Genomic DNA, 144179 nt, shown 5'->3' with positions numbered 1-144179 from the left:
TGTTGACTGAGAGAATCTAGGAATGGTTGGAGAGTATTTAGGCATGATAGGACAAGTAGACTCAAGTCCTTCCTAAGATGTAGGGGATGTTTGAGAGAATATAGTAAATGGTTATGAAATATGTGTACGTACACAATTCTAATTAAATTTTGGAAGTTGAAGATAAATGATGAATTAATATTTAAGAAATATTAATTTCGTTAGCTACATGTTTGATGAGTTGGCAAAGGGGAGATGAAGTGGAGATGGAAGGTGAGTTGGAAAAGGGGTTTAAATAATTTAGAAATTATTTAATATTTGAGACTATACGATAGAAGAATAACTATTAAATATTAGATATTTAATTGATTAGAGGAGATAATTAAATATTAGATATATTTAATTAACTTGGTTTGAAGAATAATTAAATATTAGATATTTAATTATTTTAGAGGAATAGAATAGATGAATTAATTAATAAAATATTAATTAATAGAAAGACATGAAAATGAATTAAATAAATTAATCTTTTCAAATTAACTATTTAATAGAAGAATAATCATTAAATAAATATAAAATATTTATTTAATTGCTCATAGCCATTTTTATATGTATGCATTATTTATCATTTAAAATATATTATATTAATTTAAAAATATATTTAAACTATATGTATTCTTATATTTTATAAAATTATACATTAGTAAAAATTTTAATATTACATTTATATTAATTATATATTATATAATATAGATTTCATAGAGAATATATAATTAATTGTATATGGTGAAAATGGATAACAATAATAATGATATTGAAAGGCTAAATGAATTCAACCACAAAACCCTAGCCTAACAACAACAAAGATCCACCATAACATATGAAGATTACCTAAGACAATGCAAATCAAATGAAATCACAAAGATTATATAGATCACATGTCGAATAGGGTTTGGATTTCCATTCTTCCTATCTCCATTGATCTTGGTTGATATATTTGCTCTCAGATTTTATGTGCACAAGAGCTCAACAAAGAATGGAATGTGGTTGCAAGTAGGATCGCCTATGTTCAAAAGCATAGTGTAGTCAAGTAGTCAACGGGGGGTTTGATAATGAAGGAAGCATCTCCTTATATAGAAGACACTACATGAAATTGAGGGATAAGATTGAGAGGTGTAAAAGGAGGTCGGCTATGATTAGAGGGTAGGTAAAAGAAATAATAAAATAATGAAAGGGGTAGGTAGTGTATGAATTAAGAGATGAATGACATGTGTCATGGGTAGAAAAGGTTAATGAATTAATTAAACAAATAAAGATTTATTTAATTAATAGAGGAAGTGGGATCAATTAAATAAATAAGATATTTATTTAATTTAGGAAAAGGATAATTTAAATAAATAAATGTATTTATTTAAATGAGAAAGAAGGCTAGAAGAGGATAAATGAATTAATTAAATAAATAAAGATTTATTTAATTAATAGATGAATTAGGCTAAAATAATTAAATAAATAAAAATATTTATTTAATTAAACTGGACAATTTTAGGTGTCTACATTTTACCCCTCTTTGAGACAATGTGGCCTGTCACGTTGTTTCAAAGAAGATAATATGAACTGATACAAAGTTGCCCCAAGATGGGAATGATATGCCCCCTCGAGAGATTGGATGAAAAAATGTCTGAAAAGATCGCAGACAATCTCTCAATAAGAAAGACAGGATAGAATGGACTGACCGGATAAAGTGACAAAGTCATGGGATAATGAGGAATGACTTGGGAAACGAGGGCTAGGGCAGTCTATAAGATAGACCATGAGGGAAATACATCCTCATTATCATCTACACCTCCAAGAGATTAGAGTGCAGAGAGAGAAAAGAGCAGCAACAGTCAGTAGTGATGGCTTTGGTTCACAGATTCGATCGCGTTCACTGATTCCAGAGGCCAGCAGAGGCAGGAGAGCCAGTAAGTACCACAAAACCTCCTTGTACTTTGATGCATTTATTGTTGTCATAAATGCATGCTAGGTAGAGGAATAAATGTGCTTAGAATAGGGTCCAAAACATGTCAAAAATGTGTAGGCATGTCTGCGTTGGTGCCAGGCGCGTTTATGTGGTCTAAAAGAGCGTTTATGTCATGAAAGCAAGTTTGTGTCCAAAAATGTGAATTTGTGTCTTCTAGGTCAAATTGGTAGTTCTGTGATGAACATACGTTGTCGATTGGATAAGCTGCTGAGAGGATACACTCAAGAAAGTCCTTTAGGGAAGACTAAGATAACAAATAGGGCTAGGATTGACAATTCTATGATAGAACATACGTTGCCAATTAGGAAACTTCTCAAGAGGATTCACTCAAGCAGAGGCCCTAGGATAGGATAGATCAAGGCACTTTGTGATGAACAGTGAATACCAAGATATAGTACTTTGTGATGAACAAGGAGTACTAAAATATGAGCAGCACTTTGTGATGAACAATGAGTGCAAATGTGAGCAGCACTTTGTGATGAACAGGGAGTGCCAAACACGTAGTACTTTGTGATGAACAGGGAGTACCACTAGGATAGAAGCAACATTTTGTGATGAATAGTGAGTGTCACTAGGACTGAGATGATTGATTTGTGTGACTGCAGAAGTATTTGCCTATGCTGGAGTCACGAGAGAGGTTCCCATCAACTCAGAGGTTGCGACCTGAGTTGACAGCTGAGGACCGAGCTGCAATTGAGGCTATGGGATTGAGACATATTTTGTATGTGCCTAAGTTTCGGGTGAACATGGGATTGTTGACTGCACTGGCAGAGAGGTGGCACTCTGAGACTTGCACTTTTCATTTGTCGATGGGGGAGATGACAGTCACCCTGGAGGATGTATACAAGATTCTGCGGATACCGATCGATGGGGAGCTGATTTCGTACGATCAAGATGGAGATAGGGATTCCCTTAGACGAGTGTTCCAGGATCCAGCATTGGAGATGAGGGTGGGACATGTGGCATGGGATACCATGACATGGACAGGATTAGCACTACCAACAGTGTTGGCAGGAGTTATCAGTGGGTTCCTTTGTCCGGATAGGGCGACACGAGGGGTGGCTGCAGAGGACACAGGGGCCAGGAGAGATGATCTTGGGGCGGGTCCTTCTAGGGCTTAGACTCCGTCAAGGCCAGTCGGCTCTAAGGGAGGGAATTCATCATAGCCGTAGAGGGCTCCCTATGTATCAGTATTGTACCATTTTTGTATGATGATGTAGACACCTGCGGGTGATTGTAGCCATATGATTTTGACATCATTGTATCATGACATTTTATATATATATATATGAGATGATTCATCTTTGCGGCAGCTATATGCATGTGTACCTATGTGATGTATGTTTCTATGTGATGCTTATGATATGGATGCAAATATGTATATGATGCAATGCAATATATTTTTTTGTTCTTTTATGTTTTATATGTGTATGCATGATGCAAATGTGAATGTATGTAATGCAGATGAATATGATAATGCAAATGTAAATTGTGCTAACAGGTGTTGTGTGCAGGATGTGATGCAGTTGTGATATCTATATGTATGTATGAAATGCTTATATGTGGTAATGCAGGTGCAACTACATGAAATGCAAATGTTTTTGGTGTGTCATTATACTCAGTCATGTGATAGCAGGCTACGCAGACTCGAGAAGGACGATGGAAGTCAATCAAGAAAGGGGAATGGAAGACAAAAGATATGAAAGTGAAAGAGCTTCTTGTACGTTATCATCATTGAGCTTTATTATGGCAAGTAGGTTATGACAATCGAGGCATATGTTTGACCCAGAAAGTCATTGTACCTGTTTGCATGGAGATAAGACAGTCACAAACAAGGAATGCCCCAGTTCATACTAGACTCACAGTGTCCTCATATCCTTGGACAAGTCATAGCATTACTAAGAGACAATCTATAGACAGGAAATACAAATAGGTGACGATACCCCATCCTCGCCTTTCTAGTCAAAGACATCCTGGAGATAGAATCTCTAGTCAGAGACATCCTTAAAAAGCTAAAAGACATGTCACCAATAGATAAAATCAAAAGAAAACCAAGACTCGACAACAACATCCACTGTAGTCCTCAAGTTTAGTGTCTCTTGTCACTTCTATAAGTCTTATTTGATTGTGGTCACAATGTTTACTTTCACAAAAAGGATAGATAGCACGGAACCATATGTTGTCTGAGTCTGTTGAAAGATTTGATTTTGTTGAAGCCCATAGTTGCTGCTATCTCATCTCAAACTGACTGAATCCATGAAACTGATACTTTATTGCGAAGAAGATGGAACTTTATTGCGGATTGGCGATGCAGATACCACTTTATTGCGAATTGGGCGTGGATAGGCTGAAGGAAGCTGGAAGAAACTGTACTCCTCGAAACATGTGATGTTCTCAATTCCACACCCATCACTAGACGTAGGATTTTCCTTAGCCACAGATAGGATCTGATTTATTATGGATGGAAAGGGAGGTGAAAAGGGAGGTTTATTATGAATGGCGAACCAATCTTGGGTAGATCAATAACAAGCCATGATGGGAATGTGTAAGTTTATTATGGATGAATTGGTCGTGAGTGTGTGCAAACTAAAATGATGAAAGAGAATCTTGAAGGAGGGAGGAGCAATGTCTCTACACATGGCGCTGGTGACCTAGTTTTCACCATGGTACTTGCCCAGGGCACCACCGAAGTGGTTTTCACCATTGGACGAAATTATTTCTCTTTACTTTTTTTGATTTTTCAATGTTTTTTGTGTCACAAGGCACCTGTTTGCCAGGTTTTCACCAAGTAACAATTTTTTTTGTTTTATAATTTTTTTTTTATTTTTTTATTTTTTTATTTTTTTTGTATTTTTGAAATTTTTGATTTTATTGTATTTTTGAAATTTTTGATTTTTTTTGTATTTTTTGAATTAGGATATTCCAAAGAGCTATGTGTAGAACCTGTGAAGGTGCATGTTGTTGATAAGATCCTCCAAAGGTTCACCTTCTGTAGTTGAGAGCTGATATGCCCCAGATCCATATGTTGCTGTAATGATAAAAGGACCAAGCCAGTTTGGTTCGAACTTGTCCTTTTATTTGTCTTGCTAATTTTTAGGATTTTCTCTGAGAACTAAGTCACCCACCTCTAATGTGTGAGGCTTGACTTTATGATTGTAACTGTGTTTATCCTTGACTAAATGATGTGTAGCTTGAGTGACTGTCTTCCTTGATAAAGGAACTAAGATAGAATTACTAGTGTGTGGACTACACAGGCCTGTATGCATGTCACCTGAAGAAGTTTGGGCATCCCTGATAACAAAGTCCCTTGAGGAAGCTCCATTAAAGGTCCATGATGTATCGCCAGAAGGGAAAGGATGTGTGGAACAAGTAGATGAGTGATGAAGGCTTATGATTGTGAAAAGAAGTGAAAGTAGGATGGCATGATGGAGACTTAGGATCAACAAGTATGATTTTTGACTTAAAATTTTAGAACTTTTGCCCCCAGTTATTTTGATATTAGGGGAGGTCAACTCTTGCTCTTTTTGCTTCATAGGATTTTTATCCTTGACTTTGATTAGTGTAGAGTCCAATAGCTTTTGATTTTGATTTGGACTAAAGGACTTTTCTTTATTTTTGACTTTTAGATTTTTCTTTTCAAAGCTTGATTTTTCATCCCCAATGAGTAAGGGCTTTTGTAATTCTTGTTGATCCAAGTCTAGGAGTGGAGTGGAAATGGAATGAGTGGATGAAATGGTAAGGCTATGTGAGTTCTCAAGAGGGCTGGTGATACACTCAATAGATTCTTTGTTGGAACCACTCTTAGGACTATTGATATCAAGAGCTACTTGCACCACTAGAGGAGATTTGCATTCAGACTTAATAGACAAACCACTAGGTGTTTCATACCCAATTCCTTGGTATTGCAAATTGTTTGTAGATTGTTCTTGTCAACTGAATGTCTTAGCAGATAGTGGGAGTTGATCAACATGAAAGATATACTCACCACATCCCATGTCTTTAAACTTGAAATTTTCTTTGTGCTCTTCTTGTTTTGATGTAGAAGCTTTCAATGATTCTGGATCCACATATGCTAAAGAAGGAATAGCTTCTTGATTGACTGGGATTGTTATTTCTGATCTAGGTTGCAGATTGTTGCAATATATGAATGGATTTGGGTCAGCTTTGATGGTCACTTCAACTCCATTGTGTGGAAACTTGATACATCGATGATATGTAGATGGTACTGCACTCATCTCATGAATCCAAGGATGTCCCAAAAGTATGTTGTATGTGAGATCTAGATCAAGGACCTGAAAAACCACATCCTTTGTAACTGGCCCAACTCTGAGAGGCAAAATGACCATGCCCTTGGATGAACACTCTTCATCATCATATGCTTTGATGGTAATTTTGTTTGTAGAATTTACAACTTTGTCAGAATATCCCAATTGTTTAATAGTGCTCAATGTACAAATGTTTAGACTTGCTCCTCCATCTATCAAGACTCCTTTTATTCGATGTTTGTGTATGAAGGCTTCAATGTGTAAAGGTGCATTATGTGGCTGACTTACGAAGGCATCATCGGTTTTTGTGAATGTAAGGGAGTGTGGAATGGAAAGGTATCCCACCATGGCTTGAAACTGGTCCACGTTCAGATCAGTAGGAACAATAGTTTCTCTCAAGATTTTGTCAAGAATGGATTTATGTGTGGGGGATATGTGCAAGAGTTCAAGTATGGAGATGAGCGTGAGTGTCTTCCCTAACTGTTCTACAAGGTCATACTCAGGTTTGGTTGATGAGGAAGTAGTGTTTTTAGCCGGAGCACCTTGCAAAGTGAATTTACCTCGGCGGGTTGAAACATGACATTCAGAGGTAGGTTCGGAAGAAGATCCAACGCCTTTCAAAATGATCTTGGGTCTCTGGGTAGAATTCTCAGGGGTTTTGTGCTTGATGATAATGGTAGAGACATAATTGTCCATCGAGATGTGATTGATGGTTGAATCATAGTTATAAGATGCTCTCGTATAGTTGGTTTGGTCATCTGTGTTTGTATCTTTTCCCTTGTCATGCTTTGGGAATGGTTCCTTAAACATTTCATGTTCTTGATTGGATGAGTGTCCTTCAATCTCAATGTCACCTCTATCAATGAGATCTTGTATGATGTTCTTCAGTCGATGATAATTTCCTATCTTATGACCCTTACTCTTATGAAATTCACAATATTCATCATCATTCGACCAATTTGGTTTGGTTCATATGGAGGAAAATTTGGAATAGTGATTACCTTGTTTGCCACTAGCTTTTTGAAAACTGACTCAAGTGGTTCTCCCAATGGAGTGTACTTCCTTTGTGATTTAGAAGTTGTTTGAGTTCACCTGATTTGATCCAGAAAAAATGAATTTGGGTTGCACTGTATTGGCATCAACAACACCATCATTGACTGTGTTCTTTTTTTTATTCCAAAATCTTAGCTTGTCTTTTCCTTGAATATCTTAATGACTCCTTGTTCAATTAGGACCTTTTCTGTCGCTAAGCCTTTTTCAATGACGTCCTTGAAGGTGGACAAACAAGATTTCCTTAGATCATAACCAATGTCTTTGTTAACATTTTGGGTGAACATCTCTACCATTTGTTTTTGTGGAATTTCACAAGAGCATCTGCTAGCTAGATTCCTCCATCTTTATAAAAATGATGAAAAAGACTCTCCATCTTTTTGCTTGGTGTTGCACAAAGTAGTGACTGATATGTCTGTCTCTATGTTGTAGGAGAAATGTTGAATAAATGCCTCTCCTAAGTCACCCCATGACTTAATACCGGGTGGAAGTTGGGAGAACCATTCCATAGCTTGATCACGTAGGCTTTGTGGGAATAATCTCATCAAATATGTCTCTTCTGAAGCTACCTCAATGCAAGATGTGAAAAACTATCTTATGTGTGCCTTAGGATCCCCTTTTCCTCTATACTTATCAAACTTAGGTGTCACAAAGTATGTAGGAAAAGGAGGCATTGGAATGCTCTTGTCAAATGGATAAGGGCATATGTCTCTCATTGTGTATGTTGGCTTCGGTGTATTTATGTCCTCCATTTTCATTTGTAAGTCCCTGATTTGTTGCTCCAAATTGCTCTTAGGTGGAGATCGACTTCTTGGACCATACCCTATGCTTGAGGCACCAATTGGAGGAGGAGCATGTTGCATATATGGATGATATTGATCATACACATGTTCATATGGAGGAGGTGTATAGTGATGCTGCATATATGGACCACTTGGTATAGATTCATGTTGAGGAACGAAATATCTATTTTGTCCATGTATACCATACTCTACAGGCATATCATGTTCTAATGTGTTGCCCCCAAATTTGACATAGGGTTTCCTTGTGTCCAAATTTTGAGCATGCCTTTGAATATCCAATTGCTTTGGTGGTTGATCCTTAGCATTGATATGTGATGGAGCATATTTCTCTGCATAAGACTTCCATAATGGTCTGTGAAGGTGAGTATCATATGGTTGACCATGTGTATGTGGGACCTCTGGTTTTTGAAACAAAGATGATGGTGATTCAGTCACAAGATGTGGTCTTCTATTGCCTCCACTATTAGGCCTCCTTTGATCCATGTTGGAGTGAGGTTGTTGCAAAAGTCGATTTTCCATTATTTGAGACATGTCAAAATCATGAGGTATCTTGGCTCCACTTTGTGCCATCATTTGTAAGAAGTATTATCTATCCCTCCTCATTATTTCCTCAACCAATCGATTGAAATGGGGATCCATAATGGATTCTTCCACATCTGCTGAATGTACTAAAAAGTTGTCCATATCATCATTGTGTGTATCATTTTTGTTTGGAGTCTCCATGTTCTCAACATTTGGAATGTTTCTATAGGCATCCATGTCAGGTAATGTAGTATGATCAGAATTGAAAAAGATATCATTGTCATACTCATAAGAACTCATGTTTGCGGACTCTTGGGCCTCTTTAGTTTCTCTCCTAGATTTTTGAAGACGGGTTTCAACCATGAACTAGGTATTGACCACAATGTGTGAGACTAGATGAAAATGGAAAAAGTATGGAAGACCAAGGGTTGGATGGAATGTAAATGAATCTGAAGTGTACTTGCAATGTCCAAAGTGTAAGACCAAGTATGTATGTAGTAGAGTAGGTGTGACTTCCAAAGAGAGGATAGTTTCTCTTGATGAGGTAAGTTGACCTTGACTCTAAGTAAGACCAAATGAGACCCAAAGGTGATAGACCTTGATGAGGGACCACTTAGCAAAATGTTGTTGTATGTAGTGTGTTGACAAAGTATGATGAGGACAAGCAAGTGACCTTTTGACTCAATTTTAGACAAATGTAAATTTAATGCAAGATGTAAAGCAATGATGGACTTTGTGAGACCCAAAGACAAGTTGAATGCTAGATGAAAACCTGGAGAAACAACCTAGGAAGCTCAAGAATTCCGAAACTGATTGCTCTTGTTTACTGGATTGTAAAATTTTTCCAATTTGTGAAGTTGTTGGTTGTGACCAAATCTGAATGTTTGACTATTTTTCGTGACAAGAGGACACAATGTTGATGAGGACTCAATGTTTGCAAGTGTTTAGACTCAAAATGACTCCAAGAAAAGTGTGTTGTTTGATGTAAAAATGTTTTGCATACACTTGAAGATACAAAAGACATAATGTTTTGCTGTTTGGTCTTGAATGTTTTGAATGTTTAAAATAAGTCAAGCACAATTCTTATGGTTGGCCAAGACAATAGTTGTTGATCCCACATGAGGTTTTACCCCCGAGGCTATGCTATTCAGAGTGGATACTTAGATGCTTGAACTCACTGGCTCCGCCCTCAGCACTCACTTCTCAGGTCAACCAAGCATCAGTCCCCATGAAAACTCCCCGTGGTGAACTTTGTATCTCTACTGAGAACCGTATGTGTGTGGGCCGCTACCAGAGGTCTGACCTCCTGCCTCAACAACTAGAAGGATTTTGGCTTCTAAAACAAAAAGGTGCTAGTAAGGGCATCCGCTCGTGTGGCCATACATGTGGCACTTTCAGCTCTATAAATACAGAAGGCTCCCAGCTGGTAGGGGTTACGCCCTACAACTGATCAAATAAATTTGATCAAACGGGTTCATGGGGAGACATAGTGTCGGTAAGAACTAATCAGCACACATTATCCATAGTTTTCACCATGAATACAGTTGTTTATAGTGGTTCGGAAGAGGTGGGTTTTCCTCGCTACCAATTGGGTCGTTCTCTTCTCACTAGTAGTCCTAATGACCACATGGGAAGACAGGCCCTCTAAAGATTAAACAAAAAGAGCCTATTGCTCAAGACACAAAAGACAATGATTCAATTTTAGTGCACCAATTGAAGTGTTTGCTAGTCTATGAAGACAAGGCACACAATAAAAATCCAAAAACCCTTGCCAAGGACCTACAACAAAGATTTATTAGTAGTTTGTATTGTTTGAAATAATCACCCCTTCCTGCAAGCACACAAGTTAGGTAAATTTTAGATCCAAAAGACTTTGTAAAATAGGGGCCTTCAACAATGCATTTTGTTGACCAATTCAAAGATCTGACTCGTCTTAAAAAAAGACCACATGTAAAATTTTAAGAGATTTCCATAAATGTAAGAAAATCCAAAAAATTTGCTAATTTGCTCGAAAAAATAATTTTTCATGAAAAATCATAAAAAATTCATATAAAATGCAAAATCGATCTGAAAAATCTGAAATTTTTACTAGAGAGTCCTGATGGTCTTCCAAATCTACTTAAATTTTGTTTTGTAACAAATCCAAGCAGTTTGTGAGATATGAGTAAAATAATGCAAAACCCTAATTTTCAAAGATCTGATTTTTGAGGAATGATTTTGAATCAAATTTAAAATCACAAAGAATAGATCTTGTGTATAATTCTGAGATATATCCAAAAATGTAAGAAAATTTGAAAAATTTGCTAATTGGCTCTCAAAATTATTTTTTTATGAAAAATCATATAAAATTCATATAAATTGAACAAGTGATCAAAAAAATCTAAAATTTTTACTGAATCCTTCTGATACTTTTCCTGACCTGCAAAAAACATTTTATGCCAAAATTTGAAGTTGTTTGGGTGACCTGATCAAAATAAGGAAAAACCCTAATTTTTAAAGATACAATTTTTAGGGAAATATTTTGATCAAAATTAAAATCACAAAGAACAGATCCTATGTATAATTATGAGAGATTTCTAAAAATGTAAGAAAATCTGAAAAATTCTCTCATTTTCTCTCAAAATTAATTTTTTATGAAAAATCATAAAGAATTCATAGAAAATTAAAATGTGCTCCAAAAATCGTGAATTTTGAATTGCGAGCTCTTGATACTTTCTTCAACCTACAAAACAAATTTGGTACAAAATTTCCAAGATGTTTGTGAGATATGATCAAATCTCTCCAAGATCTTGATTTTGTGTCCAAAACCCTAGCTGCACAAGATTATTCTCCAAATTGTTTGACAAAACAACAATATAGGATTAGAAAAATCTGCAAAAAACACAGATCTAACAAAAATACATGTCCTATGGGGTGTGCCAAAATGTATATGGTGAAAATGGATAACAATAATAACGATATTGAAAGGCTAAATGAATTCAACCACAAAACCCCAGCCTAACAACAACAAAGATCCACCATAACATATGAAGATTACCAAAGACAATGCAAATCAAATGAAATCACAAAGATTATACCATCACATGTCCAATAGGGTTTGGATCTCTATTCTTCCTATCTCCATTGATCTTGCTTGATATATTTGCTCTCAGATTTTATGTGCACAAGAGCTCAACAAAGAACAGAATGTGGTTGCAAGTAGGATCGCCTATTTTCAAAAGCATAGTGTAGTCAAGTAGTCAACGGGGGGTTTGATAATGAAGGAAGCATCTCCTTATATAGAAGACACTATATGAATTGGAGGGATAAGATTGAGAGGTGTAAAAGGAGGTTGGCTATGATTAGAGGGTAGGTAAAAGAAATAATAAAATAATGAAAGGGGTAGGTAGTGTATGAATTAAGAGATGAATGACATGTGTCATGGGTAGAAAAGGTTAATGAATTAATTAAAAAAATAAAGATTTATTTAATTAATAGAGGATGTGGGATCAATTAAATAAATAAGACATTTATTTAATTTAGGAAAAGGATAATTTAAATAAATAAATGTATTTATTTAAATGAGAAAGAAGGCTAGAAGAGGATAAATGAATTAATTAAATAAATAAAGATTTATTTAATTAATAGATGAATTAGGCTAAAATAATTAAATAAATAAAAATATTTATTTAATTAAACTGGACAATTTTAGGTGTCTACATTAATATATGTAATATTTTTTAATTTATACAATATAAAAATATATTATAAATTATATGAAATATATTAATTTAAATTATATAGAAAAACTAATGCAAGGTTCTTTAGGGGAGAGGACTCACTAACTAAACGTTCTAATAGTTGTGATAACACTTCTTGGTTTAATGTCTAATATTTTTATTGCACCAATAGTTGTGACTTTAAAGTTGTTATTATTGAAGAATGACTAATCATAGTTGAATGAAATGCATTACTTAATTCTAATAAGCAACAAATCATGTGATGCCACATCAACACCAATAAAATTTGACTTAAGTTTGGATTCCATGGAGGGAAAATTTCAATGAGTGCCATTGAGATTTTTTGGTAATATCCTAGTGCAGTTCCCATGAATTTTGTTGTGTAGGCCACACTAAAAAATTTAAGATCTCATTAATTTTTTGTTATTTAGCATATTAAATAAACAAACATTAAAAAAAATTTAACTAATATAAATTGAAAAATTGCATATATTAGTTCCTATTTATGCATCCACGGTGATCTTAATAGATTAAATAGTTATTAGTCATTATACTTGCCAACCAATCACTTTTTAAAAAAATTCAAACTAAAATAAATTTGTCTTTCCAAAAATTAGCATGCACAATTTTTGACAAAAGTTATTCAAAAATATGATTTATTTCTCATTTGATTGGTCTATATTAATTTTTGTAGACATAAAATTTAATGTTTGTCAAGAAAAAAATATAAAATTTCTATGCACAATCAAATCAACAAGTATATTATTTAATGTTATATAAATAAAACTAACATCATTGTTAGTAAATTGTTCATCTTATTATGCCGAGAGGCGTAACACCTACAATCACAGCCATTCCATGTAAATGAAAAATTCTCCTCACATCTCGTAGTATATGGGAAATCTTGATCGTTCACTTTTGCATACTTATGAATCAGCATAATGTGCACTTAACATTAAAAAGTTACAAAATATTATACATGACGTGTCTCATCATGAGTTATGCTGATGACGTGTTTCATCACAATCATTCCAAATTAATTATCTAGCTCAACATGATAACAAAAAAAAACCATTATGACATGCGTAAAGGTTCCAATTTTCCATCTAATACTTACCAAACCTGAAGCATTACAACTCTTCAAACTAGATGATGCCAGGTGAGAAAAAATTGTCATCTGTTCTTCTTTGTTTTAGAAATGAATTCCATTCTATTTGTTACAAAAATGTATTATGAAAAAGTTGTATCATTAGCATAAGGTTTCTAATTTCATTTAATATGCGATAAATATCTTTATACAGAATCAACGTTGGATTTCTGCTACATATAGAGTATTGCCTCAAACTTTTGAAAAACATGTAGGAGCATTATGCGAATGAAGGGATCAGTGATTTCAAAAACTCTTTAAATAGAGAAATGCCATAAGAGAATAGAGAAATGAAAAAAATGTTGGAAGTGAAGTCCAATGGACTCCTTCATCTTGTCGCCAAAACTTTTGGCTCTTCAACTTCTCCTTGCAAGCTCTTAAGAGCTGATTGTATTTCATTTGTAGAGTGATTTGGAGCTTCTTGTAGCTGTGTATGTGTGTAAACCAGATTGGTTATTAATCTATTGACTCTCCTACTTCAATTGTGGACGTAGGCAATTTCCAAACCACGATAAATCTATGTGTCTCATTTATTTGTGTTGTGTGTTTATAATTTTGTTTTCTCTGTCGTTTTAAATTCGCTTCTTCATCCTAACAATTGGTATCAGAGCGAGGTTAGATCGCTGTTAAGATTTTGGTGGTTGAAATTCCAGAATCATGGAAGAAGCGAAGATAGAGAAGTTCTCCAATCAGAGCTTCGGGTTATGGAAGGTGAAGATGGATTCTTTGCTGATAAAGCAAGACCTTTCACACGCGCTTGAAGGGAAAGCAAAGAAGCCAGCAGGGATGGCTGATGAAGAATGGGAAAAATTAGACAAGAAGGCAAGAGCGACAATTTTTCTCTTGTTGTCCAACAATGTTCTCTTCAATGTCATGGGTGATGCAACAATAAAAGATGTGTGGGATAGACTCACAACCATGTATGAAATGGCATCGACTGCAAATAAAGTGTTTATCATGAAGTGCTTGTACAAACTAAAAATGAAAGAAGGTTGTACTACGGCAAACCACATCAATGAATTTAATGCATTGATTAGTCAAGCGACTTTGGTGGGGATGACACAAGATGATGAGAGCAAGGTTGTTCTCTTATTATGTCCTTTGCCAAGCAGCTGGGATGGCGTTGTAACAACAGTTAACACATCTATATCTAGTAAAAATAAGTTGGTTTTTAATGATGTAGCAACTACTCTTCTCAGCGAGGATTTGAGAAGAAAAAATGATGAACCTTCATCCGGTGAAGCTTTAATGGTGGTCAGCACCAAAAATAGAGGTAGAAGTCATAATAGAGGCAGAAATAACTACCATAGACGTTTGAAATCAACAAGGAGATCGAAGTCTAGAAATAGAAATGGTGAATGTTGGTTTTGTGGTAAAGTTGGTCATGTGAAGAAAGATTGTAGAAACTTCAAAAGGGCACAAGAGAGGGTGTGGGACAGCGAAGCAAATATAGTCTACGATAAAGAAGATAGTGTTCTAATCCGTTCAACAACTGACACTACTCCAGATTCATGGGTGCTTGATTTTGGTGCCTCCCATCATGCTACCTCATGTCTTGAAGCGTTCATTAATTACCATGAAGGTCATTTTGGAAATGTTTTCTTAGGAGATAACACAGCTTGTGAAATTACAGGAAAAGGGGATGTATTGAAGGTGGTAAAACATGGCTGCTCAAAGATGTTTGCCATGTCCCAAAATTAAAGTGGAATTTGATATCCGTTGGATAGCTCTTTGATCAAGGTCTTAATGTAAATTTTCTTTCGGATACATGGAAGGTGACTCATGGTACCATGTTGATTGCAAATGGTAATAAAGTGGGTAGTTTATACATATTTAAGACTTATGGTGAAGTGGGAGCTGCAATGGTGATTGAGGACAACAAAGCGGATCTTTGGCATCAAAGACTTGGGCACATTAGAAAGAAAGGTCTCCATGTTATGCATATAAGAAATCAGCTTCCGAGCCTCAAACTTGTTGACTTAGCCTTTTGTGAACATTGCCTTTATGGCAAACAAAAGAGAGTTAGTTTTTTGAAAGGTGGGCATGACACAAAGACAACACCATTGGAGCTTGTATACTTAGATGTTTTTAGGCCTACCGAGGTAACCCACATTGGAGGAGATAACTATTTTGTAACCTTTCTTGATGATTGTACAAGAAAAGTATGGATTTATATGATTTCTAGGAAATCTGAAGTCTTTTCAAAATTTAAAATTTTCAAGGCATTAGTTGAAAATCAGATTGGGCATAAGATTAAATGTTTACAAACCGATAATGGTGGAGAATTTTGTTCACATGAATTTGATGATTTTTGTGCTGATAATGGGATTAGAAGAATCAAGGTCGTTCCTTTCACACCTCAAGAAAATGGTGCAACCAAGAGGATGAATAGAACAATTCTTCAAAAGGCAAGATGTATGTTGTCAAATGAAGCTTTAGGCAAGGAATTTTGGGCAGAAGCGTGTAACACGACAGTGTATTTAATCAACCGAAGCCCCTCATCTAAATTGGATTTTGGTATTCCGGAAGAGGAATGGCAAGGGAAGAGGATTTCATACTCACATCTTCATGTGTTTGGATGCGAAGCCTTCTCACATATACCCATGGAGAAGCAAACCAAATTGGATCCAAAGTTGCTGAAATATATTTTTGTGGGGTATGGCGAAGAGTAATTTGGTTTCAGATTGTGGGATCTAGTTCACAAAAAGATTGTTCGCAACAGGGATGTAATTTTCCATGAGACCTCCTTCCCCACGCTACAAGAGTCAAATAAATCAGAGAAAGAATATGTCCCTATGTCTTTGTTTCAAAATTTGACTACCAATGCTCTGCCTCTGATCTCTCATCCAGTGGGAGCCCCTATATCATCTACCTCTGTTGAATACAATTCTCAGACTGAGAATGATGAAGAATAAAGTATCTTTTATGATGGCCCACTGCCATTTGAAACAACACATCATGAAGAACTGGACATGATTTCATAGTCTTCAAAAGTTTGTAGGAAGAATCATTTTATGCCATGGCCTGCATCGCAATCCACCTTGCTTGGATGGCATAGTCTGCACACCTCATGGTGCCCTGCATCTCTGTCTCCTCACCCAGCAGCATGTTCATCTCTGTGAGCTCCATAGCAGCCTCCCTCCCCTCACTCCTCGCGTGACTCGCCACTGCTGCAGGCTTCTTGCGAGCTCCCCGCAGGCTCTCCACCCCATAGGCCCTCCTTTTCTTTTTCCCTCACGCTCACATGTCTCCATGGGGCTTGTGCCACCACTGCATGGCACAAGCCCCACTCCCCCTCCCATAGACCCCACTTCCTGCTCACTCATCCAATGCAGGAAGAGCAAGATGTCTCTGCAAGCCCATTCACCCGCGAATTGCCTAAACCCAATGTGGACAAAAATCCACAGGCCTTTGAATACCCTGCAGATAAGAAAACAAACAGACACATTACCAGGCACATTAACAATGGGAATGATGTCAATTTGTATAAACAGGGAACACATAAATTGAATGAATCTACTACTCAAACAGAGAATCAATTGAGGAAATCTACCAGACAGAGGCAACCTCCTGCAAAGTTCTCCGACTATCATCTATTGTTTTGTGAAGAAGTTGAGCCTACTTTGCTAATTTCTGATCAAATGGAGCCTACAATATACAAAGAAGCTTGTAAAATTGCAAATTGTGATAACTGGCATGCTGCAATGTGCGAAGAAATGGACGCACTATTGCGAAATCAAACATGGGATTTGGTGCCACTTTTGCCTGACAAAAAGGCATTAAGAAATAAATGAGTGTATAAACTCAAAGATGAAGCTGGTGGTTGCAAAAGATTTTGAGCAAGACTAGTTGTCAAGGGATACGCTCAGCAGCAAGACCTCGACTTCAAAGAAATTTTCTCGCCAGTAGTCAAAATGACTACCATCCGAGTAGTATTGGGCTTGGTTGCAGCCTGGGATCTTGAACTTGAACAGCTGGATGTGAAGATGGCATTTCTCCATGGTGATCTTGATGAGGAACTATTTATGCATCAGCCAGAAGGGTTCATTAAAAAGGGGCAGGATCACCTCTATTGCAGATTGAAATGCACTTTGTATGGGCTTAAGAAAGCCCCCCGCCAATGGTATCTTAAATTGGATAAATTCATGATTGATCACAAGTTTACTCACAATGAGTCTTATCCTTGTATCTACTTTTAAAAGCTTCCTAATGGCGAATTTGTCATACTTCTCCTTTATGTGGATGATATGCTGAGCCAGCACAAGCATGAGGATTGTGAGTTAACTTAAAACTCATTTAGCAAAGGAATTTGCCATGAAAGATTTAGGGGCAACAAAGAAGATTCTAGGAATGACTATTTTTGGGGATAGGAAAAAGAGAGAACTCAAATTATCTCAGCAAGATTACATTAAAAAAATATTGGATAGATTTGGTATGGTAGATGCTAAGTCTGTTTGCGTACCCTTAGCCTCTCATTTTCAGTTGTCTTCTCAATTGTGTCCAAAAACACAAGAAGATAAGGAGTTTATGGACAAAATTTCATACAAATCGGTAGTTGGCAGCCTTATGTACGCTATGGTGTCTACTCGTCTCAACATTGCTCATGCCGTGGAAGTGGTGAGTAGATTTATGGGTTATCCGGGCAAATCACATTGGAAGGTGGTCAAGTATATCTTGCGGTATCTCAAGGGTACTTCTGATTTTTGTTTATGGTTTGGAAAGGACAAGGCAGTTTTGAAAGGGTTTACTGATTCTGATTTGGCTGGTGATTTAGACAAAAGAAAGTTTACTTCAGGTTATCTTTTCACATTTGCCGGGGCAGCGATTAGTTGGGCTTCAAAATTGCAACATACAGTTGCTCAATCAACTGTGGAGGCTGAATACATAGCTCTTTTTGAGGGAGCAAAATAGATGGTATGGTTGCAACTCTTGTTCAGCGAGTTGGGTTTGAAGCAATCAGATTTTGCTTTGTTTTGTGATAATAGCAGTGCCATCTTTATGACTAAACATCAAACATCTCAGGCTAGGTCAAAATATGTTGATGTTCACAGTCATTATGTTCGCCATATGGTCGAAGAAGGCAAGTTTCATATAGATAAAATTCATACCGACAAGAATCTGGTTGATGTGCTCACTAAAGTAGTTAAATGGGGGAAGTTCAATTTCTGCCAAGCTTCTCTCGGCCTCTCCAATAACGGATAGCAGGACTGAGTGGGGGAATCTACTTGTTGCAGCAGCTCATTGGCCTTCAGTGGGAGATTGTTGGAAGTGAAGTCCAACGGAGTCCTTCATCTTGCCGTCAAAACTCTTGGCTATTCAACTTCTCCTTGCAAGCTCTTTAAGAGCTCGTTGTATTTCATTTGTAGAGTGATTTTATGGAGCTGCTTCCAATTGTGTATGTGTATAAACCAGATTGGTTATTAATCTATTGATTCCCCTGTTTCAAGTGTGGACGTAGGCAATTGCCGAACCACGATAAATCTGTGTGTCTCATTTATCTGTGTTGTGTGTTTATAATTCTGTTTTCTCTGCTGTTTTAAATTCGTTTCTTCATCCTAACAAACAAATGTTAATCGTTAAATACAAATCGTTATAGAAGATAATAGCCGAGGATTTTCTCACTGCAGTGGCTATGTATACAAAGAATCCACAAAATGTTAAAACCCTGCCTGAACGGTAAAAGGGAAAATGATATTGGCACTTGCTTTACGTGCTCAATGTGTCTCCCTCATATCCAATAATGGTCAGTTAGTTATATGATAACCGAACAAGATTGCACTTAGAAACAGTTAACTTATCCGTTAAGCTTCGAATTTGCTTTGCCTTATATGTGTTTCGAATTTTCCAATACGCATTATCTGTTCCTCAAAACGTACAATACCATTTTAGCTCAATTGATTAGCCTGGTTTTCTTTTGTGCTGCGAATTGAAAACATTCAATTGAACAGCAAGGTTACCAATACAGGTATAACTTTGTCATCAGTGAATTCGAGTATTTCATTTCCTTTTTTGTTAAATATTTTGCATTCTTTTTGTTTCTTTTTGACAATCACAATTGAATGTATGCTTTCCTAACATGATATCCATGCATTTTTTGGGCACTCTAACGGCAACACTCATTTGCTCATAGAGTTTGCATGCTGATTTGCCTACAACATAGTCCACAAAATAATTCAGGTCAGTATACTTCTCATGTTTCACCTCTTCCTTTATTTATTTTTGTTATCATTTCTTTCTTTTAAGTATCAAAAGTTCTTCTCAAATTGTTTTCTCCATAAAATTTTGGCGCTTTCAGACTAAGAGCTTCTTTAAACTATTTTCTACTTGCTATTCATCAATTCACAAAGAAACTTCTGTCTGAGTGGGTAACTAATTGACTCTCCATTTTTTGAGAGATTCTAGATTATTGGCAACCAAATTGTTTTTAGATTATGGATTTGTCCTCTTACAAAGAAGAATTTTGTGGTCAAGAAGCCCAAACACAATCACCAACAAATCTTCTAAATGGGCCACGAAGCCCAACAGAGTCAACTGGTTCGAATGGGTTTATTGAAACCCCAAGAGAGAGAGCAACCAAGGCTTTGGAACACTGTGTGATGTCAATCATCGAATATTCACAAGGCGAATATTCACATATAAATGAAGGATTTGTTCACTTCTTACGTATTTTCTCAATACGCGGATTTGTTCACTTCTTACGTATTTTCTCAATACGCGGATTTGTTCACTTCTTACGCCAATACGCCAAATGATAGTATACTTGTCAATTTGTAAATATTTATAGTAGATTTTGATACGTAAGTCAAATGATCGTATAGTTGTCATGGTGTAAATATTTATAGTAGATTTTGATACAAACTTCAATGTAAACGTTATTGTTATTGTAAAGTCTTTAATATATCGTTTTGTTGTTTTTTCTCTTATTCAATATATTTTCATGTTGTTCACATGTTTTTTTCATATACATACAAGTTGAACATTTCTTATATAGTTGATTTCCATTATTTAAATTCAAATTATGCTTTAATTTTTTAATTTCATAAAATTTCAAGTTAAATAAAACTGTTGAATTAAACATAAATATTCATGTATTATGAATTTTAACAAAAAAAAAACATTAAACAAAATAGACTTAGTAAGTAAAATCATAATAACAAGAGAAAAAAATAATAATAATAAGTTTAATAACATATGAAAAATAATAGAACAAAAAAATAATATAATAATAATAATATCCTATTCATAATAAAATTGATTACGATAAATCCAATAAATAGTCAATATAATATCAAATTACATAATATTATGTATTATTTATATAATATTTTATAATTTAATATTTTAATAATATAATATATTACAATGAAATAATCATAATTTAAATAACTTTCGAAAAAAATAGACAAATCAATACACTATAATATTAACCTATCAAAAATTATTTTCTCTAATAATATCTTATTAATAATAAAATTTATTTTTTAAATAAATTATTTTAAAAAAATAAAAAATTATAATATAAAACTATTAAAAAATAATAATAATAATAAAATCAATTTTTATAATTTCAATAAAGAAGTGATGTATTATAAATATTTTATATGAAATATTATTTATTATGGTGTATATAAAACTATGCAGTAATAAATTATATTATAATTTTAAAATTATATAATATTCATCAATTAAATTAATATTTCAACATATTATTTAATTATAATTATTAAATAATGATAAGAAATGTAAATTTATGTGGTTTAATAGTAATTTTTCTTCTTCTTTTTTTAAATCCGTGAAGGATTTGTTGAGTTTTTAAGCCATTAGGTCAAATGATAGTATATTTTGAAAGTTGTAAATATTTATAGTATTCATACAAACTTCAAGTGTAAATATACATGTAAAATTTTTTTGTTATTCTATTGTAAATATCTATCTAAAATTTTTTGTTTTTGTTATTGTAAATATATAATTGCCTATTATTTGAAATATAATAGGCCAAATGACAGTATACTTCTCATGTTGTAAATATTTATAGTACATATTAATACAAACTTCAAATATAAATGTACATGCAAAAAAATATTGGTTTTTGTATTCTAAATATCCATCTAAAAAAATTTGTTTTTTGTAATTGTCAATATATATGTGTTTTTTTTCAAATATTCACATGTTTTTTTCATATACACGGAAGTTGACAATTTCCTATAAATTTGATTTGGATTAATTAAATTCAAACTAAAGCTCAATTATTTTATTTGATTAAATTCAAAGTAAAATTAAACTATTGAATTTGAATCAAATTAAATTTCAACATAATGAAAATTAACATAAATTTCCATGTATTTGTGATGAATTTAAAAAAAAGAAAATTAAAAAAAATAGACTTAGTAAATAAAATTATAGCAACAAGAGAAAAAAAAATTAATAATGAGTTTAGACACAAATAAAAAAAAATGGAAAAATAAATACAATACAATAGTATTTTATTAACAATAAAATTGATTAATATGAAATTTTTTATATTAAAAATCAAGAGAATCTAGAATAAGGAGACCAGGCCTCAGTAAAACATAGTTGTCACCGCCACAAGACAACAAAAATCAAAGTAACAATAGGGTGCGTAATCCACACAAAAGAGTACTAACAAACTAACTGCATCATGAGAAGTCAACAAAAGCATCAATAGAGGATGTCATCATGGGGTTCAACCCATGTTGCCCATCCCTGAGGTCCTTCCATCCAAACAATGGTCTTCTGGCTTTGAATCTATGTCAGCATCTCAACTTGGGCATAGGAGGGCTCCCTATTATCTTTAATTTTGTTGTTCAACTTCTTGAGAGCCTCCTCAAAGGAGGATAGGTTGTCCTGGTTGTGCCTCCACTCATAACCATCCTTCACCTCATAGATGAACATGGTGGCGTGACCATCCTTGAGGAACCTCAGGAGCTTGTGCCTCTCAACATTCATAGTAGAGGCAACCTGCACGATAATTTTGAAGAATGTGAGTCTTCGAAAGGACTCAGTAAGGGCCCTAGCTTGGCCTTCAAACCTATCAGCATTCCTAATTTTCCAAATATACCAAAGAATATTGGCAGATAAAGTAAACCAGAAGATATTAGCATCCTTTTTCAATCCTTGAATGTGCCTAGAAATAATTTCCATAATATTCACAAGACTAGGGACAAAAAAGCCAAACATTAACCAGATTTCCTTAGCAATGGAGAAATCAAAGAAAATATGCCTACTAGTCTCAAGAAGTTTACAAATAGAGCACAAATCATTATTATCATAATTCCTTCAGAGAAGAAGTCTATTAAGTATCATAAGCCATTTAAAGCACTTGATTTTTGGCTCGATCAGACTTTTCCATAGCCTGCTGAAGGTATTTTGCCACTACATAACAGGCAGATCTGAATACCATAAAATGTTAACATGATTAATGATGGAAGCTTCATAAGTCAAAACAGAGTAAATTTTACGAGCCTTAATTTTAGCCAAAAGAGTACCATCAACCCACTTAAAAGATAGAAATCTATGAGAATCAACATCACAGTCTTTAGGAAGATCGAAATCAATACAAGCCTGCTTAATCATGTTGTAGGTTCTTTTTTGCGCGGGGGTAGGTTAAATTTTGAGTTGAGATCTTCCCACGTGATAAGAGTATCATGTTCCAAAACGTCAATAAGATATTTAATGCCTTTGCTAGTCTAGGCTCTACCCGAGCATCCCTAAGTAAGGGCCAGGGGTTTGCCAGTGTGGAAGAGGTTTCACCATAAGGATCTCTCACCATGAATCAGGTCACCATTATTGACACTAGTGTTGAAAAAAAACCCCCTAACATGTTCCTAGGATTTCCAAATAGACTTAAACACACAAGTGCCCTGGACAAAAATAGGAAAACCACCGGCCACAAGGTCGGTGAGAGGTAAACCCTTCCAAGACTTAGCATTCTTAGCGACAACCCTCTCAATATTATGTCTGATTAAAACCTTCCAAGATTCCTGACCTTCAAGAGAATGGAAGATCCATTTAGCTGCAAGGGCAATACCTTGGATCCTAAGATCTTTTAATCCAAGGCCACCAAGAGATTTCTCAATATGGCACCACTTCTAGTTAACAACGTGTAATTTATTATTACCTTTGCCATCAGACCAAAGGAACCATCTAATAGCCTTTTGAATTTCAAAGATTTGATAGTTGCTAAACATCCAAGCAGAGGAGTAGTAGATATTATAGGAGGAGAGGATTTTTTGGCACACTTGAACCCTGCCAACAATGGAGAGGAATCTATTATTCCATTTACTAGGTTTCTTATCAATTTTCTCCTTAACCCAGAGCCACATATCTTTGAGGGATGGGGACACTGAGAAGGGAACTCCAAGGTATCTAATGTTTTTGTTAGGAAAACCCCATTGGTAGAAAATGTGTCTAAACCAGTCAAGGGGGTGATCCATCCAGCTAAGGAAGGTAGACTTGGTCTGGGAGATCCGAGCTCCAGAAATTGACCCAAAGCATTGGATTTAAAGGCTAAGGTTATCCATGTTTTTCTTGGTGAGCTCAAGAAAAAGAGCTATGTCATCGGCAAATTGAATATTCATCAATTCATTATCATTAGGGAGCCTAATCCCATTAACCTTTGGGGAGAGGGAGTTATCCCTAAGGAGGTATAATAAAGCATTAGAGGCAATAACAAAGAGAGCAGGGGCCAAGGGGCAGCCCTATCTAATGGACCGAGAGAGCATAATGGAAGAGGAGAGGGAGCCATTAACATCAATCTAAGCAGAGGCATCTTGAAGGAGGACCTTGACACAAGTACAAAATTCACTAGGAAAGCCAAAGGCTTCAAGCATCGTAATAATAAAGTCCCATTCCACCCTATCATAGGATTTCTCAAAGTCAAGGAGAAACATAGTAGTGTCTTGACCAGAAACTTTAGACCATTCCATGGCTTCCCAACTTGTGATGATAGTTTCTAGAATATACCTACCATTAATGAAGCCATTTTGGGTGGGGCAGATGAACTTGGGCAGGATCTTTTCTAGTCGGACGACCGACATTTTAGCCAGGATCTTATAGGACACATTGAGAAGGGTAATGGGTCTCCAGTTCTTAACGAGGGCCTTGTCACCATCCTTGGGTATGAGTTTAATAATGCCCTTATTGATAACATTGCCAAGGGAACCCTTACCCAAAGCCTCATTGTAGATATCAAGAAGATCAGAGAAAATCTAGCTAAGGTTGGCTTTGTAGAACTCAACTGGGAGCCCATCAGGCCCCGAAGCTTTGTCATTGTGGAGGGAGTTGATGGCTTTCTAAATTTCATCAATTGTGAAATAGGAGGCAATATTCCCCCTCAAAGATCCTACATGGAATGATGGATTTGCATTTAAGTCTAAGGGTCTTGGCAGACTCAGAGTCTTCAGAGGTGAAAATTTTTTGGTAGAAGAGGGAAAAGGCCTCTTTAATGTTCTCCAAATCAATAATTTCTTGTTTATCAACAATAAGTCTATCAATCTTTTCCCGGATTTTCTTATGTTTAAGTAGATTAAAGAAAAACTTGGAGCCTTTATCGCCAAATAGGAGCCAATGACTACAGGCTCTAATCATGGCCCCCTTGATCTTAACTTGGTGATGCAATCTAAGGGCATCCCTAGTTTTAGCCACTTGGTTGGCAAGGTCAGGGTAGGAAGGAGTCAACTGAATTTCCTTTTCAAGGTGAAGCAGATAAAGATTAAGAGTCTTTTTCACAAATCTGAAGTCTTTGGCCCTTTTTTGACCAATAGTTTGCAAGAGTTTTTGCTAGGAAACAACATTATAATTCCACCTATCAATATAATAAAGCTAAGTTCTTATTATCCTTATTTAGGAGTCTGATGAGCTTAATGGAAGCAAGAACATCAAGATCTTTCAGTAAATTAGTGTTAAGAATGAACTTCTTAGGCCCCGCCACATTAGCAGGTAAGGAGTTAGCAAGTTTGATGTGAGCAATAATAAGGTGGTGATCTAAGAGAGTAAAAGGCCAGACAACAATAGTATTGCCATGGTTACTAGGGATAAATGAAAAAACATCTTTATTGGCATAAAAATGGTCAAGTCTGCAATAAATTGTATTACAACCTTTTTGGAAATTACACCAAGTGTTCCAGAGACCCCTTGTATCGGCCTTATTACCAAGAAGAGGATCAAACAGGTTTTTCATAAATTTCATTCTATCCCAATGGGATTTTTCAGAGCCTTTCCATTCAAAAGCATTACCCCCCATTTTATCATCACAATTCTCAATCATATCAAAGTCTCCTTCGAGGATCTAAGGAATATCAGGTAAGGATGCAATCCAATCCCAAAGGGCACTTCTTTCCTTATAGTCATTTGACACATAGATAGAGTACACCCCAATGAGGGTGTTGTCAACATTAATAGAGGCCCAAACAACCCTGTTATAGGGGGAGCAACCCTTGCCAGTAATATGGTTTGACCATCTGGGATTAATGGGCAGTCCAACACCACCTTTACCCCTAAGGTGATTGGAGCAAATTTTGATGGAGTCTTACCAAATGAAATTAAGGTTAATATCCTAGGTAAAATTAATAGTTTTAAACTCTTGAAGCATCAGAAAATCCAAGTCTTTATGAGAGTCCAAGAAATGTTTAACAATCTGCTTTCTATCTGGAGCTTCCAGACCTCTAACATTCCATGAGATGTACTTCATAGTAAACAGAGGGGGAATTATGAGCACTTAGCAGCATGAAGGCTGCTATCAGAGGCAGAGAGACCCTTGCCCTTCTTCTTCTTGTTAGAGGGGGGCTTATTCTTTGAGCCCATGGGGCGTCCTCTTCTATTGGGTTTGGAACAACCCTCAATTTGATCATCACGGTCTTCACAAGAATCATCATCTCCTTGAGAAACATTTCCAGAAGGAGGTTCCATGTAGGTAGTAGGTTGGACCGGGGTATCATTCACTGCCATCCAAGGCATTTGTGTGGATGACAGGTTAGAGGGAAAAAAGATAGAATTTCTATCAACCCTAGTATCAGCAGTGATGACCTAAATCACGTCATCAACATCAAGTTCTTTGAAGACTTTCAGAGACAAACTCACACTAGATTCACTAGTGATACCAATATAGGGGGTGGGATCGATGAAGCCGAGGTTATCAGAGATACGATTAGCCCTCGAGGAAGTCACAGAGCCATCACCCATATTGAAATCACTAGTGCACCTACCGAGGGTTTCAAAATGATTAATAATACTCTTAACTTTTGAAAAATTAGCATCAACTCCGGGTAGGGTGAGATTGACATTATTCTGAGTAGGGCTAACACTGACATTATCAGACCTAATCTTATCAATGGCTAATTGTTGCACATTCTTCCTTCTGTGCTTCTTAGACTTGTTTGTAACCATTTGAAAACTATCTTGTTGTTCCACACCTAACTGTTCTATGTTATCTGTAATAGGGGAGGAGGGGGGAGCCATATTGGTTTGAGAGTTTTTAGGGCACGTATCCGATATGGGTAAATTAGGAATAATGGTAGGGGTGCTACCCATGATAGGCTGGACCACAGGGGAGGATGGAGCCATAGGGTTAGGGGGGACCAATGTTATCCGTATGGGTTCTCTGCGAGTTCAAAATTGAGGATTTATTATTAAGAATAGGCCAATTTTTATGAACATGGCCATATTTTTTACAGAGGAAACACACGTTTAAACCCCCTAAAATTTCTAGAGGGTAGGGGAAAATAACTCCCTCAATATTGAGAATGAGAATATTAGGAAGATCAATCCCAGGTTTAATGGAAATGAGCACTCTGGCATCGAGATGGGGCACGAGTCATGGAGAGTCATCCATACGGATGAATTTACCGATGGGTTCCACAATTTGAGGGATAAATTTCCATAAAAATGGAGGAATGTTCTTGATAATTACCCACCTAGGGGACGACAAAGCCAAGATTTCTTCATAAATCACCTTAGGAGACCAACCTAGGGCATGAAACGATGTTTTACCAACATTCCAATACAATTGCTTAAGAACCTCTAACTGCATTTCATGAGTATTAAAAAAAATAATGAACAATCCTTTCTGAATTTGCCTACAGAAGGACATTCGAAACCCTAATTTTAAACTCCAGTAGTTATGAAACCAATCATCCATAAATTTTTGAGGAGGGCATTTATCAATATCCACACAAGAAAAAGAAAATTGTAGAGTCTTTCAACCTATTTTTTTCAATAGCAATATCATTGGCCATAGAATCATTAGGAAAAATGGAGATAGAGTTGGAGTCAAGGCCAATGTCCATACCATCTGGACTCGCTCCACCATCTCCACCGATGGCAACGAATCTGGCATCATGGTCAATTGACAAACAAACCCTACCCACAGCTTCATTGACGGTTTTTTTGGGTTTGCAGAGGGGGTTGGGAGGAGGTAGGCAAAGGATGAGACTGAGGGTCTCCAACCGTTTCCACCTCCATTAAGGAAGACAAAAATTTGCATGCTCGGCCAGAAGAAACAATTAAAATGGAGGACGTGGAGTAAAGAAGAACATTAAATGAAAAGCATAAGGAAGAATTGTCTGCAAACCACGTGGAGAAGGGAGTCCTCCTCCAAAACCACCAAGAGTTCATGGGCCTCAATCCAGATTTGACAATCCGCTTTCAATAGTTCTCTGTTGGATTTCATCTTCACGCAATTCACGTTTTCTCCCTTCACACAATTCACATTTTTGCCCTTAACCTTCTCCTGCAGATGCAACAGGAAGCTCTTCCATTGTCAGTGTTGTTGCCTAGAATCATTAATATGAAATTGGATAATATTATGTATTATTAATATAATAATTTAACACAAAATATACAATATAATGTATTACAATAAAATAATCATAATTTAAATAACATATGAAAAAAATATAAAAAGCAGGTCACTATAATATTTTGTTATTAAAAATAACTGAAAAAGAACTACACTATACTATTATGTTATTATTAATAAAATTATTTCTTTGTTGTGCTATATATTTGATAATTGAGTATTTTATATTAAATAAAATGTATTTGTATAATACAAACTATATAATATAATATATTACAATAAAATAATAACAATTCTAAATAAATTTTTCAAAATAATAAAAAAATAACTAGAATAGAATTTTATTTTTTTAAATAATAAAATCGATTTGTATAAATACAATAAATAATGGACATAATATAAAGATTGAGTCATTGCAAATCCAACACCCACTTCAACAACCTCTAATTATTGAATCCAAATTAAGCAAATCCCAACCTTACGAGCTATCTAACAGTTCACGGTTTTATACTTTAAAAGTATACATATATAGCAATATGAATTTTCAGTGTTATTATTATTTGATTACTACGATTTCTATTTGAACCTTTCTCATGTTATTTGTTAAATTACTTTAACTTTTATCTTATTTACTAGGTATGGTGCAACCTAGGAGAAATTTTGAATCTGAAGCACAAAGGAAAGAGTATCAAAAAGAGTATAGGAAGTGAAAAAGAGAACAAATGACAGCTTTCAAAAAAGAGAACAAATGATAGATTTTGAAAAAGAAGAGGCAAGAAAGCGAAGGAATGAAGCAGATAGAGCAAGATATGCTCAAATAAAACTACACATGTCAATACAACAATTACAAATAGAACAAGGAGAACTACAAAATACTGACATAAATGGATTCCAAGAAATGATTCGACAACAACCAAATGAAATTAGTCGACAAATCCAAGTCAGTACTGACAATATAAACATAAATATAGAGCCAATTACATTTGAAGAACATCTTTCTCAGTTACATTATCAAAATATTCCACATGTTGAGCAAGATACAAATCAACAACAATTTCCATTTCCTACTCAATCCAACACACCAAACAATATCAATCCAAATGGATTACTTGCAACTGATTTTAAAAATATGTGATCTACATTTTGTTACCATTTAGATGCATATAATTCTACATTGATGTGTTACATTTGTGAAGAGTCTTATGTGGGAATGAATGTTTTTCACAATTCAAAAGGACCTATATGTAATAGATGTAAACAAGAACGGGGAATTAACAGATTTTTTAATTCTAAATAATATAAATCTTGGAATGCAACAGGTGGAACTCACATGTTTGACTCAAGTAGAAGAGATGATTATTTCTCGTGTCAATCCAATTTTACAAGTAACACATGCAAGAGGTGGTCAATACAAATATAAAGGTCACACAATAAGTTTTCCACAATAAATTACCACGGTCAATTGCAGAATTGCCAATCATAATAATCAAAAGGAAAGATCAGTGTGGCACTACATATCACTTTACAATGAATAAAAACCATGTATATAGAGTGTTTCAATACAAAGTCATGCATGACATATTTTATTCAGATGTTACAATTGATCCAAATGTGCTTGATGATTTACCATCAAATTTAGATGATAATATTTTAGATTGATTGCGAACAATACATATGAAATTTGATTTAAATAGAAATGAAATAATTTATGTCAGACAAGTCATGGAAGTTAGTGAAGATAACATTATTCAACATACTATGTCATTGGCTTCAAGACCACCAAATGTAGAAACAGAAATGGAGTTAATTCAAGCATGGGTGCATAATCCAACAACAAATCCAATGCCAATGATTGAATAGCCAAATATCAGTGCATCTCCTATAAACAAGTATACTACATCAGGACTTTTTGATATGGCATTTCCAATGTTATTTCTTACTAGTCAATGTGATTGGTTAGAACCTAGAATGAAACAAGTACATTTGCATGAATACATCAAACATTTGATACGATATAGAAACAATCCATTTGGAAAACATCCATGGTTGTGTTACTACATGACAAACATGATCATGAGACATCGTGCACAAACATGAACTGCAGTTCTATCAAAAGAGGTTTTCATGAAATGCCAGTCACTATAATGGAACTTCAAAATCACATGGAAAGTATGCCAGTCACTATAATGGAACTAACAAACATGATTCACCAAAATGGCACACCAACAATTTTCTTTACACTAAGCGCAACAGATTTATATTGGGTAGACCTACACGCACTTGTTGGCATTGCACACTCTAATGGTAGTTAAAGGTGATTTAAGTTGTTGTCATTGATGGCAACCTTGCAATCTTATGGCACCAGCAGGCCCTAGCATCGGCAGATAGTTCACCGGCAATGACAATAATGTTTACCAGCATCCCAGCCGATGGGATTTTGATTATTGCATTTTGTATTTAATTCTAATATCTTTTTGTAAGACGACATGGCATATTGTATTAAGACTCATATATAAGTATGAGATCTTGTAGATCATTTTGTGTGACATAACATAGAGGATAGAAATGATGGATATGTAGAGTGAATATTAAGGCAAATTTTGTAGAAGGTTTATGGTTATTGTATGAGCTTACACCGGTACTGAATTTGGCATAGCAGATACTTTTTTGTAGTAGTACACTATATTGGATTTTCATAATCCATTTTGTAAGTCAGTGAGACTTCCCTTTGTAATTAAGCAGTGAGCTTTACGCAGTTGGCCTTCCTCCATGTGCAGGTCCTTCTTGTAAGTAATATCCAATCATTGGCCAGAGAGTGAATATCGTGGGTCACAAATCCCACCGAGGTTTTTCCCACACCGGGTTTCCTCATTAAACATCTTGTGTTGTGATGTGCTTTCTATGTTGTCGTTACTGTTCTTATTTACTGCATTAATTCTTGTTTACCGGTACACTATTTTGGAATGCAAAATACTTAATAAGGTCAAATATTCTGTTAACTAGTTAGATATTGATTCACCCCCCCCTCTTAGTATCTTTGGGACTATCATCAATCCTAACAATTGGTATCAAAGCCTGGTCCTCTATTTTCAAAAGTCTAACAGCTTGAGGGAGATCCTAACACCGGTACAAATGGAAAACTTGACAAAACAATTAGAAGGAGCTCTTGTAGACTTTGATGCAGAAAAGTTGAAGAATATCAAACTTGAAGATGATCTGAAGACTGCACAAGAAATCATTCAAGGACTTTAGGAGAATCTTACTATTGCTAGAAACAAAAGAAGAGAACTTCATGAGAAGATATAGAATGATGATGATGAAAAGGAAACTTTTAATGATCTTGTAAGCAAGATGAAGCAAGAAAACATGACCTTGAGGAATGAGATGCGAGACATGACTATGAGATTTTGTAAAGACATTGAAAATAGAAAGAAGAATGAAGATGACTTGACTAGGAGACTCAATGATTCTGGAAATGAAAATCTAAGACTCATTCATGAGAATGATATGTTAAAGATAGATCTGATTCACATGGAACGTGATAAAACTGAACTTATGAGGCAAAAGGATTTCTTGGAAAATGAGTTGGCTACTGCAAATCAACATAAGGAGAAGTTCAAGAAAAGTTCAGAAGAACTTGCTGATATGCTGAAAAAGTCAGAAACCTAATGGAGACACTAATTGACTTGGATTTGAAGTTGGTGAAAGCTCTAGTACTGCAAACAATCATGATCACATCAAACCGGTAAGACAACCTAATGCCTACAAATTTAATGGGAAATGCTTTAACTATAACAAGTATGGTCATAGAGAAAATCAGTGTAGATCTAGAAACTATCAGAACACTAATGCACCCACTAGTCAATGCTCCAAATGCAACAAAATTGGTCATAATTCAGAGAATTGTAGAATGAATGTAAGATGTTATGTTTGTGGAAGATTTGGACACTTATCTAATCAATGCAGAACACAAACTGGCATAGGATATGGAAAGGCTATTCAGAAAAACAATGTGACTTGTTATGCTTGTAACAAGATTGGACATATTGCTAAGTTTTGTAGAAACAAGACTTCACCGGCAAATAATAAAGGACCCAGTTTTAAAGGCAAAGAGAAGGTAGATGAGGTAAAGCAAGAATTTTCAAAACAATGGATTAGAAAGAGAGATCAGAATGTTGATGAGACTATTCCTTCATCGGTAGAATAGAGTATCACTTCACCGGTAGGAGATTCTCCATCCAACTAAAAGGTAATCCTTGGGGGTATTGCAGCAAATTGAAAATCATGCAAGTTTACCCTCGGTTTATGGTGAGAAGATGAACTTCTTCTTTACCGACAGATGTGTTAAGTTTCACTTAACCAGTAGGCATTTATTGTGGTTATTGAAGAAAAAGACATTATAAATCAGTATTTTTTTACTCTTTTTCATTCACCGAGCATTCAAACTTTCAAAGAGCATGAAAAACTTGAGCGAAGGCATCCTAAGCGAGAAGTGAAGCAAGTTCTTTCAAGCATCCAAACCTATCAGGCAAATTAAGGTATTTATCAATGGCTTCCTCCTCTGCTCCAAAATTCATTGCAAACCCTACTGTTATAGAAGTAATTAAATGCCCTAGGCCCGTTTTCAAGATTATCCCTGAAGTAGTGAAACCAAATGATACCCTAGGTGCTTTTTCAAAAATCCCTAAAGGAGTTGCATATGCAGAAGACCATAGAATTTACATACATTGCCATATTGAGGAACTAGGTTCAGAAGAAATCATGAAAATGTATAAGAATGTTATCTGTGATGAGAATGGAACTATGAAAGTTGAACATAAGGTTATTAAGACCCTAGGTTTTGTGGAAATCCTTGACATCCAGGAATTTCCTAAGGAAGTTGTAAGGATTGTGCTTAGCAGAGTTCATGGTGAATTATTTTGGCTAGACTCTATTCATAAAATCACTAGAGAAGCAGTTAGGGCACTGACTGGCTTACCATCCACTGGTAGCAGGCCAGATAAAACTAAAAAGGTTCCTAATAACACAGTGATGACACTAACAGGTGCAACCTATGACAGCAGATCCCTGAGAGTTAATGATGTAAAGGATGAGAATGTTAGATTCATTAGCATGATATTAAGATACAAAACCACACATGCTAACTGACTAAACTCAGTTTCCAGTATATGTATCAAAAGTGCATATGATATGGTTAACAATGATGCTAAGATAGATGTATGTGAGTGGTTGAAGGATGAGTTGATTAACAATCTGAAGAAAATTAAAGGAGATAAGAAAGGTACTTTCCATTTTGGCAATCTTCTTGTATGCTTAATGCTATATCTTACAAAAGAGGTTCCCGGTATAGGCAAGAAAGACTTTGGTTATGATATACCGGTACACAAGCAATTTTTAGATATATTCACCGCTATGGGGACAGATAAGGAAAAAAAAGAGTATTTCCAAGCATTTAAAGAAAAAATGAAGACTAGGGAAAGTTTACCTCAAAGCATTGTAGACAAGTATCAAAATGAAATTTGGATGGAGGCAATTCTTCCTAGAACTATTTGGGTGACAGAGATGGGATATGAGGCTGATGTGAACATAATTGAAACATATGCCAAAGCCTTATTAGCAACCCCTAGAGAACCGGAAGAAAAAGTTTTTGGTAGTGCAGAATCAATAGAAAGTGATGTACAAACATTAAAACAAAGGAAGAGAAGAGAAAAATATATTAGGAGTGCATCTAAACAAGTAAAGGAAATAAAAGAAAATGTAATGAATATCACTGGTATCAAGGAAAGTGATCTGGAAGGATTACAACTGGAGGCTTATCTCTCACTGGTTGGTACATCCTTAGAAAGTGAAATTTCTGCTGAGTTTATAAGAGTTGATAGGAAGAGAAAACCCTCACCGGTACCATCTCCTCCTCCCAAGAAAACTAGGACACCAAGGAAGAAGCAACAAGCAGTGAGGCCACTAGCCAAGAAGCTGACACCTAGAAAGAGAAAGGAAAAATAGGTTATACCACCACTTGACAATCTATTGAATGAGATAACAGATGATGGTAATTTATCTAATGTTAGTAAATTGTATGATACTTTTACAAATGAGGAGAAAGAAAGCATAGAAAACAGTATCATCTTACACCTTGACATTTATAAGAAATTTTTGATAGAGGTTGTAGATGATTTGCCTAGTGATCTATATAGGTGACTAGATGCTAAAAGGTTAACCATTATGGAGCTAGACAAGAAAATCAAGATTGAGAAACTACTAGTTGTTCACCCTGTGAAATCAATTGAGGAGATTGATGAATTGATTAGTGAAGCTAACAGAACAGTGTTTTGTAGCGGACACCGACATGTAAGTCTAATGGCCGACAGAGTAAATGAGATCTCAGAAGAGAGAGCAGATAAATGGGATATTTTCTTTGTGGAGAAAGAGAAATAAGAAGAACTAAAAAGACCAAAAACATTCAAGGTCTACCAAAAGGATAAGGACAAAGGAAAAGGCAAGGTAGGTGGACTACCTAATATAAAAGTGACAGATAACCTTCCACCACCTTCTAATACTCCATCAGTACTAACTGACAACACGTCGGCTACTAAGAATATGGAGACCTCACATGAGGATACAAATCCTGAGTCAAAAAATTTGTACACAATGAACATAGACACTCAGGAGGTCAATATTGTAGTTGATAAAGAAAGTATTGAGTAAAAGAAGAAAGATGTTGCTATTGAGCAACCGACTGACAATGTTGGAACACAAGCTGAAAATGTTGAAGTTAAGGCACTAGCTAATAACATTGAGATTGGGGTTAGTGAAATGGCTACTGATAATACTATAAATGTAAGCACTGAAAAACCAACAGAGGCATAGTTACCAGTAACAAAGAATATAGAGAAACCAATTGAGATATCGATAGTGGTCAATACAGAGGTACAGACAGAGAAATCAGTAGTGGATAAAACTAAAGAACAATTAGAAAAACTGGCAGAAGAGAGCACAATGAAACAGGTTGAGAAATAGGTTCATACAGACACAGTGCCACCGGCAAAAGTTGAGAAGCCTAAACCTTTTCTAGTTGAAATGCAAACACAAACTGAGCCACCAGAGGCCAAGACAAGAAAAGTTGTTACTACCACTGGCAGCATGTTGATTGTTTAAGTAGTTGGACAGTCATCTAGTACTTCCATGACTAAATTCAGACCCACAAATGTGACTGAAGTGCTTTTGGATTCTATTAAGAAAATTGCAGATTGTAATGCATTGGCATATAAGGCTATAGATTATACCATTCCTATTCTTAAATTGATTACACCCAAGTGTAATGTAGATAATAAGGATTCTTTAAGTCAGTTAGACACATTGTCTAAATACATCACCGACAATATACTGACTGTGGACCAAACAAATGAAGAGACATTTAAGGAGAAAATGGACAAGGAAAGAGAGAAATTCTTTGGAGAAACAATAAAGAAGTGCATGGAACATATTGATACCCTCTTACTGGCATTGAACAAAACAATTATGGAGTTCAAGGAACTATACAGAGATACCTGTAAGACTAATCTTTTGACACTGGATATCGATAGAGAAATCAGTAAAGTGCAAAAGGAAATTGATAACATAGTTGATAATATCATTGGCTCGCCTGAACCAATATCAGTTATTGAACAGGAAATTGCTCAATTTGAGGAGAAACTTGAAAAATTGGAGAAGGAAAAGGAAAGAATAAAAGGGAAGGCAAAAGATCTTAAATGTAGACTCAGTCCTAAATTGGATAACCTCATCTCTTTGAGGAAAGAGATCTCTGAGGCACTTATTCCTGGACATAAGACACTGGAAGAGAAAATGCATCATCTCACTGGTACTATTCAGAGAACAGAGGTAGCTTTAAAGGAGAGCAATAGGTTCACTTAGAGCCTGAATTTGGTATTAACAGACCTATTCCAGATTGTAACCAACTGGTTACAAGGTTCTAGTTGATCACTGCACTCATTAGACAATTTTGATAACCTTTGTCATTGATGTCAAAGGGGGAGTAGTAGAACTGAGAAAAATGACTTGCAGAAGAGATCATATACTTAGGGGGAGCACACAGTTTTGGTAAGATTTTTGGACTTCAATTTTTGGATACATTTTTTTTTCTCATGAGTGTTGCCATCAATGCCAAAGGGGGAGATTGTTGGCATTGCACACTCTAATGGTAGTTAAATTTGATTGAAGGTGTTGTCATTGATGGAAACCTTGCAATCTTATGACACTGACAGGCACCGACATAGGCAGACTTTACACTGGCAGATAGTTCACTGGCAGGGACAATAATGTTTACCAGCATCCCAGTCGACAGGATTTTGGTTATTGCATTTTGTATTTAATTGTAATATCTTGTTGTAAGCCGACATGGCATATTGTATTAAGACTCATATATAAGTATGAGATCTTGTATATCATTTTGTGTGACACAACATAGAGGATAAAAATAATGGATATGTACAGTGAATATTAAGGCAGATTTTGTAGAAGCGTTTATGGTTATTGTATGAGCTTAAACCAGTATTGAATCTGACATAGAAGATGTTGTTTTGTAGTAGTACACTATATTGGATTTTCATAATCCATTTTTCAAGTCAATGAGACTTCCCTTTGTAATTAAGCAGTGAGCTTTAGGTAGTTGGCCTTCCTACATGTGCAAGCCCCTCTTGTAAGTAATATCCATTCATTGGCCAGTGAGTGAATATTGTGGGTCACAAATCCCACCAAGGTTTTTCCCACACTGGGTTTCCTTGTTAAACATCTTGTGTTATGTTGTGCTTTCTATGTTGTCTTTGCTGTTCTTATTTACTTCATTAATTCTTGTTTACTGGTACATTGTTTTGGAATGCAAAATACTTAATAAGGTCAAATATTTTGTTAACCGGTTAGATACTGATTCACCCCCCCCTCTCAATATATTTGGAACTATCATCAATCCTAACAGCACTAATGCCAGGAACAACATAGACAACTCCACAAGAAGCACATGCTTGGCGAAAACAAAATGTTATTGAATACCCTCATATAGCTGCACAATATATGCATTTATGACATTCCACGTTTAGGAAAGACATTTTAGAGAAAGTAATGAATGTCATAGACTATTGCTGGAGATATGAATGGCAACATAGGGGGGAAACACATGTACATGGGTTATTGTGGCTACACGGATCACCAAACATGGATAAAATTGATTGCTCAAATGATAAACAAAAAATGGATTGCACAAGAATATTTCAGCTCCATTGTTCATGCATGGAATCTGAGGGAAGATAGACACAAAATAAACATACAAGTACTTTAATGCTCTTCAATTCAATCATATACATATTCAATTTTCTCCTAGATGCTTTAAAAATTTGATAAATAATAAAAGTATTTTTTTTTGCAGCCAATCCATAATTTGCCTTCACATCCATGTTTAAAAAATACAAGATAAATTATGGAAACAAATATGGACAATGACTATGAGGAGATAGAAAACACTATAGAAAGACATACAATGTGCAGAGAAGGAGCATGTTTATGCAGAAAAAGAGGAAAGATGTCTTGCAGGTACATATCTCTATTAAGACTAAATATCTCATTATAATAATAATTATTAACATATTTGTTAACATCATATAACTCTATGTGACTTATTAAAGCTATAGGTATAATGCTCTATGTCCAATAAATTTAGAAGGATCAAAATTGTATGAAGATTTAGAAACTAAAGTGAAGAAATTTGAACCTGTAAGAAATGATGAGAGAATGAACACACATAATCGAACTGTGGAGTGCAAACATAGATTTGCAACCTGTTCTTTCTAAACAAGCCATCATAAAATATATTGTGAAGTATGCAGTAAAAGCAGAAAAAAGATCAGAAAGCTACCAACAAATGCTATTACGACTCGCAAATGTTGAAAATCCAAATGATCTAGCTTCCAAAGCCTATAGAAAGCTTTTAAATGAGACAATCATAGAGAGAGATATTGGAGCACAAGAGACAAGCCATATGCTCTTAGAATTACCATTGGTATAAAGTAGCAGAAGATTTATCAATCTAAATCTATCAACTGAAGTTTTCAAATGTGTAATACAGAATGAAGAAAACAATAATGAAGAACACACAAAATCTTTCATAGATGCATACAAATGTAGGCCACTTGCTATGGAAGCTATCTCGTTAATTGATGCTGCAAAATCTTGGATATATAATGGTTAAAGAAAAGGACCAAATAAATGGAACTCGATAAAAAAAGCAAGTATTGTAAGAGTCTTTCCAAGATTTACAACTATTCCTCCATGAAATTTAGATAAATGGGTAAACTTTTGTCTATCAGAATTATTGATTTACAAACCTTTTAGTGACATTGAAAGGGACATAGGTCATGATGATTATACAATAGTATTGAATTGGGAAAACTTCAACAACAATCCATGGCATGTGCAAAGAAGACTAGAGGATGGAAATATTGAAAACAATGAAGACTTTGAACATGAAGAAAATGAGGTTGTATAAGAAGCTACAACAAAGAATGAATAGGAAATTATATCAAGGCTTCATCATGATTAGATGATGCAAATTTCAGAAATAGGTATTCTTAGAAAAAGGGATTTAGATAAAGAAACAAATTAGTCTACCAAATTCCAAGGTGAACAATATGCAAATGAAGCTACCAATTTTATTAATACCATGAGAAATATCAGTTCTCTCATTCATGACGATATTCCACAATTCGTAAGCTATGGTAATCTTACCAAAAGTAAGAGCAAGCAGTTAATACTATAATTTCACACTATCAGAGCACTACAAATGAATGCATGTTATTTATGATAATACAAGGGACAATAGGAAATGGTAAATCTCACGTGATAGGAATTATACACCAAGCACTTCAAAATATGTCAAGACCAGCTCGATCTCCTCTACTTCTCCTTGCATGAACTAGAGTTGTAGCATTCAAAATTGGAGCCTCAACAATTCATGCCAAATTAAAAATCCCAATAAGAGATTTCAAAGAACTTGAGGGAACAAGATTAACAAGCTTCCAAGAAGAAGTGGCACATGTTAGATACATATTGATTGATGAAATGACCTTTATTGGCGAAAAGTTAATTGAAAACATAGATTCAAGATTACATAAAGCTTTTCCACAAAGTACAAATCAAACATTTGCAGGTATGCCATTGAATCAAGCTCTTTCTATTAAATTCTTATGAATTTTAGTTTTTTTCAGTAAATATGTCAATTACTACATACAATATATACGAACTCAAATACTTAATCATCCAAAACTATTTTCAGGAATATCTATTATTTTGGTTGGGGATCTTGGACAATTGCCACCAGTCAATGATAGGCCACCATATCAAAGCAAAAGAAGAGAAAATTTATTGTGGGAAGAATTTAAAACTATTATCACTTTAGATCATATCTTTCGGCAAGATGGACAAAATAGTGAGCAACAAAAATTCCAGTAACTTCTAACAAATATAAGGGATGCAAAAACTACCATAGATGACTGGATGTTGTTAATGATGCATTCTAATACAACAATTGATGCAACAAACAAACAAGAGTTTGACAACAGTGTACATTTATTTTCAACAAATGGTAACGTTCACAACCACAACAAAAGGAAACTACACTCATTGCAAAATCCAGTAGCACGTATCATTGACAGAAGAACAAGAAGAATTAATGACGTTGGAGGAATAGATGATGAACTTGATAGTGAACTATTATTGTGTAATAATGCAAGGGTTATTCTAATATCAAATCTATGGATTGAAGTAGGACTTGTAAATGGGGCTCTTGGAAACATTTGAAAAATTGTATATACACCTGGAAGTGTTCCACCACAACCACTAGCATATGTATTGGTTGAATTTGACAATTACTCAGGCATACCATTCGATGATCACCATCCATGTGTAGTTCCAATTACAAGAATTGAAAGGGGTGGTTCTTCACAGATACCATTGTGTTTTGCATGGGCACTAACGATACACAATCTCAAGGTCTAAGACTTGACAAAGCCACTGTTGATATAGGACCAACAGAAAGAACAAGACTTACATTTGTAGCAATATCTTGTGTGAAGTCCTTACAAGGACTATGCCACTATTGACATTCGAAAGTTATGCAAAAATGAAAAAGGGAAAACAAATTGAAAGAAAAAAGAGAGAAGAACAAAGATTGAAAGCAATCGAAAATAACTGATGTACAAATTTTATTTTTTATCAATAAATTATATTTCATTTGTATATAACAAAATAAAATTAAAAGCAATATTCAATACTCATTACAAATATCATACATAAATATGTGTTCAATTGACTATTTCATGTTGCATGTTGTATTGTAATCATTATTTCGAATACACCTTTTCTAATAACAGTTTAAGATTTAAGATAGATTTATAATATTTAAAAACATTTTTTGTATGCAAAAACTATCCCTAACAGTGCCTATACTTATCATAATAGTTTATATAACATATTTTAAATCCAAAGTTCACTTATCATTGTATATTGTATATTATTTTAAACAAAATGTTACTACGATGACATCAAATTTTGAAATCTTGTAGGTATCATGGACAAGAAAACAACAAACTGCATGTGGGACAACCTACTTGAATAGTTGTTGTTGATGATTATGTCAAAATTATCTACAAGGGAATTATCAAGAATGAGATTGGTTTGTAAGAGATGGAAAGACTTACATTCTTCACATGATCGTCTTGAAAATGCATTTCAAGATCATTCTCCTCGTAGACGTAATTTCTTGATGCACTTTTTTCCTTTTGGGCCCAAAGCAATACAATCATGGATTATTGAAGGTGATGCTAATGTCTACATGTTACCTGCAACAAAGTTTCCAAGATATTGTAAATGCATTGAGGCGATTTTAGATGATATATATTGTTGTTCAAAATGGAGAAAAGACAGTGATTGTTATTTGTACATATATAATAAGTCTAATGCAAGTAATCCAACTTGGATAGAACTATCGAGTATAAGACAAATCACAACCACTTTACGTATTGATTTCATGGCAACCAGTTTTGTTTCTTCCACCAATCAAATTGTAATCTTGCTTGGACAATACTACAAGAGTACGATTGCTTGATTCTATATTGAGATTTATGAGTCAAAATTAGATGATTGGACTCAACTATTTGTTGAAAATTGTTACTATCCTTTTGGAAGAGGTTTTTGTTATAACTTGATAGATTTTACTGGATGAGAAATCATACAAAGAATGGTGAGGTCATTGAATTTGATTATGCTACATTAACTTGGACGATATTACCATCGTCGATGGATCCTATGACAAAGTACCTACCAATAACAAGTTTCAACTCAAAATAAGTACAAAGGAAAGCTTATGAAAAATATTATGATGTTATGATTCATTGGAAGAGTTTTACAACATCTTGGGAACTAGCTAGATGTGACAATTACTTGCTACTGATTGACAAACAATATCATAGAATATGGAAGTTAGACAAAGATAATAAAGAAGGTCAACAAAGAAATATATGGTCTCCTTTACACATCAATTTACCCAGAAAAATTCTTAGAGTAGTAGTCCATAACAACGAAAGCATATTAATTGTGGGAGAAATAGTATCATTATATAATATTCAAGGAAGAGTAATTCAAATGATCCAATTGTCTGACTTTGACCCACAACTTCTTACTTAAACAAGTATGGTAATTATATACCATTATTTACCATGCCAATGGATTGTATGAATGAATGGTGGCCAAAATAATTAATATTTTCATTTTAAATATTTAGCAATGCAATTTCTTTTACTTGCAATTTTTTGTAAATCTCATATTTTCAAATATACTAAACTTTCTACATGTTCATTCTTATATTAGCAAAAATTTGATCTTTATGAATACTGTTAAAATTGTAAAATGATTATTATTGAACAAATGTTAACCTTCTCAAATGTTATATAATACATTCAATTTATTATATTTTATTTAATACAATGTATTCTATTTCATTATTACTTCAATTTCATTACCATTTAACATTAAAATTAACTTAATATATCGTAACAAAATATTGAAGATATATAGACTTTACATTCTTACAAATTTGAAGTATCAACTCATAAATTATAATAATGTAAATGATTATTAAAATTCATATTGAAAATATATTTCACTTAATAAATATTGAACATATTAATTAGAATAAAACGTATAGTTCAGATATATATTCTGTCATAACAAAAAATATTCATCTTTAAATATTTGTTAATTAATCATATGATTTATTAAAAATTGTTTAATATCAAACCAATAAAAATAAAAATTAAATAACCTATCAAAAAAAAAACATTAATAAATTAATATATAAAAAATGTATCTAAATTAAAGGTATAATTTATAACTTACATATACATATATATTCATCTTATTAAAACTCTTTTTCGTAGCCATCTCTCATTCATACTAGCATATATATCTTATATAATCTATATGAAGTATGCCGAGATATATCCTTCTCGAGGTGTCTATTATTTTTTATCACTTTTATATGCTAAAGTTAGATAGGCACCTCGAGAATGATATATCTCAGCGTGCTTTATATAGATTATATAAGATATATATGCTAGTTGTATATTGGTTGTAAACAAATAGAAGGGTTGATGATATGAGATTTCCACAATCCATAGAATTCATCTGTGAGCAAACTTCTGGAATTGATTGTGTGCGAGTTTTTGAATCAACGTTTCAGATCACACTTTGTGATCCATCATCAGGATGAAAGAGGGCACTAGAAGAAAAAGATTGAGTGTATGCAAACTAGGAGGAGACACCAAAAGAAGAGGGAGATGGGAGAGAAAAAACCAACAGTACAAAGAGACCAACTAAAAAATGAGAGGTCATGGGAAAATAGATGAAGTAAGATAGAGTGTGATCGATAGAAGATATAGGAGATAAATGAGCAAAGATAAGAGAATGAAGTAGGAATATAATGAGAGACTTTAGTAGACCTATGAGAATTATGTGAAGATCATTCTATGGACAATAATATGTTGTTAAACTAATGTTTGTACATCAAAAAATATTATGATAAATATATGATGTGTTGTGCTATAAGATATGGTACTATCTAATGGATGCATGATTCAAGCACAAGTTAATTTTTTTAATTTATATTCAGATACATAGATCTATAACTCACCACCATAGTTATATTCCTCCCCTTAGGTTCCTTTACACTAGGGTATAAACTACAATTTTGAGTAGCATACACCTAGATAATTTTGTTTGCATTGAATTGATGGTGATGATAATGATAAATACATAATAAATTTACCCTCAAGAATATTTAAATAAAAAATAAAAATATTAAAGATGAATCCAAAAGAAGTTTGCCAAAAATAATTTTAAACAATGAAGCTCTAACCCTATAAGGATAAATATAACTCTACAAATAACAAACAAAGAGGGACATGTTCCTCACAAGATATAAAGACTATAAAACATTACATAATACAATTATGAAAAGCCGTTATTATAAAGAGAGAAAAAATCCAATTCTAATGTAAACCCAAAGGGAGTCTAGGAATGGCAAATTTACAAAAGATGTGAGGAGAAAAATCTGAGTTAACTAAAAGATGCAAACAATCAAAGATTAAACTAACCTTGAGTGAGTAATGAGTGAAGGGAATAACAACAAACTTCAAATATGTCTATGAAATTAAATCCAAGAGACAAAGAGGATTATCTCTCAAATCAATGATGGAATAGAGATGTCAAAAATATGTAGAATCAATTTGTCATGATATAAAATCTGATGTCTTTAATGAAATCATCATCGACTCTACACTGATCCAAAAAGTTATGATTGAAACTAAAGTGGCTCATGTTCAACCTTAAGTGATGCAAATCAACCTTGAATACATGAACCTTTTGAAGAATCAATTAAAAAAGTGTCTTGATAATAAGGTGAATGTCTAGAAATAGGTGTAATTAATAAAATGTGTTGAAATAAATGCTATGAGAACAAATGTAGATGGACTAAAATAAATTAATGAATCAAAATTAACAGAAGAGTAAGTCACCAAAGTGCAATTGAAAGTGAAACGCTGCCAAACTGAAATTGAAATGCTACCAAACTCCAATTGAAACATGTCTGTTGGCTGTCACCCAAGCAAGATAATATATTCAACATTTTATTCCCTTCATACATTTGATTAAACCTCGTACACAGTTTTCTTGCAACTGCGTCTTGAAGTTGGTCGAACGTCTAGTTTTTTATTTTCTTACACTGGATCTCAATTTGTTTAATGAAACGGAATCAATTAGTGTTTTTTTTCCTTAATCTATCCTCCGATCTAATTTCACAACTTACAACTGCGTCTGGAAGTTGGTGAAACGTCTAGTTGGATCTCAATTTGTTTAATGAAACGGAATCAATTAGTGTTTTTTTCAGTTTTAAAGACAATATAAGTAGGGCAGAGGTCAATATTCGGGCTTACCATTCTGGTTGGTATAGTACTTTGGTTACAAGATTTAGTCATATAATTATTTGGATGGTTTAATATACATACATTAAGTACATCATATCTATATTTGTCTTATGATGAAAATAAAAGGCCAGTACAATAAATGTTTTCTATTTTAACAACAATTTTAAAAGGTTGTCAAAATGTTTTATGGTAATTTAATATTTAAGATAAGAGCTGTTAACAAATTAAAACAAATTAAAAGTCTTACAAAATGTCATGCAACTGTTATATGGTCTCAAAGCTATCTCGCTTCGCTATTAACCTCTCTCCCTTATTATACTTGCAATTCAACACCTTGTGATTGCATTCTTTTACATAGAAATAGTTGAATTTCAAAGGCAAATTTTGTTTAACTATAACACTAAATTCTAATTTTAGGACTAGAAATAAAAAGCATAATATGATGTCTAAATTTAATTAGTATATCTTCTACATCTCTATACTCATTCTATAATTGGTGTGTCATGCCAGCATCGTCGGTCATGTTAAAAAGTTTACCAGGCATTATTTAAAAAAATAAAAAATAAAAAATCATTCTATAATTAAATAATTCTTTTATAAATTAATAGTTTTGAAAAAGTTGTGTAATGTGTGAATATATAGAAGATGCATTCTTTACTCAATGATGAATTCGGTGTTTATACATTTTTCTAAGTTATTTATTCAGTTTGTGTAACCTAGTAACACTGGTAATGCCTAGTATGTTTTTGGAGAAATCCCTATAACATTGAATTAATTTTAGTAATTACCTATGCAAGAATAATAAATTATATGGGGAAAATACTTTTTAAATATTTGAACACCTACTTTCTGTACCAAATAATGGCAATAATCAAACATGGACATGTGCCATGTGTACACATTTCTTATATATTAGCTAATATGCCCTTCATCTAAAAATTTCCATTGGAATACATGTATTCAACTTGTGGTTATCATTACTCTTAATTAAATTATTTTATTATTAATATAGTCTCATAGAGACACTCAAAAGATGTATGAATATAGGTTATAAAGGAAAAAGATTAAGATTGCATGAATAGGGTTCTCTCAATCCAATCACCATCAAAGCCAATTATTATAGAGTGGTGTAGGATATATGCCTTTAGAGGAAGAATCTTAGTATACAATTGGCACCTCTAATATTAAAGAAAGAGCCTTTCTCATTGTTAAAAGTGTCTCAACTAGTCCTCCATTCATCCATCAAGACTTCATTTCTTGTTACCAAAAATATTTTATGTCACTGGACATGTTTAAAAATGATGAAAATATAAATAAATTCATGAGAACCTATGAAGATTTTAAAATTAGTGGGCATAAATTTTTTTTTACATAGAATAGGATATAATAGATTACTTCAAGGAAGAAGCCAAGTTATTTAATTCAAAGAATTATAAAATTAAAAAAAATATTTTAAAAAAAAATCAAATCTCCTAGTGAATAACTCCTTAGGTGATATTGGATAGAAAAGAAAATGAAAAGGAATCAAAACGTGTGAATTGAAATTGAAAATATAGAATTATAATGAACTCAAAAACATAAATTGAAATCAAATTAAATCACAATCTAACAACCTTCCATTCAAACCTAAGAAAGATGCACATTCAATCATTGGAATGTGCATGCAACTCAACAACATAACACTTTGATTCCCTTTATAGTAGAATTCAATAGGGTTGATTTCAATTAATGTTTAAATATATCAAAATGATGAAGGAATGATCCCATTTATAGACTTTTCATAGAAAAATCTACTAAAAGATGAGGATAACAATTAATCTACTTGAGTTAATTGAAGAGGTTTTATACTCAAATTGGCTATACAATAAAAAATTATCATTCTGAATCAATTTAAGAATAAAATTAAATTTTATAATTTGATGATTGAATAAATGTGAAGAACAACTTTCCATTCAAAGATAGAATTAACTAGTGGATGAAGAAGAAAATCCCAAATGATAATTAAGTTAATTTAGGAGTGAATATAGAGATTCTAAAATGAGATGGAGCTAGTTGATCATTAAAGAAGAAGTTCAGTCAAGATATAAAAATGGATAATTTGACCTCATTTAATTAAATAATAAAATATTTAATTAAATAGATAATTGAAAAATAGAAATTATTAATTAATAAATCATAAGTATGATGATTAATGTGACTATTAATGATATGATGATAAGAAGGGTTTGATGACCAAGATGAATAATTTTAGTGTCTATAGATACTATAAGCTATGAGACTAGAATGAATGCATGTATGTGTCCAAGTTAATTTAATTATGTTATATTGATCTTGATGCTCTGCAAAAAGGATTAGAAAATCTGTTTGATGGCAACACACACAAGAGCACAAGAAACAAACGTTAGTGTTAGCAACAAAAGATTATCCTAAACAGGCATATCAAGAGAGATATTAAGCATGAAATAGAAAGCATATAAATATAAAATGAAATAGCTAATCAAGATGCTCATAGTTGCTCCTCCCTTGTTCCTCTCCTCTCCAAGTCCCAAATGAGTGTAGCTCTCAGCAGCTTTTTGCACTATGGATGCTTATGGAGGATTGAGATTTAATACTAAGCTTCAAATATGAAATGAAAAGCTAAATACTATGCTAGAGTAGATAGTGATGCTATGAAAAAGCTCTATGCTAATGCCAGTATAACAACAATACTCTAAAATGCTTCTCCTTGCTTGAGGAGAAGGGTTCTATTTATAGAAGAAATAGGGAAATGAAGGGTTAAGATTGAGCAATCTTAACAAGGGTTAGGATTGAAAGTTGGGGATCCATGTGCACAATTGGCACCAATAAAATGGTGACAAGTTTCAACATAGGATTGGGTTGAGAGAAGAGGTTGGAGGCATTAAAGGCCTGAGAAGACCTCATGGTTATCTAGAAGGTAAGGGTCAAGTCTAAATTAAGATTACCCACTGGATTTAAGAGTTAATCCAAGGATAAACCTTTGTGCAAATGTTTAAGAGATAATCATGGTCAAAGCATTAAAGGCTTGATGAGACCCTTGGGTTGGGTAGAGGTTGAGTCAAAACAAATGTTTTAACCATGTGGGAGGGTTTGAGGTAACCATTAATGGTTATTGGAGACTTTGGGGATTAAGTGGTTGAAGGTTGAAAGCTTTCAAAGGTTATCCAAGACTTTGAGGGTTAATTTGTTGAACACACAAAGCATTAATTGCTTTTCAAAGACTTTGGAGTCTTTGAGAAGTGACTCCAATTTGCTTAGGAATGTGACAATATTTAGGGGATGGATTAGGCTAATTAGGAAGGGTTTAGAAGAATCTAGAAGGGGTTTAGGCATACAAGTGGATTTTGTAGGAAAATGCAAGTGGGAGAAATTTTGGTATTTTCAATTAAAATAAAATCATTTATTTCAATTAAATGGTGTAATTTGCATTTGGATAAATATTCAAATAAATATTAATTTATTTAAATGAGAAAAATGAAGATAAAGCATTAAAATGCTTGAAGACTTTGAGGGAAACCATTAAAGGCTTGAAGACTTTAAGGAAAACCATTAAAGTCTTAAGAAGATTATAGAAGGAAGCCATCAAGTTTGAAGACTTTAAAGCCATCAAGTTTGACTACTTTAAGGGAAACCATTAAAGGTTTCAAGTGGGTGAGGATAAATAAGATTTTAAATAAATAATTTATTTAAAATAGTTGTGCAACTTGCTTTTGTAGGAAAATACAAGTGGGTGGAGGATAAAGGTGATTTAAATAAATGATTTATTTAAAATAATTGTGCAACTTGCATTTGTAGGAAAATGCAAGTGGGTGGAGGATAAAGGTGATTTAAATAAATGATTTATTTATTTAAATGTGAGAGGTGGGATTTTGGGGGATTTAAATAAATATTAATTTATTTAAATGTGAGAGAAGATTTAATTAAATAAATATGATTTATTTATTTAATTAATGGTTTGAATTTGGTTAAGTGAATTAAATCAAATAAATTGAATAATTTATTTAATTAATAGGAGAATAGGGTTAAGATGAATTAATTAAATATTAATTTAATTAATTATTAATTGATGGTTAAATAATCAAATAAATACTAAGTATTCATTTAATTAAGTGGACAGATTTATGTGACTACATTTGCCCCTCTTTGAGACGGTGCGGTTTATCGCGTCGTTTCAAAGAAAGAAAAATAGGTGTGAAGAAATGCCCCATAAAATGTAAATTTAATGGGTGGTATATACTAATCCTAGGTAGTTTAATCAAGGTAGTTTAATCATCCTCTTAGGTCCTTTTACCCCATACTATAAGCTACAAACTTGAATAGAATACACCTAGATATTTCATTTGCACTCTCTCTTCCATTCATAGAAATGATGTTGATAAATGTGTAGATGTGTTAGATGGTACTAAATTGACTTCAATATTTTTTAAGCAAAAATAAGCCACTAAAGGTGAACCAAATAGAATTTTTATTATTGGAAAAAATAAGTTCGAACCTAAAAAGGAAATATATATCTCTACAAAGAACCAATGAAGAGTAAAATTTCCCAAGCAAAATATGAAAATTATAAAGCATTACATAATACACATTGAAAGCCCATTATTGTAAAGAGATATTACCATAAATAAAAATAATAGAGGGTCTATAAATGTCAAATTTATGGGTATGTGCAGTATCATGGTGGGCCAAACATGCCCTTAAGTGGCAATGAAAATAAAAAAAACAGAGTTAGGCAACTTGACATAAAAATTTGAATAAGTTACAAACATTATTTTAAAAATATGTAACAATAAAATCTGTGGCAAATTGAATTTAGTTTCTAAGATACTAATTGTTTTCTTAAAAAAATACTATTTTATGAAAATTTGAAATTTCAATGCAACAGTACTAAAATTTCATAGGCATCTATTTGACCAGCCTAACCACAATCAAATCGTAATATTTTTTGTAATATTTTAGATACAAGTAGAAGACTCGTGTTTGGATGAGACACATTTTTTATTTATTTTTAAATTAATAATTAATTATGACTTTTTTACTACAACTTTTGAAAATATAAAAACTCGTATGTCTAACCACCATAACTTGGTCAAAACTTTATCAAATTCATTTTTTCCTTTTTAATCCTATAGTATATAAAGCATAGAATGTGACGCATGTTTTAAATTAAAAAAATATGATACCATTGGAAAGTTATAGATATTTTTCAATCAACCTATAAATTAAGACTTTAGTTAGAATATCACCACTGTTTGGTCCCTCATGATCTTGCACATGTCCCTACCTAAAATGTGAATGAAAAGAATTGCATAAAATTTATATCTAGGCTTATCAAAAAGATGCAAATAATCAAGCTCAAATTAACCTTGATTGTGTTATAAGTTGCGAATGATGATAACTTAAAAATGTGTTTATGAAATTAAATGCAACAGATAGAGAGGATTAATTCTCAAATCAATGATGGAATATAGATGTTGAGAATGTGTAGAATCAATTCATCACAATATAAAATTGATGTCTTTAATGAAGTCATCATCTTTGACTATATACAAGTCCAAAATATTATGGTTGAATCTTAGGTGGTTCATGTTCAAGCCTAGGTGACGCAAATTGACCCTATAATGCACAAACCTTTTTTGGAGAATCAATTAAAAATGTGTCTTGATAATATGGTGAATGCATAGAAATAGACATACATAAAGATAAGGTTGAATTAAATGTATATAAATAGGTGTTTGTGTGAGTATAAATGTAGATGGATAGGAATTAAGAAATGAATCAAGTTTTATGCAAGAATATACTACTTATCAATATACAACGGTATTGAATTATTTCATAAAAATGAAGCAAAAACCAAATGTAAATTTACATGAGTATCTAAATTTCACTATTACAATACTAAAAATAATTATTATTAGTTTAAATAAAAATTTATTATATATCAATATTAAAGATAACAATTTAATCATGAAGATATAAATAATTGAACATTGAATGTGATACCACATTACAGATAATAGATCGGTCAAAATCTTACAATTAACTCTTATTGTCAAAGAAAATTCCATGAAAAATTTCCACTCAACTTTGTCACACAAATCATCCTTTCCTTTATGTTTTCTTCTAGTTTTCTTATAATCTAGTCTTTAATTTGACTTGTTAAATAAAATTAAGTGTAACATGAAAAAATTATAGTCCTACAGAGAATGAGAAGTTGAATAGCCAAGTTCATGAGTTGTTGATGAAATAATTGATCAAAGAGAGCCTGAGTCCATGTGTGTTATATGTAGTATCTGGTACCAAAGAAAGATGGAGAGTGGAGAATAAGTACAAACTTTAAAGCCATAAAAAAATATTACAAACAAGTAAAAATTTCTCTTGTTGAGGATTGATGACATTATGGACAGCTTGAGTGGAGCTGAGTACTTTATGAAGATTGACCTAAAGAGTAGATATCATCATATTTGAATCAGAGATGGAGATGAATAGAAGAGATCCTTCAAAACCAATGAGGCATTGTATGAGTGGTTAGTCATGTCATTTGGGCTAACCAATCAACCAAGAACATTCATATGGCTCATGAACGAGGTATTAAAGAATTTATAGCTAAATTTGTTATTTTTTATTTGGATGACATTATGATTATTAGTAAATTTTTGGAAGAGCATTTGATACATATTCATATATTTTTGAATAAATTGAAGGAGGAGAAGTTATTTATTAATCTGGATAAATACAATTTTGTAAAAGAGAGTATACTTTGGATTTGTTGTCATAACTAATGGTCTTACAATGGACCCAAAGAAAGTATTTAATGCTATCATTGAGTGGCTTACACTAAGGAGTGTTACGAAGGTAAGATCATTTCATGGTCATGCAATTTTTAATAGAATGTTTATTAAGAGTTTCAGTAGTATTTTTGAACCCATAATAGAGGCAATGAGAGGGGATAAAAAATAGTTAAAATGGACTATAGGAGCAACTAAGAGTTTTGATTTATTGAAGAAGAAAGTCGCAGACCAACCTATTTTGGTGCTTCCATATTTCAATTAGGTATTCCAAGTAGATATTAATGCTAGTGGCAATGCCATATGAGTGTTTTGGGCTAGGAAGGTAATCCCATTGCTTATTTTAATGAGAACTGGAATGATGTTAAAGGAAATATTATGTCTATGATTAGGATTTTTATGTTTTGAAGAAATGGAGGTAATATTTTTTCTAAAAGAATATTTTATATATTGATCATCATGCCTTGCAATAGATCTTAATAGTCAAGAAAATTTAAAGTAGAGGTGCTTAAGATGGGTTGAGTTTTTGTATAGTTACACTTTCATTTTGAAGCACAAGAGTGGAAGATCAAACCGATTTGCAAATTCCTTAAATAGATATTAAAAAAAAATTACAAAGATGAAGATAGAGGTTGTTGGGTTTAATGAACTCAAGAGTTTGTAACTTAAAGATATAGATTTTGGAGAGGTTTGGAGGGATTTCTTGAAACCTATTACTTTGGACATTACAATATGGTTGGATTTCATAATCTAATATGGGATGTTGTTTAGAGGAAGAATGTTGTGCATTCCTAGGAGTTCTATCAGAAAGAACCTAATCAAAGATAAGCATAGTGGAGGATTGGTTGGACATTTTGGTTGAGATAATACCATTGCACTTGTTAGTGTCAACTATTACTATTTACAGTTACAATAAGATCATGTGAATAAGTTTTTGCAATTTTGTAGAGTATGTCAAATGGCCAAGGGAACAAGTCTAGACATAGGCCTATATTAGACATTACTTGTACTAGAGAGGCCATGGGAAGATATTATTATGGACTATATTTTGAGTTTACCAAGAACACAAAGAGGAAATGATTCAATATTTGAGGTGGTAGATATATTCTTAAATATGAAATATTTCATTCCCAATAAGAAAACTAATGTTGTTGTACATATTACAAAGTTATTTTTTAGAGAAATGGTGAGACTAAATGGTCTACCAAATAGTATAGTTTATGATCAAGATACCAAATGTGTGAGGTATTTCTATAAAACATTGTAGAACAAGTTGAAGACTAATTTGAAATTTTTTTCTACACACAATCCACAAATTTATGGGTAGACAAAGGTGGTACATAGAAGTTTGGGTAGCTTGCTAAGGTTCTTAGTGGGAGATAAGCCCAAGGCATGGGATTTGATTTTACCATAGGTAGAGCTCCCATACATTAACTTTATCAATAGGAGTACTGGTAAATCCCCATTCTAGATTGTATATGAGAGTAGTCCAAAAAAAAAAATTGAGTTAAGAAATATTGACAAAGAAGAATAGAGCGGTGTCGAGTGTGAATATTTAGTAGAGCACATAAAGAGTTTGCATGAAGATGTAAGAAATCACATCAATAAAATAAATTATCAGTACACAACTAAGGAAGATAAGAAACAGAGATCTAAGGAGTTACAGATTAGATATGAAGTCATGATTCACCTAAGGAAAGAGAGGTTCCCAATGAGGAAATATAAAAAAAAATAAAAAATTGGACCATGCAAGATCCTGGAAAAGAATAATTCAAGAAATGATTATGAGGTAGATTTTTCAAGTGGATTAAATATCTCTCTTATGTTCAACACTGTTGAGTTAACAAAATCCCATGAAGGAGACATGGAGGATGGACCAATAAAAGAACAATGGAACATTCTAACACCTTCTTTAGAGAATGAGGAGATAAATGACATCTTGCATATTCATGTGGACCAAAGTACAAGAAATACACACTATGAAGAATACTTAATTGAGTGGAAATGAAGGCTTGTTGAAGATTTGATGCAACTATCTAAAGAAAAGGTTGACCATCTTGGTTTTCCTTAGAACACATAAGATGTGACAAGGTCACTTCTCAGATTACCCTGGATGTCTAATTTAGGAGCATCCAAGGTATAAGAGCAATCTTATGTCACAAAAAAATATTGTCTTTCTTCCAATAAGGGCTAAAATGGTAGAGTTGCTATTTTTACTATGTTGGCATTTATACACATATCAAACTAAAAAATTACCCTAAGGAGCGAAACTAAAATTTGAACTCAATGGTGAAAGAATCATTAGGATATCTTCTGGTGTGTTTGAGAGATATTGAAGGTTTTTTTATAGTAAATTTTTACAGTACAATTTTAAATTCAAATTCAAGCCCTTAGGAGCCTCATACAAGTTTTAAAGTTGGGAAAATTCAACATCGTATATCTATTCAAGAGATTTTCAATGATATATAATGATTTAAAGTTTGATAGTTGGATTGAGTTATGGCTCCTGGAAGTTGTGCTTAAAAAATTCAAATTTTCAATTTCCAATAAAATATCTTCTTGAGCAAAAAAATGGATCGTTCGACTTATGGTGTCCAAAATTGTAGTTACACTTTTTAGAAAATTCTAAGTTAGTTATACTTTCTAGGATAAAGAAGTATATTGGACCTCAGAGAGGACAATTTAGTAGTGCAAATTGTGGCTTCAGCTTTCAAATTTTTCTCAAGATAGAATTAGATATTTTTGTTATAGGAAAGCCCATGTAGCTCTAGCCTATAATTTTTTAATATAGTAATTCATTTTCATGAAAGTCATAGAAATTGGTTGTTTTCCCACTTGTATTTGTTTGTTCCATCTCTATTGCTGGTTTGTATATGTGCATTGGGTGGAGTAGCCCTTCATTAGTGGTCAACAAAATAGCTATTGTAGGCACATCTCTTGACTATCAAAATCAATCCTATGATGACACCTTAATTGGGTTATTGAGGTTGTCATTCTAGAAGACACACAACTATTGGTATTATTAGTAGGCTAGTAGTAGTCTTGCCAAGTGATTAATATTCTCACTACTTATAGAAATGTGGGCACTACCAGAAAAATTAAAAAATCCTTACAATTTGATAATTCATATAGTCTAGGAGGGAATTGTTTTTCTCTTAGAAGCTACTAACTCTAATTTCATTAAAATGACACTTGATTTTATGGTTTATGGACCTTTCAAGTACATAGTTTGCACCATGTACTAATCATGTCCATTCATATTAACCACACCTAAATAACCTAGAAAAAACCAATAATATGTGTCCTTAATGTAAAAAGAAAATAAAAAAAACCTACATTAATAAAAACAAATATTAAATTTGAAAATGAAATTTTTTTTCTTGATCTTAATATAAATTACAAAATATAATCTAAAATATTAAAAAAAAATACTCATACCTAAAATTATTTTTTCTAAATCCAACTAAATCCAATCGATATCATAAACTATACAAATATTATGTATGCCACTTGCAAATAAAAATTTCTCAAAAACTATTCAAAAAAATTTATCCCCACATACTCAGGTTAGTATGTAATCATAAGGAGGATGATCATAGACGATGATTATCCCTTATGTTTTTTATAGTTTGCTTACAATTTCCCCTGAGAATCATCATAAACAACGTACAAAATATCGGAGGCATATTTGCGAAGATATTGTGCTCAAAATTTAAATGGTTATATTTGACTACGTTGAAAGACAATTCATCTAAATCCTTCACTTGGAAATGTTTCTCATCCATCTGGAATTTTTCTGATAATGAAATTGATTATTGTATCATTTAGTCTTGCTCGATCACCTACAAATGTTTCTCCCAATAATGGTGTTGAACATTTCAAAACCTAATCTGACTGTTTTAATCATACTAAAATAGTCTGAGCTCATCAACAACGTGGCCTGTGAGCTCACCAATTCCTCAAACCGTGCAGAGAAAGATGAGATTATCTATATGTTTTGCATCACACATTATATGAGCAAACCTGCAAAAGCAGAAGAATTTAGAAAGACCTTCTTTATAATTAGTAAGGATGAATCATGGCATTGTGTTGTTAGTGGTGTTAGCCACTTTGAGTGTTGTAGATCGTCATGGTTGTAATGGACAACAGAGCACTCCTACTCCTCTTTCTCTTCCCCTTCCTCTTCCTCCTCCTCCTCCTTCTCAACCCGCTATTGTTGTGTCGAATTTGCTTTATGTATTGATGAAATTATTTGAATTTTACATAGGAGGTTGCATTTGTGCTGGTTGATGATCAAGTTTTATCTTTATTATAATGAATTTTCCTACTCATAATTTTTTTTTCCCTAGCTCATATTCATTGTCTGGTAGAAAAAGAGATAAATAAGATTGATTTGGATGGTTAATCAAATGAAATGATCAATTATCCTCTTTATAGGCATAACCTCTTAGGGAAGACCCTAATTAAGGAGAGGGATGACCTAAACATGCGTGATCAAATAGGGAAGAACCACAAATTGTGCCACTCTTGTATCCTAAATCTATTGGAAGTGGCCTGAACGTAGGCTCTAGTTATGGAGCTTACCTTGAGTATGGATGCTGGTATATATGGCTGTGATAGAAACTCCCTACTGCAGGATCATCAGACCACTGTGTAGTGATCAAGTGCCACTTTTTGTCGGTGTTTTGGAAGGGAGGATAAGCGTACCATGATAGGAAGGTGGTATAAAATGGAAGCTAAGAGGTGTAAGGTTATGAGATGTGGGTCAGGATAAGATAGGGAGGTAAGTGATGAAGGATGTAATGGTGAAAGAGTAAGTTAGGATATGTTAGGGGTTTGGAAGGTAGGAAAGTGAATGGGGGGAGATAAAAGGATGTGAAGGATGGAATGGGGTTAGGTAGGTGAAGTAAAAGTAAATGTGTATGAGGTTAAGGTTTAGGATAGGATGTAGGAAAGTGAAGGAGGTTAAGAGAGGGGATATGAAAGGTAGATGGAAGGTAATAATGATATGAATTGAGGTAAAGGTTATGAGGTGTGGGTTAGAAAATAGGGTGTAGAAATGGAAGGAAGGGTCATCCATGTCGTAGTGCTTCAAGAGGAGAACATTCACATGAGGGACAACAAGAGTCATTTCATGCCATAGTGTACCTCCTTAAACCTTCCACCAACACCAAACTCAATACCAAACTCTTTCCCAATCTCGCTAATGGACTAACTCAACTCATGGGTAAGTGCAAGAAGTTGTGTCCACTTTTTGGCCAAAAAGTGGAAGTTTTTTCCTTTTTTTTTTGATTTCATCCCGTTTGACCTAAATTTTAACACCCAGATCTTAAAAATGAAGTTTGAATAGGCATTACTTAAACCTATAGTTTAAAAGTCACTTTTCAGGACCATACCATGCCTGTGTACAGCAAGCATAATTTGACCTAAATGAATTTTTTTTAATAAATCCTTTTGGGAAAAGATCTATAACTCACTCACCTTTGATGAGAATATTTTTTTGTAATTTTTTTCTGCATATTTTTTTTTTTGGTTAATTTTTTATTAGGCATAATCATTGTTTTGAAAAATTCTTGTGTACGGCAAGCATAATTTGACCTAAACTTAACATTTTCTGGTTTTTTTTTTTAAACTATATATAATTATCTCTAGTTTGATGCCATATATTTTTTTTTTCAAAAAACTTAGAAACAAAAAAGTTATAAAAAAACAAAAAAAACCATGTTATTTCGAGTTTATAGACCTCTTTCATTAGTAATTATTTTAAAAATAAAAATATTGATCAATTTTTTTTTAAAATTACATATTTAGAATCTAGACAGTCTCTACTATAATGGGTTTTCATTGTTTAAAAAAATTCTGAAAATTTGGTGTTTAGATATATTTTTGAAGTCATTATTTTATATGAAGATTGATTTGGCCTTCAAGTTGTAGGTCAAACTAGGTCCAAGCCTAAGGGTCGGCTCTCCAAGCCATTTCCCAAGCCAAAACTGAAGCTACAACTGAACCAAAGTTGAAATTTTTAGAAACGGGATCCCGTTTACAAAATGGGATCCCATTTCATTTTTTAAAATAATTAAAAACATGTTTAGCAAACGGGATCCCATTTCAAAAACAAAATGGGATCCCATTTCCCGTTTCCCTTTTTTAAATTTCTTTTTTAAAAAAAAAAAAAATTATTTTATTTTATTTTTATTTTTTATTTTTTTTAAAAACAAACTATATATACATGGAATATTAAATTTAAGTTTAAACTTTAAGTTATATTTTATGTATATATTAGCAGGATGTTTGAGAATGGTTTTAGAGCTCTAACAGTTATAATATACAGATTCTAGATTTTAGAAGATCTTATAAATTGTGACGTAATAGGACCTATAATCTCATAATACAACCTATTATGTCATAATAAGTCCCATTGGTACATAATAGGTCCTAATGTGTCATAATAGGTCATATTGTATCATAATAGGTCCTATTGTGACATAATATGACCTATTACATCATAATAGGTCCTATTATATCATAAGACCCCTCAAAAGGACCTATTATGACATTATATCTCTTAATAGGAACTATTATGACCTAAGACCCCTCAGTAAGACCTATTATGTCATAATAGGTCCTATAATGTCATAAGACCCCTTAAGAGGACCTATTATGACATTATACCTCTTACTAGGACCTATTATGACATAAGACGGACCTTAGTAGGACCTATTATGACATAATAGGGTTTATTATCACATAATAGGACCTATTATGTCATAATAGGTCCTATAATATCATAAGACCTCTTAAGAGGACTTGTCATGTTATAATAGGCCCTATTATGTCATAAGACCCCTTAAGGGGACCTATTATGACATTATACCCCTTACTAGGACCCGTTAAAGGGTATTATGTCATAATAGGACTAATAAAGACATAATAGGATCTATGATGATATAATAGGCCCTATTTTGACATCATAGGTCATATTATGTCATAAAACCCCTTAAGAGGACCTATTATGACTTTATACCCCTTACTAGGACTTGTTAATGGGTATTATGCCATAATAGGACCTATTGTGACATAATAGGACCTATTATGTCATAATAGGACCTATTATGTCATAATAGGTCCCATTGTGACATAATAGGTCCTATTATGACATAATACGACCTATTATATCATAATACGACCTATTATATCATAATACGACCTATTATGTCATAAGACCCCTTAAGAGGACCTATTATGACATTATACCTCTTACTAGGACCTATTATGACATAAGACCCCTTAGTAGGACCCATTATGACATATTTAGAGAAAGATAAGTTGGTTGAGAGAGAGAGATGGTACTTCTAGAGAGAGTTAAGGGGTATTATGCCATAACAGGACCTATTGTGACATAATAAGACCTATAATGTCATAATATGACATGTTATGTCATAATAGGTCACATTGTGACATAATAGGACCTATAATGTCATAATATGACTTATTATGTCATAATAGGTCACATTGTGACATAATAGAACCTATTGTGACATAATAGGTCCTATTGTGACATAATAGGTCCTATTGTGACATAATACGACCTATTATGTCATAATAGTGTCCTATTATGTCATAAGACCCCTTAGCAGGACCTATTATGACATAAGACCCCTTAGTAGGATCTATTATGACATAATATGATCGATTATCACATATTATGACCTATTATGTCATATAAGGTCCTATAATGTCATAAGACCCTTTAAGAGGACCTAACATTATACCCCTTTGTAGGACCCGTTAAAGGGTATTATGTCATAATAGGACTAATAATGACATAATAAGACCTATGATGATGTAGTAGGTCCTATTATGTCATCATAGGTCTTATTATGACATCATAGGTCATATTATATCATAAAACCCCTTAAGAAGACCTATTATGACTTTATACCTCTTACTAGGACTTATTAAGGGGTATTATGTCATAATAGGACCTATTGTGACATAATAGGACCTATGTTATGTAGGTAGGGGGTAAGGGGAGGTGTATAGAGATAGCAAAGATAAAGAGTAAAGAGTTAAGGATGTGAGAGAGAGGTAGAGACATAGTTTTCGATTTTGGGAGAGAGGGGACAAAGTGAGATAGAAAGGGAAAAAAAAGACAGAGAAATGTGACTTGGGATCTCGTTTCATTTCTCATGCGTTCCATGAGATTTGCCTTTTCTTTCTAAGTGTAAAAATTCCACACTAAGTGGACACAACTTTGTGCACTTACCCTCATTGTCAAATTGTGACAGTCAATGTGAGGTTTAGGATAGTAGTAATTAGGATCTTCTAATTATGGTGGGGCCTAGCCAACATAGGGTTATATGAGACAAGGGTAAGTTCAATAGTGATGTGTATTATATTGGCATCAAAGTTTCCTGTTAGAGTTACTTTGTGTCAACATTAACCACTTTTTGTCATTTCATTATAATCAATTTGTTATTCCTTATAAGAATTTGTAGTATTACCATAATTTCCATAACCTGAATTTGATTGTATTATGTATTCTTGAGATTATGTACAGATATATATTTATATGTTATGTCTGGCAGTAACATTATGTTATTTTAATGTTGTTTGAATAAATAGATAAAATTTACCTTCTTAACTTAATATGATATTAATTTTCATTGACATGATTAGGAACATCTTAATTTTATATTCAATGATGCACAAATCTGAATTTAAATATGTATATCATACTGGCTAATATATACTCTAATGCTAACTCAGGAAATTCATGCTTATACGTACCTAATACTAAATTTACCCATGTCTTTATCCCTGCTGGTAGACTATCATTATTCATCTTGTATGCTCTCTAAACTTGGGCATTAAGGTTGTCCTATGCATTATCACATGACTATTTTTTCTTGTTCTTAGGGTTGCCTATTGCTCTAAACATGATTAGGATTTTTCACTATGTTGACTACCACCTTTAATGGACTTCCATCATGAAGACTTATTACTATTACCCTCTTTGACTGTCACAATATGACTAAACTATTTGCATAGGTGACTAGATCTATTCATGTGAGTTCTCTTCATAATAGTGGTAATTGTTGTACTTTTATCGTAAGGATACCACCTTAGCAATAGTGAGAGAAAAAACAATGATCACCCCATACCCAAAACATGGTTGTCTTGGAAGCTAAGGATTAGAACAAAGATGGAAATACAATGCACAATTAATTCTACAAGAGCCTTCATCATCATTGAAAAGACAAGATAGTGTTGCAGACCAAGTCTTCTATTCAATTATCCTAAAGTGTTTTGGTGTTTTGAGATTGCTCTCTTTCTTGTTTGATAGTGAACATCCATTTTACTACTTTATCTCTATTCCTAGATTTGGTCTGAGTTTTTTATGTATATAATTTGACAATGATTTTCATTTTTACTATGTTTCCAATGAAAACGATGGGCGATTTTTATTTCTTTTGAAACATTGAATCTATAATATATATTATCAAACACAGTAGATAGTGATGGCTCTTTTTTACTATGTTTGCCTATATGTTGCCCTCTTACCAGCCAAATATATATGTTGCTCTTAACACTATCCTAGAAGATCTTTACTATATTTTCAATGAAACTTGGCTTTGTTTACTTCTTATTCACTATTTTGTTGGTGTAGCTATTCCTTTCTATGTCTTCTTTTAATGTGTTCTTCAAAGTGATGTGTTGCTCACAATTCTTTTCCTTAGACCTATACATAAGGCTTGTCATTGTCATCTACATACTGCAGTTATACTATGCTCTTAGACTTAGGCATATCTGTGTTTCCTTGCACATTTACAAATGTGCATGAGAGTTATCTTGAACCAGTTCTAGGGAGGTATCTAGAAGAGGAAGCTTCATAACATTATAGTTTGTGTTAATATGTTCCAAACATATATGTAAATAAAAAATTAACAAATATACCTTAATTTTGAAATGCTTTAATGTTTCTAGAACATGTTAGTGTATGCTTTCATCATGGAAAAACATAATGTAGTTGATCATAACTAATGTAACAAAGTTGTATCTTTGAATGCCTTGTTCCTTGATTATAGATCTATGCTCAATTGATTTGAATTGCTTAATTGAAAAATTGGTAGATGTGGGTTGGAGTTTATAGGGGTTTGAAATGAGAAATAGACTTGTATCTATATTCAGCTTTCACCTTTTCAAATTGAACTTTTGGAAAAGTCCAAATTTGGAGAGAAAATTCCTACTATTTGTGAATCCAACATTCATCTTTCAAATTTTAGGTCCAATTTCCATGAATAAGGGTTCCCAAGACCCTAGTCCTAGAAAATTTTGCAATGAGGAACATCATGAATAAGGGAATGAACCAAATTTACGAAAACATTCTGAAACCTAAGTACAATTAGGCATAAATAAGGCACAACCACTAAAGTGAGTCCAAACCTAGTGTATATTTATAAAGAGATACAACTTATGATGCAATATTTAGCCCCCTCTTAGAAAGAGTATGAAATTATGCTCATGTACTCTTGGGAAAATATGGAGAAACCAAATATTCTAAAGCTAAGATATTGAAAAGTCAAGATGACTACAAGTTTGGAAAGGTGGTAGCTCCCAAGACTTATGATATTGTCAATCTACAATATTGAGATAAGAGGGAAGTACAAAGTGAGTAATATGAGTAACAATGGTAACACACATGGAGCATGCAAAACACAAAGTTATGACATTTAGAACTAGTAAAATTCATATATTCTCACTAGGAACCATATCAAAAAGACAAGGCATAGATATAGGACTAGTAAGATCCTTGTATAGTTACTAGGAGTCATGTCAAAGACACATAAAAGCATGATACCCAAGTTAGTAAGATCCTCTAATACTTAGTCATAGATCACATTCTAACAACAAATAGAAGGTCATATCTTGGTAGCCTTACTAGTTCATGAGTAGTAGCTCAAAATGTTATCAAAGATAGGTTGGGTTAGGAGCCCCAAGAATCTATAATGTGTCTTATAATGGGTTTTGAAAATAATCTACACTCAAGCAAACAATGGAACGGTAAGAAAGGGGGCAGTAGCTCAATGGTAGAGAAATGTATTAATAGATAGAATGCCTTAAGTTGGATTCCTAGCTATTTTATGAGTATTATCTTAACATTTTCATGTGTAAATAACATCTACTCCCACCTCTACCATAGATCCAACTTCCACCATTTCTCCTTCCACAACCTCTAGTCACCTTCATGTACCAAAGCCACTAGTGCCACACCTTTAGTTCTTACATCCTTCACTTATCTTCCACCATATGGCCTATTTATCAAATTTAATTCTTCTACATGTAAAAGCCATATGCACAGGATGGAATGAAAATTGGTAGATGTAAAATACATATTCCACAACCTTTGCTAAAATCCTTTCTGTCAGTGCCAAAATGTGAGGTTTGTAACAGGATGTGACATCCATCAAAGCATAATAGAGATGAGATTTCTAACAAGATGGCAGATCAAACAATGTAGGAAAGCATCGATTAAAAATAAATACAAGATTTTAGTTTATAGATTTAACTTCATTTTGTCTTTTTGTGGCATTAAATTTCATAGTGGTTTAAAGAAGATATCATAGTTTTTCCAAAAAATCTCAAAACCCTACCGAAAGTTTACTGAGAGGAGTAAATAATGTATAGTTTGGTCTCCCATGCATATAAATTCACCCAAATATGTGGGAAGACCTTTTTTCATGCTATGTATCATATTATGTTGTGTGCAAGGCTCCAAATTAGATTTGGTACGTGTTTGGGCATGAGGACAGTCTAATATCTCTATGTATCAGACATTAAAAGGTAGTAAGAGTGAATAATTTGGTGGGAAGACCAAGCGATTGGTATTTTGAAGTGGTTGATGATAGAGAGAGGGGTGAGGCAACCCTATGCAACCTTCGGAACGGTTTGTGGATCAAAACCAAATGAAATAGATTAAATTTCTATGACTGTCCTAAGGGTATTGATTGTCATAGTCATAGTTTTACTAGTGATATTGTTTTTGTTTTGACAGAGTTGTGTTTGTAAACCCAAGTGTGGACATGTAATGGAGTCATGAGATGTCTTAAGACTACATCAATACTTAACAATAACATAGTGTGTAGGCACCTAAAATATGAAAGGACTACATATTGGAAGGCCTGTGTGATGATTCCATGAAAGGTCTGATATCCCTATGTATCAGATTGAGGAAACTAGTGAAAGACAAAAAAAATGCATTGAGAAGGCAAAAGGTTGAATTGCCTAATGTTTATTATTGAAGTGGTGTGTGGGGACCCTGCCAATTCAAATACCTTGTTGTAGTTTCAAAGGGTGGAAAAACAATAAGCATTTTATTTACCATCCTAATAGACCATCCATCATAACAATGATTACCAATGATGTGTGTGTTGCAAACAAAGTTCTAGAGGAAGGCTCTTTCTATTCTAATACCAAGTGAGTGTTCATAGACCTTCTGTAGGGTCCTCCAAGCCTAGAGTAAGGAGTTCGAAGCCTAGATGCATTGATTTGGCCTTGTGGCCATCAATGAGTGTTGACCCAATAGGAGAAGTCTTGAGATTGACAATTTTGGAACTGTGGCATTGTTGAGAGCCAACACTTATGTGTGAACCCCATCTTCATGTATTAAGATTAGTTTCCATGATACTTAACCCTATCCTCATGGTGTTGGCTCAATTCATATTAGTGTGTTTTGTTGAAGAAACATGATGTGAGAAGTTTGATGCAAAGGCAAGGGTAGAACTCAGTATTTCATATTAGGGAAGCAACCACATTGATTAGGCAAGTCAGATAAGGTCTCTCCAATGTTTAGGATACACAAGGGAAACATTAGTCATGTAAGTATGCATGAGCATAGGAGAGGGTAGTTGCTTTCCTTTTAGATTGATTTGGACAGTATTGAGAGGATCCTATAAGGAATGATTATCACCATACTCTCGATGACTTCACAACATTGATAATGAATTCACATTAGACACTCACGGATTACCGCAATTAGACATTAGTCAACTTAAGATATGATACAAGGATTACATACCACAAAGCCATTAGATATATTTTGAGATATTAATTTAATTTGGTATATTATACTGAAACATGATTTCATAACTAACATTTCAAGTTCTATATAACTAGTTCTATAGCCCAATTTTCTTGCCTGTGAAGAAAGACCATGTCAGACAATATCAATGAACAACAAAATAAGGAGACAATTGCTAGATTGTGGTCTAACTTGAAAAGAAAATGTGATGGAAAATGTTATTGTCCCTGCAAAATTTGTAAGGGGTTAAAGACTAGAAGACTTCTAATCAAAATAGCTAAGAAACATTGTAGGCTGCATGGTCACATTGAAGGTGGACATGATTATCATCAATTGGTAAGTTTTCATTATATCATTTTAACAATTTATATACATAATAAATCACTTGATGATGACATCATGATCATGGTTTATTTATGTTTATCAATTTTATATAGGTTGAGCACCCCAGAGCACATGATATGGATCAACACAACCCGAAGAATATGGTTTTCGAAGTGGACGAACATGGAGGTGTGAATATCAAAGTTGAAGATAATGATCCCATGGAAGATGACGATCATGAGCCACAAAACACAATTGAAGATGATGGTACAAATACATTGATCCATGACACATTTAGTACTCGCATAGCTAATCATGATGATGAAGATGACCTTGATGTTGTTCATGATGTCCCTCTACTTGAGAAGGTATCTAAGGCCCTTTACGAAGGCTCACAGACAACTCTTCTCTCCACTGTATTGTTGTTGGTGAACTTGAAGGTTATGAATGGTTTATCCAACATAACAATCTCACGTATGTTAAGGTATGTCATATATGTCATAATAAATGGTGAATCATGTTGTACCATTGATATTCTTTATATTAACAAATTATATTTTTTTGTTGTAGATTGATAGGTGAGTTTTTGTTACCACCATCAAATATTCTACCTCGCTCATACCAAGAATTATCTGTCATTATGAAAGATATTGGAATGGAGTATCAAGCAATAGATGCTTGTCCCAATGATCATATTATATATCACAAGCAACATGAATTTCGAACTGAATGCCCTGAATGTCATATCAATAGATATTGAACAGATCAAATAACAAAAAGGGTTCCTCACAAGGTTCTTCTCTATATTCTCATTATTCCACGTATGCAAAGATTATTCAAGTGCACTAGCTTGGCACAATTTATGGATTACCATGCATGCAATAGAAGTCAAGATGCCATTATTTGAATGTCTGCAGATGGTTCAACATTTATGGACATAGAGGAAAAGTGGCCACACTTTAAAGAAGAACCTCGTAATCTCAAGCTTTCATTGGCAGCAGATGATGTCAATCCATTTGGAGAGATGAGATCTGTTTACTCAGTGTGGCCTATTTTTGTTATTAAAAATAACATTCCTCCATGGATGTCAATAAAGAGGGAGCACATAATGTTGGCAATGATTGTTCCAGGTATTTTATCATTTAAATATAGTCGTCTACATTTAATTATAAATATTGCAGTAAAATGGTCATAATAATTATGTAATGTTTTTGTTCATTTGATTAGGTAAGTACCAAGTTAAAGATATGAATGTATATATCGAGCCTCTTATCGACGAGTTGTTGGAGTTATGGAATGGTGTCACTATGTATGATGTCTCTAAACCAATAGTACAAAGACAATTTCAATTCCATGTGATGCTTCTATGGACAATACATGATGCCCCAGGGCTAACACATTTTTTGTGGTATGTTATAGTGTTTAAGTTGTGCATGAACATTATAATTTAAAAAATTAACATATTTAATCCAATTATACATTATCTTGTAGGTCTTCAAACAAAGGGAAAATTTGCATGTCCAGTTTGTGGTCCAAAGATGAAATCTCGTCATTCAAAAAGTTTAAGAAAGCAGGTGTTTGACGAGTATAGGCATTTTCTCCACAAAAATCATAAGTATCGAAATACTGAAAAACATCTTTTCCTCAAAGAATGACACCTCACTTGTGGAAGTTGGAATATAATAGAATTAATCGTCAAGGTAATGCCATTCCATCTAATGGTTTATGTCATGAAACATCTTTTCTATTTTGTTTTGTTTACTGATGATGTGATTGATGATTGTGAAGGTCGTGAAGGCATAAATGACCACCTTTCTAAGGGACTAAAAAGTTATCCCCGACAATTTAGTAGGTTACCCTACTATGAGAAGTTACAAATTGTGCATTTGTTTGATACTATGCATATTTGAAAGAATATAACAGAGACATTATGGAAAATATTGGATGGAAGGTGTGACAAAGAAAAATTTGTCAAAATTTGTAGTGACATTCAGGATTCCAATCATGCAATGATAAATGTCATTCAATCAAATAGCCATGGAGACCAGATTAATATAAATGAGCTTCCTTGGTTATTAACAGACCAACAAAGCAATGCTATTAAAGAAGTCATACGAAAAATTTGATTTCTCACAAGATTTGCTGCGAACATAAACAATCTCATATCATAGAAAAGTGAATTTGGGCCAGGGATGAAAATGCATGATTGGCATACCTTCATTAAGGTAATTCATGTTCTTGTGTTTTTACTATGTATTTCAGTATTGTGTGTGTACTTTTCATTGTATTATGTTAGAAAAAAATGAAAAGATAATTTTATAATTGTTGTAGTACGTTCTACCTCTATCTCTCCCAGACGACTTCGACAATAATGTCAAGCAAGTCATATATGATCTTGGAAAATACATGAGGTAAGTAGTGATATTTGTTCAGATCGTTGTATAGATATTATATTTATGATTTGTTTTACTTGTTATGTAATATATTTTTTTGCATCTTGAATATCTTGTAGGTGGTTTTCATGTAAAGAAATCCATAAAGAAGATATAAAATATTAGAAGAGAAAAATTCCTCATATAATGTGTGAAATGCAAAAGTGTCTACCTCTAGCTTTTTTCAATGCACAAGAACACTACCTCATACACCTAGTTGAGGAGATTGAATTGTGTGGACCTATACACACTAGGTCAATGTGGATGGTTGAGAGGAACTTGAAATTTTTGAAGGCTTTGGTTCGACAAAGAGCACATCCTGAGGGTTCTATGGTGGAGGGATATATGGTATACCAGACTGTGGTGTACATTTCTGAATATCTTCCTAAGTTTGCAGCAAAGATCCACGTGGATCGCATTTGGGATCCCAACCCCATTAACAAATTCAAAGGGGAGTACTTGCCAGGGAAAGGTAGATTGAGGAAAGTGAGAGATAATTATAATATGTTATTGTAGTTAATTAATTCTTAATCTTCAAAATAAATCGGTTGTAAGACGTCTATTTATTTTTTGTACAGTTGGTCGAGAGTGGGATGCACTGCATTTGTATATTGCAAACAATCTTGATTGGATGATAGCATGGATTGAATGTTGTCAACATTCTGGTCACACATTAACATGGGAAGGTGTGGCTTCATTGGTTAAAGAAGCTCATTGTAATGGAGATTCTAATGTTACGCAAAGTGAAATTGATTTAGCATATGGTTTAGGAGATAAACAGGTATGTATAAATTTATTAATCACCCATATGTTTATCAACTCACAATGCAATAAATTTTACATGTTTGACATATTGCAGGTCAAACACCACAACGCTATGTGCTGCAATGGTCATAAATTTCACATAAAAAAGTTTGATGACACGAAGAAAACTTGTGATTCTGGCATCACTGCAGTCTTTGAGGTGACAAATATTTCATCGAGAAATTACATACATTCTCAATAGTCTCAAAATCGACACTATGGCATTTTGGATGATATACTTGAGTGTGACTTTAATTCCTTCAAATTAGTTTTGTTCGTTGTCAAATGGTACAGGCTACGATTGAATAAAAATGATCTTGATAGAACTGTTATTGAACATGATAATGGTTTTACAATGGTTCATACAAGGTCATTTGAACCAGTTGGGGATGAGCCCTACGTTATTCCAAGCCAATATGAGCAGGTATTTTACTCAAAGGTTCCACATAAACCGGGTTGGTCATTTGTTGTTAGACATGATCCAAGAGGAAGGTCGATAAAGTATAATGTGATGGAAGAAGAAGATACTAAAGATGTAGAAGATGAAGTAGATGATGATCACAATTGACAGTTTCTCAATGATGATGAAGAAGAAGAAGCTAATGATGATGATGATGATGATGATGATGATGATGATGATGATGATGATGATGATGATGATGATGTTGATGGTGGTGGTGGTGGTGGTGGTGGTGGTGGTGATCATGATGATGGTGATGGTGATGGTGATGGTGATGGTGATGGTTATGATGATGGCGAAGATGGTGGTGGTGGTAGTGGTGGTGGTGGTGGTGGTGATGATGATGATGACGACGACGATGATGATGATGATGATGATGATGATGATGATGGTGATGGTGATGATGATCATGGTGTTCATGATGATGAATGAAATGTATGAGGTATGCGATTAGTATATTATCTATTTAATATTGATTTCTTGATAGAATTTTTTTACATAATTAATTCATTATGTTTTGAATTCTAATGCCATTACTCAATTAATTCATGATGCACCTTTTAATATGGAGATGGAGATATGGAGAGTGACTATTTATGTGACATTTTTTAAACTTTGTGTTTATTTATGGAATTTGGAATGTTTATTAGCTATGTGATGGATGTTGATTTAAAATACATATGTGATGGATTACATGTTTATGATGATACATGTGACATTTTTTGAACTTTGTGTTTATTTATAGAATGTGGATTGTTTATTACCTATGTGATAGATGGTGAATTATGATACATATGTGATGGATTGCATGTTTATGATGACACATATGTGATGCTAATTATGATGCTCAATTACATATATGATGATACATCATGTGATGCTTATGATGCTTATGATACCTATGTATTTATTGTTTATCAACTTACAAATGTAATAATGCTTATGATGCTCAATTGACGGTGTTGATTTCATGTATAGTCCCTATGTGGTGTTGTCACCCTTGGTGGGAACATGTCATTGACTACAGACATCGTCAACCATTTAGTTGAGGATCCAGCATAGTCTACATAAAGTAAAGGCAAGGAATTAAAAAATTTACAATGATTTTGATGACAACATCTTTTTATTATTTAATACACTTTCTGTCTACAAAGTTCATCTTGTTCATGTTGTGTACTATGTAATTTTTAGCTAACATAAGATAATTGAATTACATGTGCAGGAACCTGAACCCCTTTGACGAGGATCATGCACAGTCTCATGGATGGACAGGTATAACTAGTCAATACACCATATAGAAATAGTTTGTTTTTAAAAAATTACTTGGAAAACAAACTTCCTCAGTTTTTCAAACCTCGACATTAGCAGCAAATCTAATACAGTTATCAACACTTCAGGCCCCATTTGGACTTATTCAAATTTTAATCCCAAAATCAACTTTAGGGCCAACTTCTTCATCAACATTACCCTCATTTACAAAATTTCTCTCATTACCAATTAACTCTCTCATTTGATGGACTGCAGGTACCCCCAAATAGGTATTTGTCAGATGTGTCTTCCTTGAGTGAGGGAAATGCAGGAATAGAAAACAAAAGTGAGACATGTAGTAGGTCTACAATAGGGAGATCAACAAGAGGTCAAAAGATTAGAAGAAAATTCAATAAATGCATGAAATTTTTTTCTTGCTCAAGGGGGGTCATGTTCTTATGATGATGAGACTGAAGGCGACATTGAGGTGCCATTGAGGTGCAAACATCTACAGAAACAATGGGTGCCCAAGGGACTTCCTCCAATAAACATCGATTTTTGTGTTAACGATAGGATATATCGCATAGCACCTTTGTCGTTACATGGTTTTAACCTATTTTCCATGGAAAGCAACAAGGTTTGTTATGAAAAAGTTATTGAATTGATGGAGTTTGTTAGACCTTGTTACAATTACAATAATTGGATGCAAATTGTTCGATATAAAAAAAGTATGCATAGGTATGCACTGTCAGCAAATTATATACAACAAAAAGATAATGATCAAAGTAAATGAGTGGTTGTATACATTGATGGTCAACCAAAAGCAACAGGGAATATTGCAGGTTTTATAAATAGTACACAACTTGGCTCAACTAATAAACAACCCAATTGCATATTTGAGGCGCGCGAGGGAAATCATGTATTCGTATGTGCGATAAAATCAATAAGTGTGTAGGTGAAGAGCTTCTAATCGATTACAGTTTGAATCGTATAGATACTAACAAAATTAATATCATGGGGGTGGTATGTACTATATACCATTTAAATTAACCAACCTCCAATTAATGAATCCAATATACCATTTTATTATGAAGTTTTTTTGCTAAGTCTATTGGTTTAATTTCGATAACATTTTTTATATTTTTTCTTTGTCACAGGGCAACATGGATCCATCACATAGCGCAGATAGGGATGTAGGTCATGAAACTTCTACTGAGCAGGTAAACCTCATTGTAATTGTACAAATTAGATAGAAGCAAACTGTCACATTATTATGTTCTTTTTTTGAGTGATTTAGACTACTTTTGTAATTATTAATGATATTCTTGACACAGATGGATGTTCGGGGAAAGGGAAAGGGAGCTACAGTACCTAACACCTCTCTAGGGATGTGGATTCAATAGGATTAAGAGATGATGACCCTAAAAATTCCACACACCCTATAGAATTCATAAAAAAACCTCTTAGAAAAATTAGTAAAGAGATTGTTGCTTTGGCAGCCATGCATCCTATGACTGCTGAGATATGAGACAGGGTGCAAGTATTGATTTGGACAGCAGAAAACTTGCAAGTAAGAAGTAATGAAAGCTTTAATTATCACAAAAGTTCAATAATGGTTTATATTTTATTATCTTTTATGTCATTAACTAAAATATGTACGTGTTGTTTTTACAACAATTTATGCACCCTCATGAAAGTGGTGGCCATGATCAGGGTGTTGCAAGTACTTCAGGTGATTATGATTTTCTTGGATTATCACTTTGAGTACCCAAAACACATCATACTTGATACTGTCAATGCTCATAATAAAGGTTCATTCTTGTTTACAATTCTTGCACTTCATATATTTAGTGTATTATTCTTCAGGTGTTGTCAATGTTCCTGTGCAAATGTTGTCATTGCCTCATCAGAGGTTAGCCCCTCTTGTATTGTTGACTGCAATGTCGGCAACACGTAACATACAGACATCCTCTACTGCAGATTATATTGGCCTACCCACTGTTGGTAGATCCCTCTTTTGCTCTATCTTCTATTATGTGTTTATTTCCCTTCAAGCGTTCTTTCTTGGGGGCATTTCATAGTGTATTCATTTTCTACAGGAGGAGATGCACATGAGGATGCGTCAGAGGTGACTACTGCTAATAACATAGCATCATTTCTTGGATCTTCTTGTATTAATAGTACGGGAATGTTGTAGGCCACATTGGTGGTGAGCGACGAAGAAATGATTCCCTTAAAGATACAGAAGGTTCTAGGTACTTTAAAATTATTATTATATAGTCTAATTGTAATTTACTTTATGATCCCTTATTTTGAACTAATGATCCCATGAATTTTTTGCAGTAAATGATATTTTCTATAAACATCTTAGTGACATTGCATTGCAAATATTTGGGCCCACCATACGTAAAAGGTGGTACATCATATGTGAACTAACCCTAATCCACTATTTTGATTTCATATCATTGCTAGAATAGTTTTCCTTTGATCCATTTCTTGAACTATAATAAATGTAGCTTCAGTTTATTTCAGAATCTAATAGGTTTGTTTTTGCTTTAAAAGGTGGAATGACCAAGAAAAAAGGTTGAAAGATGAATTGACAAACCAAATGGTTGAGTGGTTTGGAAATGACACCTTTGACAAAACCAAGCTCCTTGAAAAAGCTGGCACATATCTAAAGTATGTGAGGGACCAATATAGGACCCATTTAGAGAAGAACCTAAAGTACGAGCGCCCCTCATGATTCCAGAGGGAGTGGAAGGACCTGATTTTGGATGCCAAGGAGAGAATTGAAAGGAAAAAAAGAAATATACCACCAGATGCCAAAAGAAGGTACAAGATACTATTAAGAATGTAATTATGTACTAATTAATTACTCTTTATATTTATATAATCTGACATATTTCAAACTTTTTATAGACTGAATGACACGTCAAAGGCAACCAAGGGACAACAAGAAAAGAATAGGCAACACAAACTCAGCTCTGGTGGTTATATGAAACTTGTTGCATGAATTGTAAGTATCTCGTGTAAATGAAAAATTGCATCAAAATATTAATAAATTGCAAACGATTTTTTTTTATCAAACAATGCAAGCAAAATTCACAATACCAAGCAAAAATGTAGGGCTCTGAATTCAATAGAGTGCCCACAGAAGATGAGAAGAGAATTACCTACCAACAAAGCTATACAGTTGTGGCTGATTGGTTATGAGAATTAAGTGGGAATACACAATATTCGAGTGCATCTGTCACACAGGTAAATATGCTAAATAGAAATTGTTTCAAATTGAATACTTTACCAATAATCTAATTGATGTTGAGTTCCAACATAAAGTGACTATATTTGTTTGAAATAAGCAAGAAATGATAACAATATGCATGACATTGGAATGCAGCCTACTAATCGTGAAACACCACCTGCACATGAAGGTTCAGATGTGCATCCCAGTAATGGAGGTATTCATTTACTATTCAAATTTATTTATGTAGTTATTAATACAATTAAACATCTTAATTTGTAATTAGAGTATTAATTAATGTAACTTTTTTTATTAATATTTTAGAGCATGTAGTCGGTGGTGACCAAGTGGAGCATGATCTAGGTACACAACATCAGGAATGTGATGTTCCCCAATCAGGTAAAGAGGACCACTATTATTCCTTTAAACAAATATAATTGTAATTGGTTTTCAGCATTAATGTAACCTTTAGTATTTCAACTCCAGATGATCTAGAGGGTGTTCAACATGTTGAGGTTGAGGCTAGACAAAATGATGTGGCCCCATCAGGTAAAGAGCGGTGCAATAGTTATGTTCTCTAAATTAATGAAATACTTGTAACACTAATAAAAAAATGTTTTTAATTTAACCCATTTCTTTGTTATTGCGGAGGACCCCCCTTCGCTTCAATGTCCTCGTCCTCGGTATAGGACTAGGCATACATCGAGATCACGAGCAGAGGGTGGAACAACTGTAGAGGGGGGAAATGATGAAGAAGCAGATGTTCCACTTAGTCTTTTCATAGCTTCAAAGAAAAAAGAAAAAAAGAAATGATTGTAATCTACCTTATTTGATAATGATTGATTTTTATGTGTTAATGAATGTAATTATGTGCTAATTAATGGTTATGAATTATATGTGTTAATTAATAGTAATGAATGTTGTGTGTTAATTAATGTCAATCAATGTTATGTGTTAATGAACGTTATGTGATATTAATGAATGAATGTTATGTTTTATTAATGGTAGAAAGAATGAATGAATGAATGTTATAACATGTTAACGGGGAATTTAGAGTGATGTTAGGGGGGGGAGGGGCCAAATCAGCTTCCACCTTCATGTGGTTGGCCCTGTTAAGTAGAAAATATTAAACTATTCTCAAAACCAAGCGAATCTCAACAAGATAACACACTTTTCAATATTTCATTATGTTACACAGTTAATCTTATTGAATAATGTATATTGAATCTTAATTGTAGGGTCCAACAGAGCCAACACGAACAACAACACCACAAGTTGCTGGGTATAATGAACTCCCATATTGTCTTGTATGTACACTAACAGTATGAGTTGCTTCTAGTGGTGATATCCATGGTTGGACTGCAAAAGTTATGAATATGCCTCATCCTAGTAAGTTTTTTTATTACTTGTCATTTTCTTTAGCATTTCGTTACTTCATGAATGAGATGTTTTCAGATGTCTATTCCATGAATACCTCTCTATTGTATGCTTCATGATCGATGTGTCTTCAGCATGTCCACTCCATGAGAACCTTTCTCATATATGTTTGTACCTTATGTGTATTTATGTATTATTTCATGGTTTACATGTATGATTCATGCCTTGCATGTATTCATATGTATGGTTTGTGCTTTACATAGCTCCTTCATGCCTTATGAGCATTACTTCATGCCTTGCAGTCTTCTCAAAATATTGCAAAAACATTCAACAAGAAAAAGAGTAGTAGAGGGTACATACCAAAATAAATTAGATCTCCCTCTTTATTTCTTCACTTTTTTCCCTATTTTCTTCCTCCCTTCTTTATCACTTCCCTTTTTCTTTGTTTTTCCTTGATATAACTCACCTTTTCTCCTTAATGTTCTTCATGAATCCAAAGACTCCTTTACACTCCCCACTTTACATCCATGGCAAGTACCTCCATAACTTCACTTAGTGTGAAGTAATTATTATCCTTACATATATCTTTCATATATCCTTACATATATTACCATCCATATATATATCGACCTCATTCTAAGACTTTGAATCTGCCTCTTCTACCTCATTATGTGACAACAAAATGTGAGGATTTAAGAGAAGCTTCAAATCATAATAGCTGTTAGCATTGGTTCAAAAAGAGTCTCATATTATGCCTCCTAGATTGGATGGCTCTGATCCTCATCACACTATTCAACTTTGTCCTCCTCACTAGATTGTTTGCACTCGTGATGATAGAATTGTGAAGATTATATTGCAACAATTTTTCATTTTTTTTTTCTTGCTTCTGATTCAACTCTTTATATGTCCTAAAATTGTATGAGCCAAATAGCTTCTACTCTTGTTGATAGTTTGTTGGCTTTGAACAATGGCTCCTTCGAAGAAGCGTGATTCTTGTAATTTTGGCCTTCCTTGTAATTTTGGCCTTCCATGATGTGAAAAAGAGGTTATGTTATGAATAATGGTCCAGATGATTTAGTTATTTCTTATTATGTTGAGTATGAGTAAATTTGGGCTTCCTTGGCTATGGTCACTATTTTGTACTAACTATTGTCATTTAGTGTGATTTGAGCATGGACTTCAAGTAATCATGAGGGTGGAAACAATCTTCAAGTGTTAGTGGGTACGCAGTCTTGACCAAGGAATGAAAGTATCGGGAAAGTACAAGTGATTCATGTGTAGATCAATGTATCATTCACCTATTAATTCCTAGCAACATTCTCAAATAAACAAGCAAAGAGGTATGTTGAGTGCATATATACATTTTATGTTGCCATGATATAAGTAAGATACCAAACATGTAACTTAGATTGATTTGCAATTTCATTCATAAATATTATATCTTCCTTGTGGATTTTTGAATGTATAATGTCTTGTTGATTTCAATATCTTTATTGCAAGTACTCTTTTCAACATGAAACTCCACTCATTGAGGTCTCTTACTAAATGCAAGTAACTTATCCTATCAATGATGATATGTTTTGCATGCATTTTATGGGGAAATATTATTAATAGCTATGGTTGGGTTGTTAATTATTTTGTGAAAATATATACAAGTAGATTGGGACATTAGAGTTATAAACATCATAAATTGTGTTTGAGATCATTGTCCTAACTCTAACAGTCAACCACCATAGGCCCAAGGCCACACCAACACCATTGTGACACCAAGGTTTGTGCATACTAGTGTAAGGGCTACTCTTAGGACATTTCATTACCATTACCTATACACACCTAATGGGGTTTCCAAACACAACTTGTTTGAGTAAGTAGTATCATTGGTAAACTTGTGATTGTCACAATTGGTACCCTTACGACAGTCATTAATATTTGGTCTATGACACTTTTTTATGGCTTCTAAATAATTCTATGGGGTGTGCAGGGGTCCCATACATCTCTTCCAACATTCCATCCAAGGCACTTCACTCTCACCTATCTTATATTCCACTTTCTCTATGCTGCTATCCCAGAGTTCTGATACATGCTGTTAACATTGCTTTGATAACTCCAAATTCATATCTAAGCTCATCCTAAGGTAACATGTTCATAGTCAATCAATAAGCTTTCTCTATGTGATTTCAAGTAAGATATTGATCTATATAGTTAATTTTGTGATTTATTTGAGGGATACATCCATTGTCAAACCTTAAGAAAAAATTTGTTCCATATCCTAGATTTATTTTGTTTTAATTCTCAGTGAGAAATTTTCAATAGTAATAAAGTGGTATATATCCTTATATTTCAATGACAAAAGATCAGTTATTTGAATAAATACATATAAACATAAAACATATTTTTCAAATTGCTTTGATATATTATGTATAACAAATTGCTATGGTTGCAAATTGCTTTGATATATTATGTATAACAGATTGCTATAACCAAATTTTTGTGCTATACTCTTGGATCCAATACTCGTTATTTTGGATTTTAGATAGCATGCCTTGCTAGATTAGTTTAGACTATAGGTGTAGATTCATTGTGGTTTATGCTAAAATAATTCAAACAATTGTACATAGTTTATGGGTAACTTCACTTAAGAAACTCATGTCTCATCTCAATTATGTTCAATTACATTGTCAATTTGAAGATTTTGTCAAGTTTGAGGTAGGAACTCAAATTCCTCCTTTGTTGCAAATGAATTGTTGAGTGAATTAAAGTATTCTTCCAATTTAAATCTCTCCATTTGGATGATTATATGATTTGTATGAACCAAATTTGGAAATTTCGAGTATATATGAGGTTATGTTGTTCAATTCTATTTGGGATGTTGAAATGACAAATCGAGGGAGTATTGTATTGTTGAGTTGATTAGAATCAAAAGGCTATTCTTGCTTTTTCATTTTATGCACTTTGAAATTTCAAGGTTTTTGAGGTCCATCAGTTAAGGGTGTTTGTCTTGGTCCTATAGACTATTTAGTCTCATGGACGTCATTAAAATCATTCATTCATCAATGGTAATTGGCCTCATGACTGGTTTTTGGTCCAAACTTGGGAATTATTGAAAAGTGGTATTTGATGATTTTGAGATGATATTCTATTATGGAATCATGATAACATATATGTGAATTTTGATAAGAGATCAGTTGGGATCCATTCTCTTGGTGTTGTACCCAATTGAGTATGTCTTGCTTATGTATGAAAATGATATTTTTCAATTGAGACAATTTGATGTATTTGAGATGTCTTACATTTAGATATGGCATGAGCTTAGTCCTAGAGTGAGTCTAGAGAGTGGCTCCCACTTGTGTCCCTCATCTGAAAGTGGTACACTTGGCATTCATTTTTGGGGAGTTTTGTAATCAAGTGATAACATAACAATAGACTTGGGTTAAAACAAATAAAAGATAATTGGTTCCTTGAGCATGCCTTGAGCGCTATCACAATACCAAGGGTGTTTTCGGAAGGCATGCTCGCACATGAAGCATTGGGACTTGTGCAAAGAGGCATGCCCACTCACACAAGGATTATGTGATCATTGTTCTTGTTCACATGAGAGAATGCTTGGTTCCATATGGTCCATCCCCAAGAGCACATACGATGAAAGGCATGCCCACAAATGGAGCATTAGGACTTCTGCAAAGAGACATACCTGCTCATGTAGCATAGGGATTGTGTGATCATCGTTCTCATCTGTATGAGAGAATGCTTGGTTCCATATGGTGCATCCCCATGAGCACATACAATGAAAGGCAAGCCCGCACATGGAGCGTTGGGACTTGTGCGAAGAGACATGCCCACTCATGTAGCACAAGGATTGTGTGATCATTGTTCTCGTCTGTATGAGAGAATGCTTGGTTCCACATGGTATGGAGGAAGGGAGAAGGGGAGAGAGAGAGAGAGAGAGGCACCTTGTATGCGTTTGAGAGGGGGAGACAATACACTTACATGTGTATATATATGTTTAATATATTATATATATATATATTATATGTATATAAATATATTATATATACAATATCATATTATACACATATTATATATTACATATATTATATGTATATACACATATTATATATAGAATATCATATTATACAATAGCGCGTATGCGCTGCTTACACTATAAGTACCCAGTATGCGCTTTTCACTGTTTAGGCTTGGAAATAGGCCTGGATGACAAAGCTACGGTTTGAAAGTTTGATTTCCCTCCATTTCTCTCATTTTTTGATGTGTTTTATTTTATCAACATGGTTTATCGACTTTTTCATCATCAGGTTTACACTTCATCAAGTGGGTATTTCTAAAATTACCACCATATTTTCACCCATCTTCTGAACTTTCTAACCATATATTTTTTTTCAATTTGAACAACAATAACATATTATTATTGAATTTCTTTTACCAATGTCTCCATAGTTCTCACAGACATAGGTGCACCATTTTTTGCATAACTTTTGATATACTTATCCAAATTTAAAAAACTTTATATATTATTGTATTGCACTTGATTCTTTACAATTTAAAAAAAAGAAATTGTATTTTCGATTTGTTTAGTGCAACTTATGCTTCGCACACGAACAGGTACCTAATTTTCAGGATGCGCTTGATTGGAAAAATCACTAAAAAAATACTCAACAAAAAATTACAAAAAAATACACATCTTCTAGTGCTCACTCTTATCTATCTTTCTACCAAAGGATTTGTCAAAATACTAAATCTAACTATGATTTTTTGGATGCTCACGTCAGACACTATGTTATGTTTTTCAGAAAAAATGACGGTCATTTTTTCGTGTGCGAAGGATTTGACCCCCTTAATATTATCCAATTTTGAAAAAGTTTAGTATTTTGGAAACTAGATTCAGAGTACTACAATATTTGTTTTTTGATTATCTTCATATCTTGAGTGGATGACTTTCAAATTTTGTCTCCAAGTTCAGGTTCACCTGATTTCAGGAAAAAAGTGTCCACTTATACCCCTTTCGACCACCATATTTGTGCACTTACCCGATGATTAATAATTTTAACGTTAATCTTGGTGGATCCTCCCAATAATGATGATGATTATTTCTAAATTTAGTCTGATTGGGTCACTTCAACTTAATCATTACTAAAAGAGGGTGTGAGCTGAGCAAGGACGTAGCCTGTGAGCTAAACGACAACTCAAACCAGCTCAACAACAACTCAAACCGTGAAGAGAAAGACGAGCACGCCTATAAGTTTTGCATCACAATGAGAAAACATGCAAAAGCCGAAGAATTTTGAAAGGCGTTATTTCTAATTAGTAAGGATGTTCATGGCATTGTGCTGTTAGTGGTGGTAGCTACTTTGAGTGTTGTAGACCATCATGGTTGTAATGGACAACAGAGCACTCTTAGTCCTCTTTCTCTTCCTCCTCCTCCTCCTCCTGAACCCGCCATTGTTGTAAATTGTTGTAATGAACAATTTATTCCGCCTCCGCGTTTTGGACTACCACCACCACCTCCTCTTCTCGATGGTTCTGATCCAAACAATTACTATTACTATGAGGATGACTCTAAGACTGGTATCAATATTGTGATGATAGTTGTGGTGGCGGCTATAGCTATTGTTCTCATCGTCGCCCTTGTCTTCATTGAAAGGAAATTTAGGATCCTCTCATTTTGCCTTAAGCCATTTTACACAATACTCGAGAGCATTGGTAAGACCCTTAATGGCATTTCAACAGGCATCGGCGGCGTTTCAAAGGGCCTGGATAACATTAATTCGGGCATCGGCAAAATTTCTACGGGCATTGACAAAATTTCTAAGCGCCTCCATGACATTTCTCCAGAGTGCAAAGTGTCTGTGACTGTAGTGCCATGTCCTAGTTGTGGTAAGTATAGTAATTCAATTAGTTCTGATTCTACCTGTGATACATGTCGTGGTTCTACCAACTCTCCAAGCTCTAGTCCATGTCATTGTTAGTACTTGTCTATAATTACACCTACATCTAGTAGCATGTTATTGTCAACCTTTGTAGTGTCACGTCGTGGTTATATACATCTGGTTGCTTCTTCAGAGTGAAACGTGCATGTTATTGTAGTGTCATGTCTTAGTTGTGGTTCTATCTACTGCACAATCTTCTATCCATATTATTGCTATGTATTGGTCTATTGCTATTATAAGTAGAGTTATAATTGCAGTATATTGCTATCCATATTATTGCTATGTATTGGTCTATTGCTATCCATGTAATTGTTTCTAAATGTCTATCTTTGTATCATCATGTAGTGGTTATATATGTATCGATGCCATTTGTTTAAAGTGCAATGTGTTTGTGATTGTAATGCTATTTTTTAGTTGTGATTCTATTTATGGTACATGTTATTGTGGTTCTATCTATTTGTACAAGTTTTAGTTTGTATCATTTCTAGTATTTGTTTATATATATTATGTAATAGTTGTAATTATAGTATATATGTGGTTTCTTTTAATTGTCTATCGTTATGATGTCATTTACTGGTTATCCTTCATTTCATGGAGTTGTTAGCATTTGTCTATTTTCTATTGTTATGTAATGGTTATTCTTAAAGTTTATATAGAGAGCTTGTCTTTGATATAATGTAAGAATAAATTTTTCTACTAATAAAATATGTTTTATCTTGTGAAGTCATATATTAAGAAGAATTGGATAGTTATGATCATGCAATGAATTTTTAGTTGAATACTTTAATAGAGTATTTATTTCTCATTTTAAATGAGAATTATAATAATGGTTGAGTTATTATTAGTTATCAATTGATTTGTTAAGAAAAATCTCTAATGGATTAATTCTTTAGTTTTATGAAAGAGAATTGTAACACTAAAAAAAATTCCTACAATTTTGTGAATTATATGCAATATGGTTTTTGAATATATATTGTTCTCAACTACATTCCCTCAATTTGTTTTTAGTGATTCCATTGTTTAAATTACAACTGAAGTAGATGTTAGATATTACTAGATGTTATTAGTAATGCTCTATTATAATAATTGTATAGCACTAATTGCAGAAAATTTCAATTATTCCTAGTCATTTTGCCAAACATAAATGAGTTAAGACTAGTAATAGAACATTGTTATGATAAATGTGAGTATAAAATAACATAATTTATGTTTTATAGATCATGGACCAAAAGTTACCATGAGTAAGTTTTTTATAAACTTATAATCGACCAAATAAAATATTGAAAGAATATCATCTAAATATTTGAAATTGGGTACAAATTTCTTTTTGAATTGTGAATTTTAATGAATGTTGAAAGAATATAATTAGTAGAAAGGACACCCACCATGAAATTGCTGATGGTAGGATATAGAAGGTAATGTTACTCCTATATAGCATACCTTCCAGAATGGGAGACTATCAAATCACACATGAATGCATTGTTGGGAGGGATTCAAATCTTGACATTCCATTGCATAGAGACTCTACACTAATCTCATTAGTATTTATCATAGAACATCAGATCTTACCTTGTTTCCTATTATCCATTTTTCTATAATACTTCTACTCTAAATTTTAAAGATAGCATATGCATCTCCTCACAAAATTTGAATTCTTCCACTTCAATAGAACAATTGTAAGGTTCTTCAATGGACCAAAGAAATCATATGGAAGGTGTGTGGATTAGATAATTCTTTTATCCTATGCACGTGATATATTAATTGATAAATTTAACAATTAATTTCTTTATTAATTGATATATTTATTATGAGGTTTTCAATAATTATATCATGTCAATGTATATAACATCAAAATTTAAGCCCCATTTTGTTCATATTATTTGTCATGTTAACATTACAACATTTAAAAAAAATTACTACTATTAAAAAATGATCAAGGATGAACAATACAATTAAATTAATTATTTTAAAATATATAAAAGACACCTAAATAGTTCTTCAAAATATTAAAAAATTTAAATTAAATATAAACGTAACCCAAAAGAAATTATTTTATCTTTAGTCCCTAAATCCAAATTATCTAACTTGTCTTCTAAATTTAAATTATCTAGAATTATAGGAAAATTACAATGACTAGGTCCTTCCTACGATATTTTAATAAACTCTTATTCTTGAAATCTAAATCGTAATTGTATTACCAATGATTTCTCATACATTTCTCATAAGTAGGCTCCTCTCTTACCCCAAATTCTTTGCCAAATTTAGAGCACACAAAAAATTTGGTACCATGCTTTCACTTGTAGATTTTCTATTATTTCTAAAATCCCTTTAGCAGTTTTATATGGGAAAAGTGAATGTTTTCCTTGTATCTAATATATAGTAGAAGCAAGGTTCCAGATGTTACTTGAGGTAGTAGGGATAATGTCCATCTCGACGTGTCTAATGATTTAAAAATCTATCTTGTTGGAAACTACAAATCTTATAGGGCTTATTTTTAACTCTCTTATGCTCCTTAATAATAGAATTAATTTTGACATTACAAACCTAGCATCTTTTGAGTCTTAAAAAATAACGTTAACCTAGAAATTAATATATTGGGTATGATTCTAATATTTATATATTGTGTTTTATAGATTCTATATATTCTTTTGAAATTTGGGTACAAAATTTAAAATTACATTTATTAAAATTTTGTAAATCCTTATTAATGAATTAAAATTTGTGCATATATTGTGATTATGGAGTTCCATGAGACAATATTTCTTTAACTAATTTTTTCAGATGCTTGAAATTCCTTGTATATGATTGCACATTTTCTATACAAAGAACTTTAAGTATTTGACAAAATTAGTTCTATGAGATGATAATTCTTTAACTAATTTTGTCAAATACTTGACGGTCCTTGTATATGCTTGCATATTGTTAAGGTGTTTCCTACAATTATAACATCTTACAATTTTATTCTATCATATATACTTTGATGGATGTCAACAAGCCATATTCCAATTTTTCAATTTTGGGTGCTTTTGGGAAGGACTATGGCACCTAGTGCCCTAATCCACAAGGACTACAGAACCTAGAACCATATTCCACAAGGACAATGGAACCTAGCACCATAGTTCACCTAGAAAAGGGTGAAACATAGGCAAATGTTGAATCCATAGGTTTCTAGGAAAATCATCTCATGAGTTTATGACGGTAGTTTGGATGTGAAAGGGCAAAAATTGGTTGAAAAGACCTAAAAGGAGGCACACTATGGAAAGGGACCAAAAAGGAGAGTGAAATTGTAAGGGGTTGCAATTTAAGACACTATGATTTAAAATCATAGATTTGGAATAAAGGAATTATTTCTTGGTATATAAGTTTCATAATGTGGAGATTGAATATTTATGCTCTAAAATAATCCTCTTAAGATATCATATAGAAAATTTAGATTAAGAGTTACCAACTAGTTCAAACACCCATCTAAATTGGATTTAAGTTGCCCAACTTAGATTTGCAAAATCTAGTGGATTCCAATATATATAGAGAATTGATGGGATTTTTTTTGTACTTAACAATTGCTTCAATATACATATCATATACAGTGAACATGGTACCTAGATTTGTGTTATAATCTAAGAAAAGACACTAGATTGTATCTAAGAAGGTACTCAAAGATGAAGGAGGAACATTTAGTTAGAGTCTCATATGTCACTGATGCTAGGAAAATATAAAAATGGCAAAAGTGGGAATGGGTACTATGAGAACAAATAGTGAAACCCCAAAGGATGATGGTGATGGTGAAGGGAATGGAATCAAGGGATTCTTTATATTGTTGATGGATATGTTGGGTATTTGGCTTTAACTTCCACCATCGGCACGTGATGTGTTGGCTTTGTGTCTATTGAAAGAGGCTTGTCTTTGGTTAATGATGGTGTTGGTGCTTGCTATTCTATGACAAATGATGTTGTTGTTGGTGTTACCACTACTCAGGACCTTTTGGCTATTTGTGGTGTGGTTGGAGACAATGGTGGGGTTTTATTGGAAGAGGAATACCATTTTCCTTCTTCCCCATCTTCATTTGATATCTCATTTTTTGATGGTGACGACCTTGATGAATAGGATGACCTCCTCTTGAATATCCTCTCGGATGCTCGTTTGATGGAGAATAATATTGTTGACGTTCTTGTGGTTAATGACATCAATAGTGATGATTTATTTGGTATGATAAAAGGGTTTACATCCCATTGTTCAGGTTGTTTGGCTTCCTTGTTAGAAAACACAATTTTGGATTTTCCATAACTTTTCCATCAAATTTTGTTGATTATTTTGTTTAACCTTTTGATAAGTTGGAAGACTATGTTGGGAAGGCTACCAAGGATGTTATCACTCCCTTGGAGTGTGTGAAGATAGACATAAATTTTGGTGTTCCTATAAATGTTGCTTCTTCACCTTTGGTTGATTTTTTTGACCCAACCACTATTGTGAGTTCTATTGTACCTATTGTTGGTTCTTCTTTAGATCAAATGACCCTTTTCTAGACCCAACCCCTAATTTTAGCTCTAATATTCCTATGAATTCTCCTTCTCTACTAGTAGCTATTCTTGATCTTAATGCTAAGGGTGTGGAGGAAGTCTTTTCTATTGGGAGCTATGTTATGGGAATTTATCCTTTGGATATTGATGATGCATAGATTTACATTGATGTTCTTGATTCTATTCTTATTGAATCATCTAATTGTCTTAGGAGCTCACTTGTAGGAGATTCTATGGTAATAAAACCAATAAAAATAATGTTATAAGATGGATCCTTTAGGTTTTGAAGCTTCATGAAAGGGTTGAGGTATAATCTATGTTGAATGGTTTTTTCCTCTTTGCATTTTCTTGCCAAGAGGATAGCTCTAGGATTCTTCATAAAGGCCCCTATTTTTTTGGGTTTAAAATGTCTTAGTCTTCAAATTTGGTCTCTTGGTTTTGACCAATGAAAGATATATTCAAGTTTCCTGTTTGGATTCATCTACTAGAGTTATCTTTAAATTTTGGACAATATTGTGCTATTAATAAGATCACTAAATTGATAAGGAGGCTATTGATTGCTAGATTTTGTGCATTTGTGGACAAAAACTACAAGCTCCTCACTTAGATTCCATTTTCTTCAAAATTTGGTACTTACCTGCACTAAATAGAGTATGAATTCTTGATGATCTACAATTCTTATGTTAAAGTGGGCCATGCCTCAACTACCTGCTTGATAAATAAATAAATAAAAATTCTAGAAGAAGAAGGATTTACCAAATCCCACGATGGATTCCCTTATTCTCCTTGACGAGGTTGAAAGTAGATATTAAAGGTAAATCTCAAATGGATTGTTCAACGATGGACTCCTCAATTAATGGTTTAGGCCTTGTTGATGGTTTTGTTAGTGATTCAATGATTCTCCTTTCAAACAAAAAAAGATTCACTGAGAAGGATCCCCATTTTGAGATTAAGGAAAGATCTTTGGATCATTTTTAAAACCACCTTAACTTAGAGTGGGTTCTTTAGTTTTTGTAAGTATCTATTCTTAGTAGTATTTTTTTGGTACAACCTATTGTTCGTTGATGTCTGGTTGTTCTTAAAGATTTACCCTTTACTCTATACAATATTCAGAGCACTTTCAAAACCCTAATTATCTTAGCAAATAATATATTAAGTTTAAATTCAAATAATAGGTCGCATCTATAGTTTGAGGCTTATTTAAAGCCAACACCTGTTGTTCAAGTTATTAAGCATCACATTTTGAGCCACTCCTTTGCTAGAGTAGGTCTCCATGTTTGAGATAAAAAAAATTCTTATTTGGAGAAGATTTGTATAAAAAGACTAGTTGCCCCTATTTAAATTCAAATTTTATCTTTGGTGGGTCAAAATTGGAAGTCAAACAATCCCTTTGGCAATAATTTTGTGAAGATAAGACTGAATCTTGTCAATTGGGAGTCAACACTTGCATGAGAGAATATTCTTAAACCTAAAGCTCTTCCTTATTCTAATCTAGCTTTTGGGGCTATTAGTGCAACTAATTTATGAAGATTTTATTGTATTTTGATAGATTTATTAAGATATAGCAATCATAATTTCCCAAAGCATCTAGTTCATGAAAGTTCCCAAACACTTAGACATCTAATTTGGCTTCTTTCTAATAATGATTATGAAAGAAAAATATACCCATAGTGTCCATTGATATTCGTGGTTTATCTATGTCGTAAATGATTAAAGCATTATAGTTTAATTGATTAAGTTTAGTTAATGAGGATGGTGGTGACCTTTAATAATACCATCCAAAAATATTCAATTTTTTTGGAAATATTAACTGAGTCAAATTTAACTTTCCAAAATTTTATATATCAAATTATTTTCAATAAATTTGATTTTAAATACTATTACACAATTATAGAGAAAATGTCTATCCAACCCTTAGGATACACCAATATAGAAATTACCCTTATACATCATTAGTTATATATTGGTGCATCCTATGGACTGGATAGCCACTTCCAAAAATATGATCTTAACAATATTATGTTAATAATCTTTACAATTTTTTATGTTTACCTAAAATTGTATGCCAATGTTCTTTAGTGAAGATTGAAAGTAAAATCTATCACTCATGATTCCAATTTATTTAATGGATGATAGTGAGCATTTTTTTGTTTAGTTTAGCTATTACTTTTTTATTTCTTGAAAATGAAATGTTATCAAATAGTAGTCAAAATGTTGCTTTCAATATAATGTTTTATTATGCGACTATCATGATTCTTTTGTCCCTGGCCTTTATAAAGATACCATTGAATCAAATTTAACATAAAAAATAATCTTGATGAACTGGTACCCATTACGTAATTGAATTATCTCAATTCAAAAACATACATGATCTAAAATACTATTACACAAATATATTAAAAAAATTACGTATTGTGATTTAGACATTTCATCACAACAAACAAAATAAACAAAATAAAAAATTGTGATTTAGACATTTCATCACAACAAACAAAATAAACAAAATAAAAAATTGTGATTTAGACATTTCATCACACCTATGTGACAAACATGACTAAGCATTACAAAGGAAGTGGAAATGGAATGTACGGTAACACTTAAAAATTCCCTTAAATAGAGTAGAATGATTAAAAGAAGAATCTTTTTGTTTCTAATATAAGACAACAATAATCTTTGAACACGAGGAAAAGTCATACATTCCTAATTATAAATGAATATTAAAAAATCAAAGCAAGAGTTAGTTGCATAGATTGCTGACGGATCTTAAGTTAATATTAATTATAAATAAATATTAGAGAAATAAGAAACGGAAATGCAATGTCAGCATAAGGAATAATCTTTGTCGGCACTGTTTTATATAAAATCACTCTCAAACTTATAATTAAGAATAATTAAAAGTAGAATATTTTGGTTTCTAAGATAGTAGAGCAATTAAAGAAGGGGACTTTTCATGGCCTAAGATATGTGATAATAATGGATGAAAGAGAAAAATTTATATGAGAGGATTGTTTATTAAAAAAATAAATATCTATTTGGAAAAACATATAGTAAAAGTAAATTAATTAAGTTAAATCTTTATGAGATTTTTTTTTAATCATTAAAAAAATCATTTATATTGATTTATTGATTGTTTTAATATTAAAGGGATATAACTTCAATTTTGAATAGATCTTTTATCCTTTAGTTCATGAAGTTGTTAGCATTTGTCTATTTTCTATTGTCATGTAATGGTTATTCCTAAAGCTTATATAAACAACTTGTCTTTGAAGTATTGTAAGAAAAAAAAATTCTACTAATATAATATGATTTATCTTGTGAAATAACATAGTAAGAAGAACTGGACAGTTATTGATCATAAAGTGTTTTTTTAGTTGAATATTTTTATAGAGTGTTTTTTGTTATTTTAAATGAGAATTATAATAATGATTGAGTTATTATTTATTGGTTATCAAGTGATTTGTTAGGAAAAAAATGTTATGGATTAATTGTTTAGTTTTATAAAAGAGAATTGTAACACTAAAAAAAATTCCTATAATTTTGTGAAGTATAGGGAGTATGGTTTTCAAATATATATTGTTTTCAAGTGCATTCCTTCAATTTATTGTTAGTGATTTCATAGTTGAAATTGCAACTGAAGTAAAAGTTAGATATTACTAGATGTTATTAGTAGCGCTCTATTATAGTAATTGTGTATCACTAATTGTAGGGAAGTTCAATTATTCCTAGTCATTTTCCCAAAAATAAATGAGTCAAGACTAGTAATAGAACATTGTTATAATAAATGTGAGTATCAAATAACATAATTTATGTTTTATAGATCATGTACCAAAAGTTACTATAGGTAGGTTTTTAATAAACTTATAATTGACCAGATACAATATTGAAAGAGCATCATCTAAATATTTGAAAAGAGGCAGAGATTTCTTTTTGAATTTTAAATTTATCCATATGGTGTATTGTCTTCATATTGATTGGTGAATTGTAATGAATGTTGAAAAAAATATAATTAGTAGCAAGGACATCCATCATGAAATTGATGAAAGTAAGATAGAAGGTAAATTTTATCCTATAGAGTATACCTTCAAGAATGGAAGACTATCAAATCAAATATGAATGAATTATTGGGAGGGATTCAAACTTTAGAATTCCACTATATAGAGACACTTATTAGCATTTATCATAGAACACAAGATCTTACCTTATTGCCCATTATCCATTTTTCTATAATACTTCTATTCTAAATTATAAAGATAGCATATGCATGTCCTCACAAAATTTTAATTATTCCACTTCAATGGACCAAAGAAAGCATATGGAGGTTTTCTCTAGTTTCAGTGCTCTGCAACTTGTTTGTGCCAGGGTTTCCTTCGCGTGTGTGAGCCTCCCGTCGACCCGAGGGCCGGACAAGCCTCATTCACTGAAGGAATGTACGGTCCCTCCTTCCCATGCCCGTTGGGTTGTTTTTCTCCTGCATATTCATTAGATGGCACATAAATCTTATGGTGGTGAGTGTTCTCTGTCGTCGAACAAGACCTTCAAAGAAGCCCTAGTTGATCGCCCCAGCGTGCATTTGGATGCGGCGTTTCTTCTGCAACCAACGACTTCCCTTGACTTTGACAACGATGGAAAAGGTAAGAGCTCTAAACCTACTAGACTCATAGTTAGACCTAATTATCTTATGGCCCAGGCTATTTATTTAAAAAATAATAGACTTAAGACTTCTGCTATTTTCTTTGTTGCCTTGGATTTGAATGCTCTTCCCTTGCGCAATTTTATCAATACTTGGTTCCAAAATGTATGGGGAAAGAAACTCTAAGTTCTTTGTATCATTTTGCAGAATGATTCAAAGAGGCCTTTTCATTATTTTCTTTAACTCTCCTAACCGCCAGTATGAAGTTGTTAAAAAACAATTTTGGAATGTGGGGAAGTGTTGCTTTAGGGCTTTAAGTTGGTCACCTAAGACTAAAAAAGAAGAAGTTATGGCAGTGTCATGCCCTAGATGGGTTCTGGTCTAAAATGTTCCTTCGTTCTTCCAGAACTTTCTTCCTAAAGCCATGGCTAATCTTGGTGATGTGATAAGAGTCGATAATTCTGCTAGTCTCCTTCGACATCTTGATGCTAGGATGCTTATTGCCATTTACCCTGGTATTACCCTACCTAGAAAACTAGTTGTTGACCTTGATGAGGAGTCTTTCTCCTACCTTGTGAAATTCTTGGGGGACTTTAATGCTTGTTTTTATTTGTAAAATGGATGGACACCTTTGTAGAGATTTCCCACTCCTTGTGAAGCCCAAGCCCCCTTTTGGTCTCAGTGCGGATTCACCTCCTTCTGTCATTCCACCCTTGGCCCCTCCCTCCTCTCCTTTGCCCTCCTTGCCTACGTCCATTTTGGTCTCTGGTTGTGCTTCACTAGCTGACTCTACCTCTCCCTCTGGTTTCCCCCCTCCTCCTTCTACCCTCATCGAGCCCCACCCCACCCCCTCCTCTCTCCCTAGGTTGCCTGACTAAATCTATACCCCATCCCTTCCCCTCGAATGCTCAACAATTGGTTTTACAAAAGATTAGGAGCCTAGCGGTAATTAGGAACATAATTGAGAATCTTTTTACAAAAGACAGCAAGCATGTTGTTGCTAAATCAATTGACAACTACAACACTCCTACTATGGATAGGGGTGAGTCTGTAGGTTCCCATGCCCTCATTCTTAGTAGTGCTAATGAGGTTCCTGAAGTGAGGTCCAATAGGGCCATGCAAGTTATTTCTAAGGTCTCCTTGGAGGCTAATTCTCAGGACTCAATTTAAGTCTATTTTGAGATTACAAGGGCTTATAATTCTGAGGTACTACTTATTGATATCCTAATTTTTGTTGAGCCCTCAAGCACTCCTCCCTTCAGGATCCCCAGTAACCCTAATAGGAATGAGGGCTCGAACCTTGTCAGATACTCCTCATCCACCAATATGAATGCTTTTTTTGAAAATACTAAGGCCATAGGAGCCTCTATTGTAGGCAGTGGTTTTAACAAGGAAGGCTTGGATTGGAAGAAATGGGCTATAGTGCCTTTTTCTTCTTTTTTTGTTCAAAGGATGATTGAAAAGGCTATGTCTGATATTAGAATTCAAAGTTGTTCGAAGAAGACTCATGGGCCCCACAAGATGTCTAAGAAGAAGACCTCTTCCCCTTTAGGGGCTAACCAATCTACTGGTCTTAAAAAACATAGAGGTAGACCGTTGGGGTCAACCAATAAAAAAGTAATCTAGGCCCCCCTAAGAAGCATATCCCAAAATGTTATATCCTTTAGGACCCCCATGGACACTGGTTGCTAATTATTCCTCTATGACCCTGCATATCATCTCTTGGAATGTTTGGGATTAGAGTCCCTAGATAGAAAATATGTCATTAAAATATTTCTCAAACTGAGGAAAGGGGTGGATTTCCTGATGTTTTAGGAGCTAAAATCAGTCAAATTTGTTCTTGACATAAACCTGAAATGTATATGGAGGGATGCTACTCAATTTAGCACTAAACACATCAAAGGGAAGGGGGGCACTTCCAGTCTTGTGTCAAGCAAGTGGGCTAAGTTTGTAAATATGTGGGGTATCTCTCCATGCAGCATAGTTGTTTGGCTCAAGATCAACTTCAATGGTACCTTTTTTGGTATCATCTCATTATATGCCTCCAATGATCATAGAGAGTTCATTACATTATGGAAGTGGTTGGCTGAATTGGATGATATCCCCTAGATTATTGGGAGAGATTTTAACATGATTGAAAATGATGAGGACAAGAGTGGAGGTTCTAAATTTGAATGGAAGCCAAATGAGAGGTTTTATTAGAATAGGATGATCAACAAGCAGAGCTTAGTGGATCCTATAGCTAGAAGGAAACATGATTATGGTGCTATTTGGTATACTTTGTGTAACTATCAACAGGTGTCTAAAAGGATCTACATCAGATTGGACAGGTTCTACTTTAATAGGGTTGCCTTCAATGAGATTTAGGGGCCTGATTATGTGAGTGTCAAGACCAGCCCCTACACTATGTCTTATCATCATCCCATTGCCATCTCCATCTGCCCCCTTTTGTTCCCCATCACCAACCATCACCCTTTAGATGGCTTTGCCCTCAATGTTGGCCTGCTTAAAGTTAAATGTGTCACCCATGCTGCCTTCCTCATTAGACAATAAAATTCTTGGTTCCCTACCTTTGAGAATGGAATTGATAGATGAAATCAAAATGTTGACAACTAGAAAGCCCTTTTTCAGATTGTAGGTAAGAATAAAGTAATGGATGGTAGGAAGGTTGAGTTCGATCTGCATAACCATCTCTTGGAAGAAGAGGACTTTATTCAAAAGCATCTGGATGACACTGAGACAACCTTTCACATTAGGGTTACCAGAGACTCCCTAAGAGTTCTTCAGGATAAGAAGATCCAGGGGGCCAAGGTTAGAGCCAAAATTAACTAGGTGGAGTATGGGGACAAGGGATCTAAATTCTTTTTAGTCTCCTCATGAATAAAGAGGCTAAGGAGTGGGTGGGCTCAATCAAGGAAGGGGATAACTTTATCACTGAGCAAGAAGATATCCTATCTGCCTTCTCTAACTACTATAAGACCCTGTTCACTTAAGAGGACCTGGGTCTGAATGTGGATGCTCAATTTTTTGTTCTCTTATACCCAAGAGGATTGAGGAGGAAGATGCAATGATGCTTGATAAGGACATCACTTTAGGGGAGATATCTCTTGCCATCAAATCCCTGAAGAAAGAGAAGGCCCCTGGGCCTACTATACTGCCAGCAAAATTCTATCAAGTGAATTGTGATTGGATCTGTGAAGAACTGCTACAACTTTATCAAGCAACCATTAATAAGGGATCCCTAGGTTGTAAGATTAATAGTGGCACCATTAAACTCATTCCCAAAGAGGGAGACAAAACCCTATTAAAGAATTGGAGACCCATTACTCTTCTAAATGTCTCCTACAAAATAATGGAAAAAATTCTCATAGACAGGTTGGTAAAGGTTCTTCCCAAAATTATCAACTCCATTCAAATAGGATTCATCAAAGGGAGATACATTCTGTAAAACTTAATTACTTGTTGGGAAACCCTCCACTGGGCAAAACAATCTAATCAAAATGGGGCAATGTTGTTGATAGATTTTGAAAAAGCATACAATAGGATAGAATGGAACTTTGTCGTGAGGATGCTAGAAAGTCTTGGCCTCCCTCCTTTCTTTTCCAAGATGGTTCAAACTTTACTCTGAGATGTTTCAACTTGTGTAGAAATCAATGGCAAAAAATATAATGTTTTTACCCTATCTAGATCCATTAGGAAAGGGTGACCACTTGCCCCTGCCATGTTTGTTATAGTAGCAGATGCTTTGCACTACCTTCTCAGAGATCGCTCCCTTTCCACAAGAGTATTGGGGATCAAATTGCCTAATAATTCTCAACTCCTAAATGTTCAATTTGCTGATGACATGACCATTCTTCTGGATTTATCTGAGAGCAACTTGGATGCACTAATGACGAAGCTCTGAATTTTTTGTTAGGCCTCAGGGAGAAAATTTTCCCTCTCTAAGTCTATAATGTTGAGTTGGCAATCACACCCCCCTCCTTGGTTTGATAAATACTCTATCTGATGGGGTGGCCTAGAACACCAAGTGAGATATCATGGTATCCTTTTTACTGTTAACCCCAACCTGAAGGAGATGTGGGAATGGGTTAAGATTAAGATTGATAAGAAACTTAGGAAGTGGAACACACATTATATATTTATGGGAGGCATATTTCAAATCTAACAAAAGGTTCTATCTTCGTACAATATCTTCTACTCATCTACATGGTTGTTCTGTAACTATCAGTTTTCTTTTATTTAGGAATTTATTAGAGGTTTCCTATGGTCTGATGGAAAGGGAGGAAGAAAAAGGCATGCAGTCGAATGGAATTGATGCATTATGAGTAAACAAAAAGGTGGCATTGGATTAAAGGATTTAAAAACTCAAGGTATTGCCTTATCTTCTAAATGGGTCTTCAAATACCTAAAAGACGATGAACCTTGGAAAATCCTCATAAAGCATAACATTGGAAATTATGTCCCCAAACGAGCTCCTTCTTGGAAAGGGCTTCCATTCTATGACATGGTTGCAAGGAACTTTGTTGTGAAACCCATGGGTTCTCCTATTTTTAACTCTCTTTGGAAAGCCTGGGAATGGGCTATAAGTTTTATCAGCAACAATGGAGTACTAAAAATGATTAGACTATATGGGGGTAGAAATATGTTTGGTGGAATTTATTCCACAAGGATAGGCCTCTTTCTCTGCTTCAGGGGTGTTCAGCTAGAGCTTGAGCAAAGAAGGGGATTCAAGTGTTTGATGATATTTTTCAAGATTGGAATCTTCTCTCTTGGCAAGAATTGTTAAGAAAAAATGGTAGCTTTACCTCTCAGTACCGCACTTACTCTATTATCCATTCTTCCCTTGCCCCTTTCCCAAGTTCCCTCCTGATTTGCTCTGACCTTGACCGTGTTGGATCCTATACATGCCTCTTTGATCTTCTTATGTCCAAAGTCTCCTCTAAGATCGTCTACCTCACCCTTTGTGACTCTCAAGATGTTCTTTCTCACCTCTCCCATACCTGGCCCCCTCTCCTTGTTGGCTACTGGAGCACGATCCTTTCCTGGCTTTGGTCCTCTCCCATTGAACCTAAAAAGAAATTCTTTATTTGGAAGTTGATTCTTAATAAACTCTCGGTGTATCAATCTGATGGTGATATCCCTATTTGTTCTTGTTGTAGAACTCTTGATAATGTATGACATATTTTCTTTGATTTCTTGCTAGCTAAAGAGATGTGGGCCAGCAATAGTTTTTGGTTTGTTTTATCTGTCAATATTCTATGGGCCATATGGAAGGTTAGGAATTATTATGTTTTCAATAGTAGGTCCAGATCTCTTACTGAGTCTCTAAGGAGAATCATCTCTTATGATGATTCCTTGCGGCTCTTCTGTTGGTATTATGGATGACTTTGTCATGTGTTGCATAGGTTTTGTTATTGATGTTAACACATATTCTTCTGGAGGTCTACATTGTTAATTTGACACTCTGGTTATATTGGTTTGTTGTTGAACCAACACATTGTGGTCCTGACATGGATATTGACTTATCCACAGTCACCGGTATATGTTTCATCGACATCTTAGGAAATTGATGATGACTTGTTATTATCTGGAGATCATTTGGTTATGTTGAAGACATGGATTGGATGTTTACATTTGGTGTTTTTCTTATTGGACTAATCAGGCTCACATATTTGCCTTAACCGACAGATAGGTCTAGGTTATGGAACGGTACAAGATATCATGTTCCAATCAGCATGAAATGTTTTGGAAATGGTTTGTTGATTGAATAATGTGTAAATGTATTGAGCCAACATATTGTATTGCATCAAGACTTATTTTGTAATTGTAATATCTTTTGTGAGCCGACCTCATAAGGTCTTAGGGTTTTGCATAAATAATTGTAAGATCTTAATTTGAAGATCATTATGAGTGTGTGTGAATATTGAAGATCGTTGTGAAGAGAAGATCCTTGTGTGAATCACATAGATATTATCTAACGGTTGAAGGAAAGGTTATGAAGGCGTTTGGCACTCATGGTCAGAGCTTAAACTAGTACTGAATCCAACATTGTAGATGCTATACTGAAGAAGTACATTGTTATTGGATTTAACCATCCAATTGTAGTTAGCGTGAGTCCAATTTTTTGATTGAGCAGTGAGCTCTAGGCGGTTGGCCTTTCTACATGTGAAAACCCCATTATTGTATTCACTTACTATCTGTAGTAGTATCATCTGATTGTGGGTAAGGTGTCCCACTGTGGTTTTTCTCCTTATAGGGTTTCCATGTCAAAATCTTTGTCATGTGCTGTGGATGTTGTTTCTCTTTCTATTTCATGCATTAAGTTGTATCGGTACTGCTATAACTATTAATCTATTTTACCGACATTGAGTTTTAAGTTGGAATAATTAATTTTGGCTTGTAATTTATTGACAATTGATTCACCCCCCCTCCCTCTCAGTTGTCCTTCCTGGTTCCTAACAATTGGTATTAGAGCCTAGTCCTCTTTTTGCAGAAGCCTACCAGCTTGAGGAGATCTTATGCCAACAAATATCTTTAGGAAGGACAATCCTAAACTTGATGGAACTAACTATGGTATATGGAAGATCAGAATGGAAACACATCTAAACTGCATTGGAAGAGATATATTGGATGTTACAAAGAATGGCTATGTTGGTCCTACTCTGAATAACCCTCATCCACTAACATTGGCTAAAGACTTGGAGAATGACTGCAAAGCAAGAGAAGTACTTCTAAGCACATTATTAGATCAACAAATCATGAGATCATCAGACAGATCTACTGCAAAAGCTATTGGGATAAACTAGAAACATTGAATTAAGGAGATACCACTATCAAAATTACAAAATTGGAATGTTACCGGGTCAGGTATGAAAATTTAAAAATGGAAGAAGATGAAAGAATTTATGCATTTATGGAAAGAGTTAATGAAATTGTTTTAGGAATACAATGTTGTGGAGGATCTTTAAGTGAAGATGAAATTGTTTCTAAAGTTTTGAGAGCTTTGCCACCGGCTTACAAAATGAAAGTGACTGCTCTTAATGAGTTGAGAACAATTCCTAATACATCAGTATCTAGAGATACTTTCGTTGGAAAACTTTCAATATTTGAGATTGAAGAATTTGGTCTTGTTGCTATAGTCAAAACTGATATAGCTTTCAAACCATCATCATCATCATCATCTGACAAATCTGATTGGAAAGCACTTTATGCAAAAGAACTTGAAGATATCAGGAGAGAAAATGAAGAACTTGAAAAACATGAAGCACTATTTGCAAGGAAGATGCCTAAAGGTCCAGCAGGAAGTAAGTATGAAGGTGAAGCACCTTTCAAATGTTTTAATTGTAATAAAGATGGTCATATGATATCTAGGTGTCCTAATAGACATGCAAGACTAAGAGATGAAGCTAAGAGAACATATAAACCTAACCCTGAATATCAGAGATACAGATTTAAGAAAAATAGAGATAAGACATGTTACTATGCAAATGAAGGTGTTACAGATGATTCAGATGAAGATCCAACAGATAGTGGATGGGAATTTGTTGTATTAAAAGAAGATCAATCAGTACCTATTGTCAAACTGGTAGAGCAAGCATTGGCAACAAAAATTAAAGAAAAGTATGAATGGATCATTGATAGTGGATGATCACATCATATGACTGGTGATAAAAGAAAATTCTTATCATTACAGGAAATTCATGGAGGTCTAGTAAGATTTGGAGATGACAAAGCTTGTTTAATCAAAGGAAGAGGCACTATATCTTTGGATGGTAAGCATAATATTGATAATGTTTATTATGTTGAAGGTTTAAAACATAATCTCTTGAGTGTTGGATAGTTAGTGGAAAAAGGATTTCAATTAAAATTCAAGAATGGAAAAGGCAAAATCATGAACAAAATTGGATTGGAGATTGCAACTAGTAATCAAACTAAAGGTAATATTTTTCACTTGAATACCAGTGATAAGACATGTTTGATTGCTCACATTGATGAAAGTTGGTTATGGCATAAAGGGATCTGTCATGTGAATTTTGATTGCATTGTAAAGATTAGTTCAACTAAGGAAGTAAGGGATTTACCTAAGATTGTGAAACCTCATAATCCGGTATGTAAGGAATGTAAAATGGGAAAGCAAGTTAGAACAACATTTAAGAGCATTTCTAAGAAATCCAATAATATTCTTGATTAAATTCATACTGATTTATGTGGTCCAGCAAGAACAAGGAGTCTTTAGGGTGATAGATACTTTATGCTAATAATTGATGATTATTCTAGGATGTGATGGGTTACTTTTCTCAGGGAGAAATCAGAAGCTTTTGGGAGATTCAAGATATACAAGGAAATGGTAGAGAATGAAACCGACAAGAAAATAAAATGCTTGAGATTTGATCAAGAAGGAGAATTTACATCTAGGGAATTCAATGCATTTTGTGAGGAGAATGGAATCAAAAGACAACTATCAGCATCCCGAACACTTCAGTAGAATGGAGTTGTGGAAAGGAAGAACAAAACTATACTGAATGCAACAAGAACCATGATGATGGAAGACAATCTACCTCATGTGTACTGGAGAGAAGTAGTGAATACAATGGTTTATAGTTTCAATAGAGTTCAGATCAAAGGTGAAACCGGTAAGACCCTTTATGAACTATGATTTGGTCATACTCTTACTCTTAAATATTTCAAAATATTTGGAAGCAAATTCTATATTAGGAGAGATGAGTCTATTGGAAAATTTGATCCTAGAAGTGATGAAGGAATATTTATTGCTTACTCAACTAGAAGCAAGGCATATAGATGATATAATAAAAGATTGCAGAAAATCATTGAAAGTACTAATGTGAAGATAGATTAACATTTTAGAGGAGATTCAAGATCTATAGAACCGACAGTAGAAATGTTTATAAATGAACCAGCACATATTGCATCGAAATAGAATAAAGAACCAGTCACACCAGCATCATCAGAAAACTCAATTGTAACTGAAGAACAACAACCTCTAAATGTAAGTTAGAATAAACCCAGGTATGTAAGATTGAATCATTCAGAAAATCAGATAATTGGAAATAAAAAGCAAGGTGTTGTGACTAGAGGAAGATTGGAAAATGAAGAGGTATGTTTAATTTCTAAAGTTGAACCAACATCAGTTGTTGAAGCATGTCAAGATAAACATTGGATAAAAGCAATGGAAGATGAATTAGAACAAATTGAAAAGAATAATACTTGGACATTAGTTCCCCGACCTAAAGACAAAAATGTAATTGGAACTAAATGGGTATTTAGGAATAAACTTAATGAGGATGGTGAAGTAATAAAAAACAAAGCAAGATTAGTTTGTAAAGGTTATTCTCAGAAAGAAGGAATTGATTATAATGAAACTTTTGCACTGGTAGCCAGGATTGAAGCAGTTAGACTATTTCTTGCATTTGCATCTCATAAGAACTATAAGCTTTGTTAGATGGATGTGAAATGTGCATTTTTGAATGGAGATCTTGAGGAAGAAGTTTACATTGAATATCCTGATGGATTTTCATTAACAAATGATAAGGATATGGTTTGCAGGTTAAGTAAAGCTTTATATGGATTGAAGCAAGCTCCCAGAGCCTGGTATGCTAGACTAGATAAATATATTTAAAGCTTGAATACACAAAAGGTAATGTTGACAACATTTTGTATTACAAAATCACCAATGATGACATTTTAGTTATTGAAGTATTTGTGGATGATATCATTTTTGGAGGAGAAGAAGACTTATGCAAAGACTTTGCTAACAAGATGCAGGAACAATTTGAAATCTCTATGATTGGGGAGATAAAAAATTTCCTAGGTTTGCAGATTTCTCAAACATATAAAGGTATATTCATATGTCAAACAAAATACTTGAAGGAACTCTTGAAGAAATTTGGAATGGAAAACTCCAAACCGGTAAGCACTCCTATGACTACAATAGATAAGTTGACATTAAAGGATGATTCATCTCCTATAAATCCAACAAGGTACAAATCTATGATTGGAGGATTATTCTATTTGTTACAAACCAAACCTGATATAATGAATGCAATGTGTATTGTTTCAAGATTTCAAAGCAATCCTAAAGAAAATCATGAAAGTGTAGTAAAAAGGATTTTTCGGTACCTACAAGGCACAACAAAACTTGGTTTATGGTATCCTAAGGAAGAAAATTTTGAGTTATGTGCATATACATATGCAAATTGGGTAGGAGATGTGGATGACAGAAAGAGTACCACTACCAGTGCATTCTTTCTTGGCAGAAGATTAATTTCATGGATCAACAAGAATCAAACTTGTACATCATTATCTACAACAAAAGCATAATATATTGCTATTATGGATCAAGAAAATTTTGAAGGATATAAAGGTAAAATGAAAATAACCGATAATTATTCAAATTGGGTAGGAGATGTGGATGACAGAAAGAGTACCACTGGCAGTGCATTCTTTCTTGGCAGAAGATTAATTTCATGGATCAACAAGAATCAAACTTGTACATCATTATCTACAACAGAAGCATAATATATTGCTAGTATGGATCAAGAAAATTTTGAAGGATATAAAGCTAAAATGAAAATAACCAATAATTATTCATTGTGATAATTCAATATCAATAGATATATCAAAGAATCTGGTATTTCACTCTAAAACAAAGCATGTTTCTATTAAGTGTAATTTTCTGAAAGAGAATGTTGAAGCAAATGAAGATTGGTTTATGTGAATACTAAAGAGAAAATTGCAGATATCTTTACAAATCCTTTGCCTAAGGAAATATTTGAATATCTCATAGAGCAACTTGGGGTAAATTCCCTAGTGGCAGAGACTTGAATGATGAAGATTGGCATCAAACCGACAGGGACTAATAGAAAAATCTTCTTCCAACTTTGATGAAGGAGAGCTACTTCTCAGGGGGAGAATTTAGATGTATGTTATGTTCAGATTTTTGATTCTTGACTACTTTGGCATTTGATGTCAAAGGGGAGAGATATCTATGGAAAAACATTGTACTTGGGGAGAGATGTATTTTGGTTGTATTTTCATTTTGGTTTCTCTTTTTGGTACAGAACTTTGTATTGATCTATTTTGGGAGATTATTGGTATTTGGCATTCTATTTTTGTTACTTAGATGTTTTTTCATCTAGTGTTGCCATTAATGCTAAAGGGGGAGATTTTTGGTATTATGGATGACTTCGTCATGTGTTGCATTGGTTTTGTCATTGATGTCAATACTTATTCTTTTGGAGGTCTACATTGTTGATTTAGCACTCTGGTTATATTGGTTTGTTGTTGAACCGACACATTATGGTCCCGACATGGATATTGGCTTATGCATAGTCACCAGTATATGTTTCATCGGCAACTCCGGAAGTTGATGATGACTTGTTATTATCTTGAGATCATTTGGTTATGTCGAAGACATGGATTGGATGTTTACATTTGTTATTTTTCTTATTGGACTAATCATGTTCACATATTTTCCTTAACCAGCAGATAGGTCTAGGTTATGGACTGGTACAAGATATCATGTCCCAGACCAGCACGACACATTTTGGAAATGATTTAGTGATTGAATAATGTGTAAATGTATTGAGCCAACATATTGTATTGCATCAAGACTTATTTTGTAATTGTAATATCTTTAGTGAGTCGACCTCATAAGGTCTTAGGGTTTTGTTTAAATAATTGTACGATCTTATTTGAAGATCATTATGAGTGTGTGTGAATATTGAAGATCACTGTGCGAATCACGCAGATATTATCTAAAGGTTGAAGGAAAGGTTATGTAGGTGTTTGACACTCATGGTGAGAGCTTAAACTCGTACTGAATCCAACATTGTAGATGTTGTACTGAAGTAGTACATTGTTATTAGATTTAACCAGCCAATTGTAGTCAGTGTGACTCCTATTTTGTGATTGAGCAGTGAGCTCTAGGCGGTTGGCCTTTCTGCATGTGGAGACCCCATTATTATATTCACTTACTATTTGCAGTAGTATCATTTGATTATGGGTAAGGTTTCCCACTGTGGTTTTTCCCCTTATAGGGTTTCCACGTCAAAATATTTGTGTCATGTGTTGTGGTTGTTGTTTCTCTTTTTATATCATGCTTTAAGTTGTACTAGTACTACTATAACTGTTAATCTGTTTTACTAGCATTAAGTTGGAATAACTGGTTTTGGGTTGTAATTAATTGACAATTAATTCACCCCCCCTGCCACTCTCAGTTGTCCTTCCCAATTCCTAACCTCTCCATGGTGGTTGAAGCTAACATGAAGAAATTTGAAGACCTGATGAAAGATGGGGTTGTTAGAATATTCACGTGGGAAGTATCTCATGGCTTCTCATGGTCCAAGAATGACACAACCAGGTCTGATTTTGAGATAACTTTACATAATTTTATGAGAGATCTATCTGTTAGCAGAGGAGATGTTGGAGGGTAGTAGTTGGATGGACTCTCTATCGCTCAACTAGGGGTTCAACCATACTCGGAGCTGATTCAAGAGGACAAAGTGTTAGTTTGGATGGAGGGTCAAGCCAGATGGGCATCATGGACCCAGATGGAGGTCTCCTTAGTTCCTATAGATGGATAATTTTAGTTTATTTAGATGACAGCAGCAGTCTCATTGACTTTATGTTTTGTTAACAACATGTTTTGTTATGTAATTAGGGATGGCATATCATAGTTTATCTCCTTATTCCCCCTATTTCATTATCTAATCTTGTATGTACGACGCTGATACTTCCAGGAGCAACTGTTGAGGTAGATTTCTTTTTAACTATTATGTATGATTTTCATGATTATCAATAGAAAAAAGAAAGCATATGGAAGGAGTGTGGGTTAGATAATTCTTCTATCCTATGCACACGATACATTCATTAATAAATTTAACAATTAATTTCTATATTTTATGAGCCACATTAGCATCTATAAGATAAGAGATGCCCATTTATTATGATGTTTTCAATAATTATATCATGTCAATGTATGTAGCATCAAAATTTGAGCCCCATTGTGTTCATATTATTTCTCATGTTAACATTGCACCATTTTTTAGAAACTTATTACTAATCAAAATGATCAAAGAGACTAGTTTAATTATCTTAAAATATATAAGAAACACAATCCAATCATATCTTAAAAATTGTTAAAAAAAATAATGAAAAATTTAAATTACATATAAACATAATGTAAAAGAAATTATTTCATCTTTAATCCCCTAAATCTAAATTATCCAACTCATCTTCTAAATTTAAATTATCTTATGTTATAAGAAAATTGCAATGACTAGGTCCTTCCTGCGATATTTTAATAATGTCGTCCTAATTTTATTATTAGAATGATTTCTCATATATTTCTCATTAGTAGGCTAGTCCTCTCTTACACCAAATTCTTTGCCACATTTAGAGTACATCAAAAATTTGGTACCATGCTCTCACTTGTAGTTTTTCTATTATTTCTAAAATCCCTTAAGTGGTATTATAAGAGAAAAGTGAATGTTTTCCTTGTATCTAGTATATAGTAGAAGCAAAGTCCCACATGGTATTCAATGTAGTAGGGATTACGTCCATCTCGATGAATCTATCTTGGTGGAACCCTAGAATTTTTAATCGCAGGCATATATATAGGTACCATTGTCATAATAAGCTGATTTTTCTTTTATTATACTATTTTTAGTTGTTTTTAATAGTAAATCTTGTAACTTGTTTATATTTATGAATGTTAAATAATTCCAAATTTGATTAGACTACATTTTTATCATAACGATGATAAAATAATTTTATGTTTGTTGGGTGGTTTGAAGATAAAATTCTTTTGTATTTGGTCATGTAATTTTATTTTTTTTAATAAATGTCATATATCAAATTATATGATTAGGCTCAGATTCGCCCGATGTACGTGGCTTGCGAGCGGTTGTGTACATTCCTAGAGGACTAGTCTCCACTCAGCTTGCCCATTCCTGTCCTCAACTTGGCAGTAAAGTAAGACCAAGGTATAGGTTGGATGTTGACTGGGTCGCGGGGATACCTCTAGAGTATGAAAAAAATTAAAAATAAAAATAAATAAAAGAATAATAATTTAAAATCATTATAAATTGAAAATATTATTAGTAATAACAAAACAATAATATAGTAATATTATTCAAATATAATATATAATTGGTATAAATCTATTATAAATCTATTATAATATTAATATTTGAAATTTCTTACTATTTGTTTTATTTCTATTGTAATTAATTTTGACATAATTATATTTTGTAAGATGTACAATCTATAATTTTGTTTACTATATCGATTAATCATTCACTTCTATTTAGTTATTATTAATAAAGACAATTTTTACTTTTTGTGATTTTTAACCCTTTTCTCTTACACCCCTTTTGGTGCAAGTGCTACTCTTAGCTCTCTTGAGCTCCTTAATAATAGAATTAATTTTGACATAGAAATTTGGCATCTTTTGAGTCTTAAAAAATAATCTTAACCTAGAAAATAATATATTGGGTATGATTGTAATATTTATAGATTGTGTTTTATGGATTCTATATATTCTTTTGGAATTTGGTTACAAAATTTAAAATTGCATTTATTTAAATTTTGTAAACTCTTAGTAATGAATTAAACTTTGTGCATATATTTTGATTATGGAGTTTCATGGGATGATATTTCTTTAAGTAATTTTGTCAAATACTTGAAGTTCCTTGTATATATTTGCACATTATCTCTACATGTCTATGGGGTTTCCTAAAATTATAACATCTTACAACATTCCTCTATCATATATACTTTGATGGATGTCAACATCATATTCAAATTCTTCAATTTTGGGCCCTTTTGGGAGGGACTATGGCACCTAGAATCATAATCCACAAGGACTATGGTACCTAGCACCATAGTTCACCTAGAAAAGGGTGGAACATGGGCTAATGTAGAGTCCATAGGTTTCTAGCATAGTAGATCAAATAATCTCATGAGTTTATGACGATATTTTGGATATGAAAGGGCCAAAATAGGTTGAAAAGACCTAAAAGGAGGCACACTAAAGAAAGTGCCAAAAAGGAGTGTGAAATTGTAAGGGGCTAAAATTTACGACATCATATTTTAAAATGACAAATTTGGAATATAGTAATTATTTTCCTAGTATACAAGCAACATAAAGTGGAGATCGAATATTTTTGTTCCAAAATAATGCTCTGAAGATATCTTATATAAAACTTAGATTAAGAGTTACCAACTAGTTCAAGCACCCATCAAAATTGGACTTAATTTGTCTAACTTAGACTGCAAAATCCAGTGTATTCCAATATAAAGAGAGAATTGATTGGATATTTTTTGTACTTAACAACTACTTCAATAGATATCTCATAAACAATGAACATGGTACCTATATTTGTTTTAGAATGTAACAAAGGACACTAGATTGTAACTAAGAAGGTACTCAAATATGGAGGAACATTTATTTATAATTTGATATGTAAATGATGCTAGGAAAAGGAAAAAAAATGCAAAAGTGGGAATGGATACCATGAGAGTGGGAATTGTAGCAAATATTAAAACCCTAGAGGATGATGGTGATTGTGAAGGGAATGAAATCGATGGATTCTTTATATTACTGATGGCTATGTTGGTTATTTGGCTTTAGCTTCTGCCATGGGCACATGATTTGTTGGCTCTGTGTCTATTGGAAGAGTCTTGTCTGTGGTTAATGATGGTGTTGGTGCTTACTATTCTATGGAAAATAATGATGTTGTTGGTGTTACCACTACTCATGAATTTTTAGCGACTGCTGATGTTTTTGGAGATAAGGATGGGGTTTTATGAGAAGGGGAATATCATTATCCTTCTTCCCTACCTTCACTTGATTTCTCATTTTTTGATGTTGATGACCTAGATGAATAGGATGAGCTCCTCTTGAATATACTCTTGGATGCTCATTTTATGGGGAATAAGATGGTTGAGGTGCTTGTGGTTAAGGCCATGGATAGTGATCATTTCTTAGGTATTATAAAAGGGTTTACATCTCCTTCTTTAGGTCCTTTGGCTTCCATGTTAGAACACAAAGTTCCAGATTTGCCAAATTTTTGCTAGCTTGCTAAAGAAAAAAGGTGTTTCCAATAAAAGTTTGTTGATTATTTTGTTTCACCTTTTGATAAGTTGGAAGACTATGTTGGGAATAATATTGAGGATGATGTGTCTCCCTTAGAGTGTCTAAAGATACACATGCATTTTTTTGTTCCTATAGATGTTGCTTCTTCACCTTTGATTGATATTTAAGACCCAACCCCTATTGTGAGTTCTATTGTACCTATTGTTGGTTCTTCTTCTCAAATGATATTTTTTAAGACCCAACCCCTAATTTTATCTCTAATATTCTTATGGATTCTTCTTCTTCTGCTCTCCTAGTATCTATTTTTACTCCTAATGATAAGGATGTGGATGAAGTCTATTCTATTGGGTGTTGTATCATAGGAATTCTCCTTTCAATATCGACGATGCACAAATTCACATTGATGTTCTTGATTATATTCTTATTGAATCATCTACTTGTCTTGAGAGCTCATTTGTGGGAGATTGTATGGGAATAAACCCAATACATATAATGTTAGAAGATGGATCTTTAGGTTTTGAAGATTTACGAAAAGGTTGAGGTATCATTTATGTTGAATGGTTTTTTCCATTATCCATTTTTTTTTACCAAGAGGATAGCTCAAGGACTCTTCATGAAGGCTCCTTATTTTTGGTTTAAAAGGTCTTAATCTTCAAATTTAGTCACCCAGTTTCAACCAATAAAAAATATGTTCAAGTTTCCTATTTGGGTTCGTCTACTAGGGTTGTCCTTAAATTTTGGAATGAAAAGCTTTTCATGGTTATTGAGAACTCTTTTGGACAATATTGTGCTATTGATAAGATCACTAAATTGATGAGGAGGATATTGTTTGCTAGATTTTGTGCATTTGTGGACGAAAACTAGAAGGTCCCCACTTGGATTCTATTTTATTCAAAATTTGGTACTTAGGTGCACTAAATAGAGTATGAATCCTTGATTATCTACCATTCTTATGGTAAAGTGGATCATACCTCAACTATTTGTAACTTGAGAAATAGAAAACACTTTATCTAGAACAAGGAGGATTTACCACATCCCAAGATGGATTCCCTTATTCTCCTTTAGGAGGTTCAAAGTAGATATTAAACATAAATCTCAAATCAATTGTTTGTTGATGGACTCCTCAATTAATGGTTTGGGCCTTGTTGATGGTTTTTTTAGTGATTCAACGACTTCTTAAAATTTAGGGAGAAGGATCCCTATTTTGAGATTAAGAAAACCTCTTTGGATCATTTTTAAAACCACCTTGACTTAGAGTGGGTTCTTTGGTTTTTATAAGTATTTGTCCTTAGTAGTCTTTTTGTGGTTCCTCTTTTTGTTCTTTGATGTTTGGTTGTGCTTAAAGATTTATACTTCACTCTATACAAGGTCCAGGGCCCTTTCAAAACCCTAATTATCTTAACAAATAATAGATTATTTAAAGTCAAATAATAGGCCGCATCTATAATTTAGGGCTTATTTAAAGTCAACACCAGTTGTTCAAGTTTCTAGTTATCACATTTCCAACCACTCCTTTGCTAGAGTGGGTCTCCATGTTTGAGATGAGAATTTTTCTTATTTGGAGAATATTTGTATCAAAAGACCAACTGCCTTTGTTTCAATTCAAATTTTATATTTGGTGCATCATAATTGGAAGTCAAACGATCCCTTTGGCGGCACTTTTGTGAAGATAAGGTTGAATCTTGACAATCTGGAGTCAACACTTGTATGAGAGAAGATCCTTAAACCTCAAGCTCTTCCTTATTCTGATCATAGATTTTAGGGTTGTTAGTACAACTAATTTATGAAGATTTTATTGTATATTGACAATTAATTAAGATATAGAAATAATAATAAGTTGACAAAACTAAATTAGGCATCTATGTTTCATTCTTTGTTCTTTGCCTAACCAATCTTATATAGTTTTTTCTCATCGATTGGAAATGATTCATATTGCATTTCAATATAATATATGATTCACGATATTGCCATAACAACTTGGTATTGTATATATTAATAGATTTATAGTAGTAATGTCATCTTAATATTCAATTTTGATTATTATATGTTGAAAGTAAATAAATTTGTCTTCTCCCAAAGTTTATTGTATTACTTGAACATGAGTATTGTTGTTCATATTGTTTCATTTCAAGTAATCTAGATTAATTCTAGTTAAAATATTCTTGGGGTTGGAGCAAAATATAAAATATTGATTGGATATATAGATTACAATTGGGTAGGTTATACATATGACCAAAAGTTTACTTGTGGGTACATTTTTAGTATTGGTTCTAGAATATTTTCTTATTGAATGTGTCACTTCCTACTTGATAGAGGAAGGGTACAAAATTCCAACACAAACAATTTAATAAACAATGTTGTTTAGATTGTTATTAGAGGATTCAAAGTGAATAGAAAATGGACCTACCATGTTGTACTCTGACAAAGACATTATAATAAAAATTAGAAAGAGTCCAATGCTTCATAGTAAGACTAAAAATATTGGAATTCAACATTCTTACATCAAGGTCTGTTCGGCTAGGATTGATTGAGGTTAGGTAATATAGTACATATAATGAAAAGAAAATATCTTTCCAAAGCATTTTATTTATGGAAGACACTTAAACATCTACTTCAGGGTCTTTCTAATAGTGATTATGGAGGAAAAATATATCAATAATGTCTATTGATATTCTTGGTTTATCTATTTTGTAAATGATTAAAGCATTATAGTTTAATTGATTAAGTATGGTTAATAAGGATGATGATACGATCTTTAATAATACCATCCAGAAATATTCAAATTTTTTGGAAATATAACTAAATCAAATTTAACTTTTCAAAATATGTCATAAAAATATTACGTTAATATTCTTTACTATTTTTTTTTGTAGTTTAGCTATTTGTTTTTTGATTTCTTGAAAAGGAAATGTTATCAAATAGTAGCCGAAATGTGGCTTTCAATACAACATTTTATTATGTGACTATTATGATTCTCTTGTCCCTAGGCTTTAGATAGATACTATTGAATCAAATTTAACGTAATAATAATCTTGAAAAAGTGGAATCCATTACACAATTAAATTATCTCAATTCAAAAACATACATGATCTAAAACACCATTACACAATTATATTAAAAAAGTCATATATATTATATAAGTATAATAGACATATACTTAATTCAATGATTTCTACTAAATAGTATAATGTAGTGGGAAGTGCATTGTGCGTGAGAGGATGAACAAGTGCAACAATCCCAAAATAAACAAAATGAAAAATTGAGTGATTTAGACGTCTCATTAGACCCATGTTGCAAACTTGACTAAGCATTACAAAGGAAGTGGAAATGGAATGCCCGAGTCAGCATTGTACGATAACACTTAAAAATTCCCTTAAATAGAGTAGAATGATTAAAAGTAGAATCTTTTTGTTTCTAATATAAGACAACAATAATTTTAAAGTAGGGGAACTTTCACCGGAAGACATTCTTTTAACACGAGGAAAAGTCATATATTATTAAATTATAAATGAATATTAAAAAATCAAAGCAAGAGTTATTTGTATGGATTGCTGACATATCTCAATTTAATATTAATTAAAAATAAATATTGTTTTAGTTTCATTATAGTGTAGGAAAGAAAATAAAATATTTTGAAAATCTACACTATAATGAAACTAAAATAAAATATTTTGAAAATCTACATTATATTTGATATATATTCATTTATAATTTAATATTTACTTTCCCATCTTAATCTTACAAAACTACCATCCAAAATACCTATATATTTCATCTCGTTATCCATAAATATAATAAAAAAAATTAACCATAAACCTAATCATAATTGAACAATAAACCTAATTTAACTCAAGTTCTAATTCTAACTATAACCAGAATTGAACTCTCATTATAACCATGTTGAGATATTGTCATTGATGGCAACTCATATCAGTTTTGATATCCGCGCTTCAAGTTTTCATCATTTCAGTAGATTGAGTTGAGATTGATTGAGTCCATTGAGGTCTAGTAAGCAGGACAAGTATCCGATAGTGAACAGTTTTGGTTGGCAAATTATCTTGGTTTTGTATTTTTCTATGCAGATTTTAGAGAAAGTTTGTGGTCATGTAATATGCCTTATTCCTAGATTATGGCCTCAGGTGATGCATTTTGTGTTAGTTGGAACATCCGGTAATCATGTTTTTGGTATGAGCGGTGTATAACAATTATAGTGTGTGGTGATTCGCTTTGCGGATCTTGTGGTTTTTATCTTATGTTCTGTTGATTTATACTTTATTGTTTTTATCTTATGTTGATGTTAATCATTATTTATTTTTGTTGTAATTTCACGAAATATAGGTCTATTGAGCATGGTTAACAGGCTGATTTTTGGCATCATAAAGAAGAAAGATCTAATCATGTAGTTTTCCACAATTAAGGAAACTTAATTTTCAAATTTGCATATGAGTTTTAGATTTTCATGTTGCTTCTATTGAAGACTTAAACCTCATCCTTTGATTATCTTATTGGATAGAGATTGTGATGAATAATGATGAACAATAGATACCCTAACTGGTACTGAGAGTGGGGGGTGAATCAGTACAAACAAAAACTGTCTTTGCCAACTTATCAGGTTAAAACAATATCAACCAGTTGTCTTCATTACTGAACTTAACCATGGCAATACTAGTTAAACACAGTAAGACTTTAGACAACATAAACTGATAAGTTTGATCACTTCAAATACATTCAATACTTGATAACAACTTCACCCATAAACATATGCATATGGTAAACCAGTAATACCATAACCTAATAGCTTTGCAAATATAATCACTCAAACATAGAATACTTAATCATCACATGAAAAATGCACAACTCATGACACACATATTTTTCACGTGGAAACCCAAATGGGAAAAAACCACAGTGGGGATGAATACCCACAAGCTTGTTTTGAACTCTTTTGAAGCTCGCTATGTTAGAAGACTAGTCCGGTTAAATACTTTACAATAAGGTTCTACTAGGAACCGATCCTCTTAAAGATCACCTGGTTAAGGGATGGCTATATACCCTATTAAAGGTTGAAACCCTGTTAGAGGTTACATCGCTAGAGGATTTGAAGAACTCAATGATCTTGAGTCACCCGGTTAAAGTATTTACAATAAGCCTGTTAAAGCTACCTGGTAAAGGGATTTTCCAACTATTGAAATTATTAGAAGACAATAGGTAAAACTATGATCTAATAACAGCACTACATGCCAAGGTGAATCCTTTTCATTTCCTCTACTCTGCAATGACACTCTGCAGTTTTCCTCTTCCTGGTCTGGCAAGTATCTCATCACTCGGATACACACACAAAATTTTCCAACAACAAACAATAGCAAACATCATCGACCTTATAGACAACACTTAGGTCAGTGGCATAAACCCTAAACCCTAAGCATCTTAGGTTTACAATACAAGTGGTCCAATCCTGATTGTCCAAACACTTTGCATAGAGCAATACAATTTCAAACATATCACAAGATAATCTGCATCGTCCATTCTTCGCTGCATATGGGAATCAGTAACCCATCACTCCTTCTTCTCATAGTGCTAAGAAGAATGTTCATTCCTGATGTAGACATTTAATGCAATCGATCTTCACATGCAAGATCCTTAAGGAAATCCTTCACGTGCACAAAACTGACATGGCACCTCGATCTCATTCTTATCTCTTAGCTAACTCATCACAGAGTCATCGGTTGCATCGCACAAGCTAGATTGCCAAACCGGAAACCCTAGAGCTAAGACTACCAACCGATAGTCACGCTTAGTGAAACCTTGACACCGGTTCACTTACAAATCTTCATACCAGTTCACCATCTTCTTCCAATCTACATACCGGTTCACTTATACTTATTGATATCAATGACAACAACATTATCATCATATCAACATGCCGGTTCATCATATGCCAACAATATCCAACAGATTGATCTTCACAATCTCTAGTATTGAACTTGCTTATTTTCCAGCTATAGCCTTATGACCAAAATTATTGTGCAATTAAAACAATAATCAAAAAGAGAATAATTGAACCTAGTATTGAATCCTTATCCTCCTTATGCTTGCCTTTTGGATCTTATGTTTTTCCTTTGAACCTAAATGAAACCATTTTTCCTCTTCTTTCTCTCTTCATTTGTCATAGCTTTCTCAAACTTTGAGCTTTTAGATCCTTTTTTCTTCTACATTACTAATTCTACCTTCAAACATTTTGGTACACTCTTTCCCTTCTATTCTTCAGTAAAACCAATACCAGTTTTGATATGAGGTGATCTTTAACTTCTAATAATATAATCCATGATCTTTTTCTATACTTTTTCAAACTTCATCTTCAGCTAATTATTTTCTTTGCCAATATGTTTACTTAATACAATAATCTTTACTTCTATTTTTTCATAGCTCTTATATTTGTTTAGCAAACTCACTACGAACACTTCAATCCTCTTTTCCTTTTCTATTTTAACATTCACCTCAATAATTTTTTTCTTTACTCTTTCAAGTTTCTAAGTTAACTTATCAAATTTCTTTACTTCACCTATCCTCTTTTTTAGTCCTTCAATTTTGATGCAAAAGAAGCTTCTTTACTAGGTTGATTTGATCATCATCATCATATGATCTAATTCTAGCATTGTTATCTGAAGTCTCTAAGGCCATGAATATGTTGGAATCCAAGAACACTGAGAACGGGAGATGAATCAGTGTTCTATCGGTAAAGATAGTTTTGAACTTATTGCTTATTAATAGGTTAATAGTACATAAAATTAAAGTGCATACACCAAATAACAGATAGAAAGGCAACACCATAACACCAAGATTTATACGTTGAAAACCTTGCAAAGGGAAAAACCACAATGGGGCTGATACCCACAATATCTATATACTTGATCAAGGTATACAAATATTACATGAGGGGCTCTGCACATGTAGAAAGGCCAATTGCCTAGAGCTCACTGCTCAAACACAAAATAGGAAGTCTCACTGACTTACAAAATATTAAAAAGTAATTACAAATTGAAATGAACTTATGAAATGCATCTAACCATGCTAGATAAGTTCTAGTGAATTCTCTGATATCCTTCTTTGTAAACCTATTCAATGATGCTCTGATCTACTCTGTTCTGCTACCGGTTATGTCGTGCATGTGAAATTGCACATAGACACTTCTAATTGTTGACCAAAATGTATACCGATACTCACTGAAACATTCACATTCCATCACATATCTAATCTATTGCTAAAATGATCTTAAATATCCTTCCAACTTTACCATGTCATCTTCAATGAGAAATATAAACATGTCGGCTGTCGGTACATAATGAAATCCAAACATAAATCTAAAGACCATGTCGGCCATCACACATTACCTCAAAATCAATAAAAGAAATAATCGGGACCAAAATATTTCCTATCTAGGTCCTATCCATTACCAGGTTCCATATACATGTTACCAGGATTAGGACTTAGCTGGGTATGAAGTGAATGTCAGTGCCAGTGTAAAGTAATGTGAATTCCGGTTAAGTGCAATGAATGTCGGTTAACTAAACAATCAAACCATTTATCTTGAGATGATGACTTGCCATCAATGACAACCCAAAATGCCATTAACTGTTATCGGATGAGGGTCAATTTCCAACAATCTCCCCCTTTGGCATTGATGGCAACACTCATGTGAAAAATGGTACCATCCATGAAATTGCCACTGAATCTCCATAACCTCCTGACCTGTATATGAATCTGCCATATACATTTGATGCTCCCCCTGAGAAATATATGCATTTTTCACTTATTCCTCCCCCTCTGACATCAATGACAAAGTGGGGTGCCCACAAAGAATTTTGTACAATTATAAACATGACCTGGTTCTATACAAACTTCAAAATATCTGCATACATATTCTTCAAAAATGAAAAGTAGTTATCCCAACCCTGCTTAAGAGATTCAAGAATGGATATGAAACCATTCAAGTGATGAATAATGATGAATAGTAAGTACTCAACAGATACTGAGAGGGTGGGTGAATCAATATAGACAAAAACTTCCTTAAACCACTTTGACTTGAAAAACTAAACTAACTGGTAAACAGTATCACCGATCTAAAACAGGGTACTACCGGTAAAACACAATATGACTGTGAAAGACATAAATCAGTAACACTTAGATCTTCACCACACCTAAAATCTCCTTTCCACTTCACCCATATGCATAAACAAGTAATACATCAGAAATATAAAGACCACTAGATCAACATGCATTACCACTTAATAGAAAATACTAATCATCACATGAAAAAGCATCACACATGACACACTAATTTTTTACGTGGAAACCCAATTGGGAAAAACCATGGTGGGGATGAATACCCACAAGTTGTTCTTTGAACTCTTCTGAAGTCTGCTCTGTTAGGAGCCTAATTTGGTTAAGGACTTTACAATAGGTTCTGCTAGGAACCGATCCTACTAGGGATCACCCAGTTAAGGGATGGCTAAATACCTAGTTAAAGGTTAGAACCCTACTAAAGGTTACCTCGCAAGAGGATTTGAAGAACTCAATAAATTTGAGTCACCCTGTTAAAGGATTTATAGAAATCCTGTTAAAGCTACTCGGTTAAGGGATTTTCGAACTCCTGAAATGGTTAGAAGTCAATAGGTAATATACTGATCTGATAACAACACTCAATGCCAATGCAGATCCACTTTAGTTCCTTTTCTTCTACAATCTCACTCTACAGGTATCAACACACTTCTCTGGTCTGGAAATAATCAAGTATCTCTTCACTTGGATACACGCATAACATTTGCCAACAACTTCACAATGCAAATCATCATTGACCTTATAGGAAACAGATAGGTTGGTAGCATAAACCCTAAACCCTAAACATTTAGGTTATCAATACAGTCGGTCCAATCCTGACCGTTCAAACACATTTCATTGAATAAAATAGTCTTGAACAGATCTCAAGACATTCTCCATCGTTCATTCTTTGCCGCTTCTGGAAGCTGATAACCCATCACACGCTCTCCACCATTTACTGAGACTTCGCACATTCCCGAGGTAGATAGGATCAATCTTCTACATGCAAGATCCTCAAGGAAATCCTTAACATGCACAAGGCTGATGTGGCAACACAATCTAATCTCCACTTCAATGCTAACCCATCACAGGATATCGATGGTCGAATCACATAGACTTGAAATACATCAATCAGAAACCCTAACACTGAGACTACCAACTGGTAGTCATATCAAATGAAACCCTGATACAAAACATTGCACATACCGGTTCTCATTCCAACATACCGCTTCACCTTTTCACATATACCGGTTCACATCATCATACCGATTCTCTTGCTAGTTTGCTTACTTCAATATACCGGTTCATACTACAACATATTGACATCAATGACAACATACAATATCATCCTGTCATCAAGCTCTGCACATATGCCAACAATCTCCCCCTTTGGCATTGATGGCAATGTACAAAGATATCTCTCTGCTTCACATCGTCTCCAATCTCTTCCATATTGTGTTTTCAAAATTGCAGATATCTTCTTTGCTTCACATCTTCTCCCCCTTTGACAACAATGCCAAAGTGGAGGCACTGACATCCATGTTCCACTATATTGCTCCCCCTGAGGAGTATCATCCTTCAACACATCAATCCTGAAAAGATTTGTCAATGCAATACCTAACTGATCTGGAGCACATACCTTTAGTTCACCTCTTGAAGGGGTAGCACCCCTAATTCACCTCTTAAATATGTAAATGTAGCCTTCGGTAGAGGCTTGGTGAATATGTCTGCTAACTGCTCCTTACTGGAAACATGTTCCAATACAACGTCTTTGTTTTGAACTTTCTCCCTCAAGAAATGATACTTCATCTCAAAGTGCTTGGTTCTAGCATGCAATACCGGATTCTGTTAAATATTAATTGCACTTGTGTTATCACAAAATATTCTCTCCGGTTCAGATACAGGGACTTTGAAACCACTTAGTACATGCTTCATCCAAATTTTTTGAATGCAGTTCATAAATGCTACTACATATTCTACTTCTGCTATATACTGAGAGATACAACTCTACTTCTTACTCATCCATGAGACTAGTCTACCACCGAGAAAGAATGCACCACCAATTGTGGTCTTTCGATCATCCACATTACTAGCCCAATCGGCATCTATAAACACTTTGAGATTGAAATCATTATTGTATGGATACCACAATCCATAGTCAATAGTTCCCTTCAGATACCTAAGAATCCAGTTGACTGCTACCAAGTGGGATTCTCTTAGACTTTTCTAGAAACGTACACTAATGCCCACTACATGTGCAATGTCTAGTCTATTGTGTACTACATAGTGCAACTTACCAATCATTGATCGGTATTCCTTCTCATTCACCAACACTGAGTCATCTTCTTTTGACAATTTACAACCGGTCACCATTGGTGTACCAACCGGTTTGTTGTCTTCCATGCCAAAGGTCTTCAACACCTCTTTGACATACTTGGACTGAGTGATAAAGATACCATCTTTCATTTGTTGAATATGTAGTCCAATGAAGAACTTAATCTCTCTGATAAGTGACATCTCAAATTCCTTCTTCATCTCATCTGCAAAATCATGACTCATCTTGTCATCTCCACCAAAAATTATGTCATAAACAAATACTTCACAGATCAAAATCTGATCTCCTTCTGACTTCAGATAGATATTGCTATATTCATTTGTTCTTTCAAGTCCAATCTTCACAAGATGGGAGTGTAAATGTTCATACCATGCTCTAGGTGTTTGCTTTAATCCATAGAAGGCTTTATGTAGCCTACACACTATATCACTATCTTCTGATAGGGAAAACCCATCTGGTTTCTCTATATACACTTCCTCTTCAAGTATTTGATTCAGGAATGCAAATTTTACATCCATCTAATACACTTTGAATCCCTTGAAGGCTGCATATGCAAGAAGCATTCGAACTCCTTCCGATCTAGCTACTGGAGCAAAGGTTTCTCCATAGTCTTCTCCTTCTTCTTGAGCATATCCCTTACACACCATTCTGGCTTTGTTTCTTACCACTATGCCATCTTCATTCAGCTTGTTTCTGAAAACCCATTTGGTGCCAATAACATTTTTATGCTTAGGTCTAGGTACCAAAGACCATGTACCATTCTTTTCTATCTGGTCAAGTTCCTCTTCCATAGCCTTGATCCAGTCTTCATCTTTCTGCGACTCTTTAAATGTTTTAGGCTCAAATTCAGAGATCATGGAAGAGTTTTCTCTAACATTTCTTCTTGTAAGAATTCATGCATCCTTATCTCCTATGATCTGCTTTGGATCATGGTTCAGCTTTACATACCTAGGAATGATCTTAAGATATTCCTCTTTCTTTTCTTCTTCATCCTCATCTTCATCAACATTAGCATCTACCGGTGTAGGAGCACTGTTACTAGTACTTGTTTGTTTTACAACTGGTTCCCAAAAGGTTACAACCGGTTTTGTGAGCATTTGGCATTATAACAGACAATGGAAGATTGTTGGCATTTCAATAAGGATATTGAGAAGGTTGTTGATGATTATGGATATAACTGATTAAGGATGTTTACTATCTTAATATTATTATTTTGTCATTGATGTCAAGAAATTGATTTTCTAATTTAGTATGATGTTGTCATATCTTGAGAAGTATGATTTGAAGAATATAAAGATGTCGGTAAAAGACACAGAAAGTTTATGATGAATAAGAGGATGAATAAGGTATTCAACGAGCAACTATTACCGAGTCAGACAATGATGAGATCATGATGTTTAGATTGTTTTAACATCATACATATGTTGTAAATTGTAAGGTTAATACTATACTATGTTACCAAGCAAAGAACCTAGTCGGTAAACCCTAAGGAACCTAGTCGGTAAACCCTAAGGTTATCGCTATCGGTTAATGAAGGCGGAATGTCTACCGAGTGAAGTTTAGTATTCACCGAGTTGTAACCGAGCTGTAACAGAATGCATTAAATGTTTACATGCATTATTTAATGAAGGAAGCTGACGAGCTGGAACTGATTAAATGATTGGTATGTCGTAAATAAAGTTTGTTAATGAATCTATGGCAAAGGAAGATCAGCAGGAAGATCTACAGCTGAGATTGAACTGCAATACCTTAGCACAAGTTCCAAGGTGAGGTAAAACATTTTCAGATCAAAAGATGCATTGAACCTAGACAAGATTGAAGATCTGATGGCTATGATTGATCATGGGAAATGTGATCAAGGAGATTTAGCGGTTAGCTAATTGTTTATAAATAGGGAACTGTTGATAAACAATGCATGCAGGCAAGTGTATGCACAGAGATGCTACATAGTGATTATCGAGCACAGAAGCTTGAAGATCTGTTTTGATAACAGAGTATAGAGCCCAACAGAGGGACAAGATAAGTCCTATGAATAGATTGTATTGACAAAATAAGAATTTGCTTTAGCATTTTTAGATGTGAAGTTGTAGATAGATTTTTATTACTATTATTTTGTGAAAGTGATAGAAAATATCTTAACCAAGTGGACTTAATAGTCTTATTTTTAAATCCTCTAGCAAGATGACATTCTGATTGAGTGTTTGAAATCCTTTGACAAGGTCACTTCTAACAAGGTGAAGATCCTAACAGATCTGAGGGAAATCCCTTAACTAGGTCACATCTAGCAATGTGTTTGTAATCTTTAATAGGATTTGCTTTTAACTGAGCATACTCTAGAAGAGTATATTTCTTAGTGGTTCTGAAATCCCACAGTGGTTTTTCCCTATTTGGGTTTCCACCTTAAATCTGGTGTTATGAGGTTTATGATGTTTATATGCTTTTGAGTTTGCATGTTTAGCAGTTTTGGTTATATTACTAAAATATATGTTACTGAGGTTGAATCTGATGTTTTTATGGAAGATTAAGTTTGTATGATTCACCCCCCCCCCCCCCGCCTCATCTTGTTGCCTATTGGATCTATACTTATATTAAGTATTAGAACTATCAGGTTCATCTACCACTTGCTCACTACCGGTTTCCTCAGGTTTCTCAGAGGTTTCATCAACTCTAACATTGATACTTTCAACAATTCTCTGAGTCCTATTGTTGAAACACTTGAGAGCTTTGGTCTTGGTGGAATATCCTAGGAATATTCCCTCATCACATTTTGCATCAAACTTGCTCTAGTGTTCACTCCTCTTGATATAACACTTGCTACCAAACACTCTAAAGTAGCTTACTACAAGAGTCTTACTAGTCCAATACTCATAAGGTGTTTTATCCCTACCTTTCTTGATGAGTACCTGGTTCATAGTGTAGACTGTAGTGCTCACCACTTCTCTCCAAAAAGTGTGAGCAACCTTTCCTTGAATCAACATTGTTCTGGTTGCTTCAATTACAGTCTAGTTGTTCCTTTTTGCTAGGCCATTCTGTTGTGGAGTTCGAGGGGCAGACAGTTGCCTCTTGATGCCATTTTCTTCACAATACTTATTGAACTCACTAGAAGTGAACTCACCTCCTTGGTCAGTTCTAAGGAATTTGATTCTCTTACCACTTTCTTTTTCAACTAGTGCTTTGAAGGCTTTGAACTTTCCAAAAGCTTCAAACTTGTCTTTCAAGAATGTGACCCACATCACTCATTCTTGATCAATCATCAGTAAGAATCATAAAGTACCTATCTCCTTGAACACTCCTAGTTTTCATAGGACCACACAAATTAGTATGCACAAGATCAAGTAAATTTTCTATTGTGAAAGATTTGCGTTTGAAGGTTGAGGAAGACATTTTCCCCAGCTGACATTCTCTACATAGAGGATTCTTCGGTTTGTTCAATACAGGCAATTCTCTAACTGCCTTGATCTTACTGGCCTTCACAATATTATCAAAATTTACATGACAAAGTCTCCTATGCCATATCCAACTGTCATCAAACTTAGCCATTAGACATTGGCTAATATTTACATTTAACTGAAATAAGTTACCTATGGTCTCCATACTGGTGGCCATCAGTTCACCACTCTTTCCTTTTATTTTGCACACTCCATCTTTGAATTCAATAGTGAGTCCATTATCATTCAGTTGAGAAACACTCAGAAGGTTATACCTGAGGCCTTCTACCCAATACACATTATTAACACTTCTTTTTCCATTTAGAGAGATGGACCCTTTTCCTTTTACCATACAAGGTGCATCATTACCAAACTGAACTACACCTCCATCATACTCTTCCAAAGATAGAAACTTTCTCTGTTCACCAGTCATATGGTGAGAACAACCACTATCAATAATCCATTCATTATAACTATCAAAGTGGGAGACAAGAGCCATCTTGTCTGACACATCTTCCTTGATAGCTACAAATACTATATCTTCACTTTCTTCATCTTCTGATTCATCATTAGTAACACCTTCATCAACAGCAACAAGACAGTTTCTCCTATTTCCTCCTTTGAACTTTTTGAACCTCTTTAGTTTGTCCTTATTATCACCATTAGGATAGTTACCAGCAATGTGTCCAATTCCATTACAAGAAAAGCATTTCAAAGGGAGCTTACCTCTGTATTTACCAGTTTTCTTAGGAAGTCTCTTGGCTAGAAGAGCTTCAAATTCCATTAGGATCTCCTCACCATCCATATCTCTGCTTTGTCTAGGTTCACAACTAGTACTAACTTCTTTACCCTTTCTAGATAGTGCAACAGATGCTTTAAAGGCTAAATCCGTCTTCTAAACATTGACATCATAATTGTTTAGCTCATAAGTGGTCAATTTAGCAATAATAGAATCAAGGGACATCTTTTTCTTGTCAATAGATCTCAACTCCTGAATAGCGGCAACCCTTATTGCATAGACCGGTAATAAGGTTCTCAAAAATTTGCTAACAATGGTGGAATCATCCATTGTACCTCCTGCACTCTTGATGTCTCCAACAATAATTTTAATCCTTATCCCATATTGTTGAATGGTCTCTCCTTCAACCATCCGCATATCTTCAAACTTTCCTCTAAGGCTTTCTTCCTTAGCCTGCTTCACATGCTCATCACTGCCATAGATAGACTCCAGAGTATCCCATACATCTTTGGGATTGTCTTTTTCTTGAACATCAATAAACTCAACATGAGGTAGGCTGTTGATAAGAGCTTCCATGACTTGTCCATTCTCCTAAATTTCTCTTCTTTGATCATCGGTGATAGTACCTGTAGGGACAACATAAGTATTGTCAACATAGCTCCAATGTTGAGCACCCATGCTTTTAATGTATATCTTCATTTTGTCCTTCCATATCTTAAAGTTGTCTCTATTGAGCTTAAGACCTTCCTTCTTCATCATTAGAATAGGATCTTTTCCTCAAGAAGTTAAACTTACAACACAGAGGACTTAGAGGACGCTTTGATACCAATTGATGAATAATGATGAATAGTAAGTACTCAACATATACTGAGAGGGGGGATGAATCAGCATAGAAAAAAACTTCCTTAAACCACTTTGACTGCAAAGACTAAACTAACTGGTAAATAGTATCACCGATCTAAACTAGGGTACTACCGGTAAAACACAATATGACTGTGAAAGACATAAACCGGTAACACTTAGATCTTCACCACACCTAATATCTCCTTTCCACTTCATTCATATGCATAAACAAGTAATACATCAGAAATATAAAGACCACTGGATCAACATGCATTACCACTTAACAGAAAATACTAATCATCACATGAAAAAGCATCACACATGACACACTGATTTTTTACGTGGAAACCCAACTGGGAAAAACGACGGTGGGGTTGAATACCCACAAGTTGTTCTTTAAACTCTTCTAAAGTCCGCTCTGTTAGGAGCCTAATTTGGTTAAGGACTTTACAATAGGTTCTGCTAGGAACCGATACTGCTAGGGATCACTCGGTTAAGGGATGGCTAAATACCCGGTTAAAGGTTAGAACCCTACTAAAGGTTACCTCACAAGAGGATTTGAAGAACTCAATAAATTTGAGTCACCCTGTTAAAGGATTTATAGAAATCCTGTTAAAGCTACCCGGTTAAGGGATTTTCCAACTCCTGAAAAGGTTAGAAGTCAATAGGTAATACACTAATCTGATAACAACACTCAATGCCAATGCAGATCCACTTTAGTTCCTTTGCTTCTGCAATCACACTCTATAGGTATCAACACACTTCTCTGGTCTGGCAAGAATCAAGTATCTCTTCACTTGGATACACGCATAACATTTGCCAACAACTTCACAATGCAAATCATCATCGACCTTATAAGAAATAGATAGGTCGGTAGCATAAACCCTAAACCCTAAACATTTAGGTTATCAATATAGTCGGTCCAATCCTGACTGTTCAAACACATTGCATTGAATAAAATAGTCTTGAACATATCTCAAGACGTTCTCCATCGTTTGTTGTTTGCTGCTTCTAGAAGCTGATAACCCATCACGCGCTCTTCACCGTTTACTGAGACTTTGCACATTCCTAAGGTAGATATGATCAATCTTCTTCATGCAAGATCCTCAAGGAAATCCTTGACATGCATAAGGCTGACGTGGCAACACGATCTAATCTCTATTTCAATGCTAACCCATCACAAGATGTCGACGATCGAATCACACAAACTTTAAATGCATCAACCAGAAACCCTGAAGCTAAGACTACCAACCAGTAGTCATATCAAATGAAACCTTGATACAAAACTTTGCACATACTAGTTCTCATTCCAACATATCGCTTCACCTTTTCACATATACCAGTTCACATCATCATACCGATTCTCTTGCCAGTTTGCTTACTTTAATATACCAGTTCATACTACAACATATTGACATCATTGACAACGTACAATGTCATCATGCCATCAAGCTCTGCACATATGCCAACATCAAGATACTGGCATAATACTCAATTTCATCTGAGGTTGTGGGAACCTCCTTGTACAAGTTAGAAATACACTCTGTTTTATGAAACAATAAAATATCAAGTTAGGGACCAATAAGATTTCGGAGCTCATTTTCTCTCCTTATTATTTTGTCCCTATCCTTCTCCAATTTCAAAATTTGATCCATAACCACCAAAATTGGACCATCCAAAGAGTTTGTTAGATTGACTGCCAGGTTGTAAGAGTTAGAAATCTGAATTAAGTTTTTCTTATAGTCTAATACTTTCTTGTCTATGGAGCCGGTGAGCTTATCAAAATCTAGAAAAGTCTTATATACACTACCTCCTTCAGCCAAAATTGCATCAATGGATTACAAGTAGGTCTGGAGTTTCTCCTTATCAATCTCAATCATTTACAAAAATGTTAACTTCCGAGCCGCCACAAAATTTTCTTTAGCCTCTGTTAGTGAAATTTTCAATAAAGAATCATAGTGCTTTTGAATGAAATCAATAAGTTCCTCCAATTTGTTAGGAGAGCTTGTGCTCTCTTGAGCTTGAAATTTCGGGATTAACCTATTCAAAACCTCAAAACTGCGTTCAATCAATTTTTTGTCCTTTGACTCTTCCTGAGCCGATTCCTGGGTCGCTTTTGCCTGAAGAGCTACTACTACCAAAATATTCTCTCTCGGTGACATTTTGTGGTAGGGTTTGTCAAAACTGATGGAAAGTTGTGGTAAATTTCCTTTAGCTATGGAAAAACTGTCAATTGCCAAGCCGGAGGAGAGATCCACCATAGTCTCCTTACCCTTATCAGCCGGTGAGATAACTTTTGAATCTTTCAGCTCTTGTGCACTAGTGGCTTCGCCACTTGGTGCCTCATCCAAAACTTGAGTATCCTTTGTATCCTTATTCTCTAAATCCTTATTTACATCAGCCTCTATATCCTGTACAATCTTTACATTTTCTACTAGGGTGTCCTTTGTTACAAAATGTGACTCAGTAACCGTTACAGTGGTATCTAGTGGAGTGCTTGTCGATTTCTCAGTATCTACACTTTGTTGATCTTCCGATTGCTTCTCCTTAGGCAATTGTATATTTTGTGACTACACAAAACTGGAACTCAACTCATAGCCTAAACTCAAAAGAATCCTTACCCAGATATCAATGGTTTCCTTCCTAATCTGTTGTAATTTGTCCAACATAAGACTATTTATTCTTTGTTTAGTGTTGAATTCTGACGACCTTGTTTTATTGATCAAGTCAACCATCTCTAGAGGAGTTATTGTGGGACAAAGATTGACCAATTCTGTTTCTTTATTATGTTGGTGCAAAGACTGAGTGTGTAGTTTCCTGACCTCTAACTTATCAATGTTTCCCCTGCTACCTTGGTCATCTTCTTCCAGATTGTTGGAGCTACCTATGCCTGATGAACTTTCAGACCTTTCTTCTGGGCAGTGCCAAATATGAACTTTCAGACCTTTCTCCTGGGCAGTGCCAAATTTTTCTTCCCTCTCATCTATCGGTGCCTGCAATAGATGTTGTGCATAGGTCAACTTCATATCCCATAGGCATTATCTAGATTATTGTAGGTTGTACAACCTCCATCATACATTCATCTTTATTGACCATAACAAAAATTGTATCCTTATACTTCTCTATTATAGATTTGGGGATCTGGGACCTATTCTTCATTTCCTCCTTAAATATCTTTAAAAATGCCCATAAATTCGCTTTGCTAAGCTTGCCTCCTTACCTATCCAAAATTTGTGCTATTTGAGTTGCTACCGAGCAGTCAAAAGCCCATTGAATCTTGTCAAGACCAGGAACAGTGCCCAAAAAGTAAAATACCAAACAAATAACTAGAGATCCATACCAGAAGGTGTTCTTCTCATCTTGCTTGATCTTTTGCAGGTTAGTCATGAGTTCTTTGAACATTACACTGCATAGATCATAATGGGCATCCTCCTTAACCATCTGATGTGCTATCAAAATTATTTTTCCAAATACAAAATTTAGCCGGTTTGACTAATAAACCTTATGTCTGATAATCATCACTGCAAACTTCACATCTATATCTCTAACATCATCTACTATTAAAGAAAATCCATCAAAAGTTGCACCAACAAGTTTATTGAGCTCTATGTTAGATAGCTAACACCTTGTGTTGGGAACGCCTCCTATTTTGTGCAAATAGTTAATATTTTTATGACTTCCTCTGTGATCTTGTATGGATGGTCCAACAATATGAAATATCCATGAATGTAGCTCAAAACATATCGCACCCATTCTGCCTCATCAAAAGTTGGAAAATCTATGAACTATGTAAAATGCTTCCTCTGCAGGTGTGCAAATTTTGGTTTCAGTTGGTTTTTGAAAATTAGGTTATGAGTGAAAACGCAGGACAACTCATAACCTCCAAGTTCTTTGATATCACAGTGGCTATAAGCCCTGATAGCCTCACTATGAAGAACTCCATGATGAACCTTCGAAAATGCTCCCAATGGTCATCCAAAAGTTATTTTTATGGATGCTTCTTGAAAATGGGATGAGGGCGGTTCTTAGTCTCAACCACTGAAGGAGTATTGATGCTGGATGAAGATGAAGCCATTATAACCAAACATGGAGACTAGGGTTTCTGCAAACAAAAATACCTTGAAAATGTTGTCGGGAGATCAAATTGCCTTGAAAGAAAGTTCTCTCTCAAATCGCCTTTGAACTCTAAAATGCTCTATAAATTTGCTCGTCTGAATGCTTGATCACTGTGTGAAGAAAATAACTTTACTTTTTCCCTTTTATCATCGTTAACCCTAATTTTTTATTCTCATAAATGCTACCAGTTAGACTTGACCGACTCTCACATTCTACGAGTAGGTTCTAGTAAACAACTGAAATCTTTTGAGTACCCATCTGCAATCAAAATTTTCTGACTATAAACCTAATTTGGGGAATTTGCATGATCTTCAATAATTTTCCTACCCCTAAGGCCGAGTGCCTTAGTTACCAGTTGTATCTATGACCAGTGTAGGACCTGATGACTCTACGAGATGTTTTGCCTATGGTGTATTAGATCTTCTTACCCATCTCATCTCATGTTGCTTCCTGATGTCTTCCGCTTTTGCCTTTCTCTTCTCATCTGCATTTCCATTAGTTGTCAATGGGTTCTTACTTTTGCAATATTTAGCAATATGCCCAATCTTGTTGCATGCATAATAGACAATATTGTTTTTCTGAATTGCCTTGTTAACCCCTTGATTTCCTTGATTTCCTTTTGATTTGCATTGGTTAGCCATATGTCCAAATCTACTACATGCATGACATCTTACATTTCCAAGATAGGTGAATGATGCATTGTTCTGATTATTCCTATTTCTTTACTCGCTAACCATATGACCATATTTATTGCAAATAAAGCATGTACCATTGAATTTATGAGCATTAGGTTGTCTTACCAGTGATTTCTGGTTCCGATTTTCATTATTCTACTTTTATCTAGATGATTGATCTTGTTGTGCAATACTGGAGCTTTCTCTTTTTTCATAACCAGGACCTCTTTTGTCATTAGCATCTCTCGGATTATTCAACATTTCATCAAGTTTGGCAAAGATGGTTTGAAATTTTTCCTTGTACTCATTTACAATAACCAAGTCATCTCTCATGATTATAATATGTCTTTCAAGTTCCTGTTCCTTGTTTCGAGACTGGGTCAGCTCAAGTTTCAGCATATCATTCTCATGTGTCAGTCTATTGCATTCCTTAGATCTGTCCTTCAATGCTTGGTCTAGGTTTTCTTCATTTTTTTTTTTATGTCCTCAATCTCCTTACCCATTCTCATAGTTAGGGCTTGCATCTCATTCTTTAAGATAGTTTTCTCTTGAGTAAGTTTCTAACAATGATCCTTCATAGCATCTTCCTCATCACTATTCTGATTTTGCAATTGATCACAAAGTTCCTTCCTCTTAACCTTGACAATTGAAAGCTTTCCTTGCAATGAAATGATGTGTTCTCTGGCTTGCTTCAGTTCATTTTTCAGTTTACTTTTCTTGATCTGCTCATTATCAACATCCTCAAGAGCTAGTGGAAGTTGTTGTTGTAGACTGGTTTCCATTGATTCCAAATTTCAAATCTTTCTCAAGTGGTTAAACTTCTTCCAAGGAACCAAGCTCTGATACCAATTGTTGGAATCCAAGAACAATGATAGGAGGGGGGTGAATCAGTGTTCTACAAGTAAAGATAGTTTTGAACTTATTGCTTATTAACTGGTTAAGAGTATATTAAATTAAATTGCATACACCAAATAACACATAGAAAGGCAACACCATAACACCAATATTTATACGTGGAAATCCCCGCAAAGGGAAAAACCATGGTGGGGCTGATATCCACAATATCTATATACTTGATCAAGGTATACAAATATTACATGAGGGGGTCTACACATGCAAAAAGGCCAACTTCCTAGAGCTCACTGCTCAAACACAAAATAGGAAGTCTCACTGACTTACAAAGTAATTACAAACTGAAATGAACTTATGAAATGCATCTAACCATGCTGGATAAGTTCTGGTGAATGCTCTGATATCCTTCTCTATAAACCGGTTCATTGATGCTCTAATCTTCTCTATTCTGCTATCAGTTATGATGTGCATGTGAAACTATACACAAACACTTCTAATCACTGACCAAAACATATACCAATACTCACTAAAACATTCACAACCAAAAATTCACATTCCATCACATATCTGATCTATCACTGAAATGATCTTTTTAAATATCCTTCCAACTTTACCATGTCGGCTTCAATGAGAAATATAAACATGTCAGTTGTTGGTACATAATGAAATCCAAACATAAATCTAATGACCATGTCGGCCATCACACATTACCTCAAAATCCATGAAAGAAATAATCGGGACCAAAATATTTCTTATCTGGGTCCTATCCATTACCTGATTCCATATACATATTACCTAGATCAGAACATGGTATTGGGATTAGGACTTAGTCCAGCATGAAGTGAATGCTAGTGCTGGTGTAAAGCAATGTGAATACTGGTTAACTACAATGAGTGTCGGCTAACCAAACAATGAAACCATTTACCCTGAGATGATGAGTTACCATCAATGACAACCCAAAATGCCATTAACTCTTACCAGATGAGTGTCAATTGCCAACAGAATAGATATTTATCACTACTATTTCTAACCTGGTGTTTTGATCCCCTTCTTCATTAGATGATCCACTGCCTTCATTCACAAAGAAAATTTTATGATTTTTTGCTTAAAAAAATCTTCTTATTGAAATAATTGTTTTCATTGTTTTCATGTTCATTGTTAGAATCCTTATAAGGGCACTTGGCCATAAAATCTCGTATCTATCCATAGATAAAATATTTGAAAGGTAATTTACCTTTGTACTTATCGAAACCTCATTGTAGTCTTCTAACAAAGTTTAATTCTTTTGAATATAATTCTTGCATCAGAATCTAACTCATCTTCATTCTTGGATACTTTGAAAGAATATTCCTTTCTTATGTATCTCTCATCATCAAATATCATCTCAAAAGAGGTTAGTGATCCATTCAACTCATCCAAAGTCAAATTGTTTATATCTTTATCTTCTTTCATTATAGCCACCTTAGCATTAAATCTTAGTGTTAGGGATCTGAGTATCTTCTTCCCTATAACTAGTTCTTTTGATTCTTCAACAAGTCCACTGATGCAACAAACTATCTCATCCACCCAAAGAAAAAATGCACTCATATATTCATCCTTGTTCATCCTCAGACCTTCAAACTGAGCTCTACTATTTTGAAATTTTTCCTCCTTGACCTTTTCATCTTTTTAATAGATTGAATTCAAATTGACCCATACATCCTTAGTTATTTTCCAATGCATCAATTTTACATATTTAGAGTTTTTCATCACAAATAATAGAATTTCCAACCTTGGCATTATTTTCACAAGATTTATTACCACCCTAATCCCTTAGGAAATTTTTAGGAAACTCATAACCATCTATAAAAAATTGCCAAACCTCAAAACTTAGAGCCATCAATTAGGACTCCATCCTTCCACTCCAAAGAGTATAATTGGATCCATCAAAGAAAGGTGAAATTTTTGAAGATAAAGCTTCCTGAGAAAATGAGAGTGTCATCTAAGATCCTCATTAATTTTTTAAGCTTTATCAAAGGAACCTTGCTCAAATATTAATTGAAGGGCACACAATATATATAGAGTGGGGGGATGAATTAGTATATCCAATTTTTATTCTATATTAAATATTAATTACCATAAATAACTTATCCAATCAATAAACATGAATCAGAAAATACTATTATTCTAAGTCCCTCAATGATGTAACAATTTAAAACATGTAAAAACACAAACATCCACACAATGAGTACCAGATATATGTGCAAAACCAGGATGGAAAAATCTATGGTGATAATAGTTGCTTGGATCTATACTATCCAAAACTAGCTTCACAAAATGATGAATCACTTACAAAGATTTAGTAGACATCAACCTAATGGAGACAACAATCCCCTTATGTATTGTAAGAACTATATATGGTGAAAATGGATAACAATAATAACAATATTGAAAGGCTAAATGAATCCAACCACAAAACCCTAGCCTAACAATCAACAAAGATCCACCATAACATATGAAGATTACCTAAGACAATGCAAATCACATGAAATCACAAAGATTATACCATCACATGTCCAATAGGGTTTTGATCTCCATTCTTCCTATCTCCATTGATCTTGCTTGATATATTTGCTCTCAGATTTTGTGTGCACAAGAGCTCAACAAAGAACGGAATGTGGTTGCAAGTAGGGTCGTAGTGTAGTCAATTGATCAAGTAGTTAGCTCATTAGGATCATTAGGGTGATTAGGGTTTGATAATGAAGGAAGCATCTCCTTATATAGAAGACATTATATGAAATGGAGGGATAAGATTGAGAGGTGTAAAAGGAGGTTGGCTATGATTAGAGGGTAGGTAAAAGAAATAATAAAATAATGAAAGGGGTAGGTAGTGTATGAATTAAGAGATGAATGACATGTGTCATGGGTAGAAAAGGCTAATGAATTAATTAAATAAATAAAGATTTATTTAATTAATAGAAGAAGTAGGATAATTAAATAAATAAAAATATTTATTTAATTTAGGAAAAATGATAATTTAAATAAATAAATGTATTTATTTAAATAAGAAATAAGGCTAGAAGAGGATAAATGAATTAATTAAATAAATAAGGATTTATTTAATTAATAGAAGAATTAAGCCTAGATAATTAAATAAATAAAATATTTATTTAATTAGACATGACAATTTTAGGTGTCTACATTTTGCCCCTCTTTGAGACAATGCGGCTTGTCGCGTTGTTTCAAAGAAGATAAGATGAACTGATACAGAGTTGCCCCAGAATGGGAATGATATGCCCCCTCGAGAGATTGGATGAAAATGTCTGAAAAGATTGCAGACAATCTCTCGATAAGAAAGACGGGATAGAATGGATTGACCAGATAAAGTGACAAAGTCACGAGATAACAAAGATTGACTCGGGAAATGAATGCGAGGGCTAGGGTAGGCTATAAGATAGACCACGGGGGAAAATACATCCTCATTGTCATCTACACATCCACAAGAGCATATTGCAGAGCGAAAATTTAGCAGGAGCAGTCAGCAGCGATGGCTTTCACTCACAGATTCGACCGCGTTTGCCAATTTCAGAGGCCAGCAAAGGCAGGAGAGCATATAAGTACCACCAAACCTCCTCGTACTTTGAAGCATTTAATTTTGTCATTAATGCATGTCAAATAGGGCGATAAATGCGCTTAGACTAGGGTCCAAAAAGTGTCAAAAAACATTTAGGCATGTTTGCGTTGGTGCCAGGCGCGTCTGTGTTCGCTAGGCGCATCTGTGTTTGTGCCAGGTGCATCTATGTCTGGACCCGCGTCTATGTCAAATGCGGCCGCGTCTGTGCTGTTCAGGTGCTTTTGTGCCAAGAAGGCATGTCTGTGTCAAAGAGGTGCATCTATGAAGAGCATAAGCGCATCTGTGTCAGTAAGGCACGTCTGTGTCAGGAAGATGCATCTGTGTAGTCTCTAAGAGCGTTTGTGTCATATAAGTGCGTTTGCGTTTGAAAAGTATGAATTTGCATCTTCTAGGTCAAATCGACAGTTATGTGATGAACATACGCTGTCAATTGGATAAGCTGCTGAGAGGATACACTCAAGCAGGTCCTCTAGGAAGACTAGGATAGATCAAGGCACTTTGTGATAAACAGTGAGTACCAAGATAGAGTACTTTGTGATGAATAGGGAGTACTGAAATATGAGCAGCACTTTGTGATGAACAGGGAGTGCAAATGTGAGCAGCACTTTGTGATGAACAGGGATTGCAAATGTGAGTAGCACTTTGTGATGAACAAGGAGTGCAAATGTGAGTAACACTTTGTGATGAACAGTGAGTGTCACACACATAGTACTTTTTGATGAACAGGGAGTACCACTAGAATAAATAGCAACACTTTGTGATGAACAGTGAGTGTCACTAGGGTAGATAGCCATATGCATTTAGATAAAAAGTAGCATTTTGTGATGAACAGTGAATGCCACTATGACTGACATGATTTGATTTGCTTAACTGCAGGAGTATTTGCCGATGCTCACGGGAGAGATTCCTGTCAACACAGAGGTTGCGACCTGAGTTGTCGCTCAAGGACAGAGCTGCCATCGAGGAGATGGGTTTGAGACATGTGTTGTATGTGCCTGAGTTTCAAGCGAACATGGGTTTGCTGACTGCGCTGGCTGAGAGATGGCACTTTGAGATGTGCACATTCCATTTGCCTATGGGGGAGATGACAGTCACCCTGGAGGATGTATACAGGATTCTACGGGTGTCGATCGATGGGGAGTTGATCCCATACGATCGAGATGGAGACAGGGAGGCATTGAGATGGGTATTTCAGGACCCTAGATTAGAGATGAGGGCACGACACGTGGCATGGGACACCATGACAGCCACAGGGTTAGCATTGTCGGCAGTGATCGAAGGAGCTATTAGTGGGTTCCTGTGTCCGGATAGGGTGACACGGGGTTTGGCTGTGGGCTGGGGGGGAGCACTGGAGATACTGGTGACATAGCACACCAGATATGCCTGGGGACCATGTGTGCTGGCGCATTTGTATTATGAGCTTCATCAGTTTGTTTATCATGGATCGGTGGGATTGGGCTGTGGAGTGACACTGCTGCAGGTATGGGCCTATGAGCATCTGCCGGTTACCCGACCGATACACTTCAGGGGCAGAGGTCATGGACACAGCTTTGTACATTTGTATGATATGATCACATCGCAGCCACGGATTGGCAAGCTAGAGTACTGGCGGCGAGTGATTGATGACATTGATGAGGTCATATGGCGACCATATCTGGGTTGTGAGCAGTGGGAGGATGATGCAGTCGAGCCATCGTACACCTTTCGGAGCAGGTATCTGATTGGGCAGATGCCCTATGTGCTGGAGAGGCAGCTGGTAGACAGGATTGGCCGACAGTTTGGCCTGATTCAGAGGATGCCCCGGGGATCAGGCATGTATGCCCGCATAGTCAGGGATCAGGCACAATTTGGGCTGTTACTATCATATGATCAGGCAGTGACTCAGCTGGTGGAGATGATACCTCTACCTTGGGACATGTGGCCCGAGATCGAGGACGTCAGGATGGATGCGGAGTATACAGCGTATTGGGTAGAGCATCCATTCCCCCGATTGACAGATCCAGGCGAGGCACTGGAGGGAGATGGTGGTGGTGACGAGGATGATGGTGGAGGTGATGGGGGCAGAGGCCGACGGAGGAGGAGGGGAGCAGTTGGAGAGAGGAGGGTTGCACCTCGGAGGGAGGGTGGTGAGGAGAGGCAGGCTCGGGTGGTGAGGGGTTGCGGTGGATTGCCTTTACAGGTGCCAGCAGCACATGGTCCCAGGCAGGTGCAGATACAGGGACATGGACAGAGATAGGTACCAGTACAGGCACAGGGGTAGGCACCCATAGAGGATGAGCCATAGGCAGGGGCAGAGGCAGAGGGGGTTGACCCAGTGGAGGTTGAGCTACTGGATCTAAGGGAGATCTGCCAAGGCTAGGCAGATGAGATTCAAGATCTGGAGAGGGAGAGCGATCGGCTCAGGATGAGGCTTAGGGATACTGAGCGAGAGCGGGATCAGGCTATCCAGCACTACACAGAGGCTGAGACAGCACTGAGGGCTGGGAGGCAGGCAGCAGAGGACATAGGGGCCGGATATGCTTATGTCCTGTGGGCAAGAGAGGAGATAGCCTACTGGAGGGACCTCTACTATGGTGTAGTGCCAGCAGATCAACGGGCGAGGAGCTTCCATAGACCGTCACGTACAGCGATAGCTACGGGAGGGAGCTGGAGGAGACAGGCATCAAGTGGTCGGGTCATGGGTCCTCCACCACCACCAGATAGAGGAGACGGGCAGGATGATCCTGGGGCGGGTCCTTCAGGGGCTCAGATTCCACCAAGGCCAGGTGCCTCCGAGGGAGGGAGTTCATCATAGCCTTAGAGGGCTCCCTTTGTATCAGTTTTGTACCATTTTTGTATTGTAGACACCTGCGGGTGCTTTTGTAGCCATATGATTTTAACATCATTGTATCATGACACTTTTGATTATATATATGAGATGATTCATCTTTGCGGCAGCTATATGCATGTGTACCTATGTGATGCATGTTTCTATGTGATGCTTATGATATGGATGCAAATATGTATATGATGCAATGCGATATTTTTTTGTTCTTTTATGTTTTATATGTGTATGCATGATGCAAATGTGAATGTATGAAATGCAAATAAATATGATAATGCAAATAATTATCTACATGATGAAAATGTAAAATGTGCTAATATATGTTGTGTGCAGGATGTGATATCTATATGTGTGTATGAAATGCTTATATGTGGTAATGTAGGTGCAGCTACATGAAATGCAAATGTTTTAGGTATGTCATTATACTCAGTCATGTGATAGCAGGCTACGCGGACTCGAGAAGGACGATGGAAGTCAATCAAGAAAGGGGGATGAAAGATAGAAGATATGAAAGTGAAAGAGCTTCTTGTGCATTATCATCATTGAGCTTTATTATGGCAAAATAGGTTATGACAATCGAGGCATATGTTCGACCCAGAAAGTCATTGTACCTATTTGCATGGAGATAAGACAGTCACAAACAAGGAATGCCCCAATTCACACTAGACTCACAGTGTCCTCATATCCTTGGACAAGTCATAGCATTACCAAGAGACAATCCACAGACAGCAAATACAAATAGGTGACGATACCCCATCCTCGCCTTTCTAGTCAAAGACATCCTGGAGATAGAATCTCTAGTCAAAGACATCCTAGAAAAGCTAAAAGACATGTCACCAGAAAGATAAAATCAAAAGAAAACCAAGACTTGACACCAACATCCAATGTAGTCCTCAAGTTTAGTGTCTCTTGTCACTTGTATAAGTCTAATTTGATTGTGGTCACAATGTTTACTTTCACAAAATGGATAGATAGCACCGAACCATATGTTGTCTGAGTCTGTTGAAAGATTTGATTTGATGAAGCCCATTGTTGTTGCTGTGTCTCATCTAAAACTGACTAAATCCATGAAACTGATACCTTATTGCGGAGAAGACGAAACTTTATTGTGGATCTGTGATGCAAATGTTGCTTTATTGCAGATTGTGCGTGGATAGATTGAAGAAACTGGAAGAAACTGTACTCCTCAGAACGTGTGATGTTCTCAGTTCCACACCCATCACTAGACGTAGGATTTGCTTTAGCCACAGATAGGATCTGATTTATTATGGATGGAAAGGGAGATTTATTATGAATGGCTAACCAATCTTAGGTAGATCAATAACAAGCCATGATGGGAATGGGTAAGTTTATTATGAACGAATAGGTCGTGAGTGTGTGCAAAGTGAAAGGATGAAAGTGAATCTTGAAGGAGGGAGGAGCGATGTCTCTACGCATGGCGTTGGTGACCCAGTTTTCACCACGGTACTTGCCTAGGGCGCCACCGAAGTGGTTTTCACCGTTGGACGAAATTATTTCTCTTTACTTTTTTCAATTTTTCAATGTTTTTGTGTCACAAGGCGCCTGTTTGCTAGGTTTTCACCAAGTAACGATTTTTTTGCTTTATAATTTTTTTTGTATTTTTGAAATTTTTTGATTTTTTTGGTATTTTTTGGAATTAGGATACTCTGAAGAGCTTATGTGTAGAACCTGCGAAGGTGCATGCTGTTGATAGGATCTTCCAAAGGTTCACCCTCGGTAGTTGAGAGCTGATATGCACCGGATCCATATGCTGCTGTAATAATGTAAGGACCAAGCCAGTTTGGTTTGAACTTGCCCTTCTTTTCTCTGTCTTGTTGATTTTTAGGATTTTCCCTAAGAACTAAGTCACCCACCTCAAATGTCCGAGACTTGACCTTGTGATTGTAGCTGTGACTCATTCATTGTTGGTAAGCTTTGAGATGACTAAAAGCAATTTGTCTTCGTTCATCCAGTAGTTCTAGTTCTTGTAAGTGAGAAACCCTGTAGTCTTCATCACTGATGATGTTTTGCAAAGAGACTCGTAAAGAGGGTAGCTTGACCTCAATAGGCAAGATGGCTTCAGAACCATAGACTAGTGAATAGGGTGTAGCTCCTGTGGGTGTACGGACACTTGTGCGGTAGGCCCAAAGTGCAGGATTAAGTTGAATATGCCAATTATGGCCAGCATCGTCGACTGTCTTCTTTAGGATTTTAAGGATTGTCTTATTAGACGCCTCTACTTGGCCATTGCCTTGGGGGTAATATGGTGTGGAGAAACGATGGGAGACATAGAAGCGGTCACAAAGTTCACGAACATCCTGATTTTTGAAGGGACGCCCGTTATCAGTGATAATGGAAACAGGAATACCGTATCGGCAAATGATATAGTTGAGGATGAATGTAGCAATTTGTTTTCTAGTAACTTGTGTGAGAGGCACGGCTTCAATCCATTTTGTAAAATACTCTGTGGCAGTGATAATGAATTTATGACCATTGGAAGAAGGAGGATGAATCTTGCCTATGAGATCAAGTCTCCATTGACAAAAGGGCCAAGGAGATGCAAGCGGTTGAAGTTCTTGTGCTGGCGCATGTATGAGATCTCCATGAATTTGACATTGCTTACATTTCTTGACAAACTAATATGAGTCTTTCTCCATATTGGGCCAGTAATATCTAGTCTTGATGAGTTTCTTGGCCAAGGTAGGACCACTAGCATGTGGACTACATATCCCTTCATGTACTTCCCATAACGCAATCTGAGCTTCGTCACTTTCTAGACATCTAAGAATAGTGCCATCTAGACCTCATCGGTATAAGATATCAGCTAAAATGACATATCGAGAGGATTGGTGAATGAAAGTGCGACGTTGATTATTTGATAGATTAGGAGGTAAAGTATTGTCGCGTAGGTATGTGAAAATGGAACCATATAACTGGGATTCGGGACCGACAATGCATAACCTCTCAGTAGGAATGATCTCATATGAAGGGACCTAAAGGTTATCCACCAAGAACTCATAGTGGGTCTCATTTGGAGGTAGATCGATCAGTGAAGCAATTATAGCCATGGCATCTACGGCACGATTCTGCTCTCTTGGTATCTGCTCAAAGTCTATCTTTATGAAATTTTGTTTTAGACCATCCACCATTTGTTTATAAGGCATTAGCTTCTCATCTTTTGTTTGGTAATCACCAGTTGCTTGACGGATAGCAAGTTGGGAATCCCCAAAAACATGAAGTTCCTGGATCTTCCATTGAACTGCAATTCGTAATCCTATTGTTAATGCCTCATATTCCGCTATATTGTTAGTGCAAGGAAATGATAAGCGGTATGGTTTTGGTATAGAATCTCCTTGAGGAGTTATAAAGAGGATGCTAGCTCCTGCCCCATGTTGTGTATATGAGCCGTCAAATTATAGTTGCCATGGCTTTGCATGTGACATTGTCAAAATGGATTCATCTGGAAATTCTGAACTTAGAGGAACATCATCTATCATGGGAGCATCTACTAATTGATCTGCGATGGCTTGTCCTTTTATTGTTTTTCTGTCCACATACTCAATGTCGAATTCACTCAGTATCATTACCCATTTGGCCAGTTGCCTAGTAAGTGTTGCCTTATTGAGAAGGTATTTCAATGGGTCTATCCTTGCAACTAACTTTGTCTTATGAGTAAGCATGTAATGTCGTAATTTCTGTGAAGCAAAGACCACAGCGAGGCATGCGCACTCAATTGGTGTGTAGTTTAGCTCATATCCCACCAATGTGCGACTAATATAATATACTGCTTTTTCCTTGCCTTAAGCAATTTGTTGCGCTAAGAGTGCCCCCAATGCTATTGGAGTAACTGAAATGTATAATAACCGTGGTTGATCTGGAACTGGTGGCATCAGAACTGGTGGATTTAGAAGATAATCTTTGAGCGTCTGGAAAGCCTGTTGACAGTTGTCATCCCATTTGAATTTGATGTTTTTATGTAGCAGGTGCTGAAACGGATTACACTTATCTGCCAGTTGTGCTATGAATTTTCGAATGGACTGAGTCTACCTTGTAAGGATCGAAGTTGACTGATATTTCTTGGTGGTTGCATTTCCAAAATAGCTTTGACTTTTGCTGGATCCACTTCAATTCCTCTTTTGGATACAATGAATCCTAGGAGCTTCCCAGAGGTTACTCCAAAGACACATTTCTTAGGGTTTAATCTTACTTTGTATTTTTCCAACCAATCAAAGGCAACTGAAAGTATGTCCAAATGTGTATTTCTGTCTATTGATTTGACCAAGAGGTCGTCAACATAATCTTCCATTGTTACATGCATGAGATCATGAAAGATAGTAGTCATGGCTCTTTGATATGTAGCACCTGCATTCTTCAGCCCGAAAGGCATGACATTCCAGTAGAAAGTTCCCCATGGACAAGTAAATGATGTTTTGTGTTGATCCTCGGGTGCGATCCTTATCTGATTATAACCAGAGAATCCATCCATTAATGATAGCATTTCATGACCTGCTGTGAGATCAACAATCAAGTCAATATTTGGTAATGGGAAGTCATCCTTTGGACAAGCTTTGTTGATGTCTCTGGAATCTGTACATATTCTGATGTTGCGATCTGGTTTACTGACAGGTACCAAGTTGGAGATCCATTCAGGGTAATCAATTGGGCGTATGAATCCGACATCGAGTAATTTCTCAAGTTCTACTTTGACTAGTAATGTCACTTGTGGATGCATTTTTCTTAATTTCTGTTTCACTGGTTTTGCCCCCAGTTTGACTGTCAGATGATGCATTACCAAATCCGGATCCAATCCAGGCATATCAGCGTATGACTAGGCAAAATTAATTTGTTGTTCTTTGAAGAAACTTATGAATTTTGACCTTTCGGACTCTGTCAGTGATTGAGCTAGGAATATGTTGTGTGGAATCTCTTCTGTACCAATGTTTGTTTTGATAGTCTCCTCTACCAACATGGATGACTTTTCTTCATATGATGTTGGGAGAATGTCGAGCCTTCCATCTTCGGGCGCCTCAGAGAGGTTTTCACTCTCAGATACGTCCTTTCTTTTTACTTTTTTGGAGTCAGATAGCGCCACAATGTGGTTTTCACCATAAGACCCTTGATTTGTTCTTATTTTCACATTTTTGCGATTGGAAGGTCCGACACCCTCACCAAAATATGCCACGCTATTGAGTTCTATGGTGTATCTTGCTTTATGGTCTCCAGGGGGAAGATCATCTCGTATGCCTAGATAGTCAATAAAAGCTTCATCATTTTGGAATGTATCCAACTGTGTAGGTCCTTCATGATCCCAGTCAATGAGTTGATGGTGAACAAGGGGAAGGCCGTTAATGCCCTCGAAGTTAGTGGGGCTAAGAGTGAAGATGTGGTTATATTCGGGTATGTCAAGGTAATTATCGAGGTCATCGATGGCACTCTCCTCATCAGTCTCGATCACAAGCGAATCCAAATTATCATCACTAGTAGCGCATTTCGGAAAAGGTGTTCTCATCCTATGTGATTTCAACCTAGAACCTTGAGACAAGGACTGTGTAGACTCCTCATAGGTTGTTTCTTGACCAGCTTTGAATTTGTTATAAAACTCCTCCTCTTCTATGGGTTCACCTGGCTCTCTGAATGTCTTGGTGAGCTCGTAGTCACTGGAAGACTTGTCAGAACCCCATTCCCATTCGTTGGAATCTGTGGAATAGCGATTCTCTTATTGAATTTTGGTATCTTTGATTTGTAAGGCTTCTTCTGTCCTTTGGGTGTGGACCTTGGAAGTTAAGAAACCCAGTCCTTTCGAGCGTTCTTTCTTGAAAGTCAATTCAGGTTGTAAAGGTTCAATGATGCCTTCCTTTCGTAACCCCAGAGGGCTTTTTCCATCATACCCAAATTTTTGTAGAATTTTGAAGCCTTTTCCATATTTCTCACATGGAAGATTGATGTGGTCTTGTGTTTCCTCTTCATTGTCCCTGAAAAGCATTTGGTATAAATCTTCCTCTTCTAGTTCGCCCCATCTTTGAAAGGTAGTGGAATCCCATTTGAGTTTCATGATGGAGATTTGCTTGTTAGGATGTGGTCTTCCATATTCTTTTGGGGAACTCATGACTTGTCTTAAGTACATGGTCTGATTGAAAGTATATTCCCCCATGCCTTTGTCCTGAAACTTGCCTTTAAGCTCACCTTGTTTGGATGTCGAAGGTTTTAATGACTCAGGATCAATGTATGCCGACGAAGGAACAACTTCCCAATTACTAGGAATGATGGTCTTAGTCTTTGATTTCAGGTTATTGCAATATATGAATGGATTAGGATCGCCGTTAACTGTTACTTCCACTCCATTATGAGGAAACTTAATGCATTGGTGATATGTGGATGGGACTGCCCTCATTTCATGGATCCAAGGACGTCCTAACAATATGTTATAAGTGAGATTTAAATCCAGGACTTGACAGACCACATCCTTTGTAACTGGCCCAACTCTGAGAGGTAAGATGACTGTACCCTTGGATGAACGCTCTTCATCATCATATGCCTTAATGGTGATCTTGTTTGTAGAATGTATAGCTTTATCAGAATATCCCAATTGTGTGGTAGTGCTTAATGTGCAAATGTTTAGACCTGCTCCTCCATCTATCAGGACTCGTTTGATTCTATGTTTGTGTATAAAGGCTTCAATGTGTAATGGTGCATTATGTGGCTGACTTACGGAGGCGTCATCAGCTTCTGTGAAAGTAAGTGAATGTGGAATGGAAAGGTATCCCACCATGGCTTGAAACTGGTCCACATTTAGATCAGTAGGAACAACAGTATCTCTCAAGATTTTATCAAGAATGGCTTTATGTGCAGGAGATATGCGTAATAGTTCGAGGATTGAAATGAGCGCGGATGTCTTCCCTAATTGTTCTACAAGGTCATACTTAGGTTTGGTTGATGAAGAAGCGGTGTTTTTAGTTGGAGCACCTTGCAAAGTGATTTTACCTCGGCGGGTTGTAACATGACATTCAGAGGTAGGTTCGGAAGAAGATCCAACACCTTTTAGGACAATCTTGGGTCTCTGAGTAGAATTCTCGGACGTTTTGTCCTTGATGATAATAGTAGAGACATAATTGTCCATCAAGATGTGATTGATAGTTGAATCATAGTTATAGGATGCTCTGGTATAGTTGGTTTGGTCATCTGTGGCTTTAGCTTTTCCCTTGTCATGTTTTGGGAATGGTTCCTTAAACATCTCATGTTCTTGATTGGATGAATGTCCCTCAATCTCAATGTCACCTCTATCAATGAGATCTTGTATGATGTTCTTCAGTCGATGACAATTTCCTGTCTTATGACCCTTGCTCTTATGAAATTCACAATACTCATCATCATTCCACCAATTTGGTTTGACCTTTGGTTCATATGGAGGAAAATCTGGAACTGTGATCACCTTGTTTGCCACTAGCTTCTTGAAGACTGACTCAAGTGGTTCTCCCAATGGAGTGTACTTCCTTCGTGATCTAGAAGTTGTTTGAGTATTCACTTGATTGTTTGTAGAACTTGATCCCAAAAAGATGACTTTGGGCCGCACTGTGTTGGCATCAACAACACCATCATTGACTGTGTTCTTGTTTTTATTCCAAAATCTTGGCTTGTCTTTTCCTTTAAAGTCATCTTTGTTTTCCTTGAATATTTTAATGACTCCTTGTTCAATTAGGACCTTCTTTGTTGCTAAGCCTTTTTCAATGACATCCTTGAAGGTGGACAAACAAGCTTTCCTTAAGTCATAACCAATCTCTTTGTTAACATTTTGGGTGACCATTTCTACAATTTGTTTTTGTGGAATTTCACAAGAGCATCTGCTGGCTAGATTTCTCCATCTTTGTAAAAATGATGCAAAAGATTCTCCCTCTTTTTTCTTAGTATTGCACAAAGTAGTGACTGATATGTCTGTCTCTATGTTGTAGGAGAAATGTTGAATAAATGCCTCTGCTAAGTCACCCCATGACTTAATTCCAGGTGGAAGTTGGGAGAACCATTCCATAGCTTGATCACCTAAGCTTTGTGGGAATAATCTCATCAAATATGTCTCTTCTGCTGCACTACCTCAATGCAAGCTGTGAAAAATTGTCTTATGTGTGCCTTAGGATCCCCTTTTCCTCTATACTTATCAAATTTAGACGTCACAAAGTGTGTAGGAAAAGGAGGCATTGGAATGCTCTTATCAAATGGATAAGGACATATGTCTCTCATTGTGTATGTTGGCTTCGGTGTATTTATGTCCTCCATTTTCTTTTGTAAGTCCCTGATTTGTTGCTCCAAATTGCTCTTAGGTGGAGATCGACTTCTTGGACCATACCCCATGCTTGAGGCACCAATTGGAGGAGGAGCATGTTGCATATATGGATGATATTGATCATACACATGTTCATATGGAGGAGGTCTATAATGATGCTGTGTATATGGACCACTTGGTATAGATTCATGTTGAGGAACCCCATATCTATTTTGTGCATGTATACCATATTCTACAGGCATGTCATGTTCTATTGTATTGCCCCCAAATTTGACATGAGGTTTCCTTGTGTCCAAATTTTGAGCATGCCTTTGAACATCCAATTGTTTTGGTGGTTGATCCTTAGCATTAGTATGTGATTGAGCATATTTGTCTGCATAAGACTTCCATAATGGTCTATGAAGGTAAGTATCATATGTTTGACCATGTGTATGTGGGACCTCTGGTTTTTGAAGCAAAGTTGACGGTGATTCAGGTACCATATGTGGTCCTCCATTTCCTCCACTATTAGGTCTCCTTTGATCCATATTGGAGTGAGGTTGTTGCAAAGGTCTATGTTCCATTATTTGAGACATGTCAAAATCATGAGGTATCTTGGCTCCACTTTGTGCCATCATTTGTAAGAAGTATTGTCTATCCCTCCTCATTATTTCCTCAACCAATCGATTGAAATCGGTATTCATAATGGATTCTTCCACATCTGCTGAATGTACTGAAAAGTTGTCCACATTATCATTGTGTGTAGCATTGTTGTTTGTAGTTTCCATGTTCTCAACATTTGGAATGTTTCTATAGACATCCATGTCAGGTAATGTAGTATTATCAGAATTGAAAAAGATATCATTGTCATACTCATAAGAACTCATGTTTGCGGACTCTTGAGCCTCTTTAGTTTCTCTCCTAGATTTTTGAAGACGGGTTTCAACCATGAACTAGGTATTGACCAAGATGTGAGAGACTAGATGAAAAATGGAAAGAGTATGGAAGACCAAGAGTTGAATGGAATGTAAATGAATCTGAAGTGTACTTGCAATGTCCAAAGTGTAAGACCAAGTATGTATGTAGTAGAGTAGGTGTGACTTGCAAAGAGAGGATAGTTTCTCTTGATGAGGTAAGTTGACCTTGACTCTAAGTAAGACCAAATGAGACCCAAAGGTAAGAAACCTTGATGAGGGACCACTTAGCAAAGTGTTGTTGTATGTAGTGTGTTGACAAAGTATGATGAGGACAAGCAAGTGACCTTTTGACTCAAGTTTAGACAATTGTGAATGTAATGTGAGATGTAAAGCAATGATGGACTTTGTGAGACCCAAGGACAGGTTGAATACTAAATGAAACCCTAGAGAGATGACCTAGGAAGCTCAAGAATTCTGAAACTGACTGTGTTTGCTTGCTGGACTGTAACAGTTTTTTCAATTCTGGACACAGATGCACTTGTATACTTCACAGATGCTGCTTCCTGACACAGACGCTACTATGTTTAACATAGACGCGCCTCTGTGATTTTCTGTCAAATGTAATGTTTGTTGTTGCAGCACAAACGCGATTATGCCCTTCACAGACGCGGCTAGACAACACAGACGCTATTATGGTCGACACAGACGCATTTTTGCAAATTTTGTGCAATTTTTCCAATTTGTGAAGTTGTTTTGTTGTGACCAAATCTGACTGTTTGACTGTTTTTTCGTGACAAGAGGACACAGTGTTGATGAGGACTCAATGTTTGCAAGTGTCTAGACTCAAAAATGACTCCAAGAAAAGTGTGTTGTTTGATGTAAAAATGTTTTTGCATACACTTGAAGACACAAAAGACACAATGTTTTGTTGTTTGGTCTTGAATGTTTTGAATGTTTAAAATAAGTCAAGCACAATTCTTATGGCTGGCCAAGACAATAGTTGTTGATCCCACATGGGGTTTTACCCTCGAGGCTACACTATTCAGAGCGGATACTTAGATGCTTGACCTCACTGGCTCCACCCTTGGCACTCACTTCTCAGGTCAGCCAAGCATCAGTCCCCATGAAAACTCCCCATGGTGAACTTTGTATCTCTACTGAGAACCGTATGTGTGTGGGCCGCTACCAGAAATCCGACCTCCTGCCCCAACAACTAGAAGGATTTGGGCTTCTAAAACAAAAAGGTGCTAGTAAGGGCATCCGCTCGTGTGGCCATACATGCGGCACTTTCAGCTCTGTAAATATAGAAGGCTCCCATCTGCTAGGGGTTACGCCCTACAAATGATCAAATAAATTTGATCAAACGGGTTTATGGGGAGACATAGTGTCGGTATGAGCTAATTAGCACACGTTATCCATAGTTTTCACCATGAATACATTTGTTTATAGTGGTTTGGAAGAGGTGGGTTTTCCTCGCTACCACTTGGGTCGTTCTCTTCTCACTAGTAGTCCTAATGACCACATGGGAAGACAGGCCCTCTAAAGATTAAACAAAAAGAGCCTATTGCTCAAGACACAAAAGACAATGATTCAATTTTAGTGCACCAATTGAAGTGTTTGCTAGTCTATGAAAACAAGGCACACAATAAAAATCCAAAAACCCTT

The sequence above is a fragment of the Cryptomeria japonica genome, chromosome 3 (assembly GCF_030272615.1).
Source record: "Cryptomeria japonica chromosome 3, Sugi_1.0, whole genome shotgun sequence".
NCBI lineage: Eukaryota > Viridiplantae > Streptophyta > Pinopsida > Cupressales > Cupressaceae > Cryptomeria > Cryptomeria japonica.
This window is presented reverse-complemented; position numbering follows the sequence as displayed.